Source organism: Grus americana, chromosome 3, assembly GCF_028858705.1.
Source record: "Grus americana isolate bGruAme1 chromosome 3, bGruAme1.mat, whole genome shotgun sequence".
Classification (NCBI taxonomy): Eukaryota; Metazoa; Chordata; class Aves; order Gruiformes; family Gruidae; genus Grus; species Grus americana.
In genome coordinates this window covers 105,437,814-105,571,568 of record NC_072854.1, presented here as the reverse complement: position 1 = coordinate 105,571,568, position 133,755 = coordinate 105,437,814, and the positions used below count along the sequence as shown (strand labels likewise).

The window sequence follows — 133,755 nt, the reverse complement described above, 5'->3', positions numbered from 1 at the left end:
CAGAAATGGCTGATGGTGAGCCTCCTCTGTTATGCTTCACTTAATTATGAAATCAGGAGAAAGCCAGTAAGAGCAGCTCTGCAAGCAAAGGGACAGAGGGCATTTGCTGCCTTGCAGTGAAACATCAAAATTGATGATGGAAATGGTTGTTCCTTGCCAAAGGTTTATTGTTCTACGTGCAGAACAGTAGTCTCCCCCACTCAGTGTTATTGGCATTGGCACTAGCTGAAAGAAAAAAAATCAGAGCCCTCACTTAAAGATGTAATTCAGAATGTGAACGAGGAACAGCACAGCTAGGAGTTGTCTCTCCAGTGGGCATATGACTCTGAAAGAGTCAAATTATAAAAGAAAACAAAAAAAAAAAAAAAAGAAGCCACAAAGAAAACAGATGAGAGAATGACTAATGGGAATAAATTCCACTGCTTTGACCACAGCATTACTTTATCAAATCCCAGGACTTAATATGCAACAGGATTATCACAAGACAACAGTTCTGTGTGATGGAAATAATTTAAATTTCAATATTTCATTCAGCAGTGCAGACAGGCCTGTGGAGTGTGCCATCTTAGCTGGAACATTCATTGATGCTGACCGCTGGTTTATACAGCAGGCGTTAAAAGGTGAAGAATTCAACTCTCCAATTCTGAAATGAGGAAGAAACAGAAATGCCGATGAAACAAGACAGTTGGCAGCCTGCAAGAAAGTGATGCAAAATTCATGACTTTCAACCACTTACAGCACTTGTTATGCAGAAATAGGCTGAGCTCCCAGTTTTGCTTGGAGGTTGTGTCGCTTCCAATCTTCCCTGCGAGAATCAGTCGTGGTTTATAGTGGTGATTTGCATGTAGATGAATGAAACGTCTGCTTTCAGTGATCGTATTTCTGAAATTTGGTTTTCACTAGTTCAGAAGAAAAACAGCTTTTTGGGGGTGATAGTACTCCTGTAAAAAAATCCTCGTGCTCTAAACCATCAAATCAGTATAACCTTTTTTTAAAAAAGAGGAAAAAAGGTTAGCACATGCAACAGAGCAGCACTGATTGCATTTTCAAATGACAACTCACCAACTGGAGAATTTTGTTTATTCCGTTTAGCCAACCAGAAACCACACAGGCCCATGCAAAACCAAATTTTGGACATGTTTTTTCTCAACTACCATGAAACTGTCAGGGAAAAGCATAATTTAGACATCTCTTCAGAAGTATTGTCCAGAAAACTCATCTTGCATAGTACTTTCCATTATCCACTCTTCCAGATGTTCTTCTAGCTTTCTTCATGTGTACAAGCAATCAAAAAAATGTAACGAAGAGTAGCTTAGGACAATACTCAGTGTCTCATAAGCAGATTACTGAAGCAGCACATCAACTAGGATAAGTATATTCTTCTTTTATTAGCTTGGTTGATCTATAAAGCCAATTTACCTTTTTATGAATACTGACTGACAGTTTACAAAAAACCACAGATATTGGAAAGCAAGAATTAATAAAATCATTATTATTAGTGTTCAGCCACTTGCTTTGCTGAATATTTTAAAAAGTAAATTTTACATGTTTTCAGTCAGCTAAAGGTTTATTTTTCCATTCTGCTACTCTGATGAATGAAAAGAAAATCTGCAGCTGCCCAGAACACAAGAGGACTTTGCAGGCTGACTTAGGTGTACCAGGGTATTGAATTGCACCGTACTACCCCAAGCAGTAAGCTTTCCATATTCAGAAGTGATCAGCTAACAATACATCCAAGATCCATGCATCAGAAAATAAGATTTTCGGTTAAATGTGAACCAGATGACAGAAGTTCCAACTATCTCCTTAGCTTAAATAAGGCAGTAGATGCCACAGAGGCCACGTACTTTCTCACAAAACTCCTTTTTCTCTTCAGTGGTTGTGTTGCTTTTTTCATTAAATCTCTCTGTGCTGGGCAAAGGGAGGAGATGTGTTATGCCATGACCTGATAACAATTCATTCATAGCCTATAAGTCACTTTAATCAGAGAGATATTGGAAAGGCAGCATTCAGTATTTAGGCATTGAGACATTTTTTGGGCCATGTTCTGAAACTTCATTAATATTTGCAAAAGCACTTTGAGAGAAACTCACTGTATCCTTAACTGTCTTCAACACCCTGTACCCCAAGGTGGCTTTTTTCACTCAAAGACTCCACATCATTTCTCTCAGAGCTCTCTCCACCTTTTTGTCTTTCGTCTCCAAGACAAAACTGTAAAACATTCATCAGATAAAAGGTAACTAATTTTGGTATCTTCTATTAAGAGTACTTAAAAATGATAGTTGTTCCAGTGCTTCCGGTTACCTTGAGCACAGAGGCTTCATCACATACGGCTGACTTACAGCTCTAGCTTATGTGGTCAGGTAGTAACAAGACATTTACAATACCAGAAGCCACAAAACATATTTAAAATAAATCTTGAAAAGCAACAATGTGGAAACACCAGCCACAAATCTGCTGTTGTGTTTTAGAAATGGAGCAGTTTTGCTTTAGCAGCAAAAAGCTGCAAGAAGTCAGTGTTAGAGCAGGACAGGTGAGCTGCATTCACCTCTGGTTCAAGTTTCAAGCAGGGTCCCAACTGCGAAGCCTCCTCTGCTACCCTTTTACTCTCGAGTTACTCCCTCCCCTACGCAAGCCTGATAAAATGCGATTACATAGGTTTGTGTATTGAAGGTTCACATTTAAGAAAATTGCAGAGAAAGATGACTAGCATTTGATGAACAAGTCTCAAGCTCAAGTGGAAGATCTCAGAATAAGCTAAGGCGCTGAGGTCCCCTTTTAAAATTCAGTTATAACACACCTAAAATTTGGAAACCCACACTACTACTTTTACAGATGCCCTTTTTCAAAGTAGACATTCACTTTAAAGAACAAACTAGCACAAGCTGGCACTTCAGGCCTTTGGGGAAGTTGTGTTGCACCTAAATTGCAAGAGCTCATGCCTGATTCATCTCTAAAATTAAAATTATGTGTAAAACTATCAAACCAGAACTTGAAATACAGACTCAGACAGTTTCAACAACTTTTGGGGTCCCTTCATTTATAGGCAGACCTCAGCAATGCAAAGTGATCTTAAAATGACAAAAGTTCATAATCTTCTATTCCCACATGTTTAAAAAAAAACCCACCCGTCTTTTCTGTAGAATTTTATTGCTAGAAAAACTCGACTTCACCACAATTTTCATCCATCCTTAGTTACAAAATTTCACCTGGTTGATCATCTATGCAGTGTTTCCTCAAGAAACACTGGGATGTGCCTTCGATTGGCTAAACATCCAGTACAACAACCATCGCCACAGCCATCAATAACCAGTCTCTCAGCGTAACAAAGCGGGCCAGGTTATTTTCTTCCTGGCAGGAATTAGTACAGGACAATTGGAGTTACATTACATTATTCAGCTGGATTACCCAAGAGCCAACAACACTAATAAAAACGGGAGTGTTGCAACAAAGTGATGCACTTTGGAGAGTTTCAGGGAGCTGGTGCCAGAAAAGCGTTTCAGAATTTGTTTTTTTGGAGGTGTTTTCTATCACTCACGTTCCCAAGAGTCCTTTGTTTCCTAAGGTGCTCCTCTATTTCTTGAGATTTTTCCTCAGGAGGTACTACTAACACAATACCCTGACTTTGGCCCCAAAACTGGGGCTGATGTTTGGCCCCAAAGCCTAGACCAACGTTGATTTCTGATTCTTCAGTATCCGGAAGTGATACTGAAGTGAACAATCTGGCCATGCATATACATCGCCTTTGCACCTCCACCTCATCAGTTTGGGGAATTAAACTCCTAAGGTCGTCTTCACTTCTCGTCACTTTCAAATATAATTTACAATCAAAATACAGCTTAAATGCAGTGACTTCAGAACATATGGCACAGGAGGACTGGTGCATATAAATAGGACACGTAAACTAATAATCACACTCAAAGCTCTACTAAAGCTTTCAAATAGCTTTAAGGAAAACCATGAAAAAAGGACTACAGAGCCAAATTTGATCCAATGGTAGATTGTTCAGGGCTGAAATCAGCTTTTGTGGCATAAAGCATAACAGCAGAGTTAAATAAAGCCTAAGGAAGCACATCCTCTCCATTCTCCTCAGCAAGATACAGATCTTATTTATCTGGTTCTGTGTCCTGTAGTATTCCTCTACTGCTATTTGTATCTGGGTTCATTGAGTCCAAACAGCGTGACAAGTTTCCTTCCAAGGGATTCACAAGCTGAAAACACACAAAAGACAAATAATAACTGGAACATCCTCCTTCTACTCAAGGGCTTTTTGCAACAGGCATTTTACATGATGAAAGAAAATTATATGGAGCGATCATACATATGAACATAAGGGATCATCAGACAAGATGATACAGGGCATAATTAATTTACTTCGTGAAAATCTTCTCCTTGCTTGAGAAACCTCCTCATAATCCAACCTTTACAACTTTTTCCAAAGTCTGGCCAGCATTTCTGGGATAGCCATTCCTCACTTACTGTATTCCCTGTCTAAAAAATTTCTTCCAGGCTATGTTTCAATTAACCAAGTTCACCTTGGTTTAATTCATTACATGACCTCATTACTACCTCAGAATAATTACCACTTCCACCTCCTTACATATATCTGCCTTGCTCTGTATAGGGGATAAGAAATGGAACTGACATCTTTTATATCTTAGGCAGTTGATTAAGAAAATGAACTCATTGCAACTACTTTCGGTCCCCGCCTTTTCAGACGCAGCACTGCCCTGCCTATGGCAACCTGACAGACATCGCCTGGAGTAAACCCCGGCCAACGCAGTCCTACCGTCAGCTTTCTGAGATGATGTCCTTGGCAGCAGTTATTGCTATGACCCTTTTTCTTTGTCTATGGCCTCAGCTCCTGCCTCTGGGCCAGTTTCTCCTGCTTCACCGATCTTTACACCCTCTCTACATTTGCACCATGCTCTCCCTTTAGTTATGCCAGTCCAATCTGAGATGCTCAACTGTTTTTCATAAAACTGCAATAGATTTAGCTCAAAACCAACTTACTTGCTGCCTACTCATTAATATACTGTATTGGAGGTCACGCTGATTGCAATACAGTAATGAAGGTCACTGACATATTATTTTCAGTTGTTGATAATCTGCTGTTAGCACTGAAGTATTTTGTCCCATGTGGGGAAGAAGAGGACTTCCAAATGTTTGAAAACATAGGTAGGAGTCAAATAATGTTTTTTCTGTAGTCCATGTTAAAAAAACCTCATTGTTTCCTTCACTGCTGTAAATCACAGAGGAACTAGAGTGTTTCAGAGCCTTGAGATTTGACAGAGACGGTCACTGATTCAGCTTTTGCTATGTCTCTGAACATTTGCCCAGGATCCAAATATACAAGCTGAAGAGAGGATTCATGTGTTGAAGGGACATAGGCGAGCCACAGAATTACTTTTTTTTTTCTTTTTCCCAGCATGCTTAGACTTTTTGAAAAGACTGCTTTAAAATGAACTTGGTTAAAAGAAAGCTGAGTGGCAGAGTTCAAAGTTAGGACACATGCTTTGGAGGTTTCTTCATTACAGCTTTTCATTAAATCCCCTACTTATGTTGAATAATGGAAAAGTTACAGTATATACTGTGATAATATATCATTATCCCCCTATGACTCATGCCTCCTTATCAGTTGGAGAGAGAGGACTTTGGAGCACTGCCTTTGGAGTGGGTCAGGATTGCAGGGCGAGGAAAGCTTTGTCTGCAGGACCCCACCCTCCATCATGGAGAGCTTGGAAGATGTGAATGAGACAGAAGAAAAGATGGTTTTATAACAAAGGCAGCTGAAAGGTGACACAGGGAGTTAGACACCAGGGCAGCCTCTGCCCTACAGCTCCCATACGATCCCTGCGTGAATTTTGGCAGTTCGTAGCTGCATGATGCGTGCTTGCTGAGCTCCGGTTCGAAACACTTGCCATCCTTTGGCAGAAGTGTTGGCCATTCATAGTCACTACAGAGGCACGCAATAGGAACACTATCCACAGTGTGACACGCTAAATGTCTCGTGATGTTTCTACCTGGATACTCTAAGTTAGCTCACTGCTGACAATCTTGACTCTTGTCTTTGTGTTGTAAGAAGTTGTATCTGCAGAGCATTCAGATACTTACCTGACCCCACTCCCCAAGAACCCAGGAGGAGAAGAACAAGTCCCCATTCTGTGCTATGTTTTGGTATTGCACAGCAAATAAAAGAGGACAGGCTGCATGGATATATAAAATACACTGAAAACAGACCATGCTCTCTTGAATGCCTAACTATTCCATGCATAAATCCTCTGTAAAAAGTAATGTATGACCTTGTAATTAAAGTCTATCATGCTGCACAAAAACAGAGGACTGAATGAGAATTTCATATAGCTATTCATACTTTTTTGCTTTACTGATTTTGCCATCTCAAGTTGCCTTTTGATGTTTAACTGTAATGTAGTAATCTTTATTTATAATTAATATATCACATGGTAATGAACGAAAATTAATCTAAGCTCTGCCATAATGCTCTATATGGAGATAGTGTTTATTTAAAAAACCAGTGGCAGCGAAAAGCACATTTAATGTGAGAGGATGGGATGGCAGCAAGTAGCTTCATGTTGCTTCAAATATAAAAGGTCAGCCATGAGCCTGATTTTTCTTAGAAAAGTTACCACTATTTCACTGTCGGCAGAGGGATGCATATAGCAGGGCTCTGCCTTGGACATATATACTTAGTATTTTCATTAGTGAATGGGTTGATGCAATGGATGTATCTATAAACATATTTTTGCTAACAACTGAGAGTAACATGGAAAATAGGAATACAATTCAAAAGAATGCCTATAACAGAAATATTCTGGAAAAAAACCCAAACAACCCAAACCCAGGATGTAAGGAAATAATTTCAGGGTTCTGCACTTAGACAAGATGGGAAACAGCTGCTTAGGTAGCAGATATGCACTACTCTGTCTTGGTGAGCCCCAGCTGGAGGCCTCTGTTCTGGTTTGGACATGACAACATTTGAAAAGCATGTGGACAAATTAGAGAAAGTCCAGAGGACAGCAATAAGAATGAGTAAATATCTCGGGAACTAAGACTAAGGCAGAAAGATGCAAAGGGATGGTTGTATTTAGTCTACAGGTGGAAAAGTTAAGGGAAGGCATGGTAACAGTCTAATACAGGAAAAGATCATGAAAGACCAAAGGATAGTTTGTCAATAGGACAAGAGAGGAACTTGAAATGCAGACAGCATGATCTACGTGAAATAAAGAAAACTCTATTAGTGAAAGGATTCAAAACCACTACAACCAATTACGTGGCAAGCTGATGCAGTAACTATTACTAGAAGTCTTTAAGAATAAATTTGACAAGCCTGTCAAGAATTACTCGATCTGTCTTGGGGCAAGAAGCCAGACGAAGCGGTCCATCCTTCATTAGAAGCATCCTATTCTGATTCTTCTGCTAGTGCTTTCTGCCACGCTGGTCTAACTGTGAAGGTTGCACAAAATTCATAGCATACCTAACATACCGCACCCTGGTTGTTACCTACCTGTGTGATAATCAGGTTTTTCTATTGTTCTCAAATTGCTCTTTTGTTTGCACTAAGGCTGCCTCTAGGTAGCCAAAACCAAAGAGAACTCCTTTCTGGGTACTGTAAAACGCATCCTTTGGAAAAGACCGACAGGCTGATAGGAAGCAGTGTATTCTGAATTATGTTATCGTTGATGGTGTTCATATCATCTGAGCAAGAGAAAATACCTGATTTTAAAAATCATCAAGTGTTTTAAATCCTGGTGATAATCCCTTGAGACAATGCCAGTAAGTATTAAAAGGAGAAAAAACAGCACAGTACCAGCTTTGGTGCTTGAATAGTGATTGCATTTCAGTTAATCTATCCTTAAAGTAAGCTAATCAATCATATTAAAAAAAAAGAAGAAACCGTTAAGTTACTAAGAAATGAACTGGTTGCAATTCAAACTGCCCAAAACTGGAGATACAGCCTCCAGGAGAGTGTGGACTACAGAGCAGAAACAAGAAAGTTTTAATTTTGAACATAAAGACAAGCTGATCCATTCAGCTTGTAATATGATGTGATCTGCCAGTTCACAAAGAAGAAAGCCTGTAGCCTGTTTTAATTGATCTCACATTGGCCAGACCCAGATAATATATTATTTGCTTTAAACAATCCCACCATGACCAGCAGATTTTGCTAGGATGGTTAGCGTATGCAACAGCTATACAGGGATCTGAACTTGGAAAGATATAAGTCTTGGAGATACATCACCTGTATCCCATTTGCCAGTTTGTCAAACCAAACAAGACAAAAAAGGTAAACTTGGACGTTTTCTCCCGAGAATTCCTAACTCGGTGCCTGAGACCTCCGGAGGGAGGGGATCCCTTGAAAAGGCCGCCAGGCCCTGGGATGGGGCAGCTGCTGGGAGCCAGGGCAAGAGATTGTTGGAGTCTGTCAGCGCTCCTGCTCCATGGCCTTGGCAGTGACCTTTATGGAAGGGTAGCTGCTCACCTGGTCACAGAGCACCCATGGGCTCTTGGATGTCACCATGTAACTAATTACAAAGATGTCCTCTTCAGTGTAAGCTGATGTAAAAGATGTAAATTGTTTACTTCTTCCCATTTTAAAACTGCAATACGGCTCCTGCGTGCATACCGTTTGTGTTATGCAGCCATCTAGAGGGCCTGCTGCCTGTACTGACTTCATGCTGTTGACCAGAAATCACAAAACTGCAGGAAAATATAAGCTCTGCTGACCCTTAGTGGCCATAACTCCACTACAGTACTGTGGAAATTTTTTTATAAATTGAAGAGTGCTGCTGTTCTGATGCCGTTATGCACTGTGTTCTATTTTTTGGGGGGAAAAGTACTGACTAACTTGCTGAGGGCAAAAATTGGGGAAGTACTATCAGCAGAGAAGAGGATCCAGGTATCACAGAGGAGAAGGCACTTGCCCTTAAGATTTTACAGCAATTCAACAGAGCAAATGCAATCTTACATCCAGGGGCTATCAAAATTGACCCTGTAAACTGAAGGCGAGTCATTCTTTGGGAAAGACACAGAAAGATTGGAGGCACGACGCAAAATGATTTAAAGACCACCACATGGCTCTGACAGACAGATGTGGTTCTCGGAGACACCAGGAGATGCATGTCCGGTTCAGATAGGGAAGACAATGCATTGTGCTAGTGAGGTTTCGTCTAGAATTTCAGACACAAGCCTGGGTCTCAAGGATCAGAAACAGGAATTTAAATATGCAAATAAGGACCCAGGGGGACAAGGGGCGCTGAAACCCCGTTTTATAACATGAACGTAAAGATTGACGGGAGCCCACACAAAGGTGACCCAGTAAACATACTGAGAAAGATACCTCCTTAGCCAGAGTCCTGAGACATCCCTGATAAGCTCAGCAGAAACCTCCATGGTGGGGAGTAGTTGGCCGAACAGAAGAAACCCTGATGGGTGCAGGACAACGAAACTGTGATAACAGAATTGTAGAATTGTTTAGGTTGGAAAAGGCCTTTAAGATCGAGTCCAACTGTAAACCTAACACTGCCAAATCCCACTAAACTATGTCCCTGAGCACCACATCTATGCATCTTTTAAATACCTCTAGGGATGGTGACTCAACCACTTCCCTGGGCAGTCTGTCCCAGTGCTTGACAACCCTTTTGGTGAAGAAATTGTTCCTAATACCCAATATACACCTCCCCTGGCACAACTTGAGGCCATTTCTTCTTGTCCTATCGCTTGTTCCTTGGGAGAAGAGACCAACACCCACCTCACTACAACCTCCTTTCAGGTAGTTGTAGAGAGTGATAAGGTCTCCCCTCAGCCTCCTTTTCTCCAGGCTAAACAATCCCAGTTCCCTCAGCTGCTCTTCATGAGACTCTTTACCAGCTTCGTTGCCCTTCTTTGGACACACTCCAGCACCTCAGTGTCCTTTTGGTAGTGAGGGGCCCAAAACTGAATACAGTATTCAAGGTGTGGCCTCACTAGTGCTAAGTACAGGGGTACGATCACTTCCCTAGTCCTGCTGGCCACACTATTTCTGATACAAGCCAGGATGCTGTTGGCTGCCTTGGCCACCTGGGCACACTGCTGGCTTGTGTTCAGCCAGTTGTCAACCAGCACCCCCAGGTCCTTTTCCGCCAGGCAGCTTTCCAGCCACTCTTCCCCAAGCCTGTAGCGCTGCATGGGGTTGTTGTGACCCAAGTGCAGGACCCAGCACTGAGCCTTGTTGAACCTCATACAGTTGGCCTTGGCCCATCGATGAACCAACCTTCCAGGAAAACAGGAGTCAGCAACAACTATTCTGGGAACTGATGTCCCGTGCTCACTTACGTATCAACGCCAAAAAGGTATAAATAGTAACTTGCTACCTACCCAAAATGAGCTTCTCTGCAAGAGTTTCTCCACACGAGATCTCCAGACAGACTGGACCGCAGTCAGATTGTGATAAATACCACAGAAACACAGACCAGAATGATAGCTTCTTACCCAAATGGGTCATGCTCTCGATATAAGCCAACTGACACTAAACAGATGTTCCCAACCACAGCAGAAGACAAGCGGAGCCGACCCTTCCAGGCTGACCCAGCCATAGGGACACCGTTTCCATTGCTCTCAAAAGCACAGGCACATCGCGTAAGCTCCCGACACCCCTCAGGGCACCCCAGCAGCAGGAGGGGATCTCTGCTAGACAGTCCCGCTGCGTTGCTTTGGCCTCTGCCACTACACCAGTAGCTCTGCCCTAACTGGAATTCTGTTGCCTTAAGACCCTGTGTGCTGCAGCAGTAACAAAAAGCCATCCCACCCCTTGTCTTCATGTGAACCTCAGAGCTACCGTGTGCTTCACAACTGGGCTTCTTTGTGTTGAAATTATACACCAGCTGCCTGTGAGGACTAGAGTAAAACTGCAAGATTTGCTATGTTTTTAAAAAGGCAAATAGCTTAAGAAAGAAAGTCTGTGCTGTCAGAGGGGTTCCCGCACCATGCGCACAAGAAAAATGCAAGAATGCCCACTTGCATCAACCTCTGGGAAGAGTATCATGGCGTAAGATTTGTGATCAAGTTACAAATCTGACCAAAATCACCAGCCTAGATAACAGGAATTCACTAGTCACAAAAGCATGAGATGAACCATTTATTTAGGCTTCCCATCAGCTTTGATCTGATCTGAAGTCACAGCTTAGAGAAAAATCCTGTGGAGTTTTCCTACAACATCCAGCCCAGGATAACAACATTCAGCCTTGAATTTTCCAAAGCTACTGAAAGCAAGTAAGTATAGGACTTGCCACTCAGATTCCCACCAGAATCTCAGTTTTCATTTTCATAAAGCCAAGTTTCCATTTGTTATGGCTTCAATAGAAAATTACCAAATATAAACAGAAACAAGCAATGTGTAGACATCTATATATAATCTGAAAAGGCAGTTTTATGGTTCAAACTGCCCACTCATCCGCTTTATCCCAATGATGTTAGCTAAAAGCATCCATTGGTGGTTATTCTGCTTCTTATTCACGTGTGCAAGAAAATAAGGAAAGTCATAAAGCGTCGAAGTCTAGGGTTTTTCCCCATCGCTTAGAAGCAGGCAGGGAAAGCAGCCTGCAAGGCACAAGGGAAAGCACACAGCAAGACAGGTCTTGCACATGCAAGGAGCTGCTCAGCTTTCTGAAGCCTGAAGAAAAGTGTTCCAAGTAACCTATCAGCTGTTTTCAAACCAACATGAGGGAAATGGTGGGTCTTAGGAGTTCCCAACACAAACCAGCAACTCTCTGTGACTTGGAAATCCGCTGCAGCGTTCACCCACTTCAGCAGAGACTGCTGCTGAAAAGATTACTTTCTCTATGGAGGAAAGGAAAATAAAAATCCAGTCTAGCAGCTACATGCTAAAATTATGAACGCTCTCCAAATGTAATGACCTGTTTGGCTGGCTCCCTGGTTGAATGGATGAATCCAATGTCAGACAAAAAAACACTCTGTAAAATAGAAAAAATTTAGTTTCTAAATTGGGGGGGAAGGTTTGTCTTAAAGTTGATATCCAGGATATTGTCAAATTCCCAATGCTACGCTCAAAACAGTCCATATTTCACATTCTTATAGCATTATTTGATATTATCAAAATTAATCAGAAGATAGTTTTAGACAGCCAAACAATTCTTATTCTCTAAGGACTAAATAGAAATTGAAATCTTTTGAATCACTAGGAAGGAGGAAAAATATTATACAATCAGTTATAGATACTTTTACTGAAGTCACAACATGCATGAATGAAAACACCTTTCCCGTAGGTTTTTTCAAAGTACCTTGTTGAGGGGAAAAAGATTTATTTCAGGAAGAAATAGACATCAGAGTCTGACAGAGACTAATTTTTTTTTTCTAGAAACTATGCTGAAGCCTGAGAGACTAAAAGGCATTAATGTGTATTTACACTAAAAATTGAAAGAGCCAACCACGCCTCTAAAAATGAAAACCCATTTCCTACAAATCTACTGGCCACCTGCTGGCAATGTAGAGAAGTGGCAGCAATCCGCACTTCCCCAATAACCCCCTCACGTAGTACATAGAATATCTTACAGTGTCACAGGCCTTTGCAAGCACTAGGATTTTGTATAGGTGTATGAAATCATACCTGATTTTTTTTTTTTAACATGTTTGGAAATTCCACCTCCTCTCTTCCTGCCTCATGACTTGAAGTGCTTCATACTTCCATATGCACCCAATTCACGTAACTATCTTGCTCTTTTGGACATACTGCAAGGATAAAGTATTCTCTATAATTATTACATTTGCTTTAAATTGGAGAAAGTAACATTCAACATAGACTCTTTTTCTTGCTACTATACTTTAAATTTAAAGTGATGAAACAAAACCAGATACATTTAGATCGTTTATTTTAAATAGTATTCTAAAACTCACGGTTATATATAAATTTTCAAACTATGAAGCTTAAGATTGCATGGTGACTGTCTTCACAAAATAAGGCTGCTTGGTCAACCTCATCAGAGCCAATTCCAGTGAGGTTTGATTACTCAGAGTACACGATGGCTTCAAGAAGGTTGTAATCCATGAAGGCACCAAAGGAGGAAGGCCTTCCTACATAGAAAGCTGGTCAAGGGCCCCCTCAGTTACCATGTGACATTTATTGAATTTGACAGCATCACCAGTGGGGAAAGATCTGAGCAAATCCAGTGGTGGTTGTGGAAATGCCATTATGGTGCACTCAAAATCTGGAGACAGGTACCCACTACAGGCGCTTTTCCATGCCAGTCATACGCGCTGCGCTTTTCTCAACTGGGCCAGTTAGGGGGGAAAAAAGTAAAAAAAAAAAAAAAAAAGGTAGCTTATGCTGCTATGATAACTTGGTAATAATCTTTAGACAGATTTATTTTTTTAGGGATAATTAATAGGCATGAACAGGATTTATGTTAATGCTGAAAATTCAGTTTAGATACTAGGCACAGGGATGGGATGAAACGTGTTATCCCGCAGCAAATAGACAGAAACTTTTCATTTCTCTGAATTGACATGGAAAGCAGATGAATTACTGCCTCCTCTCGTGTTTCCCCAATACTAAAGGTAGAGATACGCTTCATGAGTTTATTTCATACACAGACAATTAAAAACACATTTTAGTAATGTTTCCCATAAAAATCTTACCAATAGCACAGTACTGAAATCAGTGCAACAAAATTAAAATGACCAGAAGGAATGTTTACAACCATAGTGTATTGTACTAAAATTGCAAGATCAGAAATTTCTAAAGTGCAAAGTTGGCTATATTCTACACAGATACAGGGATCTGTTTTCTTGCTTATAGTGTGAACCACTACCATCCTTACAGATGCACCACATAATCATGCTGAACATTTAAGTGACTAAACGTCATCCTTAGGCTGACAGGCAAAACTCCTCTACCAAATGCAGGGGGAGGCAGACATCAGCGTCCAAGGGCCAAATTTAGTCCCTCAGTCCTAGGAGTGTCACATGCTGGATGGAGACTAACTACCATAAACCAAGGAACATGAAACATGGAGGAAGTGTATTTAAATATGTGGAGGGAGGTTATTTAAATAGAAATCTCACAAAGAGCTTAATGGTTTGTTTTATAATAGATTGAAGACAATTAGTGCATTTTTAAAAGCATGAAATAGAGGGCCCAGCACTCTGTATTTTGTTAAGCTGCAGTTTTGCTCTAGTTCAGACCGGACGCAAATTTTTAAAGACTATTTACACCAACAAGATTTACAGGTTTAGCCATGAGAGCCTCTAAAACCAGAGAGAGGCCACAAAAAGAGGCTCTTGCGGCATTAGAGTATTAAAAAGTCACCTTTCAAAATACATCATTCTTAAAAATTACTAAAGGAAACCATAATTGGAGGAAAGAGGCTGCTAGGTTTCCAGATTAACTGAAACTCCCAGTCAATTCACCTATATTCTTGAGCATATTGGACAATTAATCTACATATTATTTACAATAATTCTTGTTACTACCCAACAAAACCAAAGAGAAAACTGCTCGTTGACTCATGATGACTCTCAATACTTCGCAAACTAAACGGTCTCCAGTTTCTTGTTTTTGGGCAAAACTATCCCATGTTTGCCACAGGATTTTAACTATGAGTAAACAATGTTTGTCTTGAAAAGTAACACATGTTAAGTGAATTAGTTTGTTCCATTAATCTATTTTTAAACTACTACATCATATTTACTGAAACAGCTATGGCATAAAAGGTTACACAGCTAGGCTTAAGTAATGCCGCAATCTGACACAATCCACTTGGTTATGCCCCAAACTATTTACAGTGAACTTGATTCAAACAAACCACTTGGTTTGAGAAAGCGTCCAAAGAATTAAGAATTGCAAGTCCATAAAATAATCTTTCCTAAGAAGTTGTTTGGGAATGATTTAGTCATGATCTGGTCATTTTATTTTAAGATATGTATATACTGAAATACAGTCATGTGCAAAAGCCTCACTGAAAATGAGTCCTGCACATGCATTAAGCAAAGAAGGGTAAGTCTGTGCCACAGTGTGTAGCAGATGGAAGGGAAAAAGTGGGGAGGAGGGAAAATGGAATCTAGTCTGCACAGAAAGAAAATTAATTAGGTTGAGACACGTAAGCATTAACACACAGGCATCTGAAAAACAATGAGTAACTGAAAAATCGTGATTATGCAACTGAGTTAACTGCATCTTGATCCTTAAAGGGATCAGGCTAAGCAAATGTAGATAACTACAGCTGTAGTAAGTTTTTAGAATTAAAATCTGTATAAGCAAAGTAGCTCCACGCTCCATTCTGGCAAAACCTAAGCTAGTCTTTTAACAATGCAAGAAGTCTAAAAAAGTCAGCTGATCAAGCTATGAACAGACCCGAATAACTCTTCATAAAACATACCCCAGGCCCCTCTGCAGCATCAGAAGAAATGGAGCAATTTTAGATATGAATTCCTGATACTCCCCACCTAAGCCCTTGCAGAACAGAAAGTTCTTCCAAAGCAGTTCAGCTAATTTTACACTTAATTTTTGTGTGCAGAACTGGCTGATATTAAAATCCATCACTGGAAGTAATGAGTTCTGCATTCGATTCACCCATGACGGCCAGTGTTAAGATCCTCTTTGCCTTTTGCAGCAACTAACTCTGTAGTCTGGTCCAGTATCTCAGGAAGAGTCCTGAGTTTCAGATTAACCTCCTCAACAGGTTTTGTTCCATGGGCCGTCAAGGAGCTACATACACACCTGCCCTCTAAACTAAGTCACTCTAAGTCCCATGAAAGATTTCAAACAGAAGTCCTGATGATGAACTGATTCAAACAGTACAAAGCGAGGAATGTGTTTAGATTATACATCATAAGTGCATATGCCATCATGTTTTGTTGATAGGGGAACATATTCAGACTAGTTTCTTTTTCAGGTAAAATGGAGTGCAGCAACTGGTACCCAGAGATTGCAAGGCCCTCGCTTCAACACACACATCATATTCTCTTGCCTTTGCAGCAAATTAGAAAGCTATGTTTTTGTTGACACGGGTGTTTTGGAGTGCTCAGCACTAAAGAGTGTTATCACATTTTCCACAGTAGGAAGAAATGGAAGAAGCAAGTTCTACAAAATACTTTCTTTCTCAGTCTTGACTGGGCTTGGCTTTTGGCAAGTTCTCCTCGCAAGGAGCTGATTTCAGTGCAATACTGCAAAGGCTGAGAAATAGCACTGTTTACATCTGGCATAAAGGAAACCTAGAGCTTGGTTTCCCAGTTGTGCCGTCGGCTCTCCAGCTCATCTGTCCTCCCTGCTCTCCTAACAGCTTCTTATAGACACTACCCAGATGGAAACACAGCATCTTAGTTACAATTCCATTACCTTATGCATCACAGCTTCATGAATTCAAATGGAGCTTTTCTAGTGCCAGGACATTTTAACTGTCTGCAGCTTTCAAACTTACCAAATCTTTCAAGATTCAAAACCTCTGAATGAATGACACTGTGATGCATTACTTTTAAGCACTTCCGTATTACTTGCTGCATTGCTTTCACATACACTTTGATATTAAAGGATTTTAATTTAAGGACAGACAAGCTAAAGTACCTTACTACAAATTCTGATACAAGAACCCTATTCTAGAGAGGAAAGTGTTCTTTAGAGGCTAATCTTTTCAGGAGAATATAAATTGTGCTCCAGTTATGCAAAGCAAGGTTTTCCAAGTTCTGTGAAAGTCCCTGAAATACCGTAGGGGTGTTACAAACCAAACCCAGATTTTCTTTGCTCACTACAATTAAGTGAATCGGAACACAGCAGGGTGTTAAGCCTGAATGACAAAACCTGAATAAATATAACTGTTCATGCAAACTTTTGTTTGCAGAATTTGACGTTATATAGCATATAATTTAATGGAAAAATCCTCAAGTGTTACAATCATGATACTTCCCTTTGCTATTTGTGGGTAAAAACTAAACCCACAAAAAGAAACTCTCTAGAGGCACAATAGGAACATTTAAGCCCACTCATTCCATGATATCCCACTAAAACAAAAAATAAGTCAGATATAAATAAACTCCTAGAAATCCACCACATTCTCAAGCAAGATAGACGCATACTAACAAAAGTAACTTAAATTAGTCTTCTAAATTGAAAAGGAAGAATGAGAAAAAGGGAGATCAGAACTAAAGCCCCAGAGTCCAATTAATACAGTTTCAAAGTGAATTCAAAGCACTTATGGCACTTAAGAAATCTGGCATCCACTGTCTTTTTGGGGCTTTATATCTGGTTCCTTCAGAGGTTTTACTTCTTCATCTGGTTTTGGTTTAGCCTGCAAACAAGAAGAAAAAAAAGCCTAAATACCACAAGTACAAACCACTGTGTCTGCACAGTATTTATGCACAGCTAACTTTACATATCCTAATCTAACAGTCCTCTCTCCTCAAGGCTGAAGGCTTTGAGCAAGCTTCAAGGAAGGAGGAAAAAGCCAAATATTCTCTATTTCAGCATCTTTAAATGAATCCTTGTCTAAAACCCAATCTTTCTATAGCATTCGCTCCTGTAACGTTTCAGCATCTTATACACAGTAAAGAATTTCCTCCTGTTTAGGACTTAGAAAAAAATTACTCCTAATTTCCAGGTGCTGACAGTGTGGCAGAAAAGTGTACTGACTTGCCTCCTGGAACAGCGGAAAGGTGAGCTCAGGTGGTGCCTTGTGTCTATGTTCTGCACTGAGCTGGGCAGCATTACGGAATAGCAAAATAATAACTCTGTATTATACACAGAATAAAGCTAACAGGAAAAAACAGGACATAGGATTATCTTACAGTGTCATCCTTTGGCCTCTTGGTGAGATCAAATGCCGCAAGTGTTTCAGGAGTCCAGTGTGCGTTCAAGGCAGGAAATTCAAAAGGAACAGGCTCTACTAAGCCATAATTTGCTTTCAGTTCCAGCTGGGGAGCCTCTGCTGGCACCTTCTGAAAATAGCTGTAATAGAATACAGCAATATATTTAAAACACAATGCACTGTCTCTGGAAGTCTCGTTTGCAATTCTAAAGAAAAACAATCTGGCTTTTTACAGTGGCAATCATCGCTGCTCTTCCATTTCATTAAGGCACTGTCCAACATGTGTTCTGTCAGTAAGATTCACAAGAACAAAAGCAATTCACTCTCAGTATTCATCCCCTAATAGCTAGGTGGGTTTATTCCTACTTGATAACCATTTTTCCCAGCACTTCAATGAAAAGAGCGCCTTTTGTTCAAAAAGACCTTCAAAATCCCAACGAAGATTTAAAATACTTCCCCAAAAAGATGAAGATGACAGTTCTTTTCCTAAATCAGTCTTAATGTGCCACAGTGCATAATAGCAATGACACGGCAACACCCAAAAGGACTTCCTACAACACAAAGCCTGAATGAGGGTATAAATCTACCCTCAGCAAACCAACAAGAGCTGAAAACTGACACATACTGACATACGCTACCTCACTTCCTCCCCAAACAGTCCCTAGCACATCTCCCAAAACAGTCCCTGGCTATCTGGTTTCTCTTTCAAAGTTTGTTTCTAGAGGGACATGGATTTGTTGAAATCTCCTGTATGCTGTTGTTGTAAGCTATGACAACAGTTATTGGAACCAAAACAGAGTAGGAAATTTCTCTTCCTATTTGCAGTTCAGCTTGATGTACTTGACAATCCTTTTTGTTTAGTCAATTCCCCTACTATGTAGCTCTTTAAATATCATAGAAAGGGAAATAACAAACCTATTATGGAATACTAAATCATAAGAGGAGGGAAGGAGAGAGAGAAATGAGCAAAAGAATTCTAAAGCCAAACTAATCTTGCTATTTTAAACTGCTTCCAAACTCTCTGTGGAATGGGCTTTAATTAACAGAAAGCCCTATTCACAGTATTATTTACACTTAGACTGGTAAAGCTCCTAGCACCCTCAGCATATTCTTCACTGATGGCATGACTGTGCTTTGACTTCCCAGCTAGCAAAGCAGAATCAGGAAACAGTCTTCTCCATTTCCCCTCTGTTCTCTTTTGTCCACTAGATCCCAGCAGCTGTAAAGAGGGCATTAGAGCAACACAGCAACCTCTGCAGGACTTTCTCTTGTGCGGAAGGAAAAGAAACAAAGTGGATGAGGAATAAAGGAAGAAAACTGCTTAACCTCTCCAGCACATCAGTCCAACCTACCCTGCTGAACTGGCACAGAACACAGAGAGGGTGAGAGCACAGACCCATAGCAAATCCGCTAAGAGAGTATTACGGAATTGCAAATTTATCTTCAAGTTACATGCCACGTCCTAAAGGAATATAAGAACTGGAGAGTAAAATTTACCATCCCATCTTGAAATAAAGGCAAATCAGGTAATGACAGTTCATACAGAGTACTGCACCATCCACGCATTACTTACATGAATCCATTCTCTCTCTGGCATTTTTCTAGCGTGTTCTTAATCAAACTTCCTAATTTCCTAAAGAAGAGATGTCCAGAAGGTTTGGCAGTAGTCCCAGGCCCTTTGGTTTCTCCATATTCTTTGCACAATGCTTCAGCCTTGGCAAAAACTTTGCAAGACAGAAATGTAATAAAGATATTTTACATTACTATTAAATCACAGTTCAGATCTACAGTGTTTCAGTTTTAGGAGATACCGGAATCCATTCTGGCTTCTTGCTTCTTAGAAACAAAAATAAACTAGCTCAAAGGTAGCACTTCCAGCCAAGATTTACTGCATCCAAAAAGTGACTAGGAACGGGGCGGGGGGGGGGGGGGGGGAAGAAGATAGCTTTTTGGGTAGGAAAACGCAGGAGAGCAAAATGCAACCATAAGCCCAAGAACTGTGCCACATGGTAGGGAAAAAGAGAGGGTATGAAGGTGTCCAGGCACAGGTGATAGCCCAAAATAAACAACACTTAATATGGAGTGGGAAAAGAAGCACTCTTCTCTGAACAGCAGGCACAATAAAAACACAGTATTTGTTTTAGTGCAAGTAATTCAACTTAGTTTGTTCTTAATAAATTCTTTTTATTTTTAAAATTAAAAGTTTCCAGGTTTTGAGCATTTTTTATACATTGTAGTAAAGTAATGCAGTAGTGCAGGTCATTGGGGTGGCAACAGTGTTGAAGATAGAAGGATGGGCCGAAGACCCTGAACTACTGTAAACTTCCCTTCATCTACCTTTCAAACGAATAGAAAGGAAATAAGTTACTGAAGCCTGTTTAAAAAAACCCAGCCAAACAAAACATGGTCTAGCTTTACTATTTAATGTAAGACAGAGCAATCTCCAAAGCAGAAAAGGCTGCAGTAACTTAACATCCAGACCAGAAAACGTGATAACCAGACAACTGATTTTTACACGGTATGGCAGGCAGTCCAAAGCCAGTCTTTTACAGGCTGAGAAGCGAAGACAAAATTTTCTGCAGCAGTCTTATGAAAGACAGTCTTTGGTAAGACAGAAAAAGAATATACTGTCTCTATTCTCTATTGTGCTGGATTTTCATCAGGTGACAGGTTAAACCTGAAGTTTATTAGAGAGCAAATAAACACAACACAGCAAAATAAAACAGGCATGTCATCATCAGGCCCTGTAATCCAGTCTCAAATACACTTACATTTTTCTGATTCCTGCAGAGATCTGATTGCCTCCCCGCATTTATCACTCGCCAGTAAAGTCTGACCATGGTAACAGTATGCCTAATGGGAGAGGACAAAATCATTACCAACATCACTGGGCACTTCCTGCACCAATTCACTTTTGCTCTTTCTTACATCAGAGTTGCATCTCTTTGAAGCTGCCATTCCCTGCAGAAAGCTGACAATTTGGGAATGCAAGTCAAAGCAGCTTTCACTAAACGATGCAGTTCAACACAAACACTGTGAGGTAGGTATGAAGCAAGCTCTCTCAAGTCTAGCCAAGAGTAACTTTGAGCTTCACAAAGGCTGTTTCACCAAAAGCACTAGTATATAGTCTAGTTCAAACCTCTGTCTCTTGCTGTATCAGTGTGCAGCATTAAGCCCCATCACGGACAGAGGATGAACCCCGGTAAGTTTACAAAGCAAACACTCTAAAAACTAAAACTACTTGAATACTCAAAAACCAAATGTGCAAACAAATTTGTGTCCACAAGAGATGAGGCGTACTGCTGCTTGAGATATTTTGCCAGTCCAAATAGTTTTTCCACCCCAAAAAGTCCCATTCCTTCACACTTATGCTTGAAGATAGTACTGTATTCCAGTGAGAACTGAATGGCCTCTTTTCTATTATCAGGAGTTGCTGAGTTTAAATATTAAATACCATAGGTAAAGGAACAATCACATGAACAACTGCTCACCTTGCTTTAATGTCTGTTCTCACAGTATAGCAAATGTTACCTAAATCTACCATCGCCCATATTACAGAAATAAATTTTAAAAAAAAAGTATGACAGCTCTGACACTCTCTCACCTCTCAAACTTGCTAATACAGCAAGCAGCTTTTAGCTACAGGTTTAACTTAAGAGAGACAATTGTGGTAACTGCTTTTACAGTATGAAAGAGCCAGATTACAGGCTGTGGCAAGCTACAATAAATAAACAGCAAATTGAGCAGCTGATGATCCCAAGAGTGCCACTGCACTTGCTAAGAGATCAATCACACAAAAAGGGACAGCACTTGCGATGGTACCTAACATTACTTGATGCAGTTTCACTCAGGGCCTTCAAAAAAGATGATCAGCTCTGAATTATGCCTAGAATCAGACTGTGATGCAGATAACGGAAGACAAGTATTATGCTCAAGCTGAATTGCTTCACTTAACAATATGAGATCACAATAAATTCCACACTGCAGTAAATTCACTTGGCTCAACAAAAACACTTCAAGTGCCACTGACGCTGCACAGTCTCTCTTCACAGCATGAACAGAAAATCAAGGCAATATTTAGTCCCCATTCCCAATCCAGCCCTGAGACAACATTAAAAACTGTGACAGCTGTCAACCGAAGTACTTACATAGGCCATATAGAAGCAAGTCTTCAAGTTTAAGTACTTCCTCCATTTACCTGCATAGGTTGGATCCAAAGTGGCTAATGTTTGATCTATGAACAAACATGTAAAGTTATTCTTTTAGACATTTTCAAAAAGAAAAATCACAAACACACACTCAAAGACCAAAATTCTTAAACTTAGCAATAGATCTTAACTATAAAGTATAGCCAGAAACAAGGGACGTAAATCACTTCTGCAAAGACACAGAGAAACTATGAGGGGAAAAAAATGCAGTTTATTGAGCTATCATGCAGTTGTCCCTAGAATCCCTAAACTGCTGTCCACTAAATTTGGTAGGCTAATTGTCCCAAGTATTTTTAGGCAGTATTTCAAAGCTTGTTCCTAGCTTAATTTCAAGTAATGACCTATAAAAGCCTACGTATGTTACCATATTCCATCTCCTACATCGACTCCCATATCTTTGCACTTTCCCCGCTTGCCTCCACAAGCCCACAGATCAGCTTACTCATTTGGAAGGATGTACATAATTAACCCACTACACACTTTATGGTCTGCATCATAATCTGCTGCCCAAAGACAGCTGAAACACACTCCATTTACATCAAGCATTTTGTTTGCTGCTATAACATATTCTCAAGACATTACTCTGTCTTCTGTCTCCCCTCACTAACATTTCCTACCATTAGCTACAGAAAAAGATTCCCACAAAACCAAAAGGCCTTATCAAAATGTATCTGTTACACTGATAAGTGAAGCCTTAAAAGTGCTCAATAGAAGCTAAATATACAAAGCATATCCACTGAGAAACGGTGTTAATATCGCAATTGATGGGCGGGTGAAGTACGTCTGCTGGCAAGAATGCATAAACCAGGTCACTAAGGATACAAAACAAGACACTTACCAGCTTTTTGGTAGAAGTTAGCTGTTTCATAAGCAAGAGCAGCTATTAATCCTGGATTGTGTTTCAGCTCAATAGCCCGAGCAATTGTCACTGGAAAAAAATTCCACGCCACAGTATTAAAGTTTAATTGAAAATGTCACATCAAATCAGCAGAGGCATTTAGCATTTTAAAACCCCCACATGAGCAAAAAATAAGTGTTGTGCAGTCAAGCAAACTGCAGAATACAGACAGATTGTTTCTTGGATAGAATGATTTCAAATTAATAGAGAAGCTGAAGGAAGGTTAGTCTGAAGATGAGCTAGTAAACAGAAGCTACGAATTTTGTAAAGTAAAGGAACTGGGAATTTATGTCAGGCAAGCATGGTAATGAAGAGACTGCACGAAAGGAAAAAAGAAGAGAGAAGGAATGTCACACACAAGTTCTTCCAAAGTGGTTACATTTGTAATATCAGACTGATTTTTGGCATCTTCCTCCTATAATTGTAACTTACGTTTCTTTAAAAGCAACCCGCCCCACTAAGCCACAGTACTTCGGCAGAAGGAAAAAAAGAGGCATTGCTGACAAGCAGACTTCATGAGACACCAAAGTAACCCACAAAGACTATCATTTCCCATCCCCAACAAACATGTATATACAAAGATACCTTCTTGAGCTTCAGCTTGGCACTGTATGATGTAAGAGTCTATAAGTCGAGCTTCTAAATCTCTTCCCTTTTCTACAGGTGTAATCAATTTTGGGATATGACTTTCCTAAGTACAAAGCAAGTCTCAAAGTTAGTTTAGGCTTAATACCACTGCTGCCAATGCAAAGCAAGTCCCTTATTCCTAAATGGATGGGACACTGAGTGAAGGTCCCAAGATGGCTAGCTGCACTGCTGCATGTGTTACTGGGCAGACAGACTGATAACTCTTCCATTGCCATTGGGAAAGAGTAGCAGGGATTGAGCAGTAGCACAATGTAATAATACCCTCCTTTTTCCTGTATCATTCAGTCTGACGTATTTGTTTATTCTGTAACCTTGTCAGAAAAGTAAAGGCTTTTCTAAGACAAAAAGTCAAGTACTTGGAGACAACTTAAAGAACAGACAGCAAAGATGGTTTTTCTACCTTCAAGTGTTTAAAAATCCCAGCTGCTATCTTCAGGCTTCTGTGAACGTCTTTTGCTTCATCTTCTGTTATACTAAGAATATAGAATGAATCAATGGAATTTTAGTTAGAAAGGACCTCTAAGTGTCATTTAGTCCCAGCTTCTGCTTTGGAGCAGGACTATCGCAAACAGCAGATCAGGTCAGTTATGACTTTGTCTAGATGAATCTTGAAACCTTCAAGGATGGAGAGTCCACTAACTCTCTAAGTAACCTGTCCCACTGCTGTGCTACCCCTCATGGTAAAGAAGTTTCTTACAGTGTCCAATCATTAAATAATCAAATAGAACTCACTTGTAAAAAGAAACGTAAGACCTTGTAATGACTTTCAACTAAAAGGTAGCCTCAGTGTTAAAAGCCAAAGCTTTAGAAATCTGTAGGGCTAAAAGCCAGCAGAGCTGTGATTTTTCAGAATCTCAAGTTTGTACCTGGACATTTAGGACAGGACTGATAAAGGGTTTATTCACAGCTGACGCTTTCTCTATATCACAGCCATATGGTACTAGTACACTTTGTTCACAGACGCAAGAAGGGATTGAAGTGCGCTTGGACATTACAGCACATGAATGAAGGCCAACTGCCTCCTTGAACTCCTACTGTCCCATCTGGACATGCACTACAGCAGTCAAAACTCAGAACCTGGTAAATTTTTTGTGTGTGTGTGGAATATTGCTGCAATGGAATTACTAAGAAAAGAAAAACACTTACTCTTCTTTTCCAGCGAGTCTTGATGCATATTTTGTGTACCACAGAGCTACATTAAATCCCATGGAAACCAGTTCAAACACTGCATCCTGCTGGGCACTAAAGACAGACAAAACCCCCCCAAACAAAACCCCAAACAATTTAATGCTTTCCATTTTGTTCTGTCAAGCTCCCTCTGCTGATAATTCACACAGCATAAGTCAACGTTTCCCTCCATAAAATATTTTTCATTTAAGAAGTCAACAATTTCCAATTCAGAATCTCCTACTTGCTGAACTGCCTAAAAAACACTTCAGTTTTTACTTATTCCCTTTAAGAGCTCATAATTATCATTTCCCACATTTAGATGCCTACCCTTCCCATTTGGGAACTTTTATTTTAAAACAGTAACTTGAGATTTGTTTAGCTTTGGGTGTGGCTGACATTTTTCCATCTTTTTTTTTTTTTTTAAATTGCACATTTTGTGGAAAGCCTTGCTCTGGAATGTCTACTTTAAAGTTGTAGCTGCTAAGTTAATAAGTCAGAGTCTATTACATCTCCCTCAAATGAATGTTACTGCAAGTATTTATGTAACTGCAGTCAAACGGCATGTGCAAATAGCAGGAAATTTCAGAAGCTAAAACCATGGTCTTTGAAAAGAGTGAACTTGCGATCACAAGCTCAGTATAGCTTAGGAAGGAGTAATCTTTAAAAAGAAAGGTGTGGGAGTGGGAAGAATAATGTTGGCACAAGAATAAGTATATATGACCATGAGAAAATCAGAAGAGAGTCCTCATCAAGAGATTGTCTTCCAAGGGGAATAAAAGCATTGAAGAAGTTGAACACTTCTTCTAGATAAAGCTTGACAAATTTGTAAGCGTGGTTATACAATGCGACTACCTACAATAGCAAGAGATGACTGAATAATCCAGAAGGTTACAGATCTGTATTCCAACTTAAAACAGAAGCTTTGTTTGTACCAGGAGTACATGTACTAGGAGCTTCAGCGGACAAGAACAAACAAGATCTTCAGCAACTTTTGTACTTCAGAAAAACTCAGAAGATACTGGTCAGGCAATACTGCCAAATGAAAAAGTTTTAAACTGTAGTTCAGTAGTTAAACTATGTTATTATATTCAATTCACCAATACTCTCAAGGTTCTTCTTTGTACTGCTCTAGTCAACTGTAGATAGAGTTTGTAGATCAACTAACACACAATGGATCCTTCTACCATGACCGTGCATTATCACACCGTTACGTAAAGGCAACACGTGCTTCAGAACACCTAATACAGTACAGCAATTATCAAAAACGCAAAGCAACAAGTTTTTGGAAACTACTTTGTGTTCAACATTTTGCTACACTTTGAAGTTTTCCTTCACACCTGTGCTGGCACACTTGCATATACATAACAGACCAAAATAGCCACATACTCTATAATCATAAAAGCATACATACTTTGGAACTTGTCCTTGTAATGTGTCTGTCCACTTGAAATTCTGAATATATCTCAACTTGCATTCTTGGGAAGAGTCATCCAGTGAAAGGATAAAACCTATAGAATAAAAAAAAAGTACGGACATTTTTTTGAGACAGGCAATCTCAAAGTAAGAAACAGAAAAAAGTAACGAAGGAATGGGAATCAATGAAAATATTGATATAGATAAAGGAATGTTTCTTGCTGTAGCACTCAAAAATCCGTGTTACTTCCTGAGGCTATTTTTCCTCAATATCTTGAGAACTAGATGTGCAAAAATCCAAACTGGCTACTACAAGAAACGTTTTCACCAGCAGGTTACCAATCCAACCCTGTGTGTCTTGATTGCTCAAGGAAAACCTTGCAGATGTCTGCATGTCCTGTGTGGTGACTAGCTGGGAGTTGGACTGAACCAGGTATGGGACAACTGAGGCTGCTCCAGGTGAGTGACTGTCCCTGCCAACATAGTGGCGATTGGGAAATTCCAGGAAAAGCTGCCTGGTCAACAGGGAGAGGGAAAAGGGCTTGTAAGCATGGACTCACCCAGCCATCATTTCTTTTGTCTCCAGAGCTACAGGAAATTGGTTATTTATGTCCAGCCACCCAGAAAGCGGCAGTCAGTGGGATGAAGTGAAGCTCACGCTATGGGATGTTCAAATGCTAGCACGTGCAGGCCCAGGAAAGAATTTTTCAGGGAAGAGCAAGACTCTTGGCCTGATCAAGTCTTACAGACTTCAAGAACTCAAGACTTGCAACAGCAGCTGTTGGGGCTATAGCTCTAGGTGCTGTCACATGTTTATAGAGACAGAAAATACTTGTTACTTTACGCGCAGAAGATTTTAGTGACCAAGCATGATGCCTTCCTGAAGAAACTCTCCAAATCTTGTCTGCAGCAACATGGACTGTTATTGTACCTTCATCTAGAACATCCCATTAGCTTACACCCTCCCAGAGACTGAGGGAACTACGCCAACTTGAGCTGCTTCACTTCCCACAGACTGAAATATCACACAGTTTCCATGAATCAGCTGATTCCTGCAAACTCAGTCCTAAGAAACTTGTCTGAGCACCTGACTGCTAAGAGAGAATTATCAAAATATTGGCAGGAGGAAGGTTTCAAGGGAATGCGTTGTAACAGGTGACCATCTTTGGAAAATGTAGATACTATGCCCATGAGAACCTATTTATACCTAAGACAAGCAGCAACAGTAGTGTAAACTTGCAGTAAGTCCACTACCTGGCATTAGACAAACCAGGAGTTTACCAAAGAGCAACTCCCATCACCTAATTAACAGTTGCAATTTATACTTAAGGAGCAATTCACCACAAACTAAGAGACAAACATTTTCTCCTCCTGCAGGAAGCAGAATGAGGTTAAAAGCAAGAGGACAAGACTGCCAACACTTCATACTAGCAGGGTCACAAAGGACACTGAAACTTGTAGAACGGGCCTGGTGAGTACCTGCGACTGGTATCAAGCATAGGACCTATGAAGATACTCTCCTTCCTGAGAAGTCCAAAGCTTCTTTACAGAAGATTAGCACAATACACATTCTGATAAGCATCATTAAAACTCTAATTATAGACCTCTTGATATATTAGCAGTATCACTAAGAAATGTTCCTACCTTGCAAGAGCGAGAAGTACAAGTCAGTTGCATTCTTCATCATTTCTGGATTACAACTTGAGTCTGTAAATAACTCCAGTAGTCGTGATCGAGATAACCTCAAATCACTGTACGGAGGGGGAAAAAAAGAAAAAATAAACCTAAGAAATTCTACCCAAAAATGTACTATTAATAAAGTACCCACCCATGTATACCACCACCCTTCTGGCTAAGAAAGTGAAGTTAAGCATTCAATTTAGCTATCTGAAGGCAAGGAAAGGTACTTTATGAGTAAGACGCCAATAAATACAGAAAAATCTTCCTTCCTCCTCTGGATACATACGATTGACTCTTTAGTTTGAAGTACAATCCATTTTGGACAGACAGCAATGGATAATCAGTACTCATCAATCTACTGTTCTAACAGAAACTAAAACGCCTTTATCTGCTGAGAGGTTGGGTGCAGAGGGAGGGAAGGGAATTAACAAGCAGGAACATTCTTCAGCATTAGAATGGGATGAGCATATGAAGAGATAAGAATAGATCTGCAAAATAAGCTGAGATCTCATTATATTCCTATCTACAATAGAACATTAATGCCTTATTCACTTATGGAAATTACTTTAAGTAATCTTTTGCAGAAGAATGCACAGTCATCAGAAAGACAATGAAATGTTTAGTCTTTTGCCTCTGCATTATTATAATAGGCCTCGCTATACACTCAGAGACTTGAAAACTGGATAATTCATTCTTTGTAACTAAATGTTCAGTGTTATCAGTGTCTTATTGTCTCCTAGCCTACACATTTCTAGTCATCTTCAGAACAAAAACTGAAGAGTAACCATTACTTTTAAGGATGTCCTCCAAACTGTGAGAGACAGAGTGAATTTAATCACAAGTACACTTACTTGCAAACCTTTGTTGCAGCTGGAGTGGTAGCTACCCCATAAAAATTGAATGAAACGGGAGCTGTGGCCTTCAAAGGGTTGCGATGAAACCAGTGCGTCATTTTCCTTCTGTAGTGTTGCTCACGCCAAATCTAAGGTGTGGAAAGAAATTAATAGCTGTAGGAACAGGTACAGCTGAGGTGCTATATATGTCATGCTCCTCAGCTCACAAAAATACATTCCAAAGGTAAGCAATTAGGAAAGAAATTAATTTGCAAAGTTGTATACATAATTACAGAGAAGAAATTATTTTTTTTTTTCATTTGAAACACTAAGTTTTCATAGGCCTTGTCTTCATCATCCATGCACTTGCTTTGAGAATTTAACTCTGTTGAATTTTTTCTGAGGTGACTATTTTAAGTCGGGCAAAAAGCTATAACCTTCTTTATTCTATATTACTGTATACTTTCTTATTCAATAAAACACAATTGTTGCCTCCTGCATAAAGCTGAATATTTCCCATGTCATTTACAGGTATATCTCAATTCACTGAGATCGCTATATTGTATCTAGTCAACCTATTCGTAGGTTTTATTGCAGCACCACCGATATAGATGAAACTGCAATTACACAGTAGCCCTTGCTGAAAACATGGGCATATTTACATACAGGCAACAGACCTGGAAATTTGGTAGAATACAGCTAAACCAGACCATCTTTCCTCTGTTACCTCAATTTCAGAGAACATATACAGCATCAGCATTCCAGTGAGATGTTTTTACAAGCTTTCAACAGCGGTGCATGGCAGGAGGATGAAACATCATGGGCACACGTTGAAACAAGGGAGGTTTGTACTCGACAGACGGAGAAACTTCTTCACTGTGAGGACAGTCAAGCTGAGGAACAAGATGCCCAAAGAGCTTGTGTGGTCTCCATCCTCAAAGGCTTTCAAGACCTCACCAGATAAAGCCCTAAACCACCTGCTCTGACCTCAGAGGTGACCCTGCTCTGAGCAGGACGTTGGACTAGAGACCCTCCAAGACCTCCATCACCTTATGACTGATCCTTTTTGAATCTCAAAGTTCATCGTTACAAAACACTCTGCAGCTTTGCTGAAGAAAAGCAGATCTGCCAAGCAGCGACCCCCTGCCACCATCCAGGTCTTCCTGACCGAGCAGATCGTCGCTTGTTTATCACGTCAGCACCTATCGCGACATCTTCACCCACCTGCAGAGCGATCTGCACAGAGGAGAGGTGCCGCCACACGGCTCAGTCGCATCCAAGGCAGGGGGCACTTTGACAGGCACTTAACCAGAGATCTTCCGTGTCCAATCCGCCTCTCACCCCTCACACCCGACACAGCACCGGACGGTTTGCCCGGTGCCGATCGCCTCAGGCCCGCGCCACCGCCTCGCTAATGCCCGCCGCGGAGCAAGCGGCAAACACCGACCGACGGCCGCCTCGGCGTGCGGCTCCTTTCCCGGCAGCAGCTGCGGTGCCGCCCGGCCCCCCGAGCCCCGCCGCCACCAGGGAGTCGGGCACACGCAGCCCTCACAGGCGCCGGACCCTCCCGCCAACGGCCTGCTGCCCACCCCCACTTCCGCCCAGGCCCTGCCCGGCTCCCGGCGGTGCGTCACACACCCGCCGCCGCAGGCAGCGCCAGCGGAGAGTAGATGACATCGTCCCGCGCGGTACAGCGGGCTGACCGCATCGATCCCGCCGGTTATCCCCCTCCCTCGCCGGGTGCCCCCAGGCCGCCGCCAGCCCCGCGGCTGGGGTCTCCCCCTGGGACAGCCGACGGCGGCACAGCTAGGCCCCGCAGCCCCCCCCGGTAGGGACCCCTCAACGCCACAAACAGAGGCGGGACCGGGAGGGGACGGCGGTCCAGCGGCGGCCTCGGCCCTCCCGGACGGGTGACCCACCTGCGGCGCTGCACAGAGGCGCCACTGCTTACCTGGGGGGGCACCTCCCGCGGTGGCACGGCCGGGAGCGGAGGAGAGGAGCGGAGCGGTCCCCGCCCGGGCGCCGCCGCCGAGACCCAGCTGGGAGGGCGGGCTCCCTCAGAAGCCACGTGACCGCCGCCATGACAGATACCGAGGCGGAAGTCGCAGTTTCCCCCACGTCCCCCTCTCCAGCCGCGGGCGAGTGTGAGCCGCCGCCTCGGTAGCGATGGCGCGGGCGGGCGCGGCCGGCGCAGCCTACCTCGCTGGGCGGCGCTGGCGGGAGGCGCTCGCCGCGTTGGGTTGTCGCGGCGGCTGGGCTGGGCTGGGTTGGGCCGGCGGCGGGCGCGGGGCTGGCGGGAGCGGCTGCCCGGCGCGGTGCCCCGGCCCGGGGTGAGCATGGTGCCCTAGTGCTGGGGCTATGTCGGAGGCGGCCCGGAGCCTCCTGCAGCGCTGGGGCGCCAGCTTCAGGAAGGGTACCGACTTCGACTCCTGGGGGCAACTGGTGGAGGCGATCGACGAGTACCAGATGTGAGTGCGGGGGCGGGCGGTTCCCGCCGCAGCCCCGCCGGTCCCCGGCACAGTCCCAGAGCCCCGTGTGAGGGGAGGGAGGGTGGAGAGCGCCCCCCGGGCGGGGCGAGGGGGGCCCCCGCCAGGCCTAGGCCGCGGCCCCCTTCACCCCTCAGGGCCCGCCGGCGGGTCCCCTGCCGTTACATAACACGCGGGGCCGTGGGTCGGGGCGTCCCCTGAGGCGGGGCGGGAGGTTCGTCCGAACCCGCCGGGAGCCGCCCCGCCGAGACCGCCGGTCGGTGGCGAGTGCTCGGCCGGGCGTTGCATCCCCTCGCCGGGGGAGCGAGGCGGGAGCCAGCCCGTCCCTTTGCGAGGGTGGCAGCCGGCTGGCGTGGAGCTGCGGGGCCCCCCGGGCACAGGCCGTCGAGGCGGTTGGTTGGTGACCACCCCCCCCGGCAATGGGCACCGGTGGCCCGGGGTACCCCCATCCCATCGCTTCTTCGCCCCAGGCACCGTGGTTGTGGGGCAGGGGGTCTGGCTGAGGCAAATGGGCTGCTGAAGCATCAGTCTTACCCCCAGAAAAACCCAGGCAACCCATCAGGGTGAGAACTCGTCCATTGCACGCTTGTGCGTTTCACCCCTGATGGGAGAGCGGGGAGCCTGATGTTGGGAGGGTAGCGACTGGCGCAGCCCCAGTTGGATTGGGTTGCACTGGGTGGGACCACACCATCCATGAATCCTGTGGTATCAGACAAGTATTGGCACCATAGGGCACTGTTGATGGTGTCCTTAGAAACATACCTGGCAGCTTTAGTCAAATGCTCTCCTCTAGTACTCTGTTCTCCATAAAGATATGAGCTATTTCCTTGTGATCTGAGTATATTGCAGGCTAAGTGTCTTATGAGGAATTTTTCTGCTCCCCAAGAGAAAATCAGCTGAAGAGATGCTGAGAGATCTTCTAGTGGTGTTCAAGACTGCTCAAGTTATGGGCTATAACCATACTGACTCATTGCCATTTGGAGTAACTAGACTAACTATCTAGTAACTAACTGCCAGGTATAGCGTAGTCAAGAGATGCTATAATCTCATTTCATTCACTCACCAGACAGGATGATGCAAGTTCAGTTATTTGCAGCTTGCTGATGGTCTTTAGAGCAGGGCAAGCTGTTACTACCAACCTTGGCGCAGGGATGAAAATAAGTTATCTTCTAGATTTGTATCTCAGAAGAAAAAAACAATCATCAGAAAGTAAAAGAAGATATTTTAATAATTGCCCTTATGTGGACATCTGCAAGGAGGTCCAGTAGGATTCTAATGCTTCAAACTGTCTTGGCAGTCTCAGCAGTTTTATTTAACGATGTTTCTTCAGAATGAAAAGTCTTCAGGCTTCTTGTTCTGAGCTTGCTTCATTGAGAAGTAAGGTCACTAAATATTTGCAGACAGTTCAGTTTGAGAGTTGAGTATATCTTTTGTTCCCTTCCTCTCGGCATCGCTTGTGTCTGATGAGAACTGAGGTGATCTCCGTGCCCTTGCTTTACTATGACTTTGGAGCAGTGTGATATCTTTGTAAGAAAGCTCCTTTTGGGTAGTAGTATTGTAAGCTGCTCTTGCAAGCCAAGTGGGTTTCTACCGAATAGTCATCGGTAGAGGAACTCTGTGGTTCCAGGAGAGAGAAGAAAGGGGAGAGAAGGTCAACAGATTACAGAGAGGTATTTCCTAGGAACGAGCAGAACCTTTTCAGTGTGTGCATCTGCTTCTTGTAGATACAGCTGGTGTAAACTAATAACGATTTCAGTCTATAGGGTAGAAGTTGCAAATAAGAAGCACAGGGCGGGATACTTGCCTGTAGCTCTGGAGAGACCTAACAGCATGACTTTGTGCTGTTGCCTTCTCAAATGGCAACCTGAGATGGGATGAACAAGTGTGTTGCTGGAGTTGGCCAGGTGCTGCTAACATGGGCAAGGTCTGTACTGGTCAACATGGGGAGAAGCCGGTTACAGTTGAGCTTGCTGACACTGAGAAAGATCTTCCTAAATCTAAGCCAGTTCATTCCATGGATGTAATGGCTGCTGACTTAAAATACAATTATTCACCTCCTTTGTCCAGAGAACCTACATCTGCTCAGGTCTTTATGTTACTCCTGGAAGTGCAGGAAGCTTGGTGCAAAGATTGGCCCTTGTTCACTCAGCTGCTTACTCGCACAAGAGCCCTCAGGTTTTGGCAGTGCCTTCCCTGTTGAATGCCCTCATCTGTGGAACTTGGTCTGATCTGACTTTGAACAAGCTTCAAGTGGGATGCCAGCTGCATTTATTTGGATTAGGGTGTGGGGTTTTGTGTTAATGACAAATGGAAAGAGGTTTGTGTTACTGATGCTTGCAGAAATATTAACACTGTTATGCTGCCTGTTGTGGGTGGTATATTGCTGCTATGGTGATATATTTTCTTAAATCGTTACTTTCAAATGCCCTATCTGTATGTCCCTTGTGTCATATCAGCAGGGTGGTAGGGAAGGAGTGTATATTTGGGTTCAAGCATGTTTGTGCTTTTTGTCTCTTCTCAGCCACCATCTTTTCCCCTTTATGAAGGGGGACAACACCACTGACCTTGTCCTATTTGGTTGTGTTTTCACTGGTGCTAGTTAAAAACTCCAGTGGCCTCAATTCTTGTGTCTTTAACAGAGCTTACTTTTAGGAGAAGCAAAGAAATAATTGAGTTCTGATTTTTGTTTCTGACACAGGCTTTGATGGTAATCTGTTTTGGTGTACATATTTTAAATGCCCCCCCCCCCAAAAAAAAAAAAAAGTGCTAATGCCCACTGCAGTGGTGGTGAGAAGCTGAATCCCTTTAACAAAGCAAAGTTGTGAGGTTCTGGACGGAAGTGTATTGCGATGCCCCGAGTACTGCTGCTGTCCCTGGGTTTCCCCTCAACCCCCTGTCCCCCCTCCCCCTCTGCTTTTATTAAACAGAATTATTTACAAGGAATGGCAACAATTGCCCAGAAGTTTTGCTTGTTTAATGTTCTCCTTCCTCCCCGGACGGAAACCGTAACTCTTCCCTAGCTTCCCTCTCTAGCTTCCTTTCGCTTTCTGGAGCTGTTTGCTTGCTGCTCCTTTCCAAACCCCTTGGTACTCCTGTCTCCGTGGTGACAAGGGGTGGGGTCTGTGCTCCGCCTCTGATGCTGACAGGCACAAATGTGAGCTGATACACCCTGACAGCCTGGGCCAAGCCGCCTTGCGCCTGCCTTCCAGCGCTGGGAGAGTGGCCATTGCCAAGGGTGCCTGCACCCACACCCCCTGGCAGTCCAACTTGCCTTCAGTTCCCTGTGAAACGCATGTGGGCTTGTACTACAGTAGGTGTTTCTTTTAAGTAGGGCCTACCATGGTTATAGAAATCTTTGTTTAAAAAAAAAAAACCCAAACCAAAAACCTAACAAACAAAAAACCAAAACAAAAAACCAAAACAAAAAACCAAAACAAAAAACCAAAACAAAAAACCAAAACAAAAAACTGTGTGGAGCAGCAATTTGTGGACCTCTTGGCTGACACGTTTTCTGGAGACTGGCGTGTGTGTGTTTTCTGTGTTGTGTTCCCACTCTACAATCTTCTTTCCCCCATCCAGATTAGCAAGGCATCTACAAAAAGAGGCGCAGTCTCAGCACAACAACTCGGAATTCACAGAGGATCAAAAGGTGAGTATTGCTGTTTGCTCAGTCATAGAGCTTGATTCATAGGTGTTGATGTGTGTTATGGTTCTTTGTATCTCACGGACCAGAGCCTTGGAGATTTTTCCTTCCTTGATATACACAAACAGGAACAGAGCCCACCATGGCTAAAACAGTTGCTGTCATTGGATGTGGCTGATGCTCTGCTGTGTAATATTGAATATCATGCATGCTGGCCAGAGTTCTTCATAACCCGAAGAACTTTTTTTGGGTGACCTTTTGATAACTTGCTCATTCAACTTTAGCACAACTTCTGTTGTGAAGTCTGAATACAAAATGTCTTGAACTGCAGACATCGAGGGTGTGTGAGGAGGGTGTTAGCTTAACATGTAACACCTGACTGGGAAGGGTCCTGGCAGAATACTCTCTTAGAATGTTATTTGTTTATCATCTTTCAAAATACTGAAATGACTTTACCCCTTCCTCCCTCTCAGTTGAAAAGGCTGTTTCTTGTCTCAGCATCATATGAATGCAATTCTGTGACAGGATTTAGGAGGAAGATGCTAGTTGAGGTCTCATACACTCAAGCATTTTCAGCAAAATAAATTTTTTTTGAGACATGAGGCCTTGCTAAATTTTCATGTCTTGTTTAAAGGCATGTTTTTTCTTAGGAATACTAAATTAGAGACCCCCTGTATTTCCAGATTTCCAAGTCATAAGATCAGTTGTTTCAGCAGTGGAATTGCCTGAAGACTGACATTTGCTAGCCCAGAATCCCACCTATGGTAATGTGGTGCTACAGTAATGGGATTTGTGTTTGGAAATGTTGGTCCTGAAAACAGATCCTGACTACAGAAAGCGGAGATGAATTTAAAGATGTTTAACGAAACTCATTACAAAGCAGTACACCTTTACATAGTCTGACAGTGGTTTGTAACTCTTTCCTCGACATGTACCAGTAAAAAAGGCAAAGAGCTGGCCCTTCCATGTTCTCTTTACCTTCTGCAAAGAACATAAGGTTTGTGATCGTCTTAAATTGAGTCAATCTTGGAGAAGGATTGGGTCCACCTTTCCTGACCTGAAGGCTTGGGAGCCCTGTTAATGTTGGACAGGTGTTTACTCTTTGATTGCTTCTGCACTGTATCCCTTGCTGGTAGCTTTTTCCATCATCCGCAGCTATAGTCATCTTTACTGCATGTTTCCCCTCTGTGGATACTTTTGGAAAATATGGTTACTTTATGAAGGCAAAGCTGTTAATCTTACTTCTGTGAGTATGGGAACCAGAACCACACAGGGCTTTGCTTCCAGATGTTCCCTGAATCTTATGGAAAAGACCTTGGACCAGATTGTGGAAGTAAGTGAGGTCAGCCGCGAGGGAAGGCCTGGGGGGCTCAGGAAGCAGAGATAACTGACCTCGGATGTTAGATGTGCAACTGCAATCATATCTTAAGGCAACAGTCTTCTGAAAAGAAAAAATGAGTGGCTGTTTTGAATCCTTGCAGAGTGATACCTGTTTCTAAAGCTGATACAACTTACCAAAGAGGTTGACATGTATATCACTTGTGTTGGTGTGTGGGGTTTTTTGCAGATCAGTAAGGGGCTGATGCACTGAGGCTTTGAGCCTGATTATCAAAGAATGATGCGTATTTCATTAGGCAGATACACAGCTGAATTCCCCAACATTTTGTTGAGAGAACATTGTCTTTCCCTTCTCAACCATGAGGAACGCTAGTCTCAACAAAAATAAGAGTCTTGCTATTGCTTTGAAAGAAGCACATAAAACTCTGTACAGAAAAATCTTTTAGTGTGATATTAAGCTCCTTGCTGTTCTGGTCTTCCCTATTTCTGCAGGAGCTCGGCCAGTATAATCAAATGATCATGAACAATTACTATCATCGCTAGTATCATTCACTTGGCATGTAGGAGCAGAGTTTAGCATGCTTCTGGGTTTTCAAGCAGTTTGAGTAAATAGAAGTGTATCTTCTCTCTCGCCACCCTTGAAAAAATCTACATACCAAAACAGCCACTTTTGCTCAACTAAGTTCCTGCCAATGCATCCACCAGCATGCTATTTTCTCCTGGTTCTGGAAACTGTCTTTCCCTAATATCCTGTCTTTCCAAGGTTCTGTATGTTGTATAAGAATCGCCTCTTTATTTTTCTGAATGTAGAACAGTGTGTAAACTTCAGGGTTAGCTTATCTGATATTACTGGCCAAGACTGTGCACAGAATGTCATTGATTGGAGGAGGCAAGGCTGTGATGCTAATTATGATTTCCAGTTGCTTGATCTACCCTCATTCCAGTCTTTGTGTAGATTTACAGTTAGCTGTTTTCCAAAGGACCATATATACTGCTGAGAATTACTATGAAGCTGTCATTGTTTCTTACTCAACATATTGTGTGGGGAAGGTGGATTTCAGTAGTGATTACTCTGTACTGAATGAAAACTACTAGCTTTACAGGGAAAGGATAAGGCTAGGTTCAAATCCTCAGCCCCATCCGTCTGTAAAAACTTTTACCATGTTTGGGTTTATTTCATGCATCACAGGTGGTGTGACAGGGCAGATATGGCCACACCATAATTAATGGTGTATTACTTGCTACTGTAATCATACAATCTGTTAATACAATAACACTTGACAGATGCCACCAATTTTTTTCTAGGCATACTGTGAGCCAGTTATCATTTATCTTACAATAAATGTATTGTTTATGGTAAGAATTCAGACTTTTAAATATTCATATCTTGCCTTTTTGCTCTTGATCTGAAGAGTATGTTTTGAAACACTGTGTGCTACTTCCCTTGATAGAGCAGACTTGTCTACAGAATTTGACATTCGTTGGAATTTCAGCTTCTGGGGGTTGTCGTCTTATATCTACTGCTGGACATAATTCTGGAGTTTTAGTCCTTAGGGAGCGCTCTGTCTTGACTTGGATAATTGACAGTGCTGGAATCTTCATTAATGTGAATTTTGGTGAAGAATTTCTCTGCAGATAAATACTGTAAACAACAAATCATTGTGCTTAAATCTACTCACCCTGCAACAGCTTTAAGGAGGCTGTGCAACAATTTCTTCACCTAGAAGCTGTGTGTGTGGAATAGATACAGTTAGTGGTGGATTTACCTCAGTCTTAACATCTGCATCCTGCTGTTCTTTATTTTTCCTTCATTCTCTAAAAATGCCATCTTCATTCATGATCAGCCACTGTGTTTTGCTACCTGAATCGTTCCAGTTAGGTTTGGCCATGGTTGTCAGCTTGTCTCCAGCTATAGTTACTCTCACCCTGTTCTCTATCCAGTAAATTTGACCTTTAAAGCCCTCTTCTAACAGCAGTTGTTGCTTCTTGTGTAACTGTTTTTGTGTTAGGCTGAGTTTTCTGCAGTATTAGAAAATCATGCTTTTTTTTTATGCAATGGTAACTTGCTGAAATAAGAGCACTGTTGAACAGTCTTAGCATGATTCATTAAACTACTGGTCTCCTAACAGCCTAGACCTCTCTTTAAAGCCAAACTGTGCTCTGGCTCTGTATTTATGCAAACATCTTTGACTGCATTACAGTTAGCACAGTCATTACTCACACAACTGCACTGAAGAAACCTTGACTACGAGATCAACTGACTTTTTCCCTTTCTAATCACGAGTTTACATAAAACTGAATCTTAACTATTTTAAACTAGCAAAGTTAATTATGGCTTCAGTCTTTCTAATGAGATGCAGAATGTTTTCCCTGCTGCAAAAAGGAGCCTTTACATGGGATAGTTACAACTGAAAATGATAGCAGTGTTTAGCTGCATTTTTAACTTTTGGGTTGGGTGTGGTCCCTTAAAAAAATAGTTATGAATAATGCCTGCTGGGAGCTTGCCATATTTCAATAGATTCCATATAAAACCTATTCTTTACTATTTTAAGACTCCCAAACTCTCTTCAATTAATCTGTTTCTAGAGCCATTATTGCCCTTCAGCCCCCAGGAGCCAGAGGACGCACATTTTGCGTTCCTGTTTGCCCTGTTAGGAGATACTGAGCTCAGGCAGTTTTAAGAATACACAGTTAGGAATCTGCAGGATAGGGAACAGGGGTGTTGCTGAGCTTATTGGTGAATTGACAAAGGAGATAGGGGTTGAGCAGTGCTCTTTGAGACCTTATTTATGGTGTGGGCTTAATGCTCTGTATGTGAGACAGGGAGGGGAAGACCTATGTGAAAATCTGTTTACACGTTCTGATTCCGTGGTGGGGCACACAGACTGTGTGCTGGCACCGTGCAAACTTGTAGCCCTCTTTCTGTGGTGCATTTGGAGGGGTTTTGATCTAACGTGGACTGGGCATGCTCTTTGCTCAGCAGTCAACACCCAAACCATTGGAACAGCTGGGTTTTTGCAAATGTTAGAGCTGTAGTCAAACCTCAGAGACTTCCCTCCCTTCCCTAGGGAACCTCTGGATTCCTTGCTTTTACCCATTACTTCACACCTTCCTCTTTAAAATTCTACCTCTGCAAATGTATCTTTCCAGATGTTTTCAAATATAAAAAAGAATTCCTTTTATTACACTGCAGCTGATTAGGTGGATATAGTGCATTCTCACCCTAGGGACTGAGAAGCTGCTCCTGTAGTACTATCTGGTGTCTTCCCATTGAGTCTGAAGGTACATGTAAATTCACAAGTCCTGTGTGTGAAGTGTGGGTCTGAAAGTGTCAAAAAAAATCCAGGACTGCATGTATTATTTTCTTTTTCAAAAAATCTGTGTTTTTCCAAACTATTCTGGAGGTCCAGCTATGGATCTCTCTTATGTAGCAGAACTTATGTTAGGGAGGTAGAAGTTTGACTGAACCTAGACTACAAAATGAACCTTCACGGAAATGGAGCTGTAATATTTTTACTCTGCCATGTTGTATGCAAACGTACAGTCACATTGCTTTATATTAAAATTCCCAAACAGCACACTGCTGCACATGCTGCACCCTAGGCAGAGGAGAAACAGTATGTGTGTCCTCTGCTAATATGCATCACTCGCTACTTTCCTGGAAGGTACTCAGAAGAACTAAATTTTTTGTAAAAGACCTCCATACAATGGACAGTAATATAAACTACGAGGATGTAAAGTCTGGGCTAATGCCATGTTGTAGCAGAGTGTTTAAGATGAGAGGAGGTACCAGTTGGGGAGAAAGGACTTTTAAAATCTTTGATGAGCCTGTGGTGGCAGATGAAAATCAAGTATCTGAGGCTTTTACGCACTCCAGCTGATGGCTCTGCCCTTGAGGTATTGATGTCTGATCTGCTTGTGATTCAGCTCCTGAAGTCTTTCAACTTTCGGTGTGGCGTAAGGTGAACTGGAACTGGAGACACTTAGCTTTTAGCCCAGCCTATTGAAAGTAGCAGTGGCCCAGGAGCTGACTGAGAAGGAGTTGTGACATCCCTTTGCAGGAGAGTCAAAGCAGATGACTAGGGAGGGTAACTGTGAAACCATGCCTAGTTTTTATCTGTTGCTACGAACCTCTCGGAGCCCTAAAACGTAACCCCGCTTTAAAGGGAAGTTTTGGCTTTTGACTGATACCACGTAACTTGCCAGATGCCCATACTCTTGAAGCGCTTTGATGCTAGAGTTCTGCTTTAGGAAATCTTTTCCTCTCCTTGTATCCATCTTGGGGGGGAGCTGGTTTTATACTGCCTGATTTAAAAGGAGAGAATGAGTTACAGGTGTGTATTTCAACTTTAATCTTCCTTCTGGGGGAAAAAACCTTACTTTGAAAATAAAATGCTTTTTTTTGTAGCTTCATTGTTGCTTCCCCCCCCCCCAAAAATGTTCTACAGAGCGTTTTGAATTACGTTTGGCCCTTGTCTCTGCAGATAGTCTTAGTTTTTCTTTACTAAAACCTTTTAGTTAATGAACAAACTTGTCGTGGTCAGGCAAGGTAAAAGTTGAGGTCAGTTATGGAAGTCGACTCCTCCTTTCAGCTGGTAGTAATAGGAACAAATGTGACTTACTGGAGCTTCTTATTTGTGAGACATAAAAGCTTAAGTAGCACTGTCTTCAAAGTAAGACTGCTAGCAATGGGTTATTTTGAATCCCTTCCCTCTCTTCTGCATTTTTAAATGAAAATGAGAAATTACTTCACAGTTCTGCTCAGGGATATTTTAGATAGCTGACAAGTTTAAATCAAAGAATGTTTCATGCTTCACTTGGAGTTTAAATGTCTTAAAATTACAAAAATAGAAAGTTAGAAAAATAATCCGCCTTTATACTTCCTCTCCCACCAAAACCCACAAAAGCAAACTGTGTTTTTTCAGTGCTGAGATACTGGGCTTCTGTAACTTCTGAGGAGGATTGACTTGGTCTGCTGAGATTGTAAGCTCGATAGGGGAACTGTAAGCATGAGTCTTAAAGGGCAAATCAGAACAAACCACTCAAGTTCTCAGAAGGTAATACGCTGGTTGGATTTGATTTTTTTTTTCTTTTGCTCTCCCCTATCACTTCAGAGCAGTTGAATTTATAAACAATTTATGATGTGGTAGGCATTATTACAGTTTCTGCTGAGTGAATGACCCCCATCTGTGGTGATGACCTGTGGGAAGTAAGTTAAGTGGCAGATGTCTGTTTCATCTATTGCGCTTTCAGAAAATTTTGTTTGTGTATAAAAAGCTTTTGATGTTGAATGATCTGATTAATAAATCTGAAATCTTTGCAAGGAAAAGCAATTGTTTGTATTTATATTTTTTCTTTTTAAAATTTGAATATGAAAGAATAAAGTTTCAGTACCTTCTTACTAAATAAATAACTTTTTTTCTTTCAGAAAACCATAGCTAAAATTGCAACATGCTTGGAACTGAGAAGTGCAGCTTTACAGGTATAGCTCTTTTTCCTATGTGACTTCATAGTTTAGTGATAGGTAACTGTAGAGCTTTTTAAAGATAGTTTAGTGTCTTCAGACATAGCCAAAATTTCTGAAAAAAGAGTGAACAAACCCTTGAACACTTGGACTTTCCAGGTTGTCAACATGATGCCCCAGGTGACTGCCTTAAAAACCTTTAAGTACTTATATGAGCATGTATTAAGGTTTGTACAGGAATTTAATCATAGGTTTTGTGTCTTTGGTTCTTTGCCTCATTTTCCTCCTTCAGAACTGATTAGTTTGTCTTCCAAACCTGTGTACAAGGATAAAAAGATCACCAGAGTGACCATTGCACTTTTTCAGCCACTTCACAAATAATAATAGAGCATGAAGAAGAGCGTGTGTGTAGAATAAAATTTATTTTGTAGCAGTCATGAAAACTGGCAGTACTGTAGGCAAATGTGTGGAAATAATGATTTAGAAGCTACTCGTTGGGCTTTTTTCTGGCCTGAGGTAGATGTCATGGAAGTTAATTTCTCTTTCTCTCAGCACAATCTTATCCCCAAAACAAAAGGGAAGTGAGAGAAATTCCCAGAAGAATGTGGACGGGTGAGGGATGAATCAACTAAAGTAAAGTTTAGAATCATAGAATGGTTTGGGTTGGAAGGGACCTCAAAGATCATCTAGTTCCAACCCCCCTGCCATGGGCAGGGACACCCTCCACTAGACCAGGTTGCCCAAAGCCCCATCCAGCCTGGTCTTAAACACTTCCAGGGAGGGGGCATCCACAACCTCTCTGGGCAACCTGTTCCAGTGCCTCACCACGCTCACAGTGAAGAATTTCTTTCTAATATCTAATCTAAATTGACCCTCCTTCAGCTTGAACTCATTACCCCTTGTCCTGTCACTACACTAGTTTGGGTTACTAGATCATCTCTTTACCAGGTGACAGGCAAATTTTACATCAAGTTACTAACAGGAGTGCTCCTGAGTACTTCGTGTGGCTGTACAAGGTGCAGGAGCTCTGTTGTGGTACCTTCAATTGTCTGAGAGGCTGGGATACACTGACAATTTAGGCAGCGTGCGGGAGCTGGGCTAATGAGGTGGGGAGTCTCAAGGCTGTGCGGTGTTTGAATAATTATTTGGTTAGCTCTACCTGTCTGTCTTTTTTGATCTAACCTGGGGTGTTTGAACATTGTTGCGTTTGTTCTGAGTGACTTTGTGATGAGGGCAGGGATGTTCCATTGTGGGACAGCTTTGAGGGTCAGGTCATGTCTCAGCAACAGCAGAAGATACAGGAATGTCATAACCTGCCAAACTGAAGAGGTGTCTTGCAAGAACAGCTTTCCTTGCTGTTGGTTCCTCAGCAGTAACTCAAGGATTTTTATAACCTCATGTCAGGGTACTAGAACTTCTCATCCACATCACTTTGGGGAGTGTTTTACCTGCTGCAGTTTTTTTATGATTTCTTAGCAGAGATTAAAGCTGTTAGTGAGTGTGGGTCATTTTTTCCTGTTCTTCTAACAGTATGGGTATAGCTGCTTTACTGTCCTTCTGCAGTCTTGCAGCAGGTCCCTGCTGACACTTGGGCAAAATCAAGAAAAATATCAGACCTTAAAGAAAAGTTGAAAACAATGGGTAATCTTAAGAGATTCCAAGAGTACAATGACACAATAGGTAAGACCTGATCCTCTGCCTAAAAGAGGATGTCCAGTGTCAATCCTCTTACTTGCACCACTTTTTTTATGCCAGCTCATGATCTCAGAATAGGCTAGTTCAGCTTGTCAAACTGTCAGTGAACTACCTCAGAATAAAAAATTAAAACCTTTTCTGTTGAGTTAGTCAAATAGGCTTAGTGAGAAGCAGACATATGCTACAGCCAGCTGAGGAAACTGCATCTTCAGAGTTGGAGAAAGGAGAGATGGGAATCCTTCTTCCATTTGCAGTGAGCCCTTAGCTGAGTGTTTTGTCAAGCTCACCCTCAATACTGTAATTTCTGCCAATGTTACAATGTTGGATGTGTGTCCTGAACTGTGAATGCTGCTGTTGGAGCATCACTTTGCAGTGCAGTCTTACGGCTGATTTTGCTTCAGAACAACTTGATTGGGGAAGAATTAAAACAAGTCCCTCTGTCTTAACATTCCTGTGTATAGTAAGTATGGAAGACCAACTAGTTCCTTTAAAATTATTTATCTTGTGTTATAGCTTGGAACATGGGGTAGGTTTGTTCTCAATAAATGAGAAGTTATGTGCTTTCTGCCTCACCTGTGAACCTAGCCTCTGTTGGGGAGATTGTTTGGGTTTTTTTAGGACGTAGCTTTGAAGTAACTTGGTACACGTGAATGAAGGAAGCATCTTGCATGCTTGTACTAAGACACGGTAGCTCTGTGTGAGGTGAAGGTGCATGCTAAGGTCTAACTCTGTCTTTGTAATGTCCTAGTCCACCCAATCACAGGATGAATTCAAGCTTGAGGATCTGAAGAAGTTGGAACCAAGTAAGTAGTATCTTTATATCTTAAGCGAGTGACATTTATCATTACAGTGGAAAATTACAGCAGCATGAATACTGACTCACCACAGTGTGGTTTGACAGTAATGCTGATTTTAGGTGGCTCTTCCAAATATCTGTTATCACATAGACAAAACTTGATGTGTATTAAGGAATGTAATATGAATAACTTCAAAGTGTAGTAGTCCTGATGTTTCAGATAATGTATTTGTCTTTATTCTCAAATAAATTCTCAAAAATTCTTTGGGTGCTGCTAATTTTTGCGCAAAATAGTAATTTAAGCTATCAGTAGTACAGTATATAATCAGCTGGAAAACTTACCTGCACATCTCTCATTTGAATTGAATTTCTATGCTTTGTGGTCTTCCTCCTTGCAGCATGAAATTTATTTTTCTTCTGAAAATATTTAACTTGTGCTCATGGTAGCTAATGACCTGTAACCTGCCACTGTAACGTTACCAGACTAACGAAGTGAGGATGTGAGTCAGTCTTTGAAGGGTTTTGTGTGATGTTGTTTTTTCCCCAACTAATCCTGGGTCAGTTCTTGGTATGTCAATCCAGAAATAACTGTTTCATGTAGGAAGTATCTATTTATCTGCTACATTTTCCCTCCTGTAACACTGGCTGCTTTATTCTCAAAGCATCTTTATGATCAGAGCTTCCACATCTAAGCAATGTTATCCTGAAAGCTGAAGTTTCTGCTATTCTTGGGGAACAGGAGATGTGGAAGAGCTTCTTTCATGCTGGCAAAAGTTGGTTTTGTTTTGCTCCTGTCACAATTGTATCATTAAAGGGAATATTGGGAATAAACATTATGGGTAGGCAAGTGTTTCCACTTCATGAATAAACCGAGCTTCTCTGCACTTCCATTCTCTAAGTAACCAGCACAGGATCCTACAGGGAAGCTTGTCAAGAAGCAGAGCGTTGACTTGAGGTTCCTAATGTCTCTACCAAAACATAGAGTCCAAATGCTTTTAAACTGTTCCCTGAAAATGGAAAGTGAAGGTACTTTATAAAACTACTAGCTCTGTGAAGACCATAACTCAGGAAAGTGTTTAACTATGTGTTGGAAGTATTAGGTCTTTCTCAATCTGCATATTGCATGTCTGGCCTCTGCATCCTCTGATTTGGGATTATTTTGTATAGATACTCCTGCTTTCTGTTTACAAAGTATTTAAAATGTTGTAATCATTTAATGACTGGATTTTAGATTCCAATGTGCAAAAGCCCTGTGAATGAATGAATGGTGGAAGAGGCAGAAGAATCATGTTTTAACTGATCAAACTGTTCTACAAATCAAAGGAAGTGACTATTGAAGAGTTTAGTCGCAATTTACATTCTGCCAACAGCTGTAAAGCTTCCTTTGAAATGCCTCCTTAAAAGCCAAAATTTCAATTATGGTGTAACATCCTGTTGCTTATCTTGTCCTCCCATCAGAGAACTGATTTTTACCTGTCAAAAAAACTGTTCAACAGTGGGAAGTGCATTCAGCCCACACTTCATACAACAAGCAACTATATTAAAACTGAGGAGCAGTGTGTGGCCATCAGTTTTCAAAGACGCTGAGTTATTTTCCTTGGAGAAGAACGGGTGCTTCTATGACAACAATTGAACATTGATGTTCTTAATGCTGCTGTCTGACTTGGATTGTTCTGGCACTTTTTCTGTGAATTGTGCCTTTGTTTTGTGGTTTTTAAGTATATATTGAATAGAATAAATCTTAATCAGGCCAACACCAGCCGCTTCATAAAATACACCGTGAAGTGTTTTAATTTGCATGTTGTCAGTTTTCTCTTGCGTTCCACCAGAAAAAGCTTAAAAAAAAAAAAAATCTGAGCTGGCAATGCAAATAAGCAATTCCTTTGTTAGGTCAAGACATTCTGTTGGGGTGGAACGAAAACAGCTATTCACACAATTTGGCTTGTTTTAATTACTTCTGTGCCTGAAGCTGTCAAAAGGGCTGAGAAATTTGGTTTGGGTGTTGTTATAACAACCCAGGCCCTTAGATTTAACCTTTTTTTTTTTTTCCTCCCTTGTATTGTCAAGTTCTAATTTTTCCTACTTAAGCTTGCATTTCACGCTGCTTGGAAAGAGAAGCACTTGGCTAGTTTTGTTTGTTTATAGGATTTGTCACTGAATCTTTTGTGCTAGTATAATGCTACAGGAGGGTCCATACATGCAAATAATTCTTTTGAGACTACACTGTGTGAAATCATTGCTAGCACATTGGGTCTCACCAATCCTTTTCTTGTGAAAGCTTATCCATGTCATAAATGGATAGGCTGGGACATCCCATGTGCCTGTGTTCATGTGTGATAATTCTAGCCGCTAAGCAACTGGTTTCAAACTCAGTGTATATGTATTTTAAGAGAAGCAGATACTGGGTTGTACTGGGGAGCCTGCTTTCTCAATTATTTTGTGTTGTCTATTTAAAAAAAAAATCAGTACAGGTATCGTAGGCTGTCACTAAAAATCTAAATGGACAGTGGTCTTTACCAAGTTTGTGTGTACTGGTCTTACAGCTCATGTTGATAACTTCTTTTGAAATCTTTCAAGAGAGCCAACTGCTGATAAAATCAATGTGATATTGTCCGACATCACGAAAGAAAAGGCAACTTCTGCATGAGAGCCTGCAGAACAGTATTTTAAAAAAAAGATTTCAGTTGGAAGAGCAACATAAATGGAGGCCACGATGCTGGGATCTGCCCATTAGTTACACATGTGAAGAACTTTCTGTTCGCAGCAGCAGCATTAGAGGGAAAGTGCTCTTTCTTCCAGAGGTGATGTGTGTTTTTAAAAACAAAACAAAAACCAAAAAAGCCCAAACCAACCTCTTAAAGCTTGGGTGTCTTATGCAGTATTGCAAGGGATATTCCTGTTCATTGTAACCTAATGCTTTTTCTTAGTGACTTTAAGTATTTCACCAGGCTGAGTGCTGTAGATCCACTTCTCATCCTGATGATGTTTAAAGGAGCACTTCAGTACATCACTGTATTACAACTCTGCAAAATTATTTGCTGTTGGTGGTGAGACAGAGCTGAAGGCCTTTTAAAAACTTGATCCACAGCTTTCTGTGGGGAAAAGGCAAGAGATTCTGGATGGTGTTTCTAGAAGTGTTTGAGCTAAATGTTCAGCATCACCTTTTTTACCAACACCCCCAGGATGTCTGAAAGCAGTGTACTCCCGTGGGCAGGTCTGATACCAACGCCCGTGTGCGTGGCTGCAGCTCAGTGGCAGGAGGGTGTCTGCTCAGCTCTGCCTCTGGGCAGGATCAAGATTTTGGGCACTGTAAAACTGTTGGCCTTTTTCCTGTGCTTGTATTGGTGGAGTATTTCGTGCCCTCTAGTGATAGCTAGATGAATTACTAGGAGGTTGGGTTTTTTCCAGGGGATGTTCATTCACATAGTGAGAGAAACTGGTTACTGGGAAGAAAGGAATTTAGTGCTTACCAACCTTTGGAAGATGGGAAGAGAACTACCGTAATTTCTATTGCTTCCGAAAAACGTGCCTATGATCTGCAAGAGATCTTGCTTTACTGAGATTTTTCTGCCTGGTGCAGTTTCACTTTCTGTCTCTGGTATGATGTAGCTCTCCAAGAACTGGGGAATTCTGAGTGTGATAAAAATCCCCTTTTCCTGAACCTCAGCTGCACTGGAAGGTGACTGTCTATTGTTAATCAGCTGCTTTTCTGTTGGGAAGTGGCAGGGATTCTTCACCACCATGGTGAGATCTGCGTTACTGATTCCCTCGGAGCAGAAATCTTTGGAGAGATAGAGAGACTTGGCATCAGTTTTTGTCTGTCACATCTCTGAAGGCAACTTAAAGTTTTCTATGTATTGTGTCTAGGTGGAATCAGACAGTACCTAACCTCTCAGGTGGTGGTACAGAAATCAGGGAAAAAAAAATCAGAATGAACAAAGACTAGAAAGACTTTTTGGGTTCTTTATAGTTTCTCTGAGGGATTCTTCATTCATTGTAGCGTTCGGATGGTGTCTGGTAAGTTAATGATGGAGCCCACGCTGAGTGATGTGAATATGAAGATGGGAAAAAGCTCTCCTACACTGGCTGAATTGTAGTGTGCAGACAGAGCGGCCTGGCAGTGGTTCCTTAAACATAACTGTTATTTAGTACCTCTGGGTATTCACATAATCTTAACACTGCTTTAAAAGTTTTGTTCTTATTCAGTAGTCCTAGGGGGAGATTTCCAACATGTGATCTGAGAGGGCTTAGTGCAAAGTGAGGCTTAGTGAGAAGACTCAGTTTTTTCTACCTCCTCTCCCCCTACCCAGTCTGAGATACTCATTGTCTGGTAGGAGAGTGCCTCTCCCTGCAGGCGTTTTCTTGTAAATTTTAGATCCTTTAGCCATCATGAAATGCTTATTTCTTTCACATGCTTTTGGAAGTTTTGCTTTTACTTGTAAATGCTTTTGGAAATAACAGCTGCAGTTGTGATTACTAAAAGTTGAGTAAGTTTCCAATACAAATGGCAAAGCCATTCTCCACCAAATGCTGGAGAGTATAGTCGGTGTCTCTGGGGCTTGATGCTCAGATGTTGCACTGTATCTCTTCTGAATTTTGATAATCTGCCCAGACATCTGAGGGCAGAAGAAAGAAGAAAAAAACAAACAAACAAAAAAAAAACAAGAACAAAATCCACTCAAACCCATCACCACCAAAAACCCAAAACACATGCATGAAGAAGCAGGAAGTCTCAACTAAGCTATGTGTTGGACTCCCACGGTGGTTGTCTGAATGTGCAGCCTACATGTGTACTTCACTGTGTCACTTCTGGAGACTTCAATCCATTTGCCAGTAACAGTACCACCCTCCTTTCAATAGCCACCAAAGATTGCTACCATTACCTCAGGGCCTGTAGCTTTTTCTCATCATGCTTTTAGTTATTGCCATGTTTATCTTCCTTGTCTGTGTAAATGTTGAGGTGATTATGTACTGGAGTTGCAGTTAGCCTATCTGAATGTTATAGTGACATAGCTCTGATCAGGACTGTACTGGTGTTTAAAATGGGAGAGGGGATTTTTGTATGATCTGATTATTTTTTAAATATTATTACTTGTGTCTGTGAAGAAACTGTGAGAATGGACATAGCTGTGTAAAGTAGTAGAAATAATGCTTGTTTATGGATATGAATTCTTATTTTTTCTCTTCTCTGCAGTCTTAAAGAATATCCTCACTTACAATAAGGAGTTCCCCTTTGATGTTCAGCCTGTCCCACTCAGGTAAGAGAGAACTGGGTCGCTTCATGTACAGATGTGTATCTGAAAGGGAGCATGGCCTGGGACCTGGTGTATATCTGAAATGCTAGAGTTTCTAGAGCCACCTACTTGCTGTACTGCTTTGGGTAAACTGGTTAATAAAAGAACTTTTGAATTCTGTTTGTCTAGGTACCACTAAAAATCAAGCCCATGCTTTTGGTAAAATCAGGACTTGGTACATCCCTACATCTCTCTGAAATTGCCGGTATTGTCTCTTGTTTTTAGACTGTGCTTTCTATTGGGCTGAGCTCCTGCAATCTCTGTCAGAGTCTATAGGTACAGGTAGTAGTTTATAAGAAGTATGAAATGACATTAAAGCACGTTGTCCCTGCTCTATACTCAGATGCTGAATTGTGAATTGAAAGCCAGATGATGATCTTTGGTCTCATTCTTCTTTCTCATGTTTTACAGGAAGATTTTAGCACCTGGGGAAGAGGAACACTTGGAGTTTGAGGAGGATGATGAGGAAGGAGGAGCTGGAGCAGGGTCTCCAGACTCTTTTCCTGCTAGAGTTCCAGGTAGGAGCACTAGCCTTGCCATGCCAGCCTATGTAGCTTGTGTAAGTTCTGTCTCTGAGAAGAGAGAGAACTTTTTCCACCTGTGATTTGAAAAGTGGGTGAGGAGCAACAGGTTAATGTAAACTCTAATGCTGTAGTGGAGAACCACAGAGGTGGCCAGTGGATTTTTTTTTTCGCAGCAAACGCTATCTTATTGCAAAACAGTTGTGTGGATAACCTGTGAGGGTGATACCATCTACCTCAAATACTTAGCCTTTATTCCGATGTGAAGTTTCAAACGCATTCAAATGTAAATTGTGGCAATGTTTCTCCTACAAGGAGCATCATGTCCTGGTAGAGATGCTGTAAGTTGTTGCTAGTTATTTTTGTGTTGCATCATCTGGTGAGACAATGGCTTAGACTAAAGCCAAACTCTGAGAGGATAACGAGGGGGTAGCTTTGGTTTTGATAGCTTACGTCTGTGTGTGAAAGCACTTGTAGAACTAGTTATACCTACAGATTCTAGAGAAGGTCTTTTTGTAACTTCAGCTTTTGACAATTTATTGGGTAGAGGAGTAGGATGCTCCAAGAGAGGTTCTTCTGGTTCCTGGTTTCTTTGCAGAAAAAAACAAATTTCTAGTTTCAGAGCAGATTGGCAAACTTTGTATTTTAGGAAGGAGAAAAAAGTAGGGAAACTAGTACTAGAATTATGATCAAAAGAGCTGGGGTGTTGCGTTACTTATGCCTGGAGAAAACATGTCTCTGTTCTTAGATTTGGGCCAATGCATGTTACTGGATATGATCCCTGCAGGCAATACTGATGTAGATATGCAAAGTCTACCGTTGTTTAAGCTCACAAATATGCTGTAATATATTGTGATAGTTTATTGCTGACATTGATCCTTGTTATTCACCGTGATAAATCCATTTATGAAGATGTGTTCTGTCTGTCCAAAGTACAGCAGAGACACCTTGAATAGGTCTTTGGTGGTGAATCAATAAGGCTGTGACCACTACCGTAGTGCCAACAGTTACTTCTGTGCAATCTTAGAGCTGTATGCATGTAGTGGATGTAGAAGCTGTGTATGTGCTTAAGAAAGAATCAAGTTGATGATATATTGTGTTTACAGTTAAATGATTTTTGAAGTAGGGTAGGCAAATTGGAAAGAAGTTTGGGGGATATACTTTTACAGAATTATTCTTCGGTAAACCCATGCTTTTAAGAAGAGGTGAGAGCAACTCCTAAACTTACTGATATTTTACATTGTCATCTACCTCATGAACTGCATATCTGACTTTTCTGAATTTTTTTGCATTAAGGTGAACTTCCCCATAGCTACTATAATCTAAACCCCTAAGGTGGTTTTGGTTTTGTACTACTTGAACACAGATCTTGTTTCCCCATTGAATGTAAATCAATGTGGTGTTCCTTACCTGATGGGAGGTTGGTCTGTTGCTCTTTCTCTGGGTGATGAGGTTTAAAAGCCATTTGCAGCCTTCTGGGGTGAGCCTTGTAAGTAAAATGAACTTTCCATATTGAATTGATAGAACTGTGTTGCACTCTTTGCTTCTATATGCCTTTAATCCATAGTGCGTAACTGTATTGTCTAACTGATCATGGTCTTGTCTTCTACATGCATGGCTTCATCGTTATCACTTTGCACCATTCATCTAACCCAGGAGCCAATGAAGGTATGATAACCTTTTAGTATATACAGTTATTTCTTTGATCATATTCATGTAGCTACGATGGTCTTCATTCAGCTTTTCATTTCAACCCTCAAAATACAGTCTTTGGTAACAATCGTAGTAGGCATCTATGTGTTGATCTTTATTTGCCTTCAGTACCAGAGAAAGGCAAGGCAGTATTTGGTGACGCACCTTACATAGCTCTCTAGAAGTCCTACTGTGCTAATAAAGGCATTCTGACTCGCATTGTAGCCAAAGGTAGGTGTAGCTAGATTTTCTTCACTGGAATACACATTTTATGGGAAATCTTACACAGACTACTTTATGTAGTTAGACTTCTGTGCTGTAAGGAGCTGAACTGACCAATGGCTTGCTGCCTCTAACAGCAAAGGTTTCCTGCTTTTCTCTTGGTTATATGCTTCTTTATTCTAGTGCTGTGCTGGGAAAGGATTCTTCTGTGAACCATTTCCATTTGTGAACACAGCAGGAGACTTGTTGCTTTTTCTCCCCTATCTCTGAATCGAGGTTTGGGAACGGAGAGACTGAATGCTTGCGTCTTGGTGGCAGTGAGCTGTTGGGTTGGCTCACCTTTATGTATCTGAAATGCACTTATAGGAGGACACATATTTCATTTGTAGATGCTCCCTTATCCCTCTGGCAATGATGCCCTGTGGTTGTGTCTGAAATGGCTGGCAGTTTTCTCATGAAAAGCCTCAGTGTGAGCCTGCTGAAGGCTAATGAGCCCAAGCCATGGTGGCAGACTGGCAGCGCAACACCCAGCCCTAGTAAAGCTACACCATAGAGAGGTTCCTGTCAGCTAATGGCTCCTATGTGAAATGACTACAGGGGCTTCAGCGAAAAACCTGGTTGGGTGCTTGTGGCTGGTGTGAGACAGGTTACAGTCAGCTGCTTTAGTCCGTTGCTGGCTTGGCTGTTCCTCCTGCTGAGGCAGAAAGGAAACTGTGGTCCTTGGAGACCATCTACTTACTGTTCTCTTACCTGCTGGAAGTGAGCTTAACTTTTCTGTTCATTACAACTCTGCAATTTTATACATTCTGGAAAGTATTTTTCAAGAACAGAATAACTTTTGTTAAGCCACTGTTTTTATAATAAATGCCAATCTGATGCATCTTTCAGGTGATTTTTTCTGTCAAGTATCCCATCACTTAGTCCTTTTTGAGTGATGGATAGGAAAACGGAAGGTTACAGTTGCCCTCGGCTCTTGGGGGGCATGCTGCTTTTAGGAGACAGCTGAAAGATGGCAAAACAGTTTTGTGCCAATGAGAAGATGGGCTTGCTTCTGCCTTCATTTAGACTGAAGTAAGAACTCTGTCTTTGAACACCTGTTCGAGAGAGACAGCAAGACTAGAACGTGTATGCTGCTTTGCAGAAATGGGTGCTCTCTAATAAGTTTGCTTTTCAACACTTCTCATACTATAGTCAGAAGCCTGTCCCATTACTTCAGAACGGTGGGTTGAATTCTGCCGTGCTATGTTGTGAAGTGTCTGCAGGCGCAGTACCTTGCAGGTCATGAGACTGCTAGCAGCCATGACAGGAAATACAGAAGTGTACAGTATCATAGTTGTGAATTCAGGTCTTGCTGATGATCCTGAAAGGACTTGGTGTGGGAAAGCTCATGAAATCTTGCTGAAGCTGTGCCTCTAGTTCTAAGAGCAGAATACATGGTCCTCTCTTAAAAAGCCAGTCTCTCTAATAGGACAAAAACTCCTTGGTTCTCCAGCTCCTCAAGCAGATTAAGAGGAAAAAAAAAAATCAAGGAAAACCCGTATTGGACTTGCCAAAGGAAACTATTACTTTGTTTAGATCTCAAGCCTTGGAATAACTTTTTTTTAATTAGAAAACCAAAACTTTAAATCAAACTTGCTCAAGAGTCTAAGCATTTCCTATCTTGGTGCTTATTCATCTAATACTGGAGAGAGGCTTGAAGCCTGCCATTTTTTGCTAAAATCAGCATGAAGAAACCTACTCCATTGTGGATGACAATCTGATGGCTTTTAGTGAGTTTGAACAGTTTGGATTTCTTGCCAGCCGTGCTGTCTTCCTCAGCACTGTGAGGGTTCATTTATGCTGACCACAATGTTTTGATGCTAAATGTTCTTGATGCAGAGCTGGGAACTCCTTTCTCAAGGCAGAATGGAACTTGAAGGGTGCAAACAGTATTATTTTTTTTTTCCCTTTAAGCAGAGGCCAGTAGAACTTCGATAACTGAGAATCTCTCTTCTGGTTCTCTTATGTCCGGTGGGATTTGCAACAATGCCATTTTCCTCCTTATTCTCCCAGTCTAAATGTTCAACATGAAGCCAAGTCATGTTCAATGGGGTGGGACTCCTGATTAAGTGTCTGAACTTCCTGTAAGTGCAGATTGAATCCAGTCTTCCAAATTTAATGCTTAAAAATGATATAAAGTGAGTTCCATGAATGAGTTATTCTGCATGAGAGCAAGAGAGAACACTTTAAACAAAGCTTTCCATTCTTATGGCATTAGTTTTTTATGAATTCGTTTGACTTGAGGCAGTCCCAGAGTTTTTGGTGTGGGCTTTGAAATCTGTCAAATGATATTGTGTGTCTGCACTCACAGACTGCCCGTAGTGCTGTGTACTACTGTGACATGAATCCTTGGGCTTTGAACCTCCTAAGGAGAACAGCATCTTCCATGAGAGATGATGGGATAAGCAAGGCCTCTGCTATAAGATGACACGAAGGGTTAATAATATGCTTTACTCTTTCCAGGTACTTTATTACCCAGATTGCCATCTGAACCCGGGATGACATTACTCACCATCAACATAGAGAAAATTGGTCTGAAAGATGCTGGGCAGTGCATTGATCCTTACATCACAGTCAGTGTAAAGGGTAATGATTTCTGTTCCTGGCTTCTCGTTTCTAGTTTGGAGAGAGTGCGTTTTCTGAAAGCTGTATTGATTTTTCAACCTGCTGGGAAAAAAATATTTGTTGGTACTTGCATTTTCTATTGTAGACTTAAGGCTTCTGCTTTAAACAAGGGTGGAAAAATTCTGTATTTTGAGAGATACTGGGAGGTGAGTCACTGCAGGAGACATGCTTATCTGTGCACTCCGGGGTGCCTTCCCCATGCTGGGAGCTGAGTATTGGTGACTTGGCAGACTGTACTCCTCGATTCCAGCTTCTTCAGCTGACTCTTAAGAACAGATCTGTTTGGACGGCTTGTACTCTGCAGCACATATGGGTCTCCGGGCTTTCTGGAGACAGTGAACCACAGCCCGCTGACTCCATTCTTGCCCTGTCACTAAACTAATTTTTTAGTAAAACAAAGATCGTCTTACCAAGGCTTAAGGTTTAGATGAACGGGTATGAAGCAAGAAAGTGAAGCTTGCAAGTGGAATAAAATATGTTTTAGCCTTGGCAGTGAAATATTTTGATCAAAGCCTGGTGGGCTAACAGCCTCCCCCTCTGAGAGCCTCCATGAATCTGGAAGAACCTCTCTGTCAGTCTAGGATAGGCAACTTTAGGATTTCTCACTGTTTCAGATGACAACGTGGTTAATGTCTTTTGCTTGAGGCTGAAATTTTTGGTATTCAGATTCTTTCTAGTGGGAGCATCTGCCTCTTCCCCATTTTGCATCCCTTAGAAAGAAGGCCCAGTAGTCAGAATTCCTTACCTTTAACCTGCCCTGCTTGACTTCTGCTTATCTCTACAGTCTTTTGAGGTACATGATTTTTGTTTATTGTATAACAATTTGTAGCTGAGCCAACAGCCTCTAGTTACTTCCAGTTGTGATAGCGACCTCGTATGTGTCCTCTATAGAAGTGCTATTGGATACCAAACATAGGGATGAAATACTTGTTATGTATGTGATCAGGTGCTTCCTCCACCAGAGAAGTTCTTTGGCAGAAGTGAGGGTCACAATTTTGAATGTCACTTGAATCCCAGTGATGTTCTTAAGTGTTACCTGCCAAAATATAGAGACAGAAAGCTTTAATCCTGCTTCCTGTGGTGATTTTTTCAATGGTGAAACCTTCTACTTCTCTCTGGATCTTTGAGGAATTCACCTGCTTGCGGTGGAAGCTGGAGCCTCTTGCCTTCCCCAGTTCATAAAACTGCCTTTTTGTGTTTTCAGTCTTGGAAACATGCATTATTTCTTTTTTTAATGGTGTTGCCTTAGGTTTGCAGCATTATTTTTAGATTGTGTAACTATTCTTCGAGCTCCATTTCTCTAGTCACTTGTGGATCTTTCTTTGCCTCTACTATGCTGGAAAGCTGAGGTATGGGTGACTTCATTGGTGGGGCTAGCTGGATGGATGTGGGTTTAATCAACTTGAATTCTTTCAAGCTGAGTTTCTCTTGGCCAGCAGGAAAATACCAGCCCTAACAGGGTTCTAACATTGGATCCTGGAACTTATCAGAACTTGTAAAGCAAACATTTGTTGTTCCTTGCCACTGAAGTGTTTGTCTTAACTTATTATGTATTGTTAAAAGTGCTGCTTGTCTTCAGAGCTCGCTCTCATTTCCTTTCTGGAGCTAAGGGAGACTGTATATTGCTAGGCCTAGTAGCTGTTTTCCTTGGTTCTATACCAGGCTGCTCTTCTGCAGGTTTGGGGAGGGTTTGTTCCTGGTGCAACATCGTTGGTCCCAGCCTGCTCCCTGGACTAAGTGCATCAGTGGTGCTCCAGGGCGCCAGCCTGTACCCCAGGCACAATGCATGCGCTCTGTACTTGTAATCTTGGCCACGTCATTAGCAACTTTGCTCCATCTGAAGGAAGGGGATCACTAATGAGAGGAGAAGGAGTAAGAGGATGAACGTACTCATGTAAACAGCGGAGGCTTAGTGAGAAGCGGTATCGTCTGTAGTGGCTGTTCCTGAGCAGCACAACCAGTGGCCGGTGCTGAGAGCTGGAGTCCAACCCATGGCCCCACCGTGCCCCTGCCTGTGGGAAAACCAAGAGGAATAATGCACGTGGAGTCTAGGCAGCAGAGCAGGACACATACAGCTTGTATAAGCCATGCCAGCTGTGCCCTGCAGAGCCTTTGCGTATCCCATTCTGCCAGTTCAGCTAAAGGGCTGAAGCCCTGCTGGAGTCCCACTTGCAGAGGGAATGGAATCCTTTGCTGGCAGCAGAAACAAATATGCTCTTAAAAATAGAGAGAGGGCTAATTCCAAATTTTCATCTTAAATGTTGTCAGAACTTCATGCTGCAATCAAAAACAAAATTCTCTGACACTGAAGGGGGCACGATTGCCCCTTTTTTAAGTTTAGGGGAAAATTGCAGGTGTGCATTAACTTTTTGTGGCAGTATTAGGGGTGAATCATAAATCTTTTAGAGCAGGACCTTAAAGTCTGAGAAGCTACAGCCATTCTCATGCTGTTTCTTTCCTGCAGATTTGAATGGGATAGATCTGACTCCTGTGCAAGATACTCCTGTGGCTTTGAGGAAGGAGGACACGTATGTCCATTTTAATGTGGACATCGAGATTCAGAAACACGTTGAAAAACTAACAAAAGGTACGTAGTATCAGAGACCTGGAACAGGGCCCAGGAGCTTTGAAAGTGTAGACACTAGGCTGCTCCTGATGTAATAAACAGGCCGTGCCTGAGCTGCTGCTGCAGGGCTCAAGATCCAGACAAGGATAAAAATAGACCTTTGCATCCTGTCTCTTTCAAATCAGTCATTGTGATGACTTGCAGACAAGGGCGGAATGAAAAGAGATAAAAATGCAGCAGTCTGCTCTGCTACGCAGGTATTGAGCTGCTTTATGACCTTCTTAGTCATTGGACAAACTGTTACCTGGATATGAGTAGTTGAGTGAAGAATACAAGCTGTTGTGAGTGTGGTGAGCATTGTAAGAACATGGTATAGCTTTTGAGTAAATAACACAAGTGTTGGAGATAATTCCCTCTAATATATGTAGAGCATCTTGATGGCAGAGGAGTTTTCAGATAACTATTGGCCATAATTGCTAACTTTTCTATTAAACCATTTTCCACTCTAGGTGCAGCTATTTTCTTTGAATTCAAACACTACAAACCTAAGAAGAGGTTTACTAGCACCAAGTGCTTTGCTTTCATGGAGATGGATGAAATTAAACCTGGGGCAATTGTTATAGAACTGTAAGTGACTTGCAATTATAGATACCAATGACAGAGGAAATGAACTAGACTTCAGTTACAATGTGTGGCTTGTTGCATCAGGAGGGGTTTCTTGTACTCATTAGATTGACTTCTATAAAGAATATTCTATTTTTAATAAAGAAGGGATGATAAAATGCTCCTTTTTAATAAAGAAGGGACAATAAAAGGCAAATAAAATGGCTAGAGACCCTTCTCAAAACCCAGACTATTTCCAAATAAAATGCTGGTGTTTATAGCTAAATTTTGTGTGAAGTTAACAAATTCTGTATGGGAGATTTTAATTTTGACCTTAGCTTGAGTGTCAGATCACCTATATTAAAAAAAAAAAATCAACTCACACAATCTTTTGGTACAGATCTTCTGTAAAGGAAATCTGATTTGAGACATTGAATTTTATGAGCATTTCAAAGCATTGTTGGGTGGTTGTATTTTCCCTGTTGTAAGTACACATAGAAATAGATTAGCCAGTTATGCTGCAGTGGTTATGATGTGCTTCCTACCCTTAATGTGTGGCTGAAGGTTTTTGAGGGTTTTCTTTCAGGAAGAGGGTGAACCTTGGAATTCTGGGTGTCTCTAGGAAGAGTTCTTAGTCTGTGCTAGCCGAAGTACTTCTGAAGTACTGAGTAACTGATACTGCACCTCCTACAATCCAGAGTATCGGACTGGGAATTCTCCTTACAAAAACCTTACATTCATTTAAAAATTGAAATCTTTGTTTTGTTAAAATAATAATCTAGAGAAAATATCGGTTTGAGTTTCTTTCTGTAAATCTACTCATCATTGTTGCTTCCAGTAAGTCTTGTCAGATGTATTTAAAAGATTACTGTAATAAGATCTGTACAGGACAAGCTTTCTAGTATGCTTTGATCTTCCTATGCAGCCATTAGCACTTGGATTAACTTATTTTCTTGTGGTTACAGGTACAAAAAACCCACTGACTTTAAAAGGAAGAAATTGCAGCTGTTGACCAAGAAACCACTTTACCTTCACCTCCATCAAACATTGCACAAGGAATGACCCTAGTTGTGAGACTTCTGTGAACTGAACCACAAGTCATGGTAGCTGTGTGTAGTAGCCTTAGCCTTCAAGGGGCAGGAAAATGACTGTATTCATGCCAGTAGGTCAGACGGGACCATCACACCCTGCACAGCACTACTTCAGGGTCAGAAGCAAGCCTACCATTCAAGTGCAAGATTTTTCCAGTACCTTCCAGATACAGGTTTTGTTTGGGTTTTTTTTTTTTCCTGAGAGCCCTGAAATACGTTGACTGCTTTTCCTAATTTTGCTGTTCATCACTTTTTTTATCTTAACTGTTGTTATCCTTTTGCCTCAAACTCCACCCAAGGATGGAGGCTGCCCCTTTGCCAAACCTGTAGCAATAAAGATGTGGCAGGCCTACTAACTGTTTACACTTGCTGTGCTATTGTAGTTCCTCTCATCTGCATTTTGGAGTTCTCTGTAGTGGGCTGGGTGGCAGAAGACCAGGAGAAAGATGAGGTGGGGTGGGAAGGCGCTTGAGGTGCTGCAAGTGATTTGAAGTGAGAGAGAGGAGGAGGATGCTGGGTGAAGCGGGGTGGCCACAGAAGAGCTCCTCAGCCAGCTGTTCTGCTTTGGTCAGGCCAGGAGGAGGACAACTGCAGATGAGAATGCTGAACTATGATTTTTAACAGCCTTGCCTGATCCACTCGTACTGAGTTTTGGATACAATACCCATTACAATCCTTTAAATCACCTGTTACTCCCCAATAGAACTCATTTTTCCTGTATCTTGTCACAGAGTGATTTGCAAAGGTGGGTCGGGGATGGAGAGAGGCTTCATCCTCGTGGTGGTGGGTGTATCACCGTTTCGGTGACAGCAGGACAGGCCCCTCAGTGTTCAATTTTCCAGAGCTTTTGGCAAAGTAGATCTGGCTAGCAGGTTGACCCACCTTTTACATGAAACTGCTGTTCTTATGGAAACTGATTGTGTGCAGTTTTCTGCATATTTTGTGCAAGTCTGGAAACTTACTCTAAAAATTACCTTTTTATGTAAGTAGATAGGATTATCATTTATTTTCTATATTTTTTGATTTGGTGTGTAATAAGCTGCAGGACATTGGCTTATTATGACACACTTGCATTCACCTTTTGACCTAATAAAGGGACAGAAGTAGAACCCAGTCAAATCTTTCCTATATTTGCGTGGATATTTAATACAATACTTTAAGGTTTGATATACTTCTTGCATATCTAACTAGTGCCTAAATACTCTGCTATGCTAACAAAAGACCCAACCCCCCAAATATTGTCAAATATTAGGTTTATTTTAAACAGTCTGGATGTGGATGTATCCCCAATTCCTCTTTTCTGTTGTGTAACCCCAAGATGTTACGTTATGTTTTAATGGAAGGGTGGTTACTTTTCCTCATGATGTTTGTCTGTCTGCAGGTGGTTTGGTTTTTTTGCTTTACCATATTGATTAGGATAAAAAAAGCTCTTTTTTGAATGTCCTAATCTTCTGGCATAACAAGAGATGACATCCTTTAGGTGTTGTGACAGAAGTCAGCAACACTTTCTGGAGGGAAGAGGGGGGAAGCGCAATTGAATTTTCATGGTTATGGGTCTTTACCCCAGTGGTGTTACATCTGATACATTGAATTTCAAGCCCTGAAAAGAGATCCCTACAAGTTATGGAAATACCTCTGCATGCAGTATTCTGGATACCAGACAGAAGGAGAACATCACATACATTCTGAGAAAATACATAAAAATAATCCTTTGAACTCTGCAAAAGGATGGAGCAAAGCATCAGTCTGTGGCTGCAAACAACTCTGAGCTTGGTCAGTAGCTGTGTTACCTGCCAGCGGTCCCTGGCTGGCTCGGGTCCCTTTCTGACCACCTGAGCAGCTGTAGCACTGAGCGTTGCTGTCAGTCAGTCCTGTGTCCCCTGTGACAGGCACCACCCTCACTGCCCTCCTGGTGCTCCCAGAGGATGATTCCCCCAGCTTTACCCTGTGAAGGCTATAGCGGGGGCAGGGGGCGAGGTGGCAAGGGAGGAGATGCAAAGCAGCACAAAGCTGGCTCTAGGGGAAGGAAAGAGCCTGAACTCAGACAAACCCGACTTTCAAATGCAAATGTTCATCAGTGTGTGTGTGTCATCAGCCACTAGCAAATCAAATGCTATCACTTCAATTATGAACCCATTGTGTCAGCTGCTTGTCTCTTCCCCAGCTTGTAGATGTCTGTATTAACTCCAGTTATATGAAATGTCAACTTTGAAGTATTTTTGTTAAATACACAAGTAGAGCTTTGTATTTAACTGTTGTGAATTAATGTCTGTAGCGTGTGAAATACCATTTTTAAAGTTGCTTCTATCCTTTGCAGGGGTTTTTTGTGAACTTTCACTGAAAGGACTACTATTCCCTACAACACAAGCTCTTGTATTATTTTATGCTTTAGTGATGTTCTATCTTGTCTTTCATCTAAAAATCTAAAGCTTAATACTTGTACTGTAAGAATGTAACACCTAGATGCCAAGTTTCATGGCTGCTTGTACTCTGGCAGTAAAGCTGTAATGGCCTTTCAGTAGGGGGTTTTTTTTAATTATTCCTAGTTGTTTTCTCTTCCCTTTTTCTCTCCTCCCTAAGGCTTACCTTTGTGCAGAGCGCTTTTGAAAAACCTTAGTATCTGCTCTGCCAAACACCACGTACCCATCCTTGCATTAACACTTACATACAGGGACAACTTTGAACAGCTACACATGGGGGAGGGGGTGTTTTTAAAGCTATCCCCTGTTCTGTGTTTAAAACAAGCCAGGTTAAGATGTTTTACATAAACCCACTCTGCTTTATGGAAAATTTTTTTTTGTTAATGTAAGTGAAAAAGGCTATAAAAATACAGCCCTACTCTGTCAAGGAATTGGTCTTAAATACTGAGTAAGATTAAAGCTCAGCCTTTGCTTAATGCTGCCAGCCAGTTGTGAAAGCAGAAAGCTATTATGAAATTTCTTAGTTTCTAGAATCCTGGAGCATGCACCTGGATTTCCAGACTAACCCCACACCTGCATGAGGGTTTCCAGCAGTACTGCCCTTCAGCTGAGGAAGGCTCTATCCCCCTTGTCCTCATTACACAAAGCAGGTCCCTCATGTGCTGGACTCATTGAGCATGAGGGGAATGCAGTCATTAATGGTGCAGCAGCAGCAATTACTCAGTCTTGATGCAGTTCCTGAGCTTGGTCACAGCTGTAGTATTCTCTGGTTAAATTACTGAACTAATGTTGTTTCTAAACAAAAAAATGGCACTGAAACAAAGCTTTCAGGGTTTAGCAAAAGGAATTTTGCTTTTTTTATTATCACTTTCCTTTGAATACAGTGTCATTTGTGCTTCTGATCTCTGACCAGACATCTTTTTTAAAAAAAAAAAAAGAAAACCAAAAACCACCTCACAGCCCTCACATAAACCCCTGGCCTAGATTAACTGCAGCTTAATGATATGATGGAGAAGGCAGGTAGGATAGCATTTTACTTAAAAATTATTTCCACAGGAAATGATTTGATTTACATTTTTCACTAAATTAGTTCATTCACCAACTGGTTACAGAGGCTACATTTAATTAAAACTAGCCACACAGGTACTTCCTTTCTATTGCACGTTTAGAGTAGGTTCAAGTCCATCACAAAAAGGTTCTTGCAGCCCAAGAGGATGGATGAGTTTAAGGTGATCATAAATGCACATGTCTGTAGCAATTGGATAAAAATTAATCCTGCAAAAGCTGAAATATACTGAAATGAGACAAATGGCTTCAAAATAGAGAACCATTTCTTAAAATCCTGACTGCAGGAAGTGCACTAGTCCATTCTGTTGAGCTGCTGACCAGATGCTGCAGTCGGTCAGGGTTTCTGCGCTGGGGGCTGTGTGTAGTCCTTTGGGGCTGCCGGTGGTGGTGGGGGGCCAGGGAGGTGATCTCTGGGTCCTGATGGAGGCAAGTCTCTGTTGGGAGAAGGTGTATAGTCTCTTGAACCAGGCGGGGGTAGCCGCGGGCCAGGAGGGTAATCTCTTGGGCCAGGAGGACCTAGGGGTCGAAAAGGAGGGTGCCCACGTCCATAGCCTCGCGGATCTGGAGGCAGCGGCACTGGGCCAGGAGGCAGATCTCTCATTCCTAAGGGTGGGCCAGGTAAGAAATCTCTTGCAGCTGGAGGTGGTAAGGGAGCACCACGGACTGGAAGGAAAGGAAAACACAGGGTTAAGTGACATCTTGCTTTAACCTAAACTGTGAAGTTCCTGACTCCCTCATTTTTTGGAGCAGCACTGTCACACGCAGGCTTCCCTGGCCATGAACTGTAGTGACTTTTGGCTGCTGGTTTCCACTTTAAACAAGGAAAAAGGAAAAACACCTTGGCATTGAGGAGTCTTGAAGACTCCCACCTGTCCAAGCTTACTGAGCAAGACAGCGAGACCACACGAGGCATGGGGAAGCTGTGTGCTAACAGACAGCAGATCTCAGTTCTGCCGTGGGCTCCTAAGAAGCACAGTGGGAAAACAGCACCAGGAAACACAACCGTACCTAGGGGCACAGGCAGAGGTCGAGGCCCGAAGTGCCCGCGGAGAGGTGGTGGTGGCGGTCCATAGCGAACAGGCGGTGGAGGCGGAGGTCCCATCACTGGGGAGGTCATGACAGGTGTCCCAGGGAAAGAAGGTGGGCCTTTGGGACTGGCATTAGCCTGCACGAGATTAGGTTAATACTTCAGTGTGTTATTCACAGAAGTACTGACACTGCTCAACACCACAACCACTTGCCCAAAGGCCACAACGTGAAAGAGAGGGGGAAGGAGAAAAAAAAAAAAAAAGAGAGGAAAACACACACACCTCAGAAATACGTTAACCAAGTAAAGAACAGGGAAAGTTACTGCACCGTCACTGTCCCATCACCCAGAACACTGCTTGCACTACCCAGGAGCGAGTGCTTAGTGTACCTTCTGAGTGACAAGTTTTCTTTAGCTAAAGCTCTTTAGAGAAAAGTTCAATCCCTTCTGAGGTGCCCCCCGTGGACATCTGGCCTGGCACCTTGAATTACATATGGAATTGTGCTTAAATACCACAGGTAAGGCAGCTTCTTAGGATTACTGTAGTAGTCACTCCAAAGCGTTTGCCTGCAGTCCTTAACAAGAAACATCTCATTTCCTCAACTCCATAAAAACCAGACAGCAACTGTTCATCATTAGAGAAACCTTTTGAGACAGAGGTATAAGCCCTTGGTTAGTTTTGCAGAGCATTTTGTTATTTAGCAGTTCAGCACACCAAGCCTGTTATTCCTCTCCATCAAAGCAGAGTAACACCATATCCAGCCTCTCAATACTCACTGTAGCTGGTTCAATAGATGAAGGTGAATCAGTAGTTACACAGGGGGCTTCAGACTCTTTGGGAGAGGGTTGCTTTTTTGGGGTTTTTTTGGACAGCAAATAAGGATAGTGACAGGATACAGACAAGACAGAACATGATACAGTTAAAGCAGCAGCAGGAAGTACAGTGAATCATGTACTAGAAACACTTCCTGAAGGTTGGGGGGGTTCGGCTTACCACTCCATCCATTGCTGTGGAAGGGGAGGAGGTTCTTGGCCCACTACTGATCAGGGATGCTACAGCGGGCCCGAGATCTGTAAAGAGCGGCACAAATGCATGTCTTACCATACTTGGGGTAAGGAACATGGGGTTTAAATTACATTTCTGAAGTGAAAGAATAACTGAATAAATTGCAGTTGTTTGCAGGCCACATTGCTTACCAGGAACAGACATCCTTCCAGGTAACTCTGGTGGCCTTCGTGGAGCAGGGGGGCCATCTACCACTGTACCTTAAGAACAAGAACCCCAGAAATCTTCATCAACACATGCCTGAGCTACTTTTTAAAAATTTTTTTAAAACCCCCACTCATCTGGGTATTAATAAAGCAAGTATCAATGCTTAACACTATCCCTAAGAACCAAGATCAGACCTTCGCATTCTTGGGTTTGTAGTGTAAGAGATAGTTATCACAGAAGGGAAGCTACACTGCTTACCAAATTCACCTCTGGAGCCTTCCCTTCGAGGAGCAGAAAGGGGCCGAGCAGGAACTTCTATCATCTGTGTGGGTGATGGATTTCCTCCACTCACAGGTGATGGGCCAAAAGAGCCATCTCTGCTTAGGGGCCCTATGCCAAAGAAGAAAAAACACTCAATTTACTTTTCTACAATTTAGTATAGCCTTATTTTTTTTAGGATACACTGACTCAAAGACCAAAGGTTTGGGAGAAACAGCAGCATTTACCTCGTCGCGGTGGGACTTGGCGATCAGGTCTGCCTGGAGTTGGCTTTACAATTAATGGTCTTTGAAGCATGACGATTTTTTGGTTTACTTCTATTAACCTAATTTTAAAAAATAAAGGGTTTTTTATTCAAATAATACATGTGAGTTATATTTGTTATAATGTAACAAGGCAAACTGCATTGTAAAATGTTACAGCTTTCACTGAGACATGTAATTTTAACCGAACCAGTTTAATAGTAGTTTAAACTAGTAACTCAAACATGCACTGCACAGTCTGAGCAAGCAGGCTAAGTGAGCACCTTGCACTGTTTGAGCCCCTTCTCTCCCAAACAGCACTGAGCATGTTCAAAGAGGGATAAAAATGGTCTGTACTGTACTTACTTTTGTCTCAGGTTGGCCGCTTCTCTTTTTTCTTCAGCCAGAGCTCTCTCAGCAGAGCGGGCAATAAGCTGTTAAGGAAAATTTTGCCAACTGCATTAACTGCACCAACCTGAAGTCAAATACAAACTGTTTGCAGCAGCAAAGGAAGAACATTCTTACCCAGTTATCGTGTGCCTTCTTCTCATGAGCAGCAATCTGAGAAGAAAAGAAGCGTTTTACTTTATTTTGTCCAACTATTAGTATTTCCAGTAACTCACTACAGAGGATTGGAATGATGCAGTAAAAGGTGACAGAATAACTAGGAAGCAAGAAGTTTACCTGGTTTTTGTAAGATCTCTCTGTTTTTTGCAATTCTTCTTCCATATCTTGGATCCTTTGCCTGTACAAAGGGGAAAAGGGGAAGGAGAGAGGTTTAAATGAATTTTCTTCAATAACTGAAATAAAGGAACATAACAGTCTTCAGAAACTGAAGTTACTTGTAAACTTTCACTTCCTCGATGGCCAGCACAGCTTTTTCATCTGCAGCAGACAATTTCTGCTCCTTCTCCTGACGCTCATACTCTTCCTGCGTTAGTTTTCTGCATAGGGGAAAAACAAACAAACAAACCACACCCTTAGAACTTTCAATTGCTTCTCCAGCACAATTTCAGCTTTCCTAAAAAATGTAGATGAAAACATCCCTGAATCCTATCTCAAATTTTTCCCACAAAATTGAGATGGTATTACAGACGTTTCAGTAAGTAAATCAATGAATAAATAAATGAGGAATGAACACAGATGCAGAACTAGTTCTTCATTGCTAGCAATTCATTCATCTCACCTACCACCATGAACTCAGCCTTAATTTAGCCCTTTGAGAATGCAAACTGCTCACAAGGCTAAAATACTAAGTTTCTACATTATAAAAGTTAGACTTGTTGAACTGAGATCCAAGTAGCTGAAACAAGTCTTAATTAATGGTCGCTATCTTCTCCTTGACATTTCTGGTCAATGTGACATCACAACCACAGAATTTGCAAACCAAGCCACCCATTTTCTCTCTCCAAAGGTGGTGGTGGGGGGGTATTTGGGAGGGATTTTCTTGGTTTTTTTAATGGTAGAGGGCCATATTGTGCACGCAAAGGGACAATCTTTTTACAATCTCTGGAATGGTAGAAAAAGTAAAAAAGGGGTACTAGCTTCAACCATACTGAAACAGTAGTCATCACCTTTCACTCCAAATGCAACTTGAAGTTATTTGATGCCACTGAGCAAAGAGCATTCGTATAGTGCACATGACAGAATATGGTACGTTGTGGGAGAGTAAGGAAAGACTTACTTCTGGAGTGCCATCTCCTTCTGCTGGTAAAGTTCACCAAGAATCTCCACTTTCTGCTGCAGGGTTTTACATTCATTTTCCAGCTGAGCCTTGGTTGACTGGAGCGAACAGGAATCGTGTTCTAATTTTTTTATTTGCTCTGTTGGAGAAGCAGGGGTAGGTGAGGAACTTGAAATGAGAACCATTATGCCACTTAAAGCGCTCTGTTTCTTTTTAAACCATAAACATCATTTCATCCTAAGCAATTATTTTGCTAAGCCTACCTTCCAACTCATGTCTTGCTGTTACTTCATCATTCAGTTTGGATTGCAGAAGATTTCTGTCCTCCTCAACTATGGATAACATAGTTTTTACCTGAAGAGAGGAGCATAAAGTTTATGATCTTAGGCATAGCAGTAATGTGGCTGCATTTATTAGATATCTTGTGCAGCATACCCTGGAGACATCCATCATCTGCTTAATCTGAGCCTTCATCTTCTCACTCTCATTATCTAGAAGAGAAAAATATATTTGTTTTCCCTGTTTCTTAACCCCAATTCCCTGGATTCTACAGCTGTTAAAAATAACACTCCCTACATTTTAATCTGGGATAGATCTCCTTGCATGGTTGAAAAAAAAAGGGGGGAGGTGGGGAACAAAACACAGTATCAATTCCATGACCAGCACAACAGAACTATTAGATTTATTCCAAACAGCATTCAGAAGATTACTTCTTGTCACTTATAGCCACCACAATAATGTCAATGTGAATGCAGTATCTGTTAACAGACATACTATCTGAAAATCAAAAAATGGGAATTTCCAGTCCACATACGGACTGTACAGTTGGAAAAAAGGAAAATTAAAAAAGACTTCAAACACAGAGATGTAGCAAATACATGTGCAACATTAGGAATGACAAGATTCCTGAACAGTTTTGAAAGTGTCTATTTCAGTCTTTCATATTTAAAAGATGTCATTATGTAAATTAGTTCTCTAACCAGAGTTAAGCACAATACTCATTAAAAAAGATCATATTATAAATAAGCATAGCATAACAACAAAGCTGAGATTCTCAGCTTTTGGAACGTTCTTAATTGCTAACCTTTATACACAATTTTTAAAACTGTGTCATTACACTTACGATACACCTTAACAGTAATCTAAAAGCAATTACAGGCCTTTTTAATGGTCTGTCCCTTCAGTTAGGAGATATTTTGTGTTGTCTGAGGATTAAAGCTGGCAGTCTCTTAACCCACAGGCAGCTACATGGGTGAATTCTCCTTGTTCTGCCTATGCCCCGACACAAACATATCAGCACATCTGCTTTAGCCACTGGGCGTATCAGCCAGCAGGTAGGATTACTGCACCTGGCAGCTCTCCGTTGGCCAGGTCGTCTCCTGTGCTCCACTCACACCCTTCACCATCCTTTTTGGCCTCAGACGCTGAATCCATGTCAAGCTGCTTCAGCTGCATAATGCAGTTAGTTAAAACCTAGTAATGAAATCAAAGGGTCACTGAAGGAGAATTGCTCTGTGTTTTGTAAAGTATTCCAAAGTATTTTATGATGTGTAATATTAAAAGCAGGCTTGTCATAAAGAACCTACTTCAATTTCATTTTCCTTGTAGGCAAGTGCTTCTTCTATGTCCTTCTGAGACTTCTGATACAGTATGATCTGCTCACTGAGCTCAGTGTGCCTCTCACTCCAACCTTCAGCTTCTTTTAGCAGCTGTATGAAGCACCAAGGCAAGATGATTACTTGTTTTATTTTTAGTACGGGTATATGTAATTAAAGTCTATTTTACTACCACCTCTGGTAATAACTGATCACCACAGATCACAGATAAAGGGTAAACTTCACAGTTATCACACTCATCACTAGTCCATAGGTGGAACTGGATGCTGGGAATCTTTCTGCAATTTATATCATTTGGTGATTTTAGAAATTTGACATTTTCCTCAGCTAATATCCCAACATCAGAACCAAAATGCTCACACACTTCAAAATGAGGAATTAATAGCAGTCCAGAGGTAAATCAAATGACATTCCTTAAACGGCCATCTACTTCATATATGGAGAAAGAAAACAGACAAATATTTACAATTATCTGTAAAAGAACGGTCACGACATTTTGGGGCTAAAGATGCTCCCCACTTAGCTCAGCTTCAGAATTGCCTTTTGGCAATTCTTTACCATGAGTTCCTTCAGTCCTGATCCCGATCATGCAGTGACCACCACATCAGCACAGACTTTCTGTGAAGTTGCTGACAAAAACTGAATCACTGGAACTGGCAAAGCCTTCACACTGAAGACACGTGGCTGACCTGCACAAAAAGCCTGTGCAGACAGGCGCAGGGGGTTTAAATTTTATCTTGATAATATGAAATGTGGAATTCTGACATGTTAAGAAAATGGAGACACACTGAAGTTATACTCAAGAAAACTAGGATATTTTGTTCAAAAGAGAAACAAAGTTGCCTGGCCTGGGCACAACTTACTTGCTCCTTGCTCTTTTTCAGCCTAGCATTCTCTTCCTGCACATGATGAAGCTCAGATTTCACCTTTTCTTCACTTAGCTTAGCTTCATTAAGGGCTATCTGCACCTACACATAAAGGAACAAAAAGACAAAGTCAAACTGTAATGGAGCAAGAGCTATGTCTTATCTGGTAATGGAAAAGAAAAAGGTAAATATGCACAAACAACCTGGAATCTGCCAAGCTAGCATTTTCTATTACATCCTAGATATGAATTTTCCTGGTACAAAAACTTTTGACTGTGTACATAATGCTTTACCTCTGAAAGCTCTACAGAATGCACACTGACAGCCTCCTGAAGTTTCTCCAAGGACTTCTGGGTTTCAGAGATCTATAGAAGAAAAATATGAGCAGTGACTTTGTATTAGCCTGGTATATGCCTTAGCCTGAGTCATTATTTCACCTGTGTAATTTGGAAGCATAAAAGGGAAGTCAAAACACCAACTAATTTCCAATTAAATCTGCCATTAGACTAGCAGCAACACAGTGCTGCCTCATCAGCAAGGCAAGGAATAGAAACACACAGTACACTAGAATCAACTTCCCCCTGTGACCCTATCTGTTTGTGGCTAGGAAAGTTCTCTATACACCTGCACAGGCTAAAACAAAAGTAACAAGTGCTGATGTCATTAGCAACAACCTTTGATCAAAACAAGACCAAAGAACTCATTGGAGCTTATCATTACTACAGAAAAATCAGGCTTTAAATGGAAGAAAAAAAGAAAAGAAAAGAAAAAAGAAAACCAATATACCTCTGGACAACAAGAATGAGGGGCAGCTTAGAGATCTTCACACTTACTATAGAACTAGATGCTTCCTCTAAGTACAAGAAAAAGTCTCTTATCAACCTGAAACCTTCAGCCCACATTGTTAAGGAACCTCTGGCTCCAACTAGGAAGTATTAAACTAGCCCATGACTTGAATACATTCATTTGTGTGCAAAAGCACATAACTACACAAGTCCATCAAAATGTTACCAAAAAACGCCTACAATCAACAGATTCTCCCCCTTGAGCTTGGGATGAACCTGAAATTTCAGTTCAGTTCTCTTTTTGAGGTGGTTCATCTTGTTTGCACTACCTCTATCTGTTTACCCATCAGGTTGTGACCAGCTTTGAGGGCACATTAAGTTAAGGACAATATAAGACATCAGTGTGATTGCTCCTACCTTGTTCTGTTTCTTCTCATTCTTTTTTCTCTCCGTTTCAAGCATCACGTGCAGATTTTTTACTTTGTCATCTAGCTGACGATTTGCTTCTTCCAGTCCTTTGACAGTGTCCTAAAACAAACAAACAAAAAAAAAAGAAGACCATCTAAAGCGAGTTATTTTATTGATGGTTTTTGCTTTTAGTACAGAGACAGTTAACTGTTTCTTACCTTAAGCTCTGCAGTTTCATCAGAGAGAATGTCTTTTTGTTCTTGGGCCGCTTTCACAGATTCCTTTGCTTCCTTTATCTAAGCACAGAAACAACCAAGCAGAACTGAGGAAATTGTCAACATAATATTCAGTAAGAGTAGAAAATAAAAATATATTAGCTGTTGCATTGACTGCGTCATTAAACCATTAACAGAAAATTAGGAAGCAAAGGACAAGAACCTAGAACAATACCTTTTGATCATATTCTGACATCTTTTCTAAGATTTCTGTTTTTTCTTGCAGAAGGTTTTTAATCTTTTCAGCAAGTTGCTTTTCAGTCACTAGGAAGAAAAAGAAAGCTTACAGTAACTATACTTCATATCCTGGGAAAAAGTAATCAGACCTATCATTACTACCACTTCAGGGAACATTTTCAAGTAAGGACTAAAGTACAAATCAGGATAGTGTCAAATTCCCTGGCCATCAGCCCTTTCTGCAGGAGTCTAAGCATCTCCAGCTTTCATTTAAAGTTGATTGATGACAAGAAAATAAATCATTGAACACCAACACAAAGCACACAGCTCTTGCATCCACTTCATATAAGCTGGTCACAGAACACACAGCGGAGCAGAATAGGGTTCTGGCTACACACAGATGAGGTACGTTCAAAGGAAGAATTGGTAGCGAGGATGTCCGAGCAGCCTCAGACCACTACCGTGACACTCGGGGAGTTGCAACACCTTCCCTAACAACCACGTCTTTCTGCTACATTGAAACTGAACATTTGGTCAGCAAAGATAATAGGATGAAAGCCCTGAAAGGCCTACTGGGAACAGAGAAGAGACTGTCAGCTAGCAGACAGCATCAGTAAGCCTCAAGGCACTGCACCGCCTTCTAACAGACCTCAAAAAGGCTGTGACCAAGCAACAGTTCTTTAGGCACACATTTGTTTCTAACCTAACTAAACAAGTCTCCAACCAACCCTTAGGATTCAATGAAAGTTATTAACATACTTATTTTATTGCAAATTAATTTAAAGAACATCCACTTGTCGTTCTTTTTCAAGTCCTAAACCACCCCCGTATTTGAACACCCCAAGCCCTGTTTGCCTCACGGCAAATCCTGCAGCACAAACAGGAAGCACTCGTTGTTCCAACTGCATCCCACGGGGTGCAATGGCAGCTGCTACTCCTCCTTCCCTCCCACATGAGGGCTTCTGGGCCAGAGGATCCCCTGCCCTTCCTGCTCTGGGAATAGGAGAGCCAACAAGCGACTGCTGAGGTACAACATAGGTCTCAGCAGTTTAAGGGGGGCAGAAATCCCTGCATTAGCTTGGTCTCTCAATGTTACTACTGTCGTGAAGAGCGGATAATAGGTTTTATCTTTGGGCCTCCAAACATAACATCTTTCAAAGCATTTTTGTCACTGTTAATATTCCTCTATTTCAGATAAAGATTTTGACAACAACATGACCTTTAACATGCTTGAAGAATATCTATTTGTTCTTAGCTTCAGTAGTTTCTATACAATATCATACAGGAGAATATTTCTTTGGGGGGGAGAGGAAGAAGATATTTGGGTCTACATTTAGAAGGTCTCTTTGCAACTGCAGAGCAGTCAGTTTCAGGCTCCCCTCAATCCAAAAAGGCAAGAGAAACTAGCTACTGCTTTTTCTGAGAAGCAACAAGCCAAAGCAGATCCACTGCAAGTCAGAAAACCAAAACAGACTCTGGTTTATGACGGTAGCGGGGCAACGGATCACATTTATGTTGAGCAAGGTGGAGCTTTTCCTGGCCCTTTAATTTGCAGGTGCAAGCTGCAATGTTTCACCTAATCAAAGCATTATCAAAAGCAAAATGAAAATTCTCAGATTCAAGTAAGTATCATCTACCAGCTTAGCTTACACCATAACCTTGGACTTAGCATTCTACTTGAAAGGAAGTGAATACTTGGTTCTCTGAAACAATCTTCAAAACTTGTACGTGTCCAAGCATCAAGTACATGGAAAAGCTGAGAAACTTACCTTGATATATTCTACTCTTTACCTACAGAAGAAAATAAATAAATAAGTCATAAAAAGTGATTAGCCATAAAAAGTGATAAATGAAAAATTTTATTAATTTTCCCTACAGAAAAATGTCACCACTTATACGTGGAGTAAAGAAGCATATGGAAAAACACATCTACCACGCTATCAATGCCAACAAGAGCATTGAATAACACTACAAACAAGCTTAAGCTGTTTTCTAATAAAAGCTTCTAGGTTAATGCCCTGTCCCAGAGCTTTAATAAACGTCTGTTTACTCAGTAGTCACTAAAAGGATAGCAGTAACTGCCCACATCCAATTTGCAACATGGAAAATGAAGCCATTTTGCATCAAACAACAGTTATGAATTTGCAAACGCAAAAAAAACCCCACTTGCATCCCAGTTCTGATCTTTGTAAAGCAACATATGTTCACATGGCAGTTGCTCATTTTGAAATTAACACCGTTAAGAAGAATTTCAGAAGCTTTCTTCTTGTACTGTTATATTAACACTATTTTGCATTTGAAACTGACTTTGTATATTCAATATCAAAACTAAGCAAGGAAAAAACTACCAACATTGTTACAGATAATATTTAGGTTTAATTTATTTTTGTCAAGCAACCATAGAGCATTCCACAGACTTCCAGAGCATATCATCACTGAACCGGACAGCTGTAAAATAAACTGTCCTGTTTGTTTTTCATCTATCAATTCCCAAGGAGATGCACTGGTATACTTGAGAGCTGTGGATGGTATTTTTCTTGCACAAAAAATTATCCATGTAAGAAAGAGGAAGACAAATGCAGAGTGGGGAAGGGAGTCTCCAGTGAGAAATAAGATCAAGTGTTTAGGTTTCTAAATGCAGCACCTACAAGCAACTGGACAATATGACAGAGGAAGGATTAACTGCTTGTTTTGGAGCTAGTCAGCAACGGGCTCAAGCACACGGAAGGATTCTCATTTCAAAGATATGCTGACTCTTTCCTCAGCCTTCTTGATTTACATCATACTCCCTTATTTTGCTTTCAAAACTGCCCCTTACTAAAAAATCTTCAAAGGAAACACTTGTTAGCATGAAGAAAATGACAACTTACTTTAGTTCACATTAATGCTCTAAAAAGCAAAAACGCAAGAGACTACATATTGCTTTGACCCCAGTAACGCTGAAACAATTTAACTATACAAAAAAACCACGCAGTAAGTGAAATATCTGCAGGCTTGCAAGCACGAAGCATACTCACTGAAAGGCAGGTTCTCCAGAAAATTATAGCAAGCGTGGCAATTCCCACTAAGGCAGTGATAATAACAGGCTCCCATGGAAGTCCATGGAAATCAGGCCCAGGACGAATTTCCTCAGGCAGGGTAGCAACCAACTGAAAACCAACAACATTGACAGCTATGACTATGTTTTTATTAAATACTCGGGCAAGATAAGTAGTCTGCCAAATATTTTTACTCCTCTCAAAAACAGAGAACCATCTAGAGCTTTCCTGCAGTTTTTCTGTAAACTCAAAACTGAAAATTAAGAAAACCACAAAGCAAGCTTGATAGTTGCGTTTCAACTCAAAACTGAGTAGTCTGAGTAGTATCTGGAAGACACCTGACAGTAGCAGTCTGCTGGCAAAGAACAGCTACACCAAGAGAAGCTGATACATTTTGCATTACACAGCACTAGTAGTTATTTGATCCATTTCCAAGTAAAGCTATAAGGATAGCAAAATACAGAAAAAAACAGCTTTACATGTGGACGTTCGTAACACTCCTGCAAAAAACGGCTCAGATCTTTTCCCAGCTGTCACCCCGGTCACAGGGTCGTATGTCACATGTCTCGTCATGCGCCTCTCTGAAGGCCAGAGAGCACCAACTGCCTCAAAAGGTGCGAATACCTGGTACAGTTTACAGGGCTGATACAGACATGGCACTCGGAAAAGAAACTGTACGAGCCACACCGAAACCGCTGCCTTCTCCCTGGCCGCAACTGACAGAGGCGTGAGATTAAAATGAGGGCGCACGGTTCCCACCGAGGAGCCCAAGCCGGGGAGGAGCGGGTGTCCCCGCAGGCACCCTCTGCCCCCAAGGCGAGGGGCCGGGCAGCGATCCCTGCCCGTGTTGACGCCAGCAGACGCCTCCGCTCCCGCGGGATCGCCCCACATCGCGGGGCGGGGGCGAGGAACAACAGCCCCTTCGCGAAGGGAGCGCGGCAGGTGTACGGCAGGGGTCACCCCCCTCAGGGACGCGGAAGCAACACCCGCCTCGGCCCGTCTCCCTCGGGGGCTCTGCGGGGGTGTCACTTGGGGCGCCGAGTCCCCCGGTTTGGGCCGGCGGAGCCTCCCTGCCGCTTGTCACCGCCGGCCGTTAACGGCTCCCAACGGCCTGCGACGCGGGGGGATCGGCCCCGCCCGGCGAACGCGACAACCCCCTGCATGCCTCCGTCCCCCCCTCCCCTCCCGCACCTGAAGCAGCCGCCGTGCCGGGGGCTCCACGAGGCGCGCGGCGCGGCCCGCGGGGTCCATGGCGGCGCGAGCCAACTTCTAGGCACACGTCAGCCCGGAGTGACCCCCCCCGCTCGGTCCTCCGCCCCCCCCTTCCCACCGCCCCGCGCGCGCGTCATCGGCATGCGCCGCCGCCCGCATGCGCAGTCGCCATCTCCGCCACTCACCCGCCGCAGGAGCTCGCGGGCCGCGGGCGCCGCTTCGTCCAGGACTCCCCGTGAAGCGGCGCCTGCCTCCGCCCCGCCGTCTGCCGGCCGCCCGGCGTCCTCGTCGGGGTCTGGAGGGAGAGGGAGAGAGCTGTTACCTCACGGAGCGGCCGCGCCCGCCTCAGCTGTCGCCAGCAGGGCCTGCTGACAGGGGAGTGGTGCAACGGGGATCCCGTTTCATCCCCCCCCCCCCCCCCGGTGTCTGCGGCCTCTTAGGCGAGATTTCAAATTACGGTCCCCTGTTCTCCAGAGCACTGAATAAAGAGGCAAAAGCCCTTAGAAATGATAGCGATATTCCACAGGCAGCTTTGGAAAAGGTACCGCAGAGAGGGACACGGATACCAAGTCACTTTGCCAGGTCTGTCTCAGACAACAACTCCTTCAACAGCGAGTCAACAACAATAAAGAAACAAAGAACACACTCTTTGATTCCGAATCAATAACCCTACATCTAAGTTTACAGCACTGTTAGTATAAGCTTTAAACCATCTTTACTTCTACCCTGATCTGAAGCCTGCCTCTTCCTCTCACTGCTACTGTTGCCATGAATTCAGGTTAGCAGATGAAAATAGCCACCTGCCCAGCCAGTTGTTACATTGTGGAACAGCTCCTGTGACCAGCGGGTTCCACAAGCATCTGCCCTACTTCTTCCCAGCACCTTTAGCAGTCTTCATAGGAATTCCTGACCAACAGCATTTAACCACCATTAACCTGAAGTTACCATGAAGGAATGGAAGATGGCCTAAAATACAATTGAACATCCAACTGCTTAACCACATAAGTAATCCAGCAGCCACTTAAAATTCATTAGGTATCTTTACATTCAATCTAGAATTTCCCTCCATGCTTAGAAGCTGCTCAAAAGTGCTTGGCTGTGGGGATGGTACAGTCCCTCAGTAGCATACAAAAGCTAAGCAAGATGTGCCTGAATTTTGTCTAAATGCTCAGTGAAGACGAATTTATTAAGTGTAATCAGAGGTGAATACAGAACAGCAAAGCTGAGCTTAGCACAGAAAATGGAGTCAAAGATCGTTTCATGCCAAAACAGAGCTGGGAAGATGACAGTAACGGGATCCCTCCTTGGCATAATGATGAGTCAGCACAGGTCAGCACACAGGACAGAAGGCCTCAGTGGAGCAGAGTCTCCTACTGCAACAAACACTTTTGCCAGAAATTATTGAACTGCCTGAAGGAACCTACACTCCACCTTTCCTGGAAAGTACTATAGCCCAGAGTCACAGGTTAAAAAGAGCGAGCGCATGATTCTATAGCCTGACGGTTAGACTGTCAGTCCTCCTGCAAGGACGACAAAACCTGGGCTGATGGTACGTTTCCAGTGATTTCTGCTTTTTATCCACTACCATCCTGAGACATAGTTCACCAACTCGAGCAAAGAGCTCTGACTGACACTTACAGGAGAACTTCTCTTACTTCTGAAGTGCAAAAAGGCAGCAGAAAAACCTCTCTGCTGAGACGAGTGGTAGTGAGACAATGCTGCCACTAGAGGGACTGTCATGGATTAGTGAAAGCCACTAGGATTACAGCAACATACAATTAAAATATTAGGTAAATACCAAGGTTTTCCACTAAAACCCATTCAACCATGCTCCTCTTTAAAAGGAAAAGAACAAGATAAACCAATTCCAAAAGGTTACCTGCAGCAATATCTTCCATGGCACTCTGTCCCGAAACAGCTGACCCAAAGGAAGTATCTTCCAGCAGCGATCCTCTTTCACTATCATACCCTTCTTCAGCTTCTCTGTTATCTGAGAAGTTGGCCTCTTCATGCTCAGGTGGAACATTAACAGCGCTCTCCTCCTCAATAGGCTGTTCTGGCCTCTTATCTTCAAGCTGCTGAAATTTCTGATTGCTATCATCAATGGCATTTGGGTTTCGGATGGAAACTCCATCATATTCGGCCTCTTCTGCACCATCTATGACAGACAAGGAAACATAAATTAAGCACTGAACTAATGTGTATTTCTTACCAGCAGCTGCCCCCAGTGAAATACTGAATTTGACAAAGGTATCTTGACACTTTTCAAACACTTTTATGAATGCGGGCAAAAATATGATGATAGGGACACCTGAGATTTTAGATGCATGGATTTAGCGCCTGAACTTTGCATTAATCACTGTATCTCTCATAATTAGGTGCGAGCTAGTTCAGAAAAGAAACTGATCTAAATCCTCCAGAAAAATTCAGCACATTAGTACATGTGAATCCCTATTTCATGAGGGGGGAAGGTATAGACATGACCTGAATGACTCCTCCTAGCCATATTCATGCACGGATCCCACTTATCTTACACAGAACCTGGCCCATAAGAACAGACATGCTGAGCTCAACATTTTCTCTCAGGATTTGTCCCTGGGACACCCGTTGCAATGCCAAAAAAATGCATTAAACCAAAGCAAAATCCAAGGGGATTCCACAAAGCCTCTTCTTAAAGGCCCTATTCTTAAAGTTTTTCTAGGGTTTTCTAGTGTTGTCTGGGATAGGGTTTTATTTCCTTTTCATCTATTTATTAACTGGTTTTATATCCTACCTTGAATATGCAGCTGATCATCTTCCTGTTTTCGAAGAGATGCAAGTGGGACACTCTCACTAGCAGATGAGTATTTACTCCTTAAAGAATATATTAATTCTTGAATATCATCCATCAGCGCGCTCTCCTCATCATACAAATCCATCTCTTTCACCACCTCCTCTTTATTTTCTGCAACTCTGGAATCCAGAACTTTTCCTACAACATCCATAATGCTCGATTCTGAAAACTCAAGTATCTGGTCCAAAGCTTTTTCTATATCTTCAGTATTATGGCTTGCTTTCCGAGCAAGCTCCATCTCTACGTTCATGTCGTGAAACATGGCTTCTATCCTAACCACGTGTCGATGCCCAAGGTACTTTTGTAGACGTATTACACGCTTTTCATCAAGAAAATCTCTCATTATTGTGAGCCGCTTCACAGACTCACTGAAGTCTGTTACAGTGTCATTTGCGGCTGCCGAGCTGTCAGCAGGACTGGGGAAATGTGCAGATTGCTGGTGGTCATTTCTTGTATGCTCTAAATTTTGCACCTCTTTTGAGTCTTCCTGTAAAACACCCTCTGGGAGATGATCTTTCCTCTGGTTAAAGTCATTGTTGTCTTCTGCATCAGGAGAGTGGAAATTATCTTCTTCCACAGCTAACGGTTCCTCAGCTTCGAAAGACTCATCATCATCTTCCATGACATGTACCGTCTCATCCAGTTTAGCATCTTCACTCACTGGTACGTCAACCTCTTTGTTCCCAGTCCCGCTTGCATCTTGTGTGCTGATAGGTTTTTCAGTCTCCTTAGAAAAGGAATTTGTTTCCTGTCCCGTTTCGTAAGTAGGATTTGCAGTTCCCGAAACAGCTTTGCTTAGTACTTCTAATTCAGGGTTTGTACTTTTAACGTTTAGAGTTTCACCCTGTACGTTTGCAGCCCTTGCTTGCGACAGCTTTGCACTTGCAGCATTCTCATCTTCCAGTAGTTCTTCCTCTGGTTGTTTCAGGTCAGGGTCGTCTTCAACATCTGGCTCTTCAGATGGCAATTCTGATCTCAGTGTTCTTTCTTTAGCTAAATTTGTGCCAAGATTTTTGTCTGAATCTGCATCCTTAGTACGAGCAGTTCCTTGCTGAGTAAGACTCTCTGTATTAGTATTCTGTGGAGTGCTTTTTGATTTTTCTTCAGGGGAACTTTTCTCAATGCTTTCTTCAAATACTGTCCTCTTGCCAAGGTTTCTTGAAAGCTCTTCTTTCACATCTGCCTCTGAATACTCAGTCTCATTTTCCCATGAGCTAGGTTGCTCCACAGCTCCTCTATGGCTGTGGTCTCCCTCCCCTGCAGGGGTTTCTTTCATGTTTCCCCTTTTTATTTCAGGTTCTTTGTTAAGAGAGGTGGTTTTCTGATTTTCATGATCAGTCTCCCCTGTTTGTTTCAAATCTTCTTCATGTCTTAGAAGTTCTTTCTCCACAGTGGGCATTCCATGCTCCAGTTTCTCTTTCAAGAGGTCAGTATCTCCTAAGTCACTTTGAGATGCATTTTTTACCCCTTCCACTGGTTTGGCTGGAACATTAACAGAAGGCTTGTTCTCCGCTCTTTCTTTCTCCTTTGTTTTCTCCCATAACATTTTGTGCTTTAAATCGCTTTCCAAGTCCTCATCCAAGGTGTCATGCTCGAACGTATTCTCATCTTTCTCTACTTGAGCAAATGACACTCTTTCTGGACTTTTGTTGATATCACCAACAGGTGGTTTTAAAGCATCTTGCTTGCTTTTAACAAATGATTTGGACTGCAGATCATCTCCTGGACTAGGCAAAACATGGGGATCAGGCACAGCTGTACTCTTCAGCTCTTCAGTATGTGACCCAGTTCCATCAACTGTGTGCTGCTCTTCAAACTGTTCAGTTTTGTTTGTTTTTTCTTTTGAATCCAGATCACCTGTACCTACGGGTTCCTTTCTAAGGAGTTCTTTGGAGAGATCCTCAGGCTGAGTTGTTGCTGGTGCTTCTCTTTTGCTAATTAGCATCACCTCATCCTGTTTCTCTTTTGTTTGTTTAGATTCAGACCTGTCCACACTTAAACTGTCACCCGACTTCTTGCTTTTACTGAAAGCATCCTTAAAAATTAATGCATCTGAATAGGATTCTTCCTCATTGTCTCTTTGGTTATTTAGCTCTGTAGCACCCTTTGCATCTTCATCAGGTTCATGATTTTGTGACTCAATGTCATCGTTTTCATCATCATCTAAACGCGCTGGGGATTTATTTTCTTCCTCTGCCATAAAAGACAGCAAAGGGATATCTTCAGACTGATCTCCAAAGTCTGGCTCCTCCTCTGCATCATAAGCATTAATGCTCAAATCTTCATTAAAATCATCTTCCAGCGATGTAACAAGACGAGTCACTTCATCATCTGATACAACAGCATCAGCAGTTGAGCCAAATTTTGTTTTCAAGTTCACAGAGAGCTCTCTGTTTAAAAGCGTATAGGCATTGACTTCTTCATTCTCTTTGTCAAGTTGACTGGTTTCACCCTGAGGAATACTAGTGTTTTTGGTATTTTCACTTTCTAGCCCTTTTAGTTTCCCATGTAGCATTCCTTTCAAGTGCTCATGTGCAATTTGATCTCCCTGAGAGTTTTCTTCGTGACTATTGACACTGGAGTGTCCCCCAGTATTTTCAGTTCCTTCTGTAAGAGAACTGTCTACTTCCTTTGTCATGGCGAGGGCTTCCTTGTCATCTTCTGTGCTTAGCTCATCTGTCTCCAAATCATCAAGTGGCTTTCCTGTATCAACCTGTTCAATCTCTTCATCCCTTTCAACTCCTTCGGCTGGTTTTGTCCCTGGATCACTTGATGCAGTTTCCCCTTCATTTGCTATCGTCTCTTGCAATGACTTCAAAAGCTCATCCACATTATAATTATCAAAATCATCCCTTCCGCCATCAAAGCAAACAAAGTCTGTTTCCTGAAACAAAAAAATAGTACATAGTCACAAATATTATTTTCTTTATTACAGCAATGAGACCAGATCCATTTGGTTGGTTAGAGAGAGATACAGCAGCAAAGTAAATTATATTAATCGTGCAGAATTACTCCCTTGAGTCCTTAACCGGAACTCTCTGAAATCAGTGGAAGTTTTGCCCAAGGACTCTTAAAAACCTAAATAAAAAGCTTATGGCTTAGCCCCATCTAAGACCTCCTAGTGAGGAACAAACTGGAAGTCAGCAACAGAGTTGACAGTATTATACTTTACTCATCCATATATCCTGAATTAAGAACAAGTGTATTGCTGAATACCAGTGAGGAGGAGAAAAACATCGCTAAGCTTGTTTGTCACATCTCTTTTAGCTGGTCTCTCCTCAAATGTGGAAGCCCTCAAAGAAGGAGCTGCCTGTCACACAATTTCTGAAAAATAAACAGCAGCGCAAGCCACCAAACACAATTTCGTAAGGGTGCGAAGCTGCGTCCACAAACAGGCCTTACTCACACAACTCTGGAGTTACTAGCTATTAGTGCATGAAAGTCATTTATGTGTGTAAGGCTTGAAGGATCAACTCTAGAATCAAAGGGCTAAGTGTATCAGGTTTTGTTTGCTTCTGATAGCACTTTAAACTTCGAAAGTGTGAGAAAAGAAACAAACCTCAATTCATACCAAACAGCCTACATGCGAGCCAGCTAGCAGCATTTCTAGAGCTGAATCCAAACAGATTTTGTTAGAAAAAACCCAGAATATTGAAGAAAAGAAAGATCAATGCCCGCATTTTGGGCTGATGCTTACACACCCATCCACATACATATCTGCCTGCTAACTAAAGGTAATTAAGAATCACTGAAATTCTTATTACCTCCTCAGAGATTTCATTGAATGCCAAGGTAAGAAACAGTAAAAAGCCCAATTTAAAAATAACAAGACTTACATCTGTTGGTAATTCTAGCTCCTCATTGGAATAATTATGATTTATTTCAAGTAAATCCTTTGGAAAATACCCAAAATCGCTTCCAACCTGCCAGAAAAACACACACAAACAAAAAGCAGTAAAGAAGCTTTCAAAATCATGCGACTATATTAAAATCCTAATTAAAGACACTAGTAACAAACACGTCAAACAAGTATTTCTAAATGAAGTTCAACATAGTGAATAAAAGAAAAAGGTTAGCGATACCTTATTTATGCAAGAGTTTTCACTGAGGTTTTATACTGACATTTCACAACACCCCTGTGAAGTTGGTGAGTTTTACTGTTCGTGTTTTAAAGCCTGACGTATAAAAAATTATTAGGAGAGTTGGGAGCGAAGCCCAGGCATTCTGGCTCACGTGCTTTAACTGCTATCATGGGCTCTCACTGGCACCACACGTGCCTCCAATATTTTCTCAAGTAGTAAGCAGAAGAGGATCTTTGACTAATAAGATTTACATCCATGCACAATATTATAGCCTGAAATATGCTCACTTCGTAGCTTAAGAAAAAAATTAATTCTTAAAGTAGACTTTAGGAAAATGCAAAATTGTACCTGAGGTGATAATCTATTTTAAAACCCCCTTTGCAAATGCATTGTTGCTTGTCAGTGATTAATACAAGCAAAAAATCAGCTGCAGATGGCTATTTTCAAGCAAGTCAACACGCTAAGCCAAGGCAAACAGTGGAGGACAAGAATCTCTCTTATCACTCACTGGATAAGATCTACACAGTAATGCTCTCACTTGAGAGTTCTGACAAATGCTGTCAAGAAGCCAATATTAATAGCATGTTATCACTGCGTAGATTAGATAAACAGGTAATTAGAGCCTGATGGACACACCTAGAAAGGTATAGAGTTCCTAGACAACCAAAATATCCGGGAGAAGAAAAAAGTGTTGGTCATTTCATCAATGTTTTGTTATAGGAGGAAGATGACAATTGCCAATTTTCTTGAAAAGTTTATCTGGGAAGAGCACGCAGCTAAAGATCAAATTAAAAAGGAAGCTAGTTATGTCAAAATAATTAGGGATATATATATTATACATTGAAACAAGGTCACCTGACCTGAAGTTTTCTGGATTTACAATGGCATAAAAAAAGGAAAATTGTATCCAGTGAATAATATGTACTATCAGAGTTGCTTGGGGTTTTTTTGTTGTTATGCAAGCAACGTAAGCACTGATACATTATAGGGTTTCCTTTTTTTAACTATTTCTCATTCAAATCTTACCTTTCATAGTTGAGATCTCTGAAGTTATTATGGGTTTAAGCTGAAGGAGGGTTGATTTAGATTAGACATTAGGAAGAAATTCTTTACTGTGAGCGTGATGAGGTACTGGAACAGGTTGCCCAAAGAGGTTGTGGATGCCCCATCCCTGGAAGTGTTTAAGGCCAGGTTGGATGGGGCTTTGGGCAACCTGGTCTAGTGGAGGGTGTCCCTGCCCATGGTGGGGGGTTGGAACTAGATGATCTTTAAGATCCCTTCCAACCCAAACCATTCTATGATTCTAAGTTAGTTATACATATATAAACAAATAAATCAATTTATTTACTTTCCCACCTTTTGTAAACACATAGAAATACTCTTTTATGGAAAAGAGACAATGTATGCAGGTTTATTATTGGTAATGGGAAATTGAACTAGACAAATCAAAAGCTTGTCCTTGTGCAGTATACTACAGTTGTATTCTAAATTGGCCTGTTTCTATGAACTTCTATTCTAGGTTTAAATAATCTTTCTGAAAACAAAAGCCAAAGCTTCAGTGTAGCCTCCTTACAGACCAACCTCTGTGACTACCATTACAATTAGGCATCACAATTTGAAACTCATTTAGTGTAATCCAAGCTGCTGACCATACAAGTCCTCTGCAGTGACCCAGTTTGCCACTTATGTGGTTTACGAGCCATACGGGTTCTGCATGCCCAAAATTTCATTTGCTCCTCTCCCTACAAGTCCTCTCTTGTAAGGGGGAAAAAATGCCCCATTGTGCAAATAAAGGAAACATTCTTCAATCTCTGCAGACACCATAGAGGAAAGGCATTATGAATGCCAAGCAAGTAAGGGAGAAAAAAGCACATCCTTCATTTCCACTGACTTCCTATCTAAAATGCCGTGGGTGGACGAAACACATAACTGTGCGTATAGCATCTGTGCTCACGTGTGGCAGCCAGCTGCAGCAGATCCACTGACTGCCACCAACCGAGAAACCAGCTTCTCTCACCACCTACCTCAGTGACAGAAAACAGCTGGGAAACAAAATGTTCAAATGTTTTGAATCTTAAAGGCCACATCCCTAAAGCACAGGCATCACAGGTACCTAAAACTGCAGAACATCAGTCAAAGAAGGGCGCTGGTTTAGCCTGCCCATTCTGAATGCTAGTGTCGTTAAGAAAACACAGAAACAGGAACCAGTTTCCTGATCCTCTGGGTCCTCCAGACATACTCTGCCTTCCTGTTTTACATTAAATTTACCCCTTCTGTCTGCCTTTCTACTACTCTATGTAGAAGATTTGAAAACAAATGAAAGAAACCCAAATCCCAACCACCCAAAAACCCCATGATCTGCAGCCAAGTTCACTTCTTGTAATATGAGGCCAGAAATAGTTTTCTCAACCTTGAATCAAAGGAATAAAGTTCAGCCCTTTGCTGCAAGATACAATAACAATCTTCCACAGCAAGAATTTCACATGTCTTTGCTGAAATGTTTTGTGAAAAAGCAGCAGCTTTTACTTAAATTATCTGAAGTAGTTTTGGAGTTCTGGATCCTGCTAAAGATGAGGGCAAAATGCTGGAGAAATGCATAGGAGGAAAGTCTCCTTGATGATGTAAACTATGCGAGGTGGATGCTGAAGAGATTAGTTTCAGAGCAGGACAGGGTGCATTGGACAATGAGAGTACCAGATGCACTCCACCTTTCAGCTTTAGGAAAAAATCAAGTATTTTCCTGGAACTGAGGTATTTGTGAAATTCGTAACATAAAATCACTGTTAAATAATGGTCATAGAATATTGTCCAAGCATTTGGCTTTGCTTTATTAATGAGGTTTAGACAGCTCTGCTAAAAACTCCATGCCATATAATGTATGGAATACATATTATAGCTGTGTTCCAGAATTTTTTCACATGCAAAACACTCACTGAGCTCAATGGGAGTTCTGCAAGCAATAAAGTAAACAAGACTGGGATCATAAACTAAAGGATCTATTTTGTTAAAATATAGCATGTTTGCTGGCACAGGGGAAAAAAAAAAAAAAAAAAAAAGAAAAAATCAGCAATGGCTTGAAAAGGGCAGAGTAAATTAGAAAAGCAAAGGCAAATAAAGCCCGGACCCAGCTGCTATAGATTTTTCAGCCTTGGTGAAAGGCTCCTTTCTTATCAGATCATCTCCCTGCAGGTCAAAAATACTATTGTATTCCTCATGGCTCCTCAAAATCAATTTCAGGATTAGAGCCTGTATTTACATGTTTGAAGCAAATAGTTGAAGCTTCTCATACACACATCCCCCTAACCTCTGTGCCCACCTAAATATCAGAATACCAGTTATCCCTTGATTTCATCATTTCCATTATACCCTAATAAATACTTTCCCCCAAAAGTTTTGGAAATGGAAATAGGCAGTAGGGTAGATGCATGAGATCAAATGACACACATGAGCAAAGTCACGCCATGAGATCCCAAAAAGGCTGCGGCAGAAGGTAACATGCCTTCCATTGGAACTTGTTTAATCGCAAACCTCACTAGGTAGCCTGTTTTTATCAGCAAGCGACAGCCTCCCCCTAGCTCCAAAACTGCACACAGCAAGCACGGCTGATCTGCATAAGTTGAGCTGCCCAGCAGAATCTGGCATGGGAAGTCATGTTACGTGAGAGAGACCCCAGCGCTATCTGCTAGTCAGGGACAGGGTCAGACACACCAGCGCCCTGCTCAACACGCAAGGGTAGGCACCTCTGACCCTGTCGCAGCATTGGCAAACTGGTTGTTGCAGTATTACGATTAATGCAGAAACACTCAATCAAATTAGGGGGGAAAAAATAAGTAAGAACTATAGCCACCAAATGAAAGGAGTTAGCCTACTATCACTGTCCTAAAAGGAACATAGAAAATAGCGTAACACAATTAGAAAATGACAACAAATAAAATGGAGCTTTGAAATTTTTACATCTGCCCACTTCAGCTTTTACTTGTTAAACTCAAAGCAAACATCCTTTTAACTTGGAGACACACCTAACTGTATCATGAGCTTCCTATCAGTGAATTGTTAAACTGAATATTAACTCAGCAATTACCTTAAACCTGCTGTCTGATCTTGCAGCCTGCATTACACCTTGTTAGAAGATGCAAAACTGGCCCCATGTTGCTACTCCGCCTCTGAAGAACTGGCAGCCCTGGAAACCTGTGCTGGCTAATTAACCAGATTATTTATGGTACAGTACATGTCAGAAGGGAATTACCAGCATGATACAATTATAAACTCTTCTTTAACCACGTGCTGCAGTTTTCTGCTCTCTTCTGTATCATTCTAATTGGATTCAGCTCCTGCTGAGAGCTTGGCTGTCCACACCCAGCCTGAACAGGTTAGAGAAAGTGATACATCCTGCTTTTCACTAAACCACTAGTCCCACAGTCAACACTCAGGTGTGGCTTCAAGCAGCCTAGACCACGGTCGCAGGCAATTGTCTACCCCTTGTAGAAGACCAGAGTGAAAAAGGAGGTTGAAATAAACGATTCGGACACAAAAAAGTATGTAGGGGACAACAGGAATTAGGTTTAAGCAACTTCCAGAGTGGCAGCATTTTCAAGGGAAATCCACAAAAATTGCTCCTCCTCCAGGGTCTCTCAGTGCTGCTTCTGTCAGGCAAATAAGGTGTTTATCACGAAAGCCCAGAGGAGTTAAATACCTGCAAGTATGGGGACTCTCCCTTTCCATTAACCCCGTCTTGATTGCCAAAAGAAGACAACGACTCAGACAAGGCCACTACTCTGCAAACTGCTACAGTGTGTTACTAAAGCTGAAAGAGAGACGGACCTTTTAAAAATTGAGTTTACCTTAATTCTTTTTTGGTTTACTACTATTTTTTCCCCTGCAACTCTGCATGCACCTTAGATAAAAAGAGGAAGATGGCAGCCGAATATTAAGAAGAGAAACACGATTAAAACACATACACAGAACAATTTTTGGCAGGATTACACAGAGTGCAGGATGAGACCACGTCAGGGGTGAACACAAGCACAGGCTTAAGCCTCCCTAGATGGGAAGGGAGGCTCGTGGGCCACCACTTGGAGCATTGCAATGGGAGGTTTCAACACAAAGGCGGTTTTCTAACAGTTTTTAGCACGCATTAGCTTTGCCCATTTTTCACAGCACTTAATGCCTTGTGTTCGATCAAACCGCATCCCATTTCACACTGGTCTCAAGACAAAATGGCATTCATTAAGTTATTTAGCTATATTCAAAACCCTAAGTGTTCTCCTATGAGGCAAAACGAAGAAAAAAAAAATATTACCGACAAAAAGCACCAAGAAAAGCAAACAGAAAAATGCTTTACAGTACTTACACTTCCAGCCCAGAGCTCAGTTGATTTTCCTATTAGTTTGTAATATACATACACCGCTTCTCCCTTCTTAAAATTTACAAAGCGACAGTCTGGACCTTTGAAATCCTGCATTGCCTTCCCTCGGCACATTAACACTGTCCGAAGAAAACAAAAAGCAGAGTATTAATTTAAAAATAATAATAAAACACTTTCATGAAAGGGGTCTTTGCTAACTGGCTGAGAAAAGACTTGCCCGCACGCACCAGTCTCCTATTTTCCAGACTGGGTCAAGACATAAGAATTTAACTGAAAGTATAAGTAAAATAAGAGGTTATAGATAAAAAAAATATGTAAGCTCGCTGATCAAGACAAACTTGAGGATTACATTTCAGAAGTGCGCTATAAAGCTAATTATTAGTATTAAATTAGATGGGCTGAAAGATGACATCTGTGTCCTAGCGAATCCGCCCCGAAATTTTTCAACGCATCAACACCGCCCAGAGAGCGGGTTTATCAGAAGAGAAGGGGGGCTTGCAGGGGAAAAAAAACAAACAAAACAAACCAAAAAACCACCCAAGCGAACAAGCCCAGGAGCTGTGGCGATCGGAAAACTTGATGAAAAGGCGAGGAACGACGCGGGTCGGCGCCGCGTTGCCATTCTCCCGATTCTCCCCAGTTTCCGTGCCAGGTCCTTGGGGACTTTGGGAAATGCCCCCGTCAGGCATGCGAGGTTTGCATCTTTTCCCGTAACAAACTCCCGGGGGCGCGGGGCGGCCTCTCGGTCGTGCCGGGCAATGGGTACCGGCAGGGACCGCCCGCTCCCCGCCGGGCACCCCCAGGCCGGGGTCCCCCACCACCCCCAACCTCCCCCTCCCGGGGCCCGACGCGCCCCCACCGCCCCCACTCACTGCTGCACTCGGGGTCGGCGCAGCGTTTGCGCTCGGCGAAGCGGCGGCCCAGGTCGGGCCCGGCGGCGGCGCAGGGGAAGGAGGGCGGCGGGGGCAGGATCAGCAGCAAGACGAGGAGCAGCCGGGGGTCCGGCGGTGGGGCTGCGGCCATGTTGGCGGGCGCCGGCGGCGGGGAGGGAGCAGACACGTCAGCAGCGCCGGCGGGAGGGCGATGTGGCGGGGGAGGGACAGGCCCGGCCCGGCCCGGCTCGGCCCCGCCGCCACGGAGGGAGGAGGGCTGCGCCCGGACCCTCCCTCATCCCGATCCCGATCCCCATCCCGATCCCGATCCCGATCCCGATCCCGATCCCGATCCCGCCCCCGCGGAGACGGGACCCCCCGACCGCCTGCTCCGGGCAAGAGTCCGGCTCTTTTTCAGGCTCCCTACTCGCAGAGGGGCCCTCCCCATCCTAGAGGAGTGAGAGGGAAGGTCCTGCCTCTCATTCGTGCTTATTAATGGCGGTTTTCTCTAGCAGAGGATCGCTGAAGAATGACCCAGGCAGAAAAGGTGTAATTCCCCCCGTGAACCCCCCCCCAGCCCCAAAGGGCAGGGGTGCAACAGATCCAAACATCCACCTCGCTGCTCTCCCTCCTGCCCCACCACCAAGTTCACATCTCCTGAGAGAAGCACTCGTCACCGAGCAAACATGTCATACCCCCCCGCGACCTCCCGAGAGTTTGAGGTTAAACTTGCGGTGACACGGGTGGATGAACTCACTCTCCCGTAGCCGCGCTGAGGAAAGCGCAGGCAAATGAGGGGTTGCACAGCGAACTGCTGAAAACGCAGAATCCCCAACAGGACCGGTTTTGCCCTTCTGTAGCGTCAGCTTCCACTTGCTGCTACATTTTAACTATGAATGCTTGCAAACCAAAAGATGGGCTACTTACACCTGTATCTGTGCTTTTTTATCAGCTCTTCTTTACATCCATCACGTTTATATTGCTTTAGAGATCTAAACCGGTAGAATAACAGCAGAAGTCACAATGATCACTGTGCTGGTTTAGGCTGGAATACAGTTAATTTTCTTCACAGTTGCTAGTAGGGGGCTGCGTTTTGGATTGGTGCTGAAAAGCGTTGATAACCCAGGGAGGTATTTGTTACTGCTGAGCAGTGCTTACACAGAGCCAAGGCCTTTGCTGCTTCTCACCCCACCCCACCAGCGAGTAGCTGGAGGTGCACAAGGAGTTGGGAGGGGAGACAGCCAGGACAGCTGACCCCAACTGACCAGAGGGATATTCCATACCATATGATGTCATGCACAGCATATAAAGCTGGGGGAAGAAGAAGGAACTGGGGACGTTCAGAGCGATGGCGTTTGTCTTCCCAAGTCACTGTTACACGTGATGGAGCCCTGCTGTCCTGGGCATGGCTGAACACCTGCCTGCCCGTGGGAAGCGGGGAATGAATTCCTTGTTTTGCTTTGCTTGTGCATGCAGCTTTTGCTTTACCTGTTAAACTGTCTTTATCTCAACCCACAAGTTTTCTCACTTTCACTCTTCCAATTCTCTCCCCCATCCCACCATGAGGGCAGCGAGCAAGCAGCTGCATGGTGCTCAGCTGCTGGCTCTGGTTAAACCACAACAGCCATGTACAGGAGAAGAATGAATAAAACTTCTTTCTTTCTCTTTTCAGACCTGTGTGACTCGTTCAGCACAGCACCTGACTAGAGAAAGGGAATAAAAGATGCAGCCAAGAAGGGGTATGTAATATAATAGTCTTCTTCCTGGTTTATCAAATGGCCCAAAAAAAAAATTTCACTTTCCAAAGGGGAAATTCTGAAGCTGGTCCCAAAATGAATAGGCACTTGGCAAAACTGACGGTCAAGGTGAAGGATTCTGCTTTCTTATGCATGTCAAAGGACAACTCTGGACAGCTGAGGTTTTTTTAGAGTCCTTTTAAATAATATATTCACAAGCACTCTTAAATTTAGCTATTTGGGGTTTGTTCTGCAACTATGATAGAAGCAGTTGGTCCTACTGCTCCACTTACTGCCAGCTCCCATCATAAGAGTTAGCAATCACCACTGCTAATTGCACTAGAGGCATTGCTCCATGTTCTTATCATGCACTCATGATTGCCAATTTTTGCTCTTACATACTCTCATTTCCACAGCCCTGTCGCAGAGGGCCTGAGATCCAAGCTTAGTTACTGCTACGTAATCTCTGAAAAATATGTAAGTGGTTAATTTTCAGCCCCCACACAGAGTAGTTAGGTATTTTAATCACATTATGAAAAAAGCATCGAGGCAAAAATGGGTATCTTTCTTAGTAGTGCAATGAACAACTTTGGTACCTCTTTGCCAAACATACCTTGGGCATCCTGCTGTTTCTTATGACCCGGTCCATCCGGAGGTTAAGGAAATATCCACACGCTACAGGAATGCAATGATTCATTCACCCCATGCCCACACATACTCTCCGGACCCAGTGCAGTATCACGGCTCTAGCACGCAGCATTGTTGACAGCCCCCCTAAAATTTTGTTGACATCTTCGTATTTCACATCCTTTAAATGAGGTGATACCTATTTGCCATTTGCTGATATTGGCTGATAAAAAGCTCTAAGAGAGCCTAACTCATAAAATTTAGACGTGAATTTTATCACAATTTACAATATGGAAGTAAATATATTCAAGTCACGCTTTATGATGATTGTATGAATGAAAAACAAGTAATTTTTCCTTGATATTAACATTTCTTGTGGCTTAATTCCCAGTCTGATCTTTAGGTCCACTTGCTTGTGAAAACAGAGCTGTTTAGCAATTTTCCATCAGTATGAGGTTATCAAACTTATCTTTATTAAAAGACCAAGATAAAAGGTAACTGTGTCTGTGGTCATAAAGACAAGAGCAAGAAAGGGAGATGCGAAGAGAAACATCATCACATACTTCTTGCACAAGTCATTGCCTTTATTGTGCAATAACAAGTAGCTCAGAGTCAATACGTATACATGAGTTTACCACTACAGCTATCCAGCATTCCTTAGAATTTCAAGTATTTCATAGTAATAATGTACTCACTTATTAACATACCCAGCTTTCCCCAATGTGTGACATCAAAGAGAAATATTTCACTTAATTCAATTTAGATATTTCAGACAAAATTTCCTTCAGTCTTCAACCCCAATCTTGGAAACAGATGTATTCAACTATGAGAGTCACCCTGCTGTGCATGAGGAATCTAACATATGTACATGTCTACAGTTACAAAGCTGTTCTCCGATCTCTGCTGCACTAAAGTATCTACCAAATTAATAACTAACACGCATTAGCAAGATCAGTTGGCCAAGTTTACATAAGAATCAGCAAAGACTCTCACTCATGTATGACACAGGAAGATAATAATAATAATAAGCTAAATGTAAACATGTTTCTAAGCAAACATGCAAACTTTAAGAAATAAAGTGGGGTAAGCTGGATAGTGAAATTAGGGTACTGACCTAACAAAAAATCAGGAATGTTGTAGGAAGTGACATCACACTTGGGGAACACCAATGGTCAAGGAGTCACTCATTCAAGGTACAAATTATAAAGGACAGACAAAGACGACGACATTGTTAAAGAAGTGGTAATATATAACAGTTTATCATCAAGTTAGTCAAGTAAGTTAAATATCAGTTAATAATACAGAATACTTATGAACTGAAATGCTGGTCATATATTGGAAAAACACAGGATTTAAAAAAAAAAAAGGGAGACTTCTGCTATGTCCACATAGATTTATTAAATGTCATACTATGGTACGATACTGAGGTTTAAATGTTTACAGACAGTACAAACAACTGTTCTGCCTTGTACTATTCCCTTGACACTTGTTATTGATCACAGTTGAACCAGCATACTGAATTACAGTTTATTATTTACTCACCCTCACATGGCAGAGCTGTTCTGCAAAAAAACCCTTGTAAATTCTTACTCAGAAGACTGGACTTTACACATACCAAAACACTCCATGGCAAAGTCAGTTGCCAAAAGTGATTTAAAGAAACAAGTTCCACCACAAGTTTGTACAAACCAGATCCCGTGGTTGAGGCAGACAGACTTCCAGAATCCAGGTACTCTGTGGGTGCACAGGCAATATTATTGCCCTGCAATGCACGAGATTTTGATACGGAATCCTCTTCTTCTGTAGAACACGATGTTCTAAATTACACACTGACAGAAAAGTACTAACACAGCTAACGGGAAGAGTGACGACAGGATCTGTAACTATCACTTTTAGAGCGACCATTGCAGTAGCCACCGTTCTAGCAGCGCTCCGATCGCGCTACGCGTTGCACTAAACTCTCGGCCACGCCACCGAGCGCACCCCGGCTAGCCTCCCGCGCTGCTCCGGATGCCTCCTGCTCCGCCCCTTGCCGGCGCTCCTCCTTTCCCCGCTCTGGCTGGGAGGCGGAGGCCAGCGCACCTCCCTGCCGCAGCTGCGGTGGGGCAAGGAGCTGGCTCCCAGGCAGCGCTGTGGCAAGCGTACCTCCACAGCTCACGCAATCCTTACATCCTGCTGCCCTCAGCCCTGCTCCAGCCGATAGCTGCAGATCGATCCGCATTCTCCATTAATTTCGGATTTATTTCGGATGGAAGCGAGCCCAGCTTCGCCAGCCGCTCGGTTCATCACCTAACCAGACAGCACCCAACCGGCCAGTCGGCCTGGGCGCACGCCCGCTAGCGCCAGGGGATCCCCGAGGCCTGTACCGCTTTCTGCCCAGTCCCCGGAGCTCGCAGCCAAGGTCGAACGACACTTTTTTAAGGCCGAAGCCAAGCGCGAAGAGGCGAACCGGCCTCTCCACCCCCGGGGCCCACCACAACCACCATGCCCGCCGCTCCCGGGCTCGCCCGCTCACGTGACCGCCCCACGCAGGCGCACGGAGAAAAGTGCCTCTTCCATCATGGCGACGGCGTTGTCTGGCTTCCTCAGCGCGCGTACACAAGCGAAATTCCCGCCAACACGCCATGGCGGCAGAGTTGCGCCATATTTCTCAGGGCGCATGCGCCTCGCTAGGGCGCCGCGCCCGTGGCGCATGCGCCCCGTGAGCCTGGCCGTTTGCCGGCGCGAGGGGGGCTGTCGTTGTTAACCCGAACTCCGGCTAAGCCTGCCCGGCCGCCTCTTCCACGGGATGGCCCAATGCCCGCGTTCGGCTTGGCTGGGTTAGCTTGGAGCGGCCGGAGGTTCGTGAGGTCTCCCCGCAGCGAAGTCATTCTCTCAGGGTCAAAGATGGCCGCTGCCCGCTCTGGCTGGGCGGGAAGGCGGTGACGGCCTGCCCGCGGCGCCATGGACAGCTTCCTGGAGGAGGAGGAGGAGGAGGAGGCGGCGGCGGCGACGACGGCTGCGGCGGCGGCGAAGAGCCCTACCGCGCAGGCGGGGAGCGTCCTGCTGCCGGCCCTGCACCTGCCCTTCCTGCCGCCGCACCTTTACCAACGGGGTAAGGGCGGAGCTGCCTGGCGGCGGACGCGGCCCCGACGGCTCCCGTTCGTTCCCGCCCTCCCGCCGCGACTCCCCGTGCTCCGCTGTTCCCTTTCTCCTCCTCCGGCTCTGAGGGAGGAACACTGCCCTTTGCCCCCGCTGTGCCCGGCGCCGATGAGGCTGGCCTGCCCCCTCTCTTTCCGGCTCTTCGTCGCTCTCCCGCTGAGGAGGCGGTTGGGGTTCCTGGTGCCCTCAGTGCCGCTCCCGGATCCCGTTGGGTGCGGCGTGTGGGCGGCCTGCCTGGCAGCCTGCGGGCCCCTTGAAGGCGGTGTGTGCACTGCTCGTAAAATAAGGGCTGCTGAGGTGACCGCTAGCAAAAGCGTTGTGGATGCAAGTGACCGCAAAACCTCAGGAGGTTTTTGTTTCAAAATAGCTGAGTAGTGAAACACTTTACATCAACTTTGCCCGTATGGGATGACTTTTCAGCAACTTGCATAGTAGGCCTTACCTACAGTACGCATGATCCTTGGTGTTTTAATCTTGTGATGTTAACTGTGGGTTTTATTTTCTTAGTACTTGGAACCTGTGAGGTTACATATAGGTGTGAAGACTATACCTATAGTTAGGTTGTTTAGAGGTATGTTTTGTAACATACACTGTAATAAACCTGCTTCAAGCCATTTGAGTTACACCTTTGCCTACAGTCCAGGTATGAGGTGGTTTGGTGAGCTCTGCATGTCCTTTGCAGAAGGCTCGCTCTTATAGCTTGAGTGGTGGTGTAGGGGCACGTTAGACCGTGGCATACAGCCGTGGGCTTTAAACTGATGTGGAAAGGTTTCAGTTTCATGCTATAACAGGAGTTGAACCAATGTCCATGTAAAAAGCGTAAGTGGCCTCTTTCCAGTCTTGTACTCAAAACAGAATAATTCTTTACATTTATCTTTGGTTTTAGTGGAAATTACTTAGCCTTTGGTACTGGAACGGCCTGTTTGTATGTGTGTGTGCAAGTCTTTCGCACAGAGGGGTCACAAACTTAAGATGATGATTAGTAAGGGAAGAGAGTGGTCCCCAAAATATAGCAAAATATTCTGTGACGTTATCAAAGCACCATGGTCATTCCTGTAGGGCAGTAGTGTATAATAATTGGCTCTTCACTGTTTCAAGTGTCTGCAGCTGTGTGCTGCTTGTGGAAAATGCCATTTCATGTTATATTTCCAGTTTTTGCCATAGTCTTGCCTCCCTGCAGACTAGTAGGTGAGTTTAACTTCAAAACCACGTAGCTTAAGATCACTTCCTGTAATGTCTGAGAAAGATCACAGAAGAGAGATACTGAAATGGTAGGCACATTGTTATCTGAATAAGGGCTGTGACAGTTGTGGGTTTGGTTGATTATTTTTTTGTTTGTTTGTTTAGCATCTTCCCGTGAACACAAATTAAACTTCAAAAAGAGCAAGGAAGTGTGTTTAAATTACATTCAGGATGCCATGCTACAAAAGCAGTGGAAAAGGGCTGCAGAATTTCTGACTTTCTATATTGAGTCACTAGAGAAAGACTTTTCTACAGAATACATGGGTCCATCAGAGGTAAGCCAGTGTCCCTTACCAGGGTTCTTTTGCAGTTGAAAAAATACTTGCAAGAAGTATCTGTAATACTTCAGGACCAACATTTGCCTTAATTAACTAATCATAGGCTTGATTTTTTTTTAATTAAAAAAAACTATCAGAGATTAAGACCTGAGAAGTTAGGCAACTTTCATAAACTAAACTGGCTTCTTAAAAAAAAAAAAAAAAAGACATTGAAGATTCCAAACCAAATTAGGAACTATTCAGGTGCTGATATAGAAACTCACCAAAAGTCTGCCTCTGCACAGGCATGCCTCTGCTGTGGGTTTTAACCAGTCTTGCTGGAGTTTGAATTCTGCTGATATCTCACTTTCAGGGGTGCTGAAAATCTGCAGTGCTGATGTTTTTTCTGAGTGCTTACTGCTCCTGAAAAGTTCTCTGGGCTTGCAGGCTGTTTTTCTGGGGGATTTTTTTGTTGGTTTATTTTGGTGGTTTTTTATACCTAGGCCCTTGACACAACAGATGAAAACTTGGCTTGGTATAAGTTAATTCCATCAGGAGCATATCTATGAAAAATTGTCTTAATGTAGTCTTCTAAAATGGAAAAGCAGTAAATGTGTTTGCCACTGGCATACCACCAGTCAGAATCTGTTTGAAACTTAGTGGCTTTTTTAGGTCTTTACCAGCTCCTCCAGGACTTACAAAACTCCTAGCAAGTGTTGAGATTTAAGCAGGAAGAAAGGGATCAGAATTATTAAATAAATTGAGTACTTGAATATGGCTAGCCTGCTGGAATATTCAGTTATATTCTGTAGGCAGACATTGAAAACAAGTGCATGTAGATGGGAAGCCACATCTAATTGGAAATAATCTTTACTGCTAAATTCAAAGAATTATGTATACCTTGCATGTCAGCAGAAACATATCAAAGGGAAACATATGTTTTCAGTAACTTTGAAACATCCTGTTTTCAGTAACAGGAGGGGGAACCTTCCGACAAATACAGTTTCTGTAAGCTTTGCTGGAGTGCTGCATTCGTAATGAGCAATTGTGAAGCACCCACTGAATGATTGCAAAATACTACTAAATTAATATCTAGATGACTGTAGCAGTAGACAACACTTAGTATTAATTTTCTGTTTGCAGTTCAAATGTACATTTTATTCATATGTTGCAATAGCTACAAGTTTGATAAGACCGTATATATGGTGACTGTTCCCATTTTTTATACTAAAGTTATTTTTTAATCTTTCTCCCCATTAATAGATGATTTGGAGAATAGGAACTGAAATTCTGTGCCATCATTCCCATAGTAGCATGAAAGAGTTCAATTCTTTCATAGAACAGATGAAGACTTTAGGAGTAAAAAGGTATTTGAAGGTGAGTGCACTTAATGGTCTTGATGATTTTCCACATGCTTTACTTGAACACTTGAGTATTAGTTTCTGAATCTTTCTATCTTGGAGTCTATTATGGACAATAGTGTCAAAAAAGATAGTACATCCGAGTTACTAATTGCGTGATAATTTAAGGGTTATTCTATACCTAACCATATCTTTATTTGGTCTATATATTTTATGACAGATGTGTATTGTCAGTCCTTAGAAGTGCTTAGATCCTTTAATTAGTCTTCTAATTTGAAACAGTTAAATTCTTTTGTGCGTGTCCCAGTTTGTTTCTAGTCCTTAATTTGGCCACTGTGCTCCTGACTGAACAGTTGTACTTCACTTTTGCTGCTGTTGTCAGCTCACTTTTCAAGTAGCTCATCTATATATAAAGCAGTAGGTCCCCTGTGTCACCCAGTTGTAGGGGTTTTTTTCTGTGATGGCTCATTCAACTGTATATTGTTTTGGTTTCCTTGAGTGTTTCTCACTTGCGATGATGCTTCTATCTCATTCTGTTGTATTTGTTCAAGATCTTCAACAGAAGTTCTATGCAAGATTTTACTAGAGCTGACAAAGTTTAGACTTTTATCTAGTGCCTAATCAGCATGATAGGGTAGCAGGGTATACCTCTTTCAAGTGCTCTGCAGTTGGGTAGCCAAATGAAAAATCAGCAGATCTAACCCAAGTGGATTTCATCGGGTCATTTCTGGATGTTCTTTAATAGATACAGCTCTTGTTAATGACAAGCAGGGTTTTGAGACAACTGCTTTCTGCTGCCTTGATAAGTACCGCTGAGTGTCTACCACCTGGTGGGTGACTTTCTGCCCCACAGATTTCAAGAGCTTCAGCCCTTTCCTTTCCCAGGGATACATCTTTGTATATTGGATATGCTTTTGATTACTGATGTTTCTCCAGCATCTTCAGACAGAAAAAATTACTTAGGTTCTTGGCTTATCTCCCTGCCCCAGTGGCCCTTGTATTCTCCTATTCCTGCATTTTTCTCCAAAATTCCTTGTAACAATACTGTTTGGATAAAATAACGTGTAAAATGCTCTTCTAATTAAAATACTTTACTAATGGTGTTTGCGGTATATTATATGCACATTGGTAATGAGTCTCTTCTTTCTCTGTGCATCTGTGTAGAACTTTGCTGTGTTGCTGAGGTTCTGTCCATTTATGATGTGAAACACTGTGGTATGGACTATTTGAATTGCAGGTTTGTTTAGAGCATGCCTTTCATCTCCTTTGTAATGGACTAGTAGACGAAGCTTACCAAAACCTGTCCCTGGCAGAAAGCTGGAGGTTTGGAGAACAAACAGTCATTCAGGATAAAGAAATGAAACTGATTCAGGCTTACAGGGGGCTGTTGGACTACTATAGCTGGTCTAAGCAGAAGAACGTCCTGTTAGAGCATGGTAAGTCCTTATGTTGTTTTTGTATCGAGCTGTAAACTTCAACTTGCTCTTCCAGACACCATGGTTTGCAATGATGCCTTTTCCATGCGGGCTGCTCTTCTGCCTTTATCTGCATATGAAGGCACCAGAGGGAAACTAGACTTCAAAATACAATGTTATGGTTGGTACATAATTCCGTATCAGCAGTGATGGTGGTACCAAAATGGCATGCTGACCTGCACTTTTCTGAAGTGTCCTGAAATGCTATTCTGAAACTTTCCCCTCCATCCGAGTTGCATTTTCATATCTAGGCATCATCCCCTAAGACAATGATCAAAGGAAGGTGTTCGCATATAGCAGTGGCTTCTTTATAGATGCATAAGTGCTTGACTGCTGCTAGAATTTTGAGTGCTAGCAAAACCCCCAAAACTTGTGTTTTGAATTTCAGTTTCTTTAAAGATATCTAAATTGCTACTTGTATGTGGCATCTAATTCTGCATATACCTACTGGCTGTGTGTTATCAGTTATATCTGATCTCTACTTGTTTCTATGAAAACTAAGTATTGAATTTTGCTGGTAACATCTTGTCATGCCACATGAGTTGAAATTGGTTGATAATAAATTTGAATGAAGAACAGTGAAACTCTCTTGTTCCAATACTGAGGAAACTGAGGCCTCTTTTTCTAAAAGTTCTCTGATTGGAATCCTTGCTTAGCAAAATGTGTTCATCTCTTATGTGCACCACTTCTTCAAGACCTCTCTTGATTAGCAAAGCTAACTTTGTGGCATTGTCTCATGTTTTGGTAGGTCATGATGGATTTGAAGACTTGTCTGTTGAACAGGAAATGCACAGTTGCTTTCGGAAGGCAGCAGTGAACTTAAAGGAGATTATTAAAATACCTGGAGTCTGGGATCTCTTTGTGAAATGCTATGTGGATGTAAGGGCATGTCTTACAGATATCTTCCTGTTGTGTTTCCCTGTCTAATTTTCATTAAGATGTCTGCAGCTTTTTTTAGATGTGTGTGGGTGACAACAAATTATTTTAAAAACAACACATCTGTATGCGTATCTCACTGGCTTTGATTTAGAGCACAGTTTACTCCTGGTAGAACTGCAGAGCCTGCACAGAGTACAAAAAGGACTTTATCTGTGCATTGCCAGGGAAAAGAAATAGACAAACAGCTTGCATATTTTGTTTTCATGGTGGTAGTACAGAAATTTGAGCACAGCTACTTTGTTTAAATTCCGGAAAGCAAATTCTCTCTTCTTGGCAGGGCAATGTTTAACATTTAGTGTATCCAGAAAAAGACACCAAACACACAGTCCTTCTGTGTTTTGTTGTTGTTTTTTAAATATCTGCTTAGAATTTGTAATTAATAAAGTTAATCTTAAAATCTCTACTTTTGGTAAATGCTGATAAGCTCTGACTTCTCTAAGCACATCTTACAGAAATTTGCTTGGTGCTGACAGCTGCCAAGTTCTCTGTTTAAAGACGTGGCAAGCTGCTTCAGTGCCTCTTTCCGGTGCGCAAGTGCTGGTAATTCTTTGACAATTAAATAAGTGTTAAAGGAATCTTCTCCCGTAGTGGCTTCTATGTGTGAATTTTTGTCTATCTGCGATACGAGAGTAGCCAGTAAAATGAAAATACGCTAGTGTTAGTCTTATCTAATGTCACTCATAGATACAGAGTGCGTATTGGGTAGTACTGTGGCAGCCCAAAATTAACTGTAAGTGTATGATTGTTTATATGTGGCAAACTAATGGCAGTCTTAACTTCTCTTAGTTGTTGGAGTTCTATGGAGACCATAACGAAGCCCGCCAAGTATTAAATGAATATGCTTACAACTCAAAGTTTCCTGCTAATCCCAATGCTCATGTTTACCTCTATCAGTTCCTGAAGAGACATGGTGAATCAAAGAAATCGCTCATATCTGCCCTCAAGGTATGTATTATATAGTAGATACAGTCTGTGGTCATTCATGTTGCATGGTGCTCTGAAAATTTGGTTCAGTTGAACTATTACATTATTTACCCTATTTTTGTCTTTGTGGGAAGCAGAGGGTTAGAGGAAAGTTAGTGAGAGGGATGCTACTGGGTGGAGCAAACAAGATCCTTTCCTGTCTTTGAATTAATGTCTTTGTTTTGCATTTAACTGATACGTTGTATAACTTCAAATCAGTAAACCAGCTCAGAGAACATGTGTACATGGTTCCAGAAGTCTGTATCAGCAGTCTTGTACATAACATGCATTGATTTATGTTAGTTTGATCTTGACAATACTGAAGAAATTATTAGATGCTTCCTCTTTTGCATATTGATCCTGTCTAGCAATTAGTTTATCTGTTTTCAATGAGCTGTGCATTTAAGCTAAAATAAAAGTTAATTTCTGCTGGCTGTTGGCAGACAAGGCCTTGCTGCATTAAGCTTTTGTGTAGTTACTTTTACTTACCCTTGCTCATTGATCTTGGTAGCTTCTTGCAAACAATGTTTTGCAATGGGTTTTGCCACTTGATGGCACTAATGTGCTTTTGTTAAGGCAGATATTTTAGAACAGCTTCATAAAGTTTAGACTTTTAAACTGTGGCATATGTGTATAAAATGCCAGCTTCTCAGTGTGTTTTAGCAGTGATTTTATACACTAGTCTCTTACAAGACAGTGACAAATCAAAGAACTGGTCTGATTGGTCCACTGCACAGAGCAGTAGACAGGGGAGCTAGAACTAGCCTAGGAAGGACATAATGTTGCCTTCTAAAAAGGGGACACTGGATATGGACCTGGACTGTTCCCTGAGAATGCTGTATTTGTAACATGCAGTGTTTTTCAGCAGCCATCAAGGTATTTCATCCATTGTGTCACAGAGCAGTGTCACAGATGTGCAAAATGGACCTAGATATTAATTCTTTATATCAGGGCACTAAGATACCACATTTCTTAATTTTCCGAACTAAACCACTCAAAACTCTGAAGCCTGTGCTTCTCTTGATCAGGTTAGAAGTCTTCAAAAGTTTTCACATGAAAATAATGTATCTGGGTTTTTTGGTTTTATTTTTATTTTTCAGATCTTGCATGATATTGTTCCTTCTCATGAACTAATGATAGATTTTAATACCATGCTTCAAAAATCAAGTAAGTATTTAAATACCTTTGTTTTTTTCCTTTCTGTTAATCTGGAATAATATTCTGAAATTATTCTGTAGACTTCTATCTGCTTTTCAGAGTCATTTTGTGTAAGGGAGGAAAAAAAAACCCAAAACAACCCAAACCCCAACTTTGCAATCACAGGAACCTTTAAGTTGGATGTGTGAGCAGGTGTTTACGAACTTCTGTAAACAAATGCCTTTCTCATTTTAAAGGCTGATCAAAGCAAACTGTTGTAAGGCACAGCTAGGATCTCAAAAATAACTTTTTTTGAAGTAATACCAGGGTCTCCATTCCATTTTGGGGGTCTTGGATTTATTTATTTATTCTTCCTCTTCTGGAGGACTTGAGATGGATCTATGCTTTAGTTCATTGTATTGATCAAAGAACAAAATCTTCTTCAAGAGAGTTTTATCTTCAAGCTGGTAGAAGAGTCTTCCAAATTGGAGACTGTTTTTTCCATGCTGATCAATTGCATTCCAAGCTGTCTGTCTGTCTTGTGACCTGGTATGTTCCAGCAAGTCAGCAGATCGGTGAAATGCCCTTGAATCAAGATTGTTCTCTGTTCTTCTGCTTTTCCTCTTTGGGAGATGAAAAAAACCCACTTCAGTAACAGAGAAAGTAGCAGCATTTCCAGAGGCAGGATGGAGAACTGTATTTCACTTGTTTGCTAATGAGTTCAGCCCCATCTAAGTAATTCGTTAATCAGCCTAATCTTTTTCCAGAGAAAAGAAAAAAACGTCGACTGGGGCTAGAAGTTATTTTTGCAGCCTTGGATTATGCTGGCTGGAAGGAAAATGTAAAAGCATGGAACTGCTTGGCAAGACAGGTGAAACAAATAGTAATGTAAGTATCTCTGATACAATGTGCTAAAAATGAATGGGCCAAGTTTCCATGTTTGGGCAATTGACAAAGTGACACTCTGTGGTCTTTGTCTTCCGTACTGGTGAATGGAATTGTCATCTGGCCTTCCTCCACGGAGTTCTGTGGCAGTGCTTGGCTGCAGTGTGCTTTCATTGGGAGGAAAGAAGAAATTATTGAGGATATTTCCAAATTTCTGGTGTTATCACCTGAAAAAAGTTGTTGGGTTTTCTTTACCAGGTTATGTGTTTATGCAAAGAGTGTTATTCAGATGTTCAGGTAGCGTTTGCTGCCCATCACTTATCTCCCTCTTTTGGCAGGGAGCACAAGTTGTTCTGCTCTGTTACTGCGTGTGCATTACTTTGAGCTGGTTTGAGAATCGCTGGGCTGCAATAGGGACATGACGGGTACTGTACAGCCTGGTGTGTTGTGTGATGGTGGGAGCTGTTACGGAATGCAGCCAGCGTATTCATAAAAGCTGAGCCAACGTGCCTGGGGATGGGGCATGGCCTCTGATTTCAGAAGGAACCATCTCAGGCAATCCATGTCCAGAAGGCCTCTAATGTCTACACTTTATTTTAACCAACAATCAAGGTGGTGTGTTTTTTAAGCCCTATATATTTACAGTAAAATAATTGCATACTTAATTTGACCCATTTTGCTGTTTTATTGCCACCTCCACAGCATCTTGTCCAGAAGCTAGTGGATTAAACCTAGGAGCGTTGTTGCATAGAATTAGTAAAAATGGTATGATACTCTAACTTTGCCTGCATTTTTGTATTTGAAGACACAGCTTCTTAGTATCTTGAAATATACTGGGCATCTTGGTAGTTTTATGGGAATATCACTTCCCTGTTGTAGTTTCTATTTCTGAAATGCTGAAAGGTCTTTATTGCATAACAGTTATTGGGGTAAGTATTTGGAATAAATTAGTCTTTGAGTATGCATAGTATAACAAACATTTTCTAAAAACAAACCAACCTTTTCATGCTACCAATTTGTTGACAAACTTGAAGAAACTTTCTTGTTACTATTGACAAACTGGCACACAAGTCAAAGACTTGCTTTATTTCACACCATAATCTGTGTTACTGCCAAGTCTAAATAAGACTGCTAGAGTTCACCTCCTGCCTCACTAATGTTGCCAGGGATTTCTGTTTAGATTAGTGTTTTAGTCTGCGGTGTAATGTCAGTGTGTCTGTACTAGCAATTTGAGACTTGTAGCAAGCTGATTATAAAATTCAGTGCCTCCTAATCATCTTTTCATCCCAATGTAAGCTTTTTTGTCACTTATTTTACCTTTTTCCAGCTCTGAGAAGCACCTTGACTGGATCAAGCAAGAGTGGAACTCCAGAAAGGACTGGTGGCCAGCCTTCCATTTTAGCCGTTACTTGGCAAAACGGAATTGGCAGGAGAATGAAAGCCTTTCGTATGAAAAAGCTCTGGTGGCTGGAATCTTACTGGGAAAGGGTAAACTAAGTGTTCTTTCCTTTTCACGGCATAGAACAGAAATAATGTCTAGTTCGACCCCTAAGGAGATGGGATGCAGCTGATCTCCCTGGAGGAAATGCAGTTTCTTCCTTCTAGGAAAGATGGTTGTCTTTTGAAGTTGAACATGAGAAAAACATTTAAATGGGTTTGGTATTTGACAGTGAGGCATATTTTGCATAACCTGTCTTATCCTGGTTTAGAGTTCTGGTTTATCTCGCCTTGTTGAGCAGTCACAATACTATTTATCTTGTTTAATCTTCAAACCACAATTTCAAAAATGCACAACATGCTCCTGAGTGAATCTTGTGAGGACTACGGAGAGTTTGCTTGCTGGATACAAGTCTAGCCAGTGTCTCAGCAAATACTGGGGAGCTGCTGTTCTTTAAGGGCTGTGGGGGTGTTGTAATGCAGCAAAGAGGAAGGGTGGTGGTCTTCAGGGAAAATCATCAGCAGTTTGGTAGGAAGGTGAAGATCGTGACCTCTTTAGTAGCATTCTTTGAAATGCTGCTAAAACCAAGTGGAGTATCAGGCCAAGCAGCAGCTGCTAAATTGAGAATGAGAATACAGTGTGGAGACTGTGGCTTATACACCGGTTTGGACTTTTGGTTTATAGGCAACTTGTTTGTTGTTAGCTTTTCTATAACTTTATCTTCTGGAATTCATAAAATAATTCCTCATATTGAAAGTCTGTTTTTTTTTTTTCTTTCAGTAATATGTTATCAAATGTTTCACAGCTTTTTTTTTTCCAGATAGCTAATAAAATTGTTCCGGCTCTAATTTTCTGTAATTGTTTCTGTGCTTATTGGTGTTAATGAGTCTCTATTTTCCTTAACAATAAGTTAATGTATGAAATCAATGCTGCTTTACACTCTTGAAAATTTACTTTCTACTATATTTGACAAGTAAAAACAAAAGAGAGAAATATTTTGCAAGACACAGCATACAGTTATATACGTATAGAATGCTTTCTGGGTCAAATAAGGATATATTATTTAATGCTGCAGTTATGTCTCTACTGTGCATGTCTTGGATTATTTTATTACCTTTCATTAGTGAAAACTTCTAGGTGTTTGCATGTTATTTAAACAGTGAAAGCATTTTAGCATTTTGTATTTGCTTGTATTATGGTGTAACCTACAATGCTTTTTTTTTTTGCTTTTTTTTTCTCTCTCCTTAGACTGCAAGTACTTCAAATATATATCGCACCAAGGCTGCAAAGCTCAGGTGAAGAGGTTTCGGATACTGAAGAAATTTGTGAACAAGCACAATCCTGTATACCTGAGAATATCTAGTCTTTCAGATTCCTCTGTACAACCTTGATTAGAAGGCATCCTTAAGGTTCTTGCTGCATTTTCTCCTCTCTGTGAAACTGACTTCTGTATTGGTGCTATTCTAAAACTTCTAGGCAGACCCTGTAGACTCAGTACTAGACTTTTTTATATATTTCTGTAAAAGCACTTTGGTTTGTATTTATTTTATAATAAAATGAATATAAATCAACTGATAAGGTTGAAGAATTTCTTTTATTAGTCCCATATTTCTGTGTGGAATGCAAACAGCATTGATTTCAAATACATCTTGAGAAATATCTAATATTATGGTGTGAAATTTCTATATCAATAGGATTTTAGGGTTGATCCTCATGTTTAGATGTGGAGATGGTGATTTAAATGACTGCTGGAATGTAGTGCAAAATCCATTCAGGACTAGCAGTGGCCATAATAGGTGTAGTGTCTTAACCTAGGAACAGTTCATGATGCAGTGTGAAAATGCAGTCTCAACCTGTAAAGGCTATGTAGCATGCTGCTTATAACTGATCATTTCCTGAAATACATGGCAAATGGTGAGGCACATGTCACACTTTTTTGCACTGCGTATTGAGAAGAATTACAGGTTGTGAAGATCTCCTGCAGCTTGTTCAAATAGACAATGATATCCAAAGGCAGTTTTCCCATATGTCATACTTACGGGTTGTGTGTCCAGCTCAGGGATTGTTTTGACATCATTGGTAGGAGAGGGTGGAAGCTTGCTGTAGCTGCACGGCCACAGAGGAAAGCTGGTGTTGCAGTGCTTTGAAAGAGCAAAGGCACGGAACTACTGAAAACTTCTCTACCTGATGAGAGAGAACTTCTGGAGTCTTTTTGCAGTCTAGCCTGTGAGTTGACCTGTGCGCTGTTGGCGTGTTTGGAAAGCAAATGCTAACGTGTTGTCAACAAAATGGTTTCCAACTATTACTTCTGTTTTAATGACAGGTCTGTAGAACTCTGGATGAACTGCTTGAACCACCTCTGGGAATGAAATAAAGATGTCTTTATTAGCATAGTAGTACATGGATAAGTACAGCTGTGCTTTTAGAAGCTGAGTGTTTATCTGGGAGTTTAGGTTAATATGGGTCTTGTGACATGTGCCTAAGACTGTGTCTTAAACATTGAGTGTGCTACTTGCCATAACTGTATGTTTTATTAAAAAAAACGGCAATTATTCATCATTCCTGACCTATGCGCTGGTTTAGTTCTGACTCCCTAAGAGTGCTGCTGCCTTGTTCTGTAATAGTCTTTTTTTTTTTTTTTTTTTGATCTTCAACTGAGTGTTGACTATTTTAATTTAGATGTTGAAGTTTCAAAATGCTCTTCTGTGGTGATGTCTGTCCCACAGCCCTGGGAAGCAACCCCCCCCCCGCCTTGGTCCAAAAGGCGATCCAGAGAGTTGCTTCCAATGACTCATTTGATGGGCTTCATGCCTGGACGGTGGGGCTAAGGCTGTCCTGGGACAGCCCTAGGAGGCCACTGGACAGGGTGTCCTTTCCTTGGAGTCCTTAATTTGGCTTCCTGCCTGCTACTGTGCTCCTCTGAACTTCGAAAGATGGGCCTTTGATGGGCTGGTGACTCTCCTGTGATGGGCCTGGGAGCATCCCAACAGGCTATTATTTGGGCTTCCCCTTTCCAGTGTGTCTGTGCGCTCCTTTGTGGGGGTGCAGAGGTGCTTTTATCATATAATCTAACATTGAATAGTATAAAAATTGAGTGCTAGAACCCCTGATGCTTGTTGAGAGCTCCCATATAATTTTCCTTCTGTCTCCTTAGCTGCCTGTGGGAGACATGTATGCCTTGCAGCAGCTGAGAAACTATCTCTTTTATTGAGGAAGAAATTTGAAACAAAACAGCAGAGATTGGAGTGGAGGTAAGAAGAATGCGTTAAAGAGAATGAGAGGACAAAGAGGAGCTTGATGTCTTTGAAAAATCTGTTAATCCATTGTGCTCACGGCTTTCTCCTATGACCTCTGGAAGCAGGGTTGCTACCAAGTTTCATATTCTCTCCTGGTGCTAGAACTACCATGGTGCAGTAAGCAAGAAGAGCAGCACAGTCCCAGCTTTCACATAACTATCTCAAGCATTGCTCTTTCATGTCCTGCAAGAAACTTGCTGTTTCCTGACACTGTAGTACTTACATCTGAGACAAACCTGTAGGTCACAAGTCCTGACGGGAATTTCCTGTGTGAGTTTTTCAGCGCATGCTGTTTTCAAGCTTGTGCGTTGTACTTTGAATGTGGTAACTCCTAGTGGACTGGAATATTCTGCTTTGGTTCTGAATTGTGTGGTCTAGGTTTGGTTTTCTTATAACTTCACATATTCACCCTATGTGCAAAACTTCAGTGAGGTGTTTTTCTTTTTTCCTTCTGTGAAACAAATAGCACATCTTTTCTTTGCTGATGTCCTTTATGCAGAGGCAAGGAACTCGTTCAGGGAATCCATGTCTTCAGTCTACAGACTGCCTGTCCCCTTGTTATTCCACCTCTTGCTGTGGTATTTTTAATATTAAAACCTAACATAATGATAATACAAAATTACAAATAACTTCACCTCTACCCTCCTTTCCCTGTTGTTCTGTTTTTGATGCTCCTGCTTGTGCTTTCCTGTTTTAAGAATGTCTTTAGTAAAGTTCAAGAAAAGCAAGCTAATGAAATGTCAGCTGCTTTTTAAAGCATGTTGACCCTTGGGTAAATGTGGGCAGTAAGCTCTGTGGGAGGTTATGCGTTATCTCCTTGTCCAAATGTGACTACAGCTATTCTAGCTTTTCTGTCCCCATCGGGGAGCAGCAAGGAGTTCTTGCCTCCTGGTCTTGAAGTATCCAGTAACTAAGAAGTGCAGTTCTGCACATGGGTAGATATTCTGAGGTTTTGTCTGCAAGTGGCATGCCTCTAGGAAAGGGAGAGAGGTGCTTAAGTTCTCTTAATGGTGGATAGTTAGTTACCCTGAAGAGCTCAGTAATGCTAAAGGAATTAAAAGCACAGGGAATTTGTAGGCTGCAGTTACGATTGAAGAGTGCATATATATCCTTGCTGTTTGTTGTGGTTTCAAAATAAGGCAATTGCCAGGGGACACTAATGCCTTAATTTCAGTGATTGTCTGCAATGTATGAGAGCAATAACTGAGATAAGCTGATACTTCAGCAGATTTAAATGCTTGGATTTAAAAAGCTTTGTCTCATGACAGTGCTGGATCTTGTGATTGGCCTGCTTTGCAGTTCACTGAAGTCTAAGCAGAGACAGGATTATTGGCAGGCTGCTGTGCAGTCAAGTGATGGTTAAAACCCTAGAGTTTTTTTTAAAGCAACCATTTCCCAATAAAGACTCTGAGGACATCTGTAATCACAGAGTATTCTCAGATGTCATGTAACACTGGTTGTTGTCAAAGCTCTCAGTCCTAGCTTCTCAATACTTCTCCATGAACTACATGCAAATAGATCCTGGGAGTAAATGGTGATGTGTGGGGAGAGGGGGAAGAGTTCTGAATGAGTGGAGGTGTCCCTACATGTGAGACTCTCCCTGCAGCTTCCTTGCGCTCTGCCTGTGTCCCATGGAGGTTAAGCAGTAAGAAAGAAGCTGCTAGAGACAGCAGAAAGGATATCTGTGCCTTGGACATAATAGTTTCTCCTAGGATTTGTGGAGAGGAGAGACATCTAATTGCTTTTTTTTTTAATTGCTTGGTTCCTCATTGATGTTTCAGAAGCAATAAAACAGACCACAAAACCTTGCTCTCTAATAAGCTCTGTTGTACAGAAATGTCTAGTGAGCGGGCGTATGCTAAAGCCTCTTCCTAATGGCATCAGACTGGCTGCGACACTCATGCAGCCGCAAGGTAAAAACAAGCCTTACTCCTTGTCATTGGATCACTTAGGCTCTTGGTGTGCTGCTGATCCTGAACTCGCGCCTCAGGATGCGTGCAGCACAGTGGCGATGAGCGTGCTGGGTGCGTGTGGCTTTGTTGCATTGTTATGAGTAGCAGTGTGTATGTGAAACGAAAATGTTTGGTTTTGTGACGTGATAAAGGAGCTTAGTTGTGATCAAAGTGCTCTCGGTCCATTTGTGGAGGAGCGGAGTTAGGGAAGTGTCATTCTCAGAAACAGGCTGAGTACAATGCGTACAAATACAGTACATCTGTGTACACAGCTGATGCTGTACTTCACTAACTGGAGGGCTTGCTCATGCATTCTTCACCAGAGAGGAAAGTAGGCAAAAATCTCATGCATCTTTAAATCAGTTTAATGTCAGCTGGGATCAAAACCACTAAAATCAGTTATCTTAAGTAAAATATCACAGTCGACTTCAGGTTGTGCTGGGGCCTTAAATATGTGTTTTCTCTTTCACTGTTTCTGAATTTCTTCTCATTTTAACACTGAATGTATATTTGGATTTGTGGGTAACATCAATATCTCTGTAAAACTTTTTGTCCTCAAATTACTTGTATGTATGGTTAACTGCTGCCTTAATTTGGTTGTATTTTATCATCCTGGTTCAGTCGTTATGAAACCAGACCTGAGTTTGGTGCTTTTTAAAAGCTGAGTAAAATGGTAGTTAGCAATTGAAAATTATTCGCTTGTGTTTTGTAAACGGGGAGAGATTATCAGGTTCTGTATGTAAGTATCATATTTCATATGTTTGTTATTCATATTTCTTGGTGAAGGATTTCTCAGCCAATTTAAACTAAGATGTAGGGATTAGATTTGTAAGTGCTTCTAGGGGCATGAGAAATGTCCAGAGGGGAGGGTTCAGCTATGTGACGTGTGAAATACCAAAGAGACAGCCCAGAGGTTTTCTCTCCTGCCAAGTAGTAAACTTCAGAGAGAAAAGGGGAGAGAGAATGTAAGCAAACCTGAGTGAATGCTGAGCTCTGTGGATGGTGATTAATAAAGCAGAGAGGATGAATGAACCATACTATGAAGTAGTCCAGGATTTCTATACATCTGACGTCAAGAAGCCTATGCTGAAGGAAACAAATGTTTGGCTATGCACTGGAAGGAGCAGCAGCAGCTCTGGAGTTTCCTTTTCTTGCCCACATATCTTTCTTTGCCTCTCCTTCTTGTGCCTGATAGGCAGTCTGCTGGGGCATCCTCAGTGTCTGGATTATGGGCCACCCTTCCAGCCCCCTTTTCACTTGGAGTTCTGCTCTGCCTATGAAAACTTTGGCTGCTGTGACCAGGAGAGGGACAACAGCATTGCAGCAAAATACTGGGACATCATGGACTATATCGATCCCCGGGGGCATAAGCTGTGTGGAACATATATCAAAGATATCCTGTGTCAGGTAGGGCAGAAGAATAGTGTCTGTATCCTATGCTTTGGGCTGACTTTGGTGGTCAGTTGTGGTTCTGATAGCCTCTTCTAGCTAGCTGTGTTGCTGTGAAAAGAGGTGGGGGAGCAGGGGAAAGTGGGTTGACAGAGTAATGGTACCTAATCCTCAGCATGCATTTTGCAAAGTGCTTTGTGTAAAGTGCATCGCTTTGTGGTGTCTGGCAATGTATAGTGACATTTGCGAGCAATAATGATTTGTGAAAGCATTGCCCAACTTGTGATGAGGGGAATCCTGTTGCTCTGCTAATTTTCTCATCACGAAGGGGAGAGTTACAGATCAATATTTATTTTCTGCTTTCAGCTACCAGGGGCTGGATTACAAATTCTACAGGATCAAATGATATGGGAATTATCAGGAAAAGTGTTTGGATCCCTGAACCCCATGAAGGATGTGTTTTAATTGTGTATCTGCTGAGGATGCTCCAAATGGTGTGGTTGTTAAAGTAGAACGAAATTTAATAGGCAGTGGTTTCACACAGCTGCTGCAAGGTCCGGAGGCTTCAGTCATGGCACTTTCGTAGTGCTGTCTGCCTGCTGTCCACCAGGCTCACAGAAACAGGCATTGTGCAGTAAGACCAAAGGCATCGTTCTTCCTGAGCTTCCCCCCCCTCCTTGTAATTAGAGGGCAGAACTGTCCTGCTGTTTTAACAACTGGTAGTCGCGCAAAGCCGTACTTACTGCATGCCAAAACACAAAGCAGCCAAAACCCACACTTAATCTTACTAAGAATGTATAAAACTCTTCTAGTTAATATTTCCTTAGGTCTAAAATATTGTCTGTGTACCAAAATGTTTCCACTCTTTGGATGCTGGCAGGATTCTGGCGTCTCCTTGGGATGGGGGGGACACCCTTTCAGCACCAGGGCTGAAAAAAGAGACATCAGGGTTGTTTGTCTTTTTACAGTTGGTAAACCAGAAAAAGATGTGTTACAGGTCCTAGCAGAACCACCAATCTTGGTGTTATGAAGATTTTTCTACACTTTGCGGGTAGAAAAAAAAGACTATAAAAATGTGCCTATTGCCTCTTTGCTCTTTCTGCAGGGCATAATTTAATTCTGCATTTGTTGTAAGCATCTGTTGCAGCAAAAAACCAAACCCACCCTATATATTTTCCTGCATATTTTCAAAGTAATGTTATTACCCTTTTCACATCTTTCTAGAGTAAGATTGCTGTTAAATCTTTGGGGAGGAGCTTGTGATTGTGTTGTGTTGCTCTTCCTGTTCAAGTTGGTGACAACCGTGGAAATAAAGTTGGGTTCTCTGGCAAATACTATTTGGCCATTGAATTAGTGGAGGAGCAAAGATCTACCAAATGGTTTTTCTTTAGTGATGTCACTTTGCTGGATCTAATTGTTACTGATGATCTCATGTGGAAGGGATGGAAAATGATGACAACTCCATTCTACCACGTCCGTAGTATCCTGATAGTTTGTAGTCACTACTCATGAAACATTGACGTGTACTTAGTGCCACGTCAAATACAAAAAGACAGATGCATGTACATGATCAGGATGTAATTGTGCCAAGCGCTTGTTTCTGCTGTGTATGGCAGGGCTTCAGATAAACTGCTGCCGGTAACAAGTGCTTTTATTGATATTATTTGTATGGAACTTGAAATGCAAAGATTAGACTCAGAAGCAATAGTAGACAAAATATTACTATTAGCTTTTTGTCTTTTGAACAAAACAAATTTCAGGAAAGAGGTGTAGGTGCTTATTGGTAAACCTGAGTTATGAGTAGCTGCTCTAATTTAGTGAAAGCAGCATTGTTTCACGTCTTTGGGGGAGATCAGAGTAGCAGTGATATGTTGTAACAAAGCAGCTCATTCAGTCAGGTGTTCCTTCAGTGCCAGAACCAACAGAGAGTAAAAAACAGAAAACTTTTTTCTCCTCCCCCCTGCCCCCCAGCCTTTCTGGTGTGGTAATGAGTGGTATGCTGAAGGTTATACAGAGGAAGCTGGTTTTGGTGACTGTAGCAGTCTCGCTGATCCCCCAGACCTCAGGAAGGATGCCTTGGAGTGCACCTTGCCTTAGCATTGGAGCTGCGTGGTTTTTAACGGATAGAAGACGATTAGATGGGGATGTGTTCTGGATCATGGATTTCCTGCTGTCACTCTAAACCAGATACGTTTCTCTTGAAAACTAACAGGCTAGAAGAGGCATCTAAAGCTGTCTGGCTTTGCTGATAGAGCTGCTTCAGTTTGCATCTAGCAAGATCTGGCTCTTTTTGCTAGCTACATTTGTTCTAAGCATTTGTAGGTTTAGAGTCTGACCCTCAGCTGAGCTGTTCTAGGACTTAGCCTAAAAACAGTATGGAACTCTGAAAAGTGCCTGTTATATTCTTAAGGAGATGTTGTGCAAGTTGTACAGCTATAAAAATTCCCTGGATGCAAACCTTGCTGTATGCGTACAACAGCTGTTTGGCTGATGGCTGAGAGGATGTTTCTCTACTCAGAAAACTGCTACAGGAGAAGCTTAAAAACCCAAAAAGGCCAATTAAACCTTGTTCGAGCTGATTGGAGGCCATGATATTAGTATGGGATAGGAGCTAGTGCAGGGAAAACAGCATCCTTCTAAAGCCTTGATTGGTGAACGCATGCTTATTTTGCAGAGAAGCTATTACAAAACAGCAGAGAAGTATCAGCTTGATCTTGGCAGCTTCTGCTTCTTCTTCTCTATCAAGTACTGAGATTAAATGTATTGTTTCACGCACGCTTGAGTGAAATGAAAGCAGATAACCAACAGTAACTGCAAGGCCACCTAATCCTGGGAGTTGACGTAGATCCTGAGGAATGGTCTCCAACCTGTGCATCTTGCTGGGTTTGTGTGCTGCAGGTGTTGTTTGTCAGGCAAACACTGTGTGGGAAGCCTAATGGCTGGAAAAGCATGGCAGCTGCTCAGGGGCTACGCTTATTTAGGAGGACGAACTGTAAGACCCTTATACTGCAGCCTGTTGGCAGAACAGAGTGGATGGAGCTTGGAGCTGGTGAGAGTATGCCTTGTTTCAGAGGAAGCTGAGGTTTTTTTCTTCTCTTTCTCTTCTCAGATTCCTGGACTGGGAGCTGGACTCTGTTCCCAACTTAGAGAAATTAAAAATGTTTTCAAAGATGTTAATCACTTCAGAATTGAGAGGAGCATTAGACTGCAAGTGACTTGTGGACAATGGAGGGGTGAGCTCGCTGCAGACACATGTTAGTGGGAGTGAGGGAGCTTCTCAGGAGTTGAAAGGCAATACAGGTCTGTCTGCTCTCCCGGTGACACCTTATCAGGCTGTCACATCTCCTGGTAACTTGAGATCAGCATTATATTTTGTGAAAATTGTGATACTACTAGAAACTCAACATATTTAGGGGTGTGCAAGTGTATACTGGCAAAAGTGGAGGAGGTGAGCGATGGTTAATGGACTTAGCGTCAGGGGAGGACCATGCCAGCCAAGTGTTACTGAATGCCTGCACCAAAGCTGCTCTCCTTCAAGAAAGTGAGAACAGAAAGGCGCTTATCTGAAGCTTTGGCTTTTGGGGATGGCACTCAGGGCCTAATGGTGCCTTTCCTTGTTCTGGGAAGACCTTAAACTTGGGAAAAATGGCGTGGTTCTGTCATCTGGGGCTGGGCTCAGGCTTCAAGGACAGGCCTAGGGCACTTGGCTCCCCTTTGCAGGCTGGGGGCTTCCGATCTGCGAAGAGGAGGAGAGGTTCCTTGCAGAACTTGTCTTACAGAACTTGTTCTGTGCAGCTTTATAAACAAATGGCAGCAATGAAAAGTGAGAAACTTACTACACCATCCAAGAGTTGAAAGGGCTTTGCTACTTAGAAGTCATATCTGCTCTTTGTACAGCCAAAAGCCCTCAGGCTCTTCTGTGAGCAAAGGAAAGTTTGCTATGCTAAGTTTGGAATGAGGGTCTGTAGCCTTCACATTAAATAGCATGGAAAGGCTGCTGCTTGCACCAAAAAAAAAAAGTCAGTGCTTGTATAACTGCCCCAGATTTGTTTAACGAATTTTGTTTAATGAGGTGGGAAAAAATATTAACATAGTAGTTGTTCATTCTTCGACTGTCTACGTACGTGCCCAATAAAAACTCTAGATAGACTTTCAGGCTGCTGGCAAGAAAACCAGTAAAATAATCTTTCTGCAGAATTTACCTCCTTCTGTTTTAACTTCTACAATTTTGTGCTGATTAAAATAGAGGTAGAATTTTAATGGAAATGTTTTATAAAAGTTCTGGCCCAGAATTTAAATTTAGTTACAAATTCAAACACAATGCCTGATTTTCAGTATTTAACCGATATTTTGCAAAGCTAAAAAACTTAATGATATTTGAATGGACATAATTTTTAGATGCATAACACTTGAAAAAGTTGCCTGCAGCATTATTTTTTTTCTAAAGATCACATATAGAATCAATGGTAGCTACGTGAATTGCATAAGATATTTACTTATTTGAAACAGTTTTAAATCTCAACTACAGTCTCTTTCAGTGATAGTATGCGTGCAAGAACATGACTGAAATTGTACAGCATCAGACCAAAGAATAACTTAGCCTGTACATTTAACCAATGTACATCTTTAGCATCTACAATTTTTTCTGGCAGAGTTTCACCTCCTTTTTTTAACCTGGCTCTTGCTAGCTTTATCTAACGCTCCCTCGTTTTTCTTCTGGGGGAAAGGGTGAACAAGTGATCCCCATGCATCTTCCCAGTGTCACCTGTGATATTTACAGACCTCCATCAGGCTGGTACCCTACTCTGATCACCTCTCTGCAAAGCTGCATCTTAATTAGTTGTCCTGTATCTTTGACCGTCCTTGTGGATTTTTTCTCCTATCTTGCTTTTGGAAAGAGACCGGAGCTGCACACAGTGTTGAAGGTGTGGGTGAACCTCTGCCTGTTTTGTTTTCTTTCCTAACACTTGATTAGATCTAGGTATGGGCTTAGGTGGCTTAACAAAATAAAAATCTTAAATGTATCTGGAAAAGGCAGTGACGCTGGCTGATGTGAAAGATGTGTCCAGATTTGGGACTGCTGGTCTGGAGGAGTCTGAAGTACAAAGGCTAACATTCTCCATAGTGCAAAGGGTCGCTGCAGTGAGGGAGTTTAAATTCTTTTCTCAATCTGTTAAGAATGGATTACAAAGTACCTAGTTCAAAATATAGCAGGGGAAGCTAAAGGGGATTTCTAAAAGCAAAGGTAGGAAGAGATTGCAGAAAGAAATTGCCCGTCACTTCCTTAAAACCCTCTAGTAATGGAGAATCCACAGCCTCCATAGACATACTTCTGTTGGGAGTAATTTACGAAAGCAATCAGCTGCACCTAAAGGAAACAACTCCTGACTTCTAAAGCCCCTTTAGCAATGTTCTGAGTGACTTTCTACTACTCTACTTCAAAGATGACTCATCATGTTCTCTGCCTTACTGATTTTTCATTTTATTAACCAGTTTGCTTTCATGAAGGTGTCTTGGCTTCTCCTGGATGTGTGTACACAGCCACATATTTAGTTTCTTTTACTTTCTAGGAATGTTCTCCATATGCCGCACACCTCTATGATGCAGAAAACCCTCGGACACCTCTAAGAAACCTCCCAGGACTTTGTTTTGAGTACTGCTCCGAGTTTCACTTCAACTGCCGCTCTGCCATCAGCCTGCTGACGAGTGATAAGCACATCCAAGAATGCTGCGAGACAAACAAGACGCGCTTTTGCAACCTCCTTCACCTACACGATGAGGACTACTGCTTCCCCAATGTACTGAAGAACACAGCCCTCAACCGCAACCTGGGCTCGGTGGTGGAGGACCGCAAAGGCTGCCTCCAGCTCTGTCTGACCGAGGTTGCCAACGGCCTGAGGAACCCAGTGCTCATGGTGCATGCGAATGACCATACCCACCGCATGTTCGTAGCTGAGCAGGTGGGCGTGATCTGGGTCTACCTACCTGATGGCAGCCGGCTGGAGGAGCCCTTTCTGGATATTAAAAGTATAGTGCTGGCTACGCCGTGGATAGGGGATGAGAGAGGCTTTCTGGGGATGGCTTTCCACCCCAAGTACAAGTACAATGGGAAGTTTTATATCTATTACTCTTACATGGATAAGAACCGAGTGGAAAAGATCAGGATCAGTGAATTGAAGGTTTTAGCATCTGATGTCAACAAAGCTGATCCGCTCTCAGAAAGGTAAAGTTCCTGTTCCATGCTACTATATACCACAATGAGAAATTATTTTTCTTTGTCCCTGTCCCTCTGCCTTGTAGAACCTGCACATTCAGTCACCCTGGTCCAGGTGTGACTGGCCTACTATGGAGCTATTGGAGACAGGTTGGCTCAAGGTCACACAGCAAACTAGAAACTGAAAAGAGGACCCAGGATCTAGGCTTCCAGGTGGTCGTCTGTCTCTATCTTGTACTCTTGCCTTCTAAACAGCAGTAATAGCCTTAAGCTTATTGTGGAACTAACATCTGCCGTAAAAGTGTTCTGTACTGTAGGAGAACAGGGATGCTTTGGTACAGTACTATACATTCATTTGATCTGACACATGTGCCCCTGCCCCATCCCCCTGCTAAGAAAAAGAAGGTAATTCTCAGTGACAGAGAAGAACTTGTGAAATAGCGAACTTATTTTCTCTAGAGTTTCACAATCACCATAAGATGCTTCTGAAGCCCTCAAATTCACCAATTGTTTCTCATATAAGAAAGCAGAACCCACCTGTTGCAATCAAAGTTTAAAGGGCATCAAGTGTTCCCTGCAGATGAACACATTACGTATTTGCAGTTGTGTTTTCAGATGAGCTGTGATGCTCCTGTGCTCAGGGCGGTGGGTGAGCTCTGTAGCACAAGAGGTGTTAATGCAGTGCAGGTCAGAGCTGTGGTGCACAGGGCAGCTGTCATGCTGTGTGGCTCGTGGGAAATGTATTTCCTCAAGGGATACCATACTGAAAGAGCTCTGCTGTAAGGTAGGCAGGCAGCCTTAGCTGCAGGCTCACAGAGAACAGGATGCAACTCAGCACCGTATTTGACAAAGTTGACAGGTCTGTACAGCTGGGAAATCTTGTTTTCTTCCTTTCTTCTGTAGAAGTGAAGCAATATTTCTGCAGCCTACCTGAATGCTCAGTCCTTTCCAGTAGCTACATCTGGAGTTAATTCTCTCTCTTTTTTTCTTTTAGGAATCTTTTGGAGCTCGAAGAACCTGCTGCAAATCATAATGGTGGGCAGCTGCTCTTTGGTGTGGATGGCTATATGTATCTATTCACAGGGGATGGAGGGAAAGCTGGAGACCCTTTTGGAAAATTTGGGAATGCTCAGAACAAGTAAGGAGGAGGGCAGTTTGAAAGCCTTGAGCTTGTCCACCAAGACACAGGGTGTGGAAATGAGACAATGTGGAAGAATAAAGTAAGAGTGCTTCCCGAAAGTGCTTGTGCATCTGCAAGTCTGTCCACTGCAGAATTTCAAAAATTTAAATTTTACATTTTGAAAGCTGAGGGAACCCAATTTGTTGAGAGTTTGTTGTCGAGTCTTCTGTGACTTAAGCAGGTTGCAAGACATACCAGCTGTTGGTTTATCTCTTTTGGAAAGATAACTTTTCCTTTGGAAAGGGAGAAGAGGGAAAGAATCGTTTGTTTTCAGTTGGCTCTCGTGCTGGGATTTGTCTCTTTCTGTCATTTTCTTTAGGAGTGCTTTGTTGGGGAAAGTCTTGAGGATTGATGTGGATGGAAGAAGCCCTGATGGAAAGCCTTATCGCATCCCTCCCGATAATCCATTTGTGTCTGATCCCAAGGCCCGCCCTGAGGTTTATGCCTATGGAGTCAGGAATATGTGGCGCTGTGCTGTTGACAGAGGGGACACTGTCACAAAAAAGGGAAGAGGGAGGATATTCTGTGGGGATGTTGGGCAGAACAGATTTGAAGAAATAGACATCATCGTTAAAGGAGGGAACTACGGCTGGAGAGCGAAGGAGGGATTTGAATGCTATGACACAAAGCTTTGCCGCAATTCCTCTTTGGGTAAGGAAGAAGTTTCTTACAGAAGATTACTTTATTATGTGTGTCTATTTACTGGACTATAGCTCCATTTTTTCAGTGAAGCTAAATAATCCAGTGTTGTGTGTTAAATGGAGATTGTTTACTTCTTAAGAGCTGAATATTCCTTCACAGCCCTGTGGTGTTGGTATGAAGTGATGCCCTGCTTATTCAGGGAATTCCCTGTCGTACACTGCACTGGACAAGGTATTTAGGGTCAAAGCCTGTGCCTTTTGCAGACAGATAGAATTTCCCCCGTGAAGTTAGGAAGGCCATGGATTTGGTGTAAGTAGAAAAGCAATATTGTGTTTTCCTCAGAAGCTCTGAGCCATGGCTATGGCTAAGGAAAGGGGACCAGGTTGTTCCTGAGACCCTGAAACAAATCCTGTGGAAGCAGCAGTGGGTCTAGCAAGTAGGGTGCTGCAGCAGAATTCCCAAAAGCTGTGCTCTGGGTCTGACTATGGGCGTGATGGACAAAGTCACTTGCTGCCTTTAGAAAAGAGTAGATATTGGTGGTCTTCATAAAGCTCTTTGGAAAGCATAGTAGAACCTCTGGGTACTGTTATAGAATCATTTTGGTTGGAAAAGACCTTTAAGATCATCAAGTCCAACCACTAAACGATGTCCCTGTGCACCACATCCACGTGTCTTAAATGCCTCCAGCGATGTTCCTTAAGCTGTTGGAAGAAAATGCCTGGTCTCAAGCTCATGTAGATGTTTCTGAAACATTTGTATGAGCAGGCAAGTGTAGAGTATGTGTTATCAACACTTCTCATCTGCTATACTGGTAGCCACATGGCTCTCATGGGGTTTTTTTGTTGTGTTTTAATGGCCCAATCCTCTATTGAATTAAGTTTTTTGCTGTTAATCTATGGACTTTAATGAATTGCACTTGTGATCTTTATCCTCATCACTAAAGATTAAAGACAAGCTACTTGATCCAGGGGGAAAAAAGTGAGGACAAGACTAAAATTTTGTGAGATTTGATGTGCAACCCAAGAAAGGGCTGAATTCAATTTTAACATTCCCAGAGGCAAAGCCTTTATTTCATAAGTGTCATGACATAAAAGCAAGGTGGCACACCTGGTGGTTGTTGAGAACATCAGCAAACCTATGAAGATGTTGTGTTAACTTCCAACTGTTTGATCTTACTTCCTTCTCTAAAAATACTGGAATCTGTAAAGACAATCCCTGCTAAAATGACTGGTGCAATCACAAACCTGTGAGATAATACTTCCTGCAGGCTGCTACCTTTCTGCATTGCTCTACTTGATGCAGAGAATCTTGGTCCTATGTGTTATGGAAGCTCATCATGACTAAGCCTTGATAAGCAACTACACGGAGAGCTCCTTAAAGCCCCTGGGTCTGTTCTGTCCTGGAGTAAATTATTGAATTCCCACTGAAATTTAACTATGCTGTTTGTTCAACTGTACTGGTCCTTCTAGTGATTCTTGTGCCAGCAGTGTCATTGAGCAATTGCTTTTTTTTATGCTCTCTGGATATAATTTTTTCTCACTTTTCATGCTTCTGTATTTCACAGATGACATTCTTCCAATATTTGCATATGGCCGCAATGTGGGGAAGTCAGTCACTGGAGGTTATGTATACAGAGGATGTGAATCGCCCAACTTGAATGGCCTCTATATTTTTGGTGATTTCATGAACGGGTGAGACTGTGGTTTTTTTTCCTGCAGCTCCTATTCTGTACCCATATTTACCTTATCTGGGCAAGTAAGCATATCAGAGCATCCTGAAACCTTTTTAGCTGGAGTAAATGAGAATCCTAGATGTCTGTGTATTAGATTAAGGGCTCTGTTTGACCATTAGATTCCAACCAAAATGTTGTTATAAACTTCCTCCAATTTAGAGTCCTTAGGATAGGTTTGCTTTTGTTCTGGTCTGTTTTCCCAAAAGTCAAACATTAAAGCTAGTCAACAGTCAGGGTCCTCACTGACGCTTTTTTTTCCCCCCAGTAATGCATGATTGTGACAGGAACTAATCTTGATACTGGAAACATAAAACACAGGGTTTTATTTTTCATCTAGTCGACTTATGGCTTTACAGGAAGAGGAGAAGACAAATAAGTGGAAGAAGCAAGATATCTGCATTGGTAGCAGAAAAGCTTGTGCTTTCCCTGGAATGATCAGTTCTTATAGCAAATTCATCATCTCATTTGCTGAGGATGAAGCAGGTAGGTATTGTGCTAGCCATAACTTTATTGGAAACTGTCCTGTCAGTTCTGTGTCGTAGGACAAACGTGTCAAATTATGTTGCTCCTCACGCTCTACTAGAGAGCAGGCACTGCAAAACAGGTTTGTGGCTATCTTGGCACGGCACGGCACCCCTGGTACGGGGTTCAGAGAGGTCTCCTGCCCTGTGAGGCTATTGCAGATTGGCTTGATGGAGAGGTGAGGAGACAGATCCTCATGTGAATTTGCAGTTTGAGTACTCCAGGTTCTCTAAGGAGTTTGAATGCCTGTTTGTTTCAGCCTTTCCCTGTCCTTTTGTTGTTGTTTTTTATGCTATTTCATTAATTAAAAGACTATATCAATGCAGTTTGTTCATTTATTGTAACACTCATCCTCACTTGAGTTTTTACAGCTTATCTGAATTTTCCCCTCTTCCTTAGTATAAATTCCTCAGTCTTACAACAGCAGCACTTCACACTGTGGATTATACACCAAGGCTTTTATTTGGGGATGAGGAAAGCCACTGATTTGAAAGTTGAGTGGAAATGTCTCTGTGCATAGGATTATTGCTATGGTCACGATGACCACTAAAGGTGAAAGCACCAATGCATACTTTGTTTGCTTTTGTACAGTCTCCTGACAAAGAGCTATGTAATGCAAAAAGTGACTGCAAATTTTTTGAGAGCCCAGATGTGCTTTAATGAGCTCTGATGCTTCACGATTTGGCAGAAAAGAGATCTGCTTGTAAGAAAAAGATCCTAGATTGTCCAGTTGGCATGGTCTGTCAAAGAGGCAGGGAGATGCAGGCTTTGTTGTGAAATATGTACAATTTTTAACTGTTCTAAGAACATGTGGAGTGAGTGGATGTTAAATGTCTCTTCCACGGCTAGTTCTTCTAGAAACCAATGTGGTGGCGTCATGCAATCTGAAAAACAACAGTTTTGCCTCTTTTGCAAGCTACTATCATTTCTCTGGATGTTGTTCTAGTGGGTGATGAAGGGAAGGCATGAGGAGTAGTTGCTGCTCTCAGCAACCATACAGGAAAAAGAAGCTTCTGTCTTCCATAGATTAGCCAATTTAGCTCTTGTTGGATTTTTTTGGTACGACTATGAGATAGCTAAATATTTGTTGTGTGGTCTTCCCCTCTATTTGTAGCTTCTGGCTGCTTCTTTGGTACAAACAAGTTTAAAAAAATATGTATTTATACAGGCAACAGTAACCTTTTGGAGGGCCACTGACATGAGGTAATGAAGGTCCTGTTCAGGCACTGTGCTTGATCGAGGGCTGCTGGTTCTGCATGGAACCCTGCTGCAACCAAGAGATCACTTGGTGTTCTGGGAGTCCACCTGCAGAGGCAAGGGTGAGACCAAAGCCCGCTTCCTGAAAGTAAGACATTGACTGAGGGGGTGACTGAAGGGGTTTTCTTTTTCTGACCATGTGAACTAGTGAAGAGCCAGGAAAGAGAGGGAACTGGAGAACTGGCATTCAGTTTGGGCCCTTGAATCTGAAACTGGTTTTATTTTTCGCTTCCATTTAGGTGAGCTGTATTTTATGTCTACTTCTTATCCGAGTGCCTATGCACCACATGGATCGCTCTACAAGTTTATTGATCCTGCAAGGTTAGTAATTAAAGATGTTTTTCCATGCCAAACTCTTCTATAATCATCATACATTCTCCAGCTATCACAGTAGGAAGAATGCTAAGTACTACTGATACATAATCTCACTGACCTCCACATCCAGTCCTTGGTTTTTGTTCACCCACCATACATCTAGTGACACTTGAATCAGTTTTAGTGAATTTATTCCTCACTCATCATATCTGTGCACCCAGAAATAGAGTTCAGATACTTTAAAGGTATGGGACAGTAAGGATCAAAATGTCTCCTTGGTTGCATATCTGAAGTATAGCACAGTGGTGTTTTAAAAATGACAGTCCATATCCTTCAGGGTCATGACATCAAATATCTGCAATGCACTTTCATATAAATAAATTGCAGTCCACAGTTTTGTTTTCTTCACAAAGAGTGAAACCTGGTCATAATTGGAACCTGAACCTGAGTTTTTCCAAGTAAAATATTTTTTCCCCATTAAGCAGTTATCCCTGCTGAAGTCTGTTTTTGCAATAATAAGCATGCTTATGTAATTTTTTCCCCTCCCAAGCTTTTGGATCTTGCTAAAAAGCATTACATGAGTTTCAAATCACCCTGTAAAGTAGAATACTAATGTGTCTGTGCTGTTGCTGAGATCTCAGACACTAACAAAATAAAGAAAATAAGTTATGTTTTCTTGGCAAATTAAATCCAAAGCTAGATAGTTAACTCAAGCTGTGTACCAAGGTGATGGGAATAGCAACTTGAGTCTTTTACTTGCTGTAACTACTTGAGGAGACTCCTGCCTCTAAACAGCTTATTAATGGTGGCTGACCAAAATGTAACAGTTTCACCTAAAAAAATAAACATTTGTGAGCTAGCATAAACATTGAAAGCTTGAACATGCTCTGTTTCACAAAAAAAGCCCTGCAGTCCCTATGCCACTCCTTAATGCGCCATGAAGATGATAAATCCTCTCCTCTTTCTACTGGAAAGGGAGAAATGCAGCTTTCTGTTTCACAAGCAGCCTGCAGGAGCGTGCCCGAGGACCGCTGTGCAGTAATGCACCGTGTTATGACGACTCTGCGGGGGGCAGCCAGCCCCTGCCAGGAGTGCGGTGGTTTCACTACTTAAAGGGCTTTCTGGAAAGAAGCCACGTCTTCCCAGTGCTTTTGGAGCTTCATACCCATCACTTCTAGAGCAGGACCAGGCACTTATTCCCTTGGCTCTTTGGAATTTATTCTTATATTTTCTGTTTCCCTTTGTTTACCTTAGCCCAGATGTTGCTCTGCTCAGCTTTGCCCCGTCTGTTTGCTTAAGCACTTTGCAAGCTTGTCCAGGGTGTGCAAAGCACCGACTGCTCCTCGGGAGGCTGGGCTTGCACGGCCCTGCAGCAGAGTCCTACCACCTCCAGATCCTGGGTTGTGCTCTGGCCGCCTCCTGATTGTACCATGAGCAGAGATTTTTTTCCTTTCTCATTTGCATTTTAATGCTGTTTATAGGATACTTATGTTTCTGTCTCACCGTGGGCAGTGGCTGGGATAACAGGCTCCTCTGACGCCTCTGATGGGTGCAGTCCCAGTTTGTCCAGCCCAGGCACTCCCTGCTTCCTCCCCGCACTTCAGCAAGCTCGCTGGCAAGGGCAGCAAGCCACACCAATGTCTGCTTCAAAATGTTGGCGGGGCCGCTGCCATCTACCTGATGGCAACGCAAACTTCCCAAGGAACGTCCCAGGAAAACTGATGGCAGCAGTGCCCCGTGTGTCCCCACTGCAGCTTCCTCTCCAGCAGAGTGGCTGGCATGTCTCTGCCTGGATTGGCATAAATCCCCTCAGGCAGGAGCAGAGGGAAGAGGTGTTAGAAGGTACTTTAAAAGGAGGGGGGAACCCCATATCAGCCCCCCCCCCCAAAAAAAAAAAAACCCCAAAACCCCACAAGCAATGCCAACAACCCTGCTTTAATAACCTTTTCTAAAAAAAAAATTGAAATGGTATGGAGGAAGCACTTGGCTGTTGCCCCTGTCTGAATGCTAATCACAAGAAAATGTGATGCCTTAGGTCATGCTTTGCTTTGCTCTGTGCTGTCAAGCATGCCAAATTTGAAGAGCCTGTTCTTATTTGTCCTGCAGCAATTCCTGGGGTGGGTAACAGAAAACACAGGTCTCTTGCTCTTCTTTGTACCTCCCTTTTTGTCATTTAACATGTGACAGCTTTACCTCAGGGGAAATGTTTTTTTTTCTTTTGTACTGTGAGAAGTTGTCAGGGAACAGCAGGAGAGGAATGCGGATACATTTTCTTTGCAGTTGCTGCTTCCTCCCTCCTTGCCTGTTCCTTTCCCTTCTCACCCCTCTTGCTGCAGCACTATGTTGCGTCTGAAGCGGCACTCTTTGAAGGTTGCACTAACTTTCCTGGGGCTGCGTGGGAATATTCTGCCGCGTGTGCAGAGATCCTTATGCTGCGCCATGGGCTAGTGGAAAGCACGGTCACTGACAAACCTTATGTGCAAAAATGAGACTCCCTTCCTTCAAGGTGGGATGCATGAGCCAGTACTGGTGAGGAAAACCCAAAGTGACTGATAGTCTGAAGTTCAACCAATGCATCCACCAGGCTTCTAGAAACAGCGTCATGCTGTGCCTCCAGGAGCAGGGCACGTAGCTGAACACACCTAATCAGGCACCCTTGAATTCAGCGGTGGGCTATAAGTTCATGCAGGCAGGCCAGCATCTCCCACACAAACCAACCAGCTATTGATGTTGGATAGAGACAGTCCAGAATGATGGCAGAAAGTTGACCAGAAGGGTGGTAGAAGAGAAGCTGCAGCCTTCCAGCTGCTACTGCTATTCAGACAGCGATTTTATGGCTTGCAGCCCTGAGTTAGGCTCTTAAATTCCAGCTGTGTTGTACTCTAGGTGCCTAAAGTGCTTTCATGCCTCTTCCAGCAGAGGCAAATGACAAGGAGGTATTGGTGGGTGCCTCTGGAATAAACAAACTTCCTTAACAATCTCTCAGATACCTGCATATAGCTTTCTGTTTTTCAAGGAGAGCTCCACCAGGGAAGTGTAAATACAAGCCTGTTCCAGTGAAAACAAAGAGTAAACGGATACCGTTTGTTCAACGTGCAAGTAAGTTGTTAGGCTCTAATTTTACTGAGAAGCAAAACATATAACCATCTTACAGGCATGTGATTGAAATCTTTAGCAGTTTTGAAAACTAAAGCACTGAGCAGGAGCAATCTTGAAGTTAGGTTATTACATTTAATATGTGCTTCTGCTGCCAACTAGATGTCATGCCTTTTTTTAATCCCAGTCTCTGATTTTTTTTTTTTTTTGTTTTGGAAGTCTTGCCAAGTAATAGCGTAAATGGGCATCACAAGGGAACTGATGGCTTTGATTCAGGCATTGGATTTGGTCTGGGAAGTTCTGAGTGCCTGTCCCTGGCTCTGTGACAAGCTCCTTGAGTCAAATAATTCCCCCTTGTAAATCTAGGGCAATCTTCCTTTCTCCTGCCTTTTTCTGTCCTATATCCCATGCAACTAGGGCAGGGGTTACATCTTATTATTGAGTAGAAACAATGTTTAGCAAGTTGAGGTTATCTTGTCTGGGATTTCCAGATATCAGTGTAACATGAAAATTTCATATTGTTAAGTCTGTTAAGTCTTATTTTCCTTAAATATACATTCATAATTTCTAAAATTGAACCAACTTTATTTCCAAGAAACCCAAGGCTCTTTTGATCAAAGAAGAGGTTTATATAGTGTGTATTTCTTCTTTCAGAATGTCAGTTATTTTTCTTAACTGTAGCTCTAATAAGGGTTTATATCAGTCAAATCTCTGAATTAGCCTTTTGCCTTAAAGCAGGGATGCTGAACCGTGTTAATTACTTTCCTCAGAGACTGTCCTTGAGCTGCTTAATGAACCTTCGACAACCAAGCCTCCAAAAAAATCTTCTCCTCCCACTGCAGCCATCCCAACAGTTTCTTCTAAGAAAGCTAAAAAGACCCCATCCACCAAAATAAAAGCATCAACAGCGAAACCAGCTCCATCTGGTAAAAAGAGACAGAAAATCAAAGCTGAGGCTAAACCTCACAAGCCAAAGCAGGAAGAGAAGGTTGCCCACATTTCCAGAACTACACCAGCACCGCCTTTGCCAAAAAAGAAGAGCTCCCAGCTAACCAGAACCAAGAAGCTCCTTCCAAAGAAAGCAGCACGAGCTAAGGAAAAAATGGAGAAGAGGAGGAAGGAGAGTAGATTAAGCAGCAGCTTTTGAAGTTCAGTAATGTCCCAGAAAAAGCAAGTCACTTAAAGTGGTGAAACAAATGTTTTGAATAATGACCAGATGAAAGAGAATCAGCTGGCTTGTTATGCCAGTGCTCCCAGGTGTCTCCATTAATCTGTTAGCAGGGTATGTGCTATTAAACCTTAACAGCACCAGCCTCCTAATACTAACTTTCTTTGCAAATCCTGCTGTGCTGTCCTTTTCTGACACATGTAGTTGTGAGAGTCTCTGATGGATGTTCACTGGTAAGATTTGGCTGTGTATGACTAATAAATCCAAGTGCCCCTAACTTTCAGGACTTGCATCTTTTAGCCAAGAATATGAAATAGACATGTCAATGATCTCACTTTTTTTTTTTTTTTTCCTTTAACTGAAATGCAGTGAGAAGTATATTTTAAGAGTAGTTGTCTTTTGGACAATGAAATTAGACATTTTTTTAAAGCACTATTTTTTTTCAAGGTATGGATCACCTCCAGGTTCCAAATGATTCAGTAAGGGCCGAAAATGTTCGGCAAGCCTTAAAAACAAACAAAACCGAGCAACCCTTAAAAATCCTGGTTACAGCTGAGCACTAGGATCGATCTGTCACCTGGCTGGATTCCGTCCTGGAGAGCAGCTCTTGGCTAGCAGGGAAGGGCTGGGGCAGGGCTGCTGGCTGCAGCTCTCCTGGCTGAGCCTTCTCTCTTCCCTGGGAGCAGCGCAGGTTTAGAGCTCAACTGGAGGGGTGCGGGGTGCCCCGGCAGTGGCGGTGCACGCTGTGAAATTCATTTGCAACGGGGTGCTGCAAGGAGAAGGGGGAGAGCGGGGGCCGGGGGTTGCATTATCCGCCGTGGGGCCGCGACAAACCTCAACTGCTCATCTCCAGAGAAGTGTATTCATCTGCGTGGCGGAGCCACTTAGACTCCTACCCTTGGCCTAAGAGGGAGCCAAAGCAAATGACGTTATTTTGCAGTTTCAACGTTACGTTTATCTCCTACCGCCACCCTCTGGACGCGCCGTTTCGGGATGCAAAAAGCAGCACCCTGCTGCCGCAGCTGTGGCTTGCAGCCGCTGGGGAACGGTCTAGCCAACACGGCTCAGAGCGGTCCCCTCTGCCTCCGCGGCTGGGAAGCGAAACTCCGCTTGGCAGGGGGAGGGAAAGTAGCGGGGGGGGAAAAAACCCAAAAAGTAGGGAAAAGTTGTGGAGGCCCCAGCGAGGATCGAACTCGCGACCCCTGGTTTACAAGACCAGTGCTCTAACCACTGAGCTATGGAGCCACCTATCAGTTCCACCCCTGCCGACGGCTCCTGGCCCTCTCCCCGGGCCGCCTCCCTGCGCGGTGCCCGCGCTGCCGGTCGGCTCCCGGGGCGCTGGGGAGCGCGGCGGCCTCCGCCTCCGGCCGCGGGGTTCAACACCCCTCTTGCTGCACGAACGTAGGGCGGCGGGCGGCCGCCCCGTGTCCTGCCTGGCGCCGGGGCCTGCCTCGCCCCGGCCTCCCCTCTCCCTCTGCCCGGGCCTTTGTCCGCGTTAGCGCAAGCCGAGGCAAAGCAGTGGAAGCTCCACCCGGGTTTCTGACCGCCCTGCGGCGAAGGGCCGTGTAAGTCCTCGGGGCTGTCTGGGGGCTCTTCGCCTGTGGCACCCCTAGCTTAGCGCCAGGCCCCCCACATTTCCCCCGCACCCATTTCCTCCACGGGAAAAGCTCCCTATGGCGGAGACGTGTGTGAATCCAAACCCTGGCACGCTCACCTGTGCGGCGTCACCCCAGGGGGCCTTCCCCCCTTTAGCAACGGGTGGGTGCACCTGCTGCAAATTTAGAATAAAACTGCCATTGCAGTGAGAAATGTTTCAGTGACAAATGGAGGCTCACGAGAGGGGTGCTTCGAGGATTGCTGCGGTGTTCTCCAGCCCCCGGGACGTTTAGCGGTGTCCTCCATGCTGTGCAGGATGGAGTAGTCGCTCCTCGTGCTGGGAGCCGATTCCAGGTTTTGGGAGGTAAGGCTGTACAATGTATGGTTTTGTGCAAAGTGGGGGGAAAAAAAGTTTAGAGAGATTGTAATCAACTTGGTGTTGTAAATCTCCTCAGGTTTTGTGAAATAACTGTTGCAGAAAAAAATGGTTTAGTTGTCTTGCAAATAAACCACAAGTCTAGGTCAATTAGGACACGAACCCAACGGCAAGATAGGCCTTGTGTAGCCTTAGTTTCTCTTTTCGCTTTTACAGAGTGAGGAAGTTTGAACCTATTGAAGATTTTCTCCTTTTCTTTCCATAAAAGAGCCAGTCTGTCACATGCAGCCCTCCTCTGTGAAAGTTTAGGTGAAGGTGAAAAGGTAAGCTGTGGAGGGGAAATTGAGACGCACTGCTCTGGAGTAATAAATCTGAGCAGTTCTGCTGCACGCTGGAGTCATATTCTAGAAAAGCAGACGTGATTTGCTGAGTGCAAGCCTCAAACCGTGTGTGACCAAAAGTAAAGCTCCTTGAAATGAGAATAGACAGAAAAAGCTGCGTTAAGGAGTTAAAGACCTTTCATCCATCCCACACTCCACAAATCATGAACTAGGTCAACTTCCTTTTTTTTTTTTTTTTTTAAAATTTCACCTTCACTTTGAATGGATATGATCTCTGTGGACAAACTAGACCAGTTCTGGTGAACTCTGTCTTGTTTATGTAAGACACTAAAATTACTTTAAAAAATCCGCTTTTGACCTCTAATGTGGTAGCTGATAAATTCGTGAAGTTTCACATTTCTTTGATGGTTGCTTTTTTTCCTTCCCTTTGAAGATAGTGAGTCTTTATTGTTGGTAAAGCTCTTCCAAAGAGGGCTAAAATGTCTGTGGTGAGTGTTCTGCTAATGCCTCAGGGAACTGAAATATAAGCGTGGCTTGTATAACCTTAAAGTAGGTAGGAGCAGAACTGTCTCAGGCTTTTCCTGCTATAAGACAAACCTACCTCCGTCAGTCTAACGGAGCTGAGCAGCAGGGTGAGACGTATTCTGAGAACAGAACAGCGTTGAAATCAAGTTTTTTGTGGTAGTGTGGCTGCCTGTCACTGTTAGTTTTTAACTTAGGTGCAAAGTCTGTAACTGCCATGGTTGCCCTGCTTCCAGATTGCTTTTGCTGTCTGCTTAGAGCTCACTGCAAGGTGGGCTACGCTTCAAATGCTGTGTGGCAGACAGAGTCTTAGTCAGGCACCCTGGCACCCTGGATGGGATTCAAGATGTGTGATGGAGGTACCGTGCTATCGGTAAACCCTCTAGCTTCTGTTTGTAATAGAAATGAGATGTTTCTAGGATGCAATTCATCTCACCTGAAGGTAAACCTCTAAAATAGGTCGCCTGAATCGTGGTCTAGAAGTGCTTGTTTCTTAGTTGACTGCGAAGGGAGTCGATGCCGAAAATATCAGCAGTTTAGTGAGACAGATCTCACTGGGTGTGATGGGTTTGTTACCAACTAATTTTGGCTAATGACCAGACACGTAACCCACTGAGACCCGCCTGGGGAGGCACACCGCAGCTGCTTCACCTAAGAGGCTCCTGTCTGCAAGCTGCTAATGCTGTTAGCCAGCCCACCCTCTCAGTCTCGTTTGCGCAGGAATAGCTCTAGTTTAGTTTATACCCTTTTGCTTTAGATGTTTAAACTAGAAAAACTGTAGCTGGAAAACTCCCATCCATAGGGCCAAGATAATTTTTAGGGAGATGGCAAGATAAATCATATGTCTAAAGAAGACTCTATGATTATTTCTGCAACTAGACGCACAGATTTTGAAATTAAGCGTTTAGGCAGTAAAACACTAACCTAGTCTTCGCTTCATTGCTGTTGAAGCCACTAGGTGGAACCTAAGTACTGCGTGAAAGGATGGGGGAAATGTTTAACAGACTTCAAATGCTGAGAAGGGTGACTGTTTACCATGCAGGTTTTTAAAGAAATCTCTGTAGGACAATTTACCTTTAAAGATGTGCTAAACATGTAAAGATCCACGCTTATATATGCTCTGTAAAATTTGTGCTGATTTGCAGTAAGATTCAACTTGGGTTGTGTGTACCCCTTGCTGTATCAGGGCTTTCCCAGGCGTGCATTTTTTTTTATCTGATTGAGTGCTGATAAAAGTGGAGGGCTAATAGCAGCTGTTTAGTGAAAGCAAGCAGGCAGGCCCTTTGCAAACTGCCTCGCTGGTATAACACAACTGGCTTTTTCTTTGATATAGAAGGGTTTTGTAGGAGAGTCGCTCCCAAGGTAGGCAGGAATGCTGAAGGTTACTGGGAGCAGCATGCAGAAAAGTTTCCCCTTCCTGAGGAAAGCTGTTAAGAAGGAGCAGGATTTGAAAGATATATCCTAGACCTTCTCTACACCAAGGATAGGCATCAAGCTAGAAAACAGGGTGCATAGTGTATGGATAGATGTAATTTTGTCCTCAGTGTGGACCAAAGCTATTATTAAAAAAAAAAAAAAGACTTGGTTGTTCCTGATTAGCTCTCTGACTGTCCTTAACAGCCGCACTGTACAAATATGCGTTTAACTGTGTGTAAAGCTGATGTCAGTCCGCAGATGTCAACCGTGTTGCTGTGAATTTACATCCGTCTCGTTAAGTGCAGTGAGCTAATCTCATGCATGTTGCATATGATCTTATTGCCATATCTTGCTTTCAAATGCTAACAGGAGAGGCCAACCAAAGGAATGACCCTTCAGACAGCTGGTTCATGAATAATCCCTAGAAATTCTCTTTTACTACAGTACTCTCTTTTCCTAAACTCCTTTGTCTGGCTTGCCATCCAGTTCCCTGCTGAATTCAGTTTTACTGATGTTTTGCAAGATGCAGTTCTTTGTTGCACAAACCAGCTACCAGTTTTGGGCTGTAGCGGTATGAAATAAACAGCAGCGACAGTTTTCTCTGCAGACATGGTGTGTCTCCTACCAAGTTGTCATGATTTGCCTACCTTTGTCCTCTTCACATCTGATTTTCTGTGTCCCAGGGGCAGCCTAGTGCACCTGGGATTATCTCAGCAGAAGTACAGATCAGCAAAACTGGTGTGCTTGCCTTTCCTTATCAACCTCTGTGAGAAAGGACTTGCAGCACAGCTCCAGTCTTTTTATCAAACGGGATGTTCTGGGGGTTTTAATTGTTTGACAGGTTCAGTACTGTTGGTTTTGTTCCCTAAAGAAACTCTGTAGGAGCCTAAAGGTGTCAGAGTTTAATGTATTCAATTTTAATTGGCAAGTGCTGATGGATTAATTTGTCTTGTACAAATGCAAGGGGTTTTTTGAGTAAAATGTTGTTAAAATCAGGGGAATGCTTCCTGCTGAGGTTGGGGGGGGGTTGGAGCTGGTCTTGAGAGTATTTTAGGCATTGAGGGATCTCAACGTGTGGTTGAGGCCTGCCTTCTCTTCTGCACATGAAGCTTCAAGTCCTGTTTGATTGAGATATGCCTTAGGAAATGTCCTGTTGTTCTGCAGTTTTGACCCAATCAATCCTTTTAAAAAACACTGTTCTTCAAATTGCATGGGAACAATCCACTGGTCCTTGAAACATTTGATACAAAACACAAGCTAGAACTAGATAAAAATTAGCAAAAATAACCTGCTGTGATTTTTCCACTAACAATTACCATTTGTAATGGAGGCTGGATAAGGTGCTGTGAAGGCTGCTTCCAGGTTTGAGCTTGTGCACCACTTGCATCCCTACTCCATCCTTGCATGAGATACTGGTGTGCACCCTTCCCCTGCTCTGATACTCTGCTTTCCATAGGAAAGAAGTTCAAACGTGCAACAGATACGGTGACCTTTCAAAATTACTTTTGTAGTCTCAATGCTCTTTTGGGCAAGCATTATCACATGCAAAAAAAGTTCTTGCCTTTTTAACAGCGTTTTGTGCAGCTCTGAAGAGGAGCTAGGGACTGCTGTGTTTATGAAAATTCAGTAGGTTTTTTTTTTTTGTGAGGTGACACAAAACAGAAGAGAAATGTAAAGACAATCATATTCCATGCATCTCTCTTTGCTTGTAGGCCAGGTCATGTAATGGGTGCTGTGGTGCTCATCACTCACATTTGAGCATCAGTAATTTTCTGTGGCGAAGCTATCGCTATTCTCAAGTCATACTCCAGAGTAACAGTTCTGTGTCTGCCTCATTGTGCTCTCCTGTTGTGGAACGCAATACAGTTGGTTTGGTTTTGGTTTGGGGTTTTTTTTTTTCCCTTGAATTAACATGCATCTTATGCGCTTTTCTTGATGTGGGGGATGCAAGCAGAAGGGATGTTTGTCTTCAGATGCTTTATGATTTGATCTTTCTGAAACAAGAAAGGAGTAATCTAATTTTGCTTGCTTCAGAGTTATTTCTCTGATCCAGATCATATTTGAAGCTATTTATTATAATAAGTATTTCTGATAATAGGGTAGCTGGTGATCCTTAGGATCTTTGAAAAATCAGGGTGTTACCTGGTCCAAGATGAACTGGCTGCAAGTGAAAGATGTTTTCATGACAGCTGTGTAGCTTGAGAAAGAGCTAGAATATTTCTTCTTTCCTGCCCTGGATTAAAAAGAAGTTGTGACGATTTATGTTACTATCAAAAAGATCTCCTCCTTGTCAAAAACATTTAGGAGGCCTGCATCTTAGCCAAAGGACATAGTGTTCTTCAAAGTGCAGAAAAGGACTTGACCATGCCCAGCCTTTGCCTTGGAGACAGAGACACTTGTGGAGCCCAGCTGGGACAGAGAGAGATCACCCAGTGCTTCACCTCTCTGGGACAGCGTGAGGGCTTCCCCTCCTGGAGCCACCAGAGGAGAAGGATTTGCTGTCTTCCAGCGCGTTGGTGAAGAAAGCGCTGTAACATCCACACATCTCGCCGTGCTCTGACCAGTGAAGCTGCATCGCTGTCCTCGGACTGGCTGTGCTTCCCCCCCTGCCCCGAACCGTGCTGAACCCACCCGGAGCTCCCCGCAGATGGAGCGTGGCTGCACGGTGCTCCTCAGCCCTGCGTGTCAGCTGCGCCAGCTTCTTGTCCTCGCGTGTCCCCTGTGGAAGTCCACGAGGCAGGGAACAGCTGGCCCGTAGCTGGGCAGGTGCTGACCGGTCTGTCGCTAACCATGTATGTTTACGTCTATGTATGTATATACGCCTGTACGTATGTTTGTGCTGCCAAGCAGAGTGTGGAGCAGCTGTGTTCCTCCTCTCTGGAGACGCTAACCTGAAGGCCTCTGCTCAGTTGTTGGGTTTCAAAAAGTGCAGGAATGCAGGGCTATCTTCGAGGCTGCTAATCCTCTCAAATTTGGCTGAAACCAGTTAGCAGATTTGAAAGTTACTTGGGAGTGGTGTTGGCAACCAGTGTGGTTACGTGAACCTTTTTCCAAGGAAAACCAAGCTAAAAACGTGCTGATCACATTTTCCAAGCAAGCTTTTAAAATTCTTCGGAAAACAGACAATTCAGGCATGAGTGTGAGGCAGAGGAACCAGGAGATCCAGAGCCCCCATCCTTACTCCAGTATGGACTCCCTGTGCCCCGTTTCCAGCTGTCCAGCGCTTCCCTCCCAGCCTCCCAAAGGGACGGCGGATGTGTGCATTTGTAGCATGCTCTATAAATGCAAAGTCTTATTATTATCTGTGTGAAAACAGACTCGGAAGATTTCAAGTGGGCTGTAA

At 42.5% G+C, this 133,755-nt stretch overlaps 5 protein-coding genes and 1 non-coding gene across 15 annotated transcripts; 3 read left to right on the top strand and 3 right to left on the bottom strand.

Moving 5' to 3' along the window:
- Positions 1-12,867: 12,867 nt before the first annotated feature.
- On the bottom strand, positions 12,868-30,758 carry BROX (BRO1 domain and CAAX motif containing). Of its 6 annotated transcripts, none has more exons than XM_054821939.1 (14): positions 30,612-30,724; positions 29,388-29,553; positions 28,679-28,809; positions 27,792-27,898; positions 26,146-26,242; positions 24,711-24,806; positions 23,965-24,037; positions 23,502-23,607; positions 22,857-22,946; positions 21,959-22,044; positions 20,582-20,663; positions 19,384-19,534; positions 17,791-17,950; positions 12,868-17,294 (listed from the first exon to the last, which is right to left on the bottom strand). In XM_054821939.1, the coding sequence occupies exons 2-14, from the start codon at positions 29,418-29,420 to the stop codon at positions 17,208-17,210; spliced, it is 1,299 nt and encodes a 432-aa protein (XP_054677914.1). In that variant the 5' UTR covers positions 29,421-29,553; positions 30,612-30,724; the 3' UTR covers positions 12,868-17,207. The 6 variants fall into 6 exon arrangements, with proteins under 6 accessions (XP_054677914.1, XP_054677913.1, XP_054677911.1 ...); XM_054821938.1 differs by lacking the exon at positions 30,612-30,724 and adding an exon at positions 29,885-30,280; XM_054821936.1 differs by lacking the exon at positions 29,388-29,553 and having other exon boundaries at positions 30,612-30,758.
- A 142-nt stretch (positions 30,759-30,900) lies between these two features.
- Positions 30,901-61,253, top strand: AIDA (axin interactor, dorsalization associated). Of its 2 annotated transcripts, XM_054821942.1 has the most exons (11): positions 30,901-31,128; positions 34,726-34,795; positions 41,556-41,609; positions 44,035-44,089; positions 49,277-49,340; positions 49,788-49,894; positions 51,554-51,565; positions 54,314-54,436; positions 56,940-57,062; positions 57,551-57,668; positions 58,610-61,253. In XM_054821942.1, the coding sequence occupies exons 1-11, from the start codon at positions 31,019-31,021 to the stop codon at positions 58,704-58,706; spliced, it is 933 nt and encodes a 310-aa protein (XP_054677917.1). In that variant the 5' UTR covers positions 30,901-31,018; the 3' UTR covers positions 58,707-61,253. The 2 variants fall into 2 exon arrangements, with proteins under 2 accessions (XP_054677917.1, XP_054677918.1); XM_054821943.1 differs by lacking the exon at positions 51,554-51,565.
- Positions 61,254-62,163: 910 nt separating this feature from the next.
- MIA3 (MIA SH3 domain ER export factor 3) lies at positions 62,164-88,722 on the bottom strand. 2 transcript variants are annotated; one of them, XM_054821933.1, is made up of 29 exons: positions 88,198-88,722; positions 87,311-87,444; positions 81,715-81,801; positions 77,819-80,762; positions 76,925-77,203; positions 75,231-75,340; positions 73,813-73,944; positions 72,565-72,586; positions 70,794-70,882; positions 70,562-70,639; positions 70,353-70,463; positions 69,444-69,515; positions 69,148-69,252; positions 68,255-68,377; positions 68,018-68,141; positions 67,104-67,159; positions 66,932-67,022; positions 66,669-66,807; positions 65,827-65,928; positions 65,669-65,729; positions 65,510-65,545; positions 65,351-65,418; positions 64,970-65,067; positions 64,722-64,853; positions 64,448-64,516; positions 64,245-64,321; positions 64,028-64,099; positions 63,232-63,388; positions 62,164-62,886 (listed from the first exon to the last, which is right to left on the bottom strand). In XM_054821933.1, the coding sequence occupies exons 1-29, from the start codon at positions 88,346-88,348 to the stop codon at positions 62,558-62,560; spliced, it is 6,048 nt and encodes a 2,015-aa protein (XP_054677908.1). In that variant the 5' UTR covers positions 88,349-88,722; the 3' UTR covers positions 62,164-62,557. The 2 variants fall into 2 exon arrangements, with proteins under 2 accessions (XP_054677908.1, XP_054677909.1); XM_054821934.1 differs by lacking the exon at positions 64,028-64,099 and having other exon boundaries at positions 88,198-88,481.
- Positions 88,723-93,042: 4,320 nt separating this feature from the next.
- TAF1A (TATA-box binding protein associated factor, RNA polymerase I subunit A) lies at positions 93,043-104,950 on the top strand. Of its 2 annotated transcripts, none has more exons than XM_054821931.1 (10): positions 93,043-93,654; positions 95,049-95,218; positions 96,464-96,577; positions 97,799-97,997; positions 98,785-98,915; positions 99,762-99,920; positions 101,039-101,105; positions 101,843-101,963; positions 103,288-103,448; positions 104,647-104,950. In XM_054821931.1, exons 1-10 carry the CDS (start codon positions 93,504-93,506, stop codon positions 104,787-104,789), a joined length of 1,416 nt encoding a protein of 471 aa, XP_054677906.1. In that variant the 5' UTR covers positions 93,043-93,503; the 3' UTR covers positions 104,790-104,950. The 2 variants fall into 2 exon arrangements, with proteins under 2 accessions (XP_054677906.1, XP_054677907.1); XM_054821932.1 differs by lacking the exon at positions 93,043-93,654 and adding an exon at positions 93,691-94,520.
- A 4,668-nt stretch (positions 104,951-109,618) lies between these two features.
- On the top strand, positions 109,619-126,435 carry HHIPL2 (HHIP like 2). 2 transcript variants are annotated; one of them, XM_054821929.1, is made up of 9 exons: positions 109,619-110,053; positions 115,606-116,258; positions 117,244-117,387; positions 117,749-118,080; positions 119,636-119,762; positions 120,141-120,286; positions 121,822-121,903; positions 124,914-124,996; positions 125,764-126,429. In XM_054821929.1, the coding sequence occupies exons 1-9, from the start codon at positions 109,646-109,648 to the stop codon at positions 126,138-126,140; spliced, it is 2,352 nt and encodes a 783-aa protein (XP_054677904.1). In that variant the 5' UTR covers positions 109,619-109,645; the 3' UTR covers positions 126,141-126,429. The 2 variants fall into 2 exon arrangements, with proteins under 2 accessions (XP_054677904.1, XP_054677905.1); XM_054821930.1 differs by lacking the exon at positions 124,914-124,996 and having other exon boundaries at positions 125,764-126,435.
- Positions 126,436-127,333: 898 nt separating this feature from the next.
- TRNAT-UGU (transfer RNA threonine (anticodon UGU)) lies at positions 127,334-127,406 on the bottom strand. Its single transcript has one exon. It is a non-coding gene; the product is annotated as a tRNA-Thr (tRNA).
- Positions 127,407-133,755: the final 6,349 nt, after the last annotated feature.

Coding starts and splice junctions, on each gene's coding strand:
- MIA3 (XM_054821933.1), bottom strand. CDS start 88,348: ATGGCCGCAGCCCCACCGCCGGACCCCCGGCTGCTCCTCGTCTTGCTG. Junction 81,802..87,310: donor CTGAGCTCTGGGCTGGAAGT/GTAAGTACTGTA, acceptor TTTTTCTGGCAG/GTTGGAAGCGATTTTGGGTA. Junction 62,887..63,231: donor ACCTCTGCCTGTGCCCCTAG/GTACGGTTGTGT, acceptor CTTTCCTTCCAG/TCCGTGGTGCTCCCTTACCA.
- AIDA (XM_054821942.1), top strand. CDS start 31,019: ATGTCGGAGGCGGCCCGGAGCCTCCTGCAGCGCTGGGGCGCCAGCTTC. Junction 34,796..41,555: donor AATTCACAGAGGATCAAAAG/GTGAGTATTGCT, acceptor TTTTTCTTTCAG/AAAACCATAGCTAAAATTGC. Junction 41,610..44,034: donor TGAGAAGTGCAGCTTTACAG/GTATAGCTCTTT, acceptor GTAATGTCCTAG/TCCACCCAATCACAGGATGA.
- BROX (XM_054821939.1), bottom strand. CDS start 29,420: ATGCTGATGCTGTATATGTTCTCTGAAATTGAG. Junction 28,810..29,387: donor ATATGTTCTCTGAAATTGAG/GTAACAGAGGAA, acceptor TCCACACCTTAG/ATTTGGCGTGAGCAACACTA. Junction 22,947..23,501: donor CCAAGCTGAAGCTCAAGAAG/GTATCTTTGTAT, acceptor ATTTTTTTCCAG/TGACAATTGCTCGGGCTATT.
- HHIPL2 (XM_054821929.1), top strand. CDS start 109,646: ATGGTGATTAATAAAGCAGAGAGGATGAATGAACCATACTATGAAGTA. Junction 110,054..115,605: donor TCAAAGATATCCTGTGTCAG/GTAGGGCAGAAG, acceptor TTTACTTTCTAG/GAATGTTCTCCATATGCCGC. Junction 118,081..119,635: donor TTGCCGCAATTCCTCTTTGG/GTAAGGAAGAAG, acceptor TGTATTTCACAG/ATGACATTCTTCCAATATTT.
- TAF1A (XM_054821931.1), top strand. CDS start 93,504: ATGGACAGCTTCCTGGAGGAGGAGGAGGAGGAGGAGGCGGCGGCGGCG. Junction 93,655..95,048: donor GCCGCACCTTTACCAACGGG/GTAAGGGCGGAG, acceptor TTGTTTGTTTAG/CATCTTCCCGTGAACACAAA. Junction 96,578..97,798: donor GAGTAAAAAGGTATTTGAAG/GTGAGTGCACTT, acceptor TTTGAATTGCAG/GTTTGTTTAGAGCATGCCTT.